This window comes from Pongo abelii, chromosome 21 (genome assembly GCF_028885655.2).
Source record: "Pongo abelii isolate AG06213 chromosome 21, NHGRI_mPonAbe1-v2.0_pri, whole genome shotgun sequence".
NCBI classification, from domain to species: Eukaryota; Metazoa; Chordata; class Mammalia; order Primates; family Hominidae; genus Pongo; species Pongo abelii.
In genome coordinates this window covers 12,430,111-12,574,289 of record NC_072006.2, presented here as the reverse complement: position 1 = coordinate 12,574,289, position 144,179 = coordinate 12,430,111, and the positions used below count along the sequence as shown (strand labels likewise).

The window sequence follows — 144,179 nt, the reverse complement described above, 5'->3', positions numbered from 1 at the left end:
AACTCCCCCTCCACACACACCTAACAGGCATGGGACACATGTGTGTTGCAGCTATGATTATTTATTTATTTATTTTTAGAGACAGGGTCTTGCTCTGTCACCCAGGCTGAGTGCGGTGGCACAGTCATAGCTCACTGCAGCCTTGAACTCCTGTGCTTGAGTGATCCTCTGCCTCAGCCTCCTGATTAGCTGGGACTACAAGTGTATGCCACTGCACCTGGTTAATTTGTCCATTTTATTGTAGAGACAGGGTCTCGCGATGTTGTCTAGGCTGGTGTTGAACTCCTGGGCTCAAGTGGTTCTTCTGCCTCAGTCTGCCAAAGCACTGGGATTACAGGCATGAGCCACCATGCCCAGCCTTTGCACGTATGAGTGAAGCAGGGGGGTGAGATCAAGGCTGGGAGAAGACTTGGAATGGCAGTTCTGAGACAAGGATCTGGGTGCAGGAGGTTTATGTGTCAGGTGATTCTCAGAGGCACAAGGGAGGGGAGGGGGAGGGGAGGAGGAATTGGGACAGGAGACGGGAGCCAACAGTGGCTGCATTAAAAGCCTGTTACTAGTGTGGGCGCCTGGACTCCATTCTGTTGGAATCATCTGAGGACATAAGCCAAACTCTTACTGGTGAGGTTTGCTGTGGACAGCATTAAACCCTCATCAGTTCTGGGCTGATCTACAGACAGTGGGAGTGATGGCACGTCTTTGTACCCATCACTGGTGGGTTGCAGGGTGGGGAAAGGCTGATGGTAGGGGCCCTGATTAGGGGAGAGCCTGAATAAGCCCTTCAGCTGAACTTAGAGGGGTGAGGAGCCTTCCGAGAGGCTGGAGGCTGTGCACACGTCGCCAGTGAGTACCCGTGAGCCTGGAAGTGGCTGCTGCTTGCTGGACACGCTGGAGTCTGGCAGGGTCAGCTGAGCAGCTCTTGTCTCCTGGGCTGTCCAGCCAGCCTGGCAGCCTCCTGGGACCTTTGATGACTTGATCCCAGTGCCTGGTGGAGGAAGGGAGGCGGTGGGCCCTCCAGGCCAGGCCACACAGACCAGCCTTTGTGCCATGTGGCCTACGGGAGGTGTAAGCTGTCTGCACGCTCAGCGCGGCTGGGCCTCAACACAGGCTCTCTTTGTGGTGCCCAGGAACCAGGAGGTGCGGGGGTGGGACACGGTGGTGGGAGGCGCAGGAGCAGGTTTCCCCGGGAGCAGCCACGTTGTGACGTGTTGAGGTGACCGCCCCAACAGAGACTTGGGAGAAGGTAGCAGGCTGGGCCGAGGGGCACCAGCAGCTTCCGGGGGGTGGGGGTGGAAGTTTCCTGGAGGAGGTTCCCTCTGGCCAGCCCCAGGATTCCACACAGCAGGCAGAAGCCACCTCCTACAAGCAGCCCTCCAGGCCCACCTGCCTGGCCTGAGCTTAAGCCCCTCCTGACTCTAATTCTTGCTAATTAAAGCTGCCCAACGACTCTAGGGCCCTTGGAACCTGCCGCTGGGCCTTTAACATCTCAGGTGCCAGGGTTTCAAATGCACAAACATGAATGTTTATAAGGTTTGTTCTGGCAAGATTCCTGGTCAACTGAAAGGGTCTATGTGGGTCCATGGCGTCTTAAGGCCCAGACCAGCTCCTCCTTGACCATTTTCCTGGCCTCATCCCCTGCTCTGTAATTTGCTCACGTGGTCCTGCCAGGCAGGGCCAGCCTTATGGGCTTGTGACCTGTGGAGTCACACGGGGTCCCATGCCCAGATGAGCCCTTGCACTTGGCTTCATACTCTGCTGTCACTATCTTGGAATTCTTAATACCTTTTGAACAAGGGGCCCACGTTTTCATTTTGCACTGAACCCCACAAAAATATAGTCAGTCCTGCCTCAGGGCTCAGGGAGGGGACAGGAGAGCTCTCAGTCATAGCTGGAAAGAGTCCTTAGCCCACCTCCCCAACCTCTCCCCGACTCAGGCCTCCACCACCATGGGGGGGGGGCTAAGTGACAGTCTCTCTTTTTTTTGAGAGTCTTGCTCTTGTTGCCCAGGCTGGAGTGCAATGGTGCGATCTCGGCTCACTGTAACCTCAGCCTCCCAGGTTCAAGCAATTTTCCTGCCTCAGCCTCCGGAGTAGCTAAGATTACAGGTGCTCACCACCATGCCCGGCTAATTTTTGTATTTTTAGTAGAGATGGGGTGTCACCATGTTGGCCAGTCTGGTCTCAAACTCCTGACCTCTGGTCATCCTCCTGCCTTGGCCTCCCAAAGTGCTGAGATTACAGGCGTGAGCCACTGCGCCTGGCCAAAGTAACAGTCTCTTAAGCACTTTGTGGACATCAACTTACTCTGAAACCTCTTGCACAATTATTTTTTTTAAATAATTGCTTCATTAAAATTATATACGCTTATTGTGAAATTTTAAACAATGTAGAAAAATACCAAGAAGAAAGTGAAGAAAAAATGATTCAAATTCCATTATGAAGAGATCACTGTTATTAGCATTTTGGTGAACTTTATTATGGTGCTCTGTGTGTGTGTGTATTTATATATATTTATATTCACACCCATATATACGTATCTATGCACATTTATCTACATATAGTTTTATGTAAATGGGATCATAATGTATATATTATATGTCTGTGTATATATATATTTAACAATATATTAAGTTTTGGGCAGTTCAAAGTCCAGGACCTATAGATTTATTTCACTAATTCTGACAGTTGCATGGAGTTCCATTGCACTTTAACCATCATAAATGACTGACCCAGTCCCCTGTAGTTGCATGTGGCAGCGGCTGCCACATGTTCACTCTTAAAAACAAAGCCATAGTGTCTGGGCACGGTGGCTCACGCCTGTAATCCTAGCACTGTGAGAGGCTGAGACAGGCATATCACCTGAGGTCAGGAGTTCGAGACCAGCCTGGCCAAGATGGCAAAACCCCATCTCTACTAAAAATACAAAAATTAGCCAACTGTCGTGGTAGGCGCCTGTAATCCCAGCTACTCAGGAGGCTGAGGCTGGAGAATCACTTGAACCCGAGAGACAGAGGTTTTAGTGAGCCGAGATTGCACCACTGCACTCCAGCCTGGGTGACAGAGAGAGACTCTGTCTCAAAAAAAAACAACAACAAAAAAAACAAGGCTGTGGTGAACATCCCTACAGATACACCTTTGGTGGGGAGGGCAGTCCTGGGTTTCCTGTTCCCTTGTTTATAACGGAGAGGCTGAAACGTTCAGAAGCCCCGAGCAGTGGGCAGTTAGATGGGGGCATATTTCAACCCCTGGGGTTAAAGTGGTTGTTCCCAAACCTGACTGTGTTTTCACTCTCCGAGGCACGTGTTGAATATCCCAACCCAAATCTCCGGGGGCCCAGTCACCCTGCTGCCCTCTGCACAGGCCCCAGAGACTTGTTCTTTTTTTTTTTTTTTTTTTTTTTAATTTTTGTTTGTAGAGATAGGGTCTTGCCATGCTGCCCAGGCTGGCCTTGAACTCCTGGGCTTGTGATCCTCCTGCCTTGGCCTCCCAAAGCGCTGGGAGTATAGGTGTGAGCCACCGAGCCCAGCTGACTTGCTTCTTTAAATTAGTTCCTAGCAGACCTACTTGTGCTTTCCTCCTTTGCCTCTGGCCCTGGGTGTCCTCTCTGAGAAGGGACAATGACAGCGCTCTGCTCTGAGGAGCTGGCTCAGTTGCCTGTCACTTGGATGACGCCTCGTGCTGTAGCTTTGGACATCTCCATCAGCACCGCGTCCCCTGCCTTGCAGCACCTGACATAATGGTAGGTGCCCAACAAGTATCTTTGCATTGGATGAAAAGTCTTCTTGGCCAGGTGCAGTGGCTCACACCTGTAATCTCAGCACTTTGGGAGGCCGAGGTGGGCAGATCACCTGAAGTCAGGAGTTCAAGACCATCCTGGCCAACATGATGAAACCCTGTCTCTACTAAAAATACAAAAATTAGCCGGGTGTGGTGGTGGGTGCCTGTACTCCCAGCTACTTGGGAAGCTAAGACAAGAGAATCGCTTGAACCCAGGAGGCGGAGGTTTTAGTGAGCTGAGATCACGCCACTGCACTCCAGCCTGGGCAACAAGAGCGAAACTGTCTCAAAAAAAAAAAAAAAAAAGAAAAGAAAAGTAGTTTCACATCCTTTTTTCTTTATTTCCCCTCAACATTTTATTATAAACATTTTCAAACACACAGAAAAGTTGAATGCATTTTCCAGTGAACACCCACATATGCATCCCCTGGATGGCATTTTACTGTATCTCTTCATCACACAGCTCTCCATCTACCCATTACTTCATCTTATTGTTTTCTACCTTTCAAGGGGAGCCGCAAACCTCAGTACACTTCACTCCCAAAGGCCTCCACATGTATATCATTAAAGTGGCATTCAGGAATGCCTTTATAGTTCATTTTAGGTAAAATTTACATAGAGTGAAATGTTCCAATCTTAAGTGCACCATTTGCTGGATTGTGACAAATGCAGACATCTGTTAAATCAGACGCCTCCCAAGGGAAAGATGTTCCCGTCCCCCCAGAAGGTTCCTTCGTGTCCCTTGCCAGTCAGGCCACCCCCACACTGCCCCCCCGCGGCAACCCCTGTTCAGGTTTTTATTTCATTATAGATGAGTGTTTCCTGTTCTAAAACTTCTTAGAAATGATTTGTACTGCAGGTGCCCTTCTGAGTTCTGGCTTCTTTCCCTCCCTGTAGCGATTCTGAAATCTGTCCTCGTTGCTGCGGGTTTCAGTAGCTTGTCCCCTGCTGTTGCTGAGCGGGGCCCCCCTGTGTGCATGTACCTACCATGGGGTGTTCATCCCTCCCACTCTGTGTCACTCAGCACACATTAAAACACTCTTATATACCATCTCTCACTCGACTTAATTTGCCTGAGGTCCCACTGCCAATTCAAGGGCAGTCAGGATTTGTCTCTATGTTTCCAGGCAGGGAACCCATCCAAAGGTCACCGATGGAGACCTGCCCAATCTCACTGGCCCTCCAGTGGCCTCTGCTCCATCCGCCCCCAGCCCCAGCCAGCACTGCAGGACTTCCTGATGGTGGTGGGTACGTTGGCTGCCTCGGCTTCCTCTCCTCATGTTCCCCCTTCAATTCACCGCAGGCTGGCTTTGGCTGCCCCTTCCCGTCTTCTCAGTCCTCCTAGTAACTTCCAACGCGGTCACCCCTGCTGCTCACAGAAACCTCCCCTCTGTTGCCCTCTGTGCCCACCCACCTGCCTCCACAGCTGCTGCAACTCAGTTTCCTTTGACCAACATTACCCTGTTTCCCCCTCTTCCCAGTCCCTGGCAACCATCATTCTACTTTCTGCTTCTATGAGTTTGGCTGTTTTCTGTTCCATGCACAAGAGAGAAAGTGCAGTATTTGATTTTCTCTGTCTGAGTTACTTCAGTATCTCATCATGTCCTCCAGCTCCATCCATGTTGTCACAAATGGCAGGATTGATCCCTCCGTCCCTTCCTTCCTTCCCTCCTTTCTTCTTTCCCTCTCTTTTTTAGAGACAGGGTCTCGCTCTGTTGTCCAGGCTGGAATGCAACAGTGCTGTCATAGCTCAGGGCAGCCTCGAGCTCCTGGGCTCAAGTGATCCTCCTGCCTCATCCTCCTGAGCAGTTCAAACTACAGGCATGTGCCATGATACCCGGCTAATTTTTAAATTTTTTGTAGAGACAGGGTCTTGCTTTGTTGCCCAAGCTGGTCTCAAACTTCTGGTTTCAAGTGATTGATTCTCCTGCCTTGGCCTCCCAAAGTGCTGGGATTACAGGTGTGACCAACCACCCTGGCCCTGGATTTCCTTCTTTTTAAATGTTGAATAATATTCCCTCATAGGTGTGTACTACAATTTCTTTATCCATTTTTCCACTGACGGACATTTAGGTTGTTTCCAGATCTTGGCCATTGTGAATAACACCGCAATGAACCTGGGTGCGCAGATATCATCTCTTCAAGATCCTGATTTCAGTTCCTTCAAATACAATCTTAAACCTGTCCCCTTCTTTACCCCCATTGCCACTGCCCTAGTCCATGGGCCATGCTTAAACTACAAGTATTTCTGGTTTATCTGTAATTCAGATGTAACTGGCTGCCCTGCCTGTGAGGGGCCGCAGCCAGCCAGCACCTCCTACTCTAACCTCGTCCCCACTAAGGAGTTCCTGTTCCTGCTACCCGGGCCAGGTGGGCTCAGAGTGAGCCAGGACAGCCCCCGCCTCCCCTCCTTTCCCCCTGCAGCATCTGAGGGGGAAGCAGATCCTCTGCAACCCCGAGATCTGAGATGTCTCCGCTGCTTAGGCAGAGCTGGGTCTCTGCCCTACTGCTCAGACACAGGTGTTCCACTTGGCTTGCTTTTAAGAGACTGACTCCAGTGCTCTGATTTTAAGGATCGAGGAGACCGACATCTGTGAGGATCCCAGCAGAGGGCCTGGCTCACTCGGGGCCAGTACACGGCAGTGCCCCCTTGGTCCTCCTCATGCCTGCTTCCCCCTGGGCACAGACAGGGGATGGGCTGGTGAGGAAGCCATTCTCCAGGGGGAGCAGATCTGACAGGACTCGTTTCTCCTCTCCCTGAGCAGGCTTCTTTTAAAACCACTGCATGTTTGGCCAGGTACCGTGGTTCATGCCTGTAATCTCAGAACTTTGGGAGGCTGAGGCGGGAGGATCAGCCTGGGCAATATGGTAAAACCCCGTCTTTACAAAAAATATGGAAAAAAATTAGCCTGGCATGGTGGCAAGTGCCTGTAGTCTCAGCTACTCGGGATGCTGAGATGGGAGGATCACCTGAGCCCAGGAGGTTGAGGCTGTGGTGAGCCATGATCATGCCACTGTACTCCAGCCTGGGTGACAGAGTGAGACCCCGTATCAAAACAAACGAAAAACTCCCCAAAACCCCCCACTGCATTTTAAACCATGCACAGTAGTGAGCAGTCCTGTTTCAGGGCAGTTCTGGGAATTACAAGGACAAACTCTGGCCTTGTGCCTGGTGGAGCAACGTGGGGGTGTGGACGCCTGTGTGTGAACGCCCCTCACCCACGCGGGACAAAGTCCATCCTCCGTGCCAGGCCCTAGGCAAGCCAGCCTGGCTGATCCACCTTGCTCCTCCCCCTCTCTTCTTTGTCTTCCCTGCAAACTCCTGCCAAGTTTGGAAGCAGAAAGAGCTGACAGTTTGGGGTTGTGGAGAACATTCCTTTTTAGAATAGAAGTCAGTTGGTGGGGAAGCAGATGCCCCTAACTCTCAGTGCCTCGACTTCCTCATTGGCCTAACGGGGCCAAGGAATTCTGCCTGCTTCTCCTGGAGAGCACAGGGGACCCACCAGGCCCCCAATGCTTAGTAAGAGGGGTGCCTTCTGTCCATGCAAATGGCCCTCCTTTGAGACCCAGCGCCCGACTGCCCAACAACTTGGAGCTGTTTCCTCCTTGTTCGTAGCACTTTCTGGCCTCTTCCCTTGCCGTCTTCAGCGTGTGGCATGGTGGCCCTTTCTCTTTACATTTTTTTCTGGCACTGGAATCTGAGCTCCTTGATCTGCAGGGATTGTGGTTTCCCCACACAGTGCCTGGCACACAGATAGTGCTCAATAAATGCTCACCACGGCAGAATTTAACTGTCTTTGAGGTATCCAGAATATAGAGACAGGTTCCTCCAGCCTCCTACTCCCTCAGGCCTATTCTAAAATAAAACCTTAATTTCTGTCCCTGAAGGCAGGTCCTCCTTCAGCCAACTGTAGGTCTCTTTAGGAAGAGTAAGATTCCAAGTCCTAATTCATCCTTTTTATACCTAAGGTGGACCAGCCCTGATTTTATGCTGGGCCCTTTACTTGTACTATTTTATTTAATCCTCATGATAACCCTATGAAGTAGGTACTGTTAATATCATCCCCATTTTACAGATGCAAAAACTGAGGACCAGAGAGATTAAGCAACTTGCCCAGAGTCACACAGCCAGCAAGCAGTGCACAAGGGATTTGAACCCAGACCCTTTTGATCCCAGAGTGAATGCCCTTGAACCTCTGGGCTACACTGCCTGAGGGCTGCAGGGCTCTAAAGGGATAAGGAAGGAAGCTTGGAAGGACTGAGTGCTGGGGGAGTGAGAGGGGTGTGTGTAAGTGTGTGTGGGTGGGTGGGGCTGTGCAGGGAGGCGGTTGCTATAGAGGGACAGGGGAGGGGAGTGCTGGGAAGGTGGGGGAGGTAGAGAGAGGAGCCCCAGAAGCCGTCAGCTGTGCTGACGATGGATGGGGCAGGAGAAGAGAAACCCCAGGCAAGGGAGGTGAAGCTCTGTGAGCGGCCACACCAAGTTCTCCCTCCTGCCCAGGGCACAGCGCCAGGCCTCACTTTTGAAGCTAACGAGAAGCAGATGGAGGAGTGGGATGGGCTAGAGGCGGAGACTGCCTCTGCTACGTGGCACCCCTAGGCAAGCCTGGAGCTTCTGCCAGCGGCCAGGAGTGGGGCAGGGCCTTGCAGCTGGACTGTGGGTCTCCCTCAGGGTTTACTGCAGCTTGGACTTGCCAGCGCAAGAGGGTGGATTTTATTCAAAGATAGGTTCAAACATTAGCAGCCTCAGTGAACGATGCAGCCTGGGCTCCATGGAGTTGCTACCACCCATAAGAGGGTGTCCCTCCTGCCATGGGCTTCCCTTTCCTTCCCTGACACATGGACGATCCGGCCCACAGGTCTGAGCCCCCCAGAGCAGCTGGCTCCCAGGCTGTGCCATCCCTTCCAGGGAGGGGTGGGAGTGGGTAGCGCAGGTGCTTGGAAGCCAGAGGGGTGGCTCTGAAGGGATAGCTAGGATTCAGGCTCCAGGGAGAGCACTGGGGGCTGGGGTGGCAGCCCCATATGGGCCAGGACTGGGTGTGTTGGTGACAGCAGCATCCCCAGCACCTTGCGTGGTGTGCCTAGTAAATGCATAATCAACACTTTAGTTACGTCACATAACGACTGTAAACAGGATCTGGAATCAGCCATGGGCTTGAACCTCAGTCCCACTATTACTAGCTCAGGAGAGGGCTTGACCCCCCTCCCCAAATTTTTTAGTGACAGGATCTTGCTCTGTTACCCAGGCTGGAGCGCAGTGGCATGATCATAGCTCACTGCAGCCTTGAACTTGTAGGCTCAGGCGATATTCCAGCTTCAGCCTCCGGAGTAGCTGGGATTATAGGCGTGTGCCACCACACCTGGCTAATTTTTAAATTTTTTGTAGAAATGAGGTTTCACTTTGTTGCCCAGGCTAGTCTTGAACTTCTGGGCCCACGTGATCCTCCTGCCTTGGCCTCCCAAAGTGCTGGGATTACAGGCATGAGCTACTGTGCTTGGCCAGGGCTTAACCTCTTTAAGCTTCCGTTTTCCTATCCGAGGCTTCCAACTCAGGCAGCTCTGAGCCAGCTCTGAACCAGTCACCACTTGCTGCCTCTTAAAGGTGCAGAGCTCAGCACAGGGCCTGGCACATAGTAAGTGCTTAGTAAAAGCCATGGTTGACATTTAATTCACAAACAGGTGGAGGATGCAGCAGAGTGTCCTGGGTCTTCCTGAAAGAAGTGAAGTGATGGCATTTTGTACTTTTCATCATTCATTCATTCAATCTTCATTCAACTCTCCTACAAACCTGGCCTAAAATGCAGGCAGAGTTGTTGTTGGGGAAGGAGATGGCTCTGGGTCCATTATACTCAATGAAGCCTGTTTGAGGGAAAGAAGCAGAGAGCCCTTCAAGTGAACTGGAGGGAGATGGGCTCCTATTAGGAAACCCTGGACTCAGGGAACTGATTACCAGAGGAGCCTCACAGCAGCCTCCTGGGAACAGAAGGTTACCAGGCAACCTGGGGCTGGGTCACTTCTCTGCCGGCCTGTGCTAGTCTCCCTGCGGGACTGACCATCCCCCCGAGACTCTTCTGCTCCCCCAAACTCAGCATGCAACAGACTACGGGTTGCCGTGGTAACAACCAGGGCTCCAGTTTTATATGTTCTTACCAATTCCGGGTCGATACCACTCTTGGGTGAATGCTACCTGACTGTGGTCGAGTCTTTCTGAGTTCAAATTCTGTCCCCCTCTCATAAGTCAGGGGGCTATCTGTCTCAAACCTGATTGTTTGCTTCTTCCTCATCAGCAAGAAGGGGGATCACACTCTCAAAAAAGGTAGGCACCCAAAATTGTCTCCTATGAACAGAACAAAAGACCAGCACCTCCCAGCAGCCTTTTCAGATAACTATCTTCACACCATTTACACCATCTTTATTTATCCTCTTACCTCTCTTTCTCCAGGACTGTTAAGAAGCTGAGGGCCACAGTAAAAAGCCACAAGGATGTCCCAACTTACATTTCCAACCTTGTCACCTGCTTCCGTCACAAATCCACTTTTCTGGGCAGACAAGTGCACCCTGCCAGCAGAACACGCCTTGTTCCTTCCTCCCTCCAAACTTCCGCCCACACTCGCCTCTAGCCTCTGTAGCCAGATGTGCTCCTCTTCATATCTTTTTTTTTTTTTTTTTTTTTTCTTGAGACAGTTTCTTGCTCTGTTGCTCAGGCTAGAGTACAGTGGCATGATCATAGCTCACTGCCACCTTGAGCTCCTGGGCTCAGGCAATCCTCCCACTTCAGTCTCCAGAGTAGCTGGGACCACAGGTGCACACCACCATGCCTAACTAATTAAAAAATTTTTTTTTTTTGTAGAGACGAGCTCTCACCATGTTTCCCAGACTGGTCTAGAATGCCTGGGCTCAAGCGATCCTCCCTCCTCAGCCTCCCAAAGTGGTGGTATTACAGGCGTGATACCTAATTCAAGAATTAAATAATATTAAAGAATAATTTGGAGGCTCCCTCTCAGCCTCCAAATCTTCACCAGCCCTCAAAATTAAGCTCAACTTCTTCTCCTCCAAGAATTTTCCACAGGATTCCAATCTGGAGGGATCAGTGTCCTCTAAGTGTAGCCTTTATTGACTCTTCCACCATTTGGTCTCCTATATTATCATCAGGAAAAATTAGTGAAAGACTTTCAAATGGACGAAAAAGAGCAAATGTCACTGAATGTCCAGCCTAGAGCACTCTTCCAGTTTATCACTGCCTTCCATTGCCTTTGAGCCATTTACAACTCTATAAGTCATAGAGAACTGATAACAGTGCAAATGACTTGAGTTCATAGAAATGCAAATTCCTTGTGTCCCATGGAATGTAGTCGATGGTTGCCCTGTGGATAAACTTCCTCTGCAAGTTCATTTCAGCCTCCTCTTGACTTACATGTGTGTTGTTCTTGGAATTCTCCTTTTAACCAGTTAGAACATCTTAACTACTTCCCATTAATTAATGAGTTAAATATCTTTATATTTTAATGAGTCATAATTTTGTCTTTTTTCCAAAAATTATTCTTTAATGTTATTTGACTCTTGAATTAGAAAAGATAAGGGCTTGGCACCCTGTATCCGTCAGTGTTTTGGGGAGTAGGCAATAGAAAGGGGAAAGGGGCTGCCAAAAAATAACTGTCTACCCATCTTTCCTTGACAACTAAATTGTGCACTCTGGGCGGGGCGTAGTGGCTCACACCTGTTATCCCAGCACTTTGGGAGGCCATGGTGGAAGGACTGCTTGAGGCCAGTAGTTCAAGACCAGCCTGGACTCTGTCTCTACAGAAACATAATAATACCTAAGAAATTAGCCAGCTGTGATGGTGCACACCTGTATTCCCAGTTACTCAGGAGGCTGAGGTGGAAGGATCACTTGAACTCAGGAGTTTGAGGCTGCTGTGAGCTATGACTGCACCACTGCACTCCAGTCTGGGCGACAGAGCAAGACCCTGTTGCTAAATTTTTTTTTAATTGTGAGTTGTGTGAGTGCTATATCTAGAAAGTTCACATATTCCTTTTTTACATAATGAGGGATTACTAAGGGGGCTAGTGTACTAGACTCTGTGGAATTATTCTAAAGGAGGTCCAGGGAAAATACGAAATCAGCGAATGTCTGAGCTGGATGAGGTCAGAGAAGCGCCTTGAGCAAGTCTCTCATTTTTCTCCTGAGGACACTGGGCTGCCTGAGCTGGGGGGTCTGTGTGGCCCGTCAGAGAGTAGGATTTGGGGATTCTCTGACAACTGTTCATGAAATGGGGCATGTTCACTTACCCCAAATCTGGTTATGGTAACGAGTTGGGGGGAACGGCCACCAGCTAATTGGAAACAGATCCTCCCGAGGCGCACTGGGCTTCCGGGCTGTTTCCCAGCCTCCTTGGCAGCGGACTCCTCTCCCGAGGTATGTTTTGCTGATGTGGCTGGCCGCGAGAAGCTGGGAGGCACACTTTTCTGAGATCCATTTGCAAAATTGAAACCCTGCCTTTGAGAACCCTTCACAGTTTGCAGCTGTGAGGAGATGGGAGCGCGAGGCCAGGGGCAGCCTTCCAGCAGCTCTGAGACCCACCAGTGTAACCCAGCATGCCCTCGGCTTGGTCTGGGGCTTCAGCAGCCATGCCTCCAGCGTGTGCCCCTCAGGGGCCCTTTTGGGGAGAACACCCCGTCTTCTCTTTGCTGGGGCTGTTGACCTGTCTTCTCCCTCTCGGTTTCCTCCACTTTAGCTCCCATACCTGGTTTCTGGAAGGCAGGGGTGCAGCTGCAACTATGGGGCTTCCATCCACTCACCTCACCTTGGGGAGACTAGGGTCACACACATGGCTGTGGCCACAGGCAAGACTGGGGTGGTCTGGGGTGGGGTGGAGGGCTTTCTGGCAGACAGGCCACGTGGTCTTCTCCCAGTGGGAAGAGGTGCCTGAGAAAGGCAAGAGCAGGAAGCCAGGCGTCCAGGTCTCCACTCCTCGTTATGGTAACTCTCTCTCCCAACTCCAGAGGGACCCAGTCTGTCCCATTGTAGCACCCCCACTCCTATAACCTGTCTGGAAACAGAAGAGGAAAGGAGGGATGGTGCAGGATGGGATTGACACTATCGATTTCTGACTTATGTTGACTGCTGCATTCTTCTTCATCTTCATCACCATCACTACACTGCAAGGTAGGGATTATTACCCATCTTACAGATGGTGAAACTGAGGCTGAGAGAGCCCGAAGGCAGTGAGCTCAGTCCTGCCAGCTCCCAAAGCCCACAGTCTCCCTATGATACCAGGCTGAATCCTCTCCCTCACAGCCCTTGCCAGTTCTTCAGTTCTGTTAATCAGTAAATACCCAAAGTGTCATGGACTGATTAGCAAGAGAGACAAGAAAGGGGGAGTCAAGATTTTTCCATTTTGTCTTGTTTTAAAAACTCTTGCACACTTTTGGTTTCCTATTTGAAATGGTCTTGGGTGTGGGTTTTGGAAGCAGCTCTAGATCCCTAAGAGGGGAGTTTTCTTTGCATTTTCTTGTAGAGGTTTTCAGCAGGAAGGGTGGAAGTTGCTCTTTTCTTTCCTCACTCAGGAAAGTGGAGGGAACTGAGTGAGGACCTCACCATGACTGCTGGGCCAGCTGGGGCTTTTTTCTCCTTAGGGTTTGCTGGTTGGCCCAGGAGTCTACCAGCTACACCCATGGGCACAGCTCTCCCCCATCAGAGGTGGCCGTATGGTGGGGGAAGGTGTGCATATCCCCAAGTAACACCCACCACTGCTTATTGAGCCACTCAAGCCTCAATTTCTCCATCCATTAAATGGGAATAATGATAGAACCCACCTCCTGGGGTGGTTGTGAAGATTGAGATGGGTTTCTGCATGTGATTATCAAAACCACTATCAGAATTGGATACTCACCAAAGCTCCCCCTCCCCAGATGATCTCTGGAATGGGACTTTCTATTTTCAAGAAAGACGCACACAGTCTTTCATGTTGTGGGGTGCTCCCAACTATTTTACTTTAAACAACCAAGTGCTGTTTAGGCGAGATGTTATCTGAAACAACCTTGATTGGTGGTTTTTTTTTTTTGGCTATTTACTAAGGTTATCTTGAAGGAATTGCTAAAAAGGAAGCTAGGAAATGTAACCCAGATTTGGAACAAATTTCCAAGGGTGTGGCATCACAGTGTTGCACTACGAGAGTGAGAGAGTCTTTTAAGGACACTTAAGAAAGCCATACCATCCGTGGTTACATTATGGAGAGCACGCATTGGCACCTCCGAGATGAATGGAACAGCCAGCTGCCCTAATGTTATGCAAATAGGTGCTCAAGGCTTGGGATAAAAATTTCAGTGAAAGCATCCTACAGATTCCAAAAATGCTGTATCGCCAAGAACCCAGAGGGGAGGAAAGAAGATGTGCTTGGGAAACTAAGATGATTCAAAAGGTGGCTTTGATGATGACAAAGACCATGAGAGCAATAATGAATTGGAAGAGCTGGAATAAAACTGAGTCATGGAATGAGGGCAGAGATAGCAACTTTTCTAAATTAATATATCATTAACATATAATATGTGATTATAAGCATGTAGGGTAAATTAAGTGTTATAAATAGATATTGAATTCTTTTATCTACTTATAAAAAGATTATATATTCAATTAGGTCACAAATCCCCTGGGTCTTTTGAGTGGAGAAGTGGGCAATGATCATATTTTGGGGTTGTGTCATATTTGGGTGCTGGAGCGATGCTATTGGTGCCTTTGCAGAAGGCCTGACTTGTGGCTTTTTTGCCCTGGGGCCCCGTTCTTTGGGCTGCCTGCAGTGGGGATGGCTGGAAGTGCCAGGGAGTTAATACAGCCTAGGAACAGCCCTCAAGCAACGGCTGATGGGATCTGGGGCATTAATTCCCCAGTGCCCTCATCCCTGGATGAGATGATGCTGAAGTGTGCGCGCTGCACTGGCTCCCAGAGCCCCCAGGGGGCTTGAGCTCCAGCGGCCCCAGCTGTAACTTGCTTCCCTGGCTGCCCTCCATTCTCTATCTTTCTTCCTTGTGCTTCCAGGATTCCCTCCAAAGAAAGTCAATGGACTCAAATCCTTGTCTCAGAGTTCACTTTTGGGGAATTCCAACCTATAAGCACATATGATAAAGGACAACGATCGTTATGATCACTCTTGTTATTATTTTGATAAAGATCAGGAAAATGAAGTGAATGCTCGTGTTCTCTCTCTGCAGAGCTTGTGGGAGTCAGGCTTGGAGAATCTTTGAGATCTGGTCAGGAGCGGGGATGTCTGACTGTATATTCATCTCAAAGCAATCTCAAAGTGATATTCTCTTTCCCTCTCATTCAATTATATGCTTGAGCAGCTAAGCCAAAAATCGGTCCATCCAGAGCAATTAAAATCTTCCTTTGCCAGATCTTGGGGATTTCTCTCTGATCAACGAGGAAAACACTGCAGCTGGAAAACAGCTGAAACCAAGAACAGGGCAGTCAGGTCTTAGCTGTTCAGATGGGCTAAAATTTGTTTTGAAAAGATCCACTAAAATTTGTTTTTAAAAGATCCTTTTATATTTTCAATATGGGAGGTGGGAGGAGGGATATTATATAAATGATCAGGTATTTCGTAGTTTTCCAGCCCTGTTGCCTCCAAACTGGACTTTATTTGTGAAAATTTCTATGGGGCCCCACATACCAGCCCATGAGCTACAGTAAGGCAGTTGTTATTATATTTATGCTTAATAATAAAATAATAGCAGGAATCGTGTAACATGTAGTTACAATGTGCTGGTCTCTGTGCTAAGAACTTCACTTGCATTATCTCAGCTGACTGATGATACTATAGAGTGGTCACTGTTATTATCTCTGTCATATAGATGCAGCTACTCAGGCTCAGAGAGATTGAGTAACTTGTCTGAGAACACACAGACAGGAAGTCGCAGAATGGGGTTACAATCCCAGGCAGTTTGGCTTTAAAGGCTGGGTTCTTTGATATCTGACTTTTTCTAACCCGGTGGAAGGAATGTCTTGGCTGACTTCATTGCCCAAGGCTGGACTCGCCCTGAGCTGCCTTCCTTAAGGAGTTGAAACAAGGTGGGTTTTAGTTCTCATGCTATTTCTCCCTGCCACTCTCACTTATATAGATGTCAGAGAGTTTTGTAAACTGGGTTTCCCTGGGTCTCAGCTGCCTGTAGCTGCAGAAGGTGGCACAGCCTAATGGTGGTGGACATTTCCTGGGCCTGTGGTGTGCAGCTGCGGATGCGATCCTCCACCTCTGTGTGCAGCCACTGCGGTGTTTGGGAACAGCGGAGTGATTGTTTAGAAATACAGGGCAAATGCAGAAAATACAGGATGCTAGTCATGAGCCATCTTAGGTGACCCTCTTTCAAGAAGCGGGCACCAGGAGACTTGGGGGTGTCCATGGAGCCAGGGAGTGGATAAAGAACAAGGAAAGTCTCCCAGGACGTGTTGGGATGCTACAGGGAATAGAGCCGTCCCAGCTTCTCCTAGCCATCATTCACTCTGTGACTGAGGCCCTGTCACCCCTCTGCTCCACCTCCTTCTCTGTGAAATGGGCAGTTGTTGGCCAGGCGCGGTGGCTCACGCCTGTAATCCCAGCACTTTGGGAGGCCGAGGCAGGCTGATCACAAGGTCAGGAGATTGAGACCATCCTGGCTAACACGGTGAAACCCCGTCTCTACTAAAAATACAAAAAATTAGCCTGGCATGGTGGTGGGCGTCTGTAGTCCCAGCTACTCAGGAGGCTGAGACAGGAGAATGGCGTGAACCCGGGAGGTGGAGCTTGCGGTGAGCCGAGACTGCGCCACTGCACTGTACTTCAGCCTGGGCGACAGAGCGAGACTCTGTCTCAAAAAAAAAAAAAAAAAAGAAATGGGCAGATGTTTTAGGGGAGCCCAAGAGGCCCCTCTCTATGCTCAGTAATCTGTGGGCAACGTTTCCTGCAGGAGACCTTCTCCCCTACCCTTGGCTCCATGCAGTGTCTGCTGTCTCCGTGTCCTTAGGCCTTTGGCCCAGGGCATGGCCTGTCTGTGGGTCTGTGTCTCCCTGAGGATCCAGCTGAGCCATAGGTCCCTGAGGTCAGTGAGTGGGGCTTCTTTGTGTTTAGATTTTCACAGAGTAAATCTAGCACAGTGGTTCCCAACCAGGGATGTTTTTGCTCCCCATAGGACATCTGGAAATCTCTGGAGATATTTTGGGTTGTCGAAATGGGGAAGAGATTGCCACTGGCATCTGGGGAGCGAGAGGCCAGGATGCTGCTCAACATCCTGCAATGTATAGGATGGTCCCTCCAGGAAAGAACGGACTGGGCCACCATGCGCTGGTGCCAGGCGGGGACACTCTGGTCTAGAGGAAGACTAGGTGGATTCAGGACTGTGGGTCCCAGGTACTGTGGCAGGCCCTTGCTTTTCCTCCTCTTTAAATTCCTTCCCCCAGCAATCAAGAGAAGACCACTAAATAATTATGGCTCAGTCAAGTCACAGTTATTCTTTTCTAAAAATAAGTAATACGTGCACTTCATAAGAGACTCTACAAAATGCCCTTCCTCACAAGGGCACATAAGGAAAACTAATGATTTTGCATACCCGTGCACACTGGCCCCCTAGTCCCTGCAATGGGGGTGTTCACTGTGAACATGTTTCTTGTGTATCCTTTTAGACTTTCTCAATCTCAGTATGAATGACACTTCGGACCAGAGAAGTCTTTGCTGTATTGCAGGGGCTGTGCTGTGTATTGCAGGATGTTTTGTAGCATCCCTGGCCTCTCCCCACTTGATTTTAGTAGCACCTTCCTCGTTGTGACAGCTAAAAATGCCTCCAGACATTGACAATCATTCCCTGGCAGCCCTGGTTGAGAACCACTATTCTAGAGACATCCTTTGCATATTCATGCACATATGTATTTATGAAAATATATCTATGGTGCTTGGCACATTATAGGTGCTCAAGAAATATTTATTAAGGTAACTTGAGAATAAGACAATAAAGCAGGTCTTACTTTAAATGCTCCAGAGGTACAGATTAAGTATATCCTTTTTTTTTTTTTTGGAGTTTTGCTCTTGTTGCCTAGGCTGGAGTGCAATGGTGCGATCTCGGCTCACCACAACCTCCACCTCCCAGGTTCAAGCAATTCTCCTGCCTCAGCATCCCGAGTAGCTGAGATTACAGGCATGTGCCACCAGGCCTGGCTAATTTTGTATTTTTAGTAGACAGGGTTTCTCCATGTTGGTAAGGCTGGTCTTGAACTTCCAACCCTCAGGTCATCCGCCTGCCTCAGCCTCCCAACGTGCTGGGATTACAGGCATGAGCCACCGCGCCCAGCCACAGATTACATGTATCCTAACACAAATACAGGATAGGAAACAATTCTTTCCTGATTTGTACTTATCTGTTTTTGCTTTCAGAGAGCATAGCTTGTTGTGCCTCCCAACCTCGATTTATCCCCATTGCTGAAGGCAGGGATGAGGGGGCTGAATCCCAGGGGCCTTGGAGGTCCACCTCCAGAAGCAGTCAGCTGCCTGCAGTAATAGGGTGATGATAGGGTCTTACACATGGGGTCTCCTTCCCTCCCCGCACCCTGCCTGCCTGGGCTGATAGGGTGCGAGAGGCATCAAGTATGTGCCTCCTACACCCCGGCAACCCCTCCCACCTGGCATGTCCTGCTCTACTGACATCTGGCTTTTGTTCCAGGCTATGGCCTTGGTTCCGGAAAGAGTGCCCTTCCTAAGAAGGTGGGGGCATTAGTCCAGCTTGGGCAATCGGCCCAAAGTCCATTTTGTGTAATTCTTGGCAGCATGCCCAGTTTCTTCCCGGAGCGCAGCTGGGCCTGGGATGGTCCCTGGATTTTCCATTTTTCTGGAGTGGGGTGGGTGGGGAGCTGGGAGCTGGGCAGGTGACCTGTGCAGACACTGTTAAGGCCTGCTCAGGAGGCGCTGTTTGTTGATCCCTGCTGGGCCCAGGCAGGTGTATGGGGGGGCGGTGAAGCTAGCCTTCCCAGGGAGCGCACAGCAGGGATGGGGAGTGGGGCCTTGGGGAACCCTAGAGAGCAAGGCAGATTGTGGCCATCGTGAGTGCTGTGGCCTGGATGTGATTTGCTAGGAGCTCAGGTGGCGCTAGGGGCTGGGGCTGGCGGCCTCAGTTTCTCTCCACATGGGCCTCTCTGTGTGGTGGCTTTGGGATAACTTGTTACATGATGACTCACGGCTTCGAAGGCACATGTGCCAAGAGAGAGAAACCTGCAGAAGCTGTGTGGCCTTGTCCAACCGTGAGGATGAGGTTATCTGACATGGTTTATGGTGGACTCTACCAGCCAAGGAGGTCACAGAGGCCTGCCCAGGTTCGAGATGAAGGGACACTGACTTTACCCCTCAATAGGGGTGTGCCAAGGTCACTTGTATAAGAGCAAGTGGGATGGGAGATACCGTGGTGGCTGTTTTTAGAAAATGCCATCTGCCACAGGCTGTAAGGGGGTTCCAGTCCTGGACAACAGTGAGAACCAGGATCTGCCATGTGCAAACGAGTAGCCCCCAGGGCTCCCCTAAGTTCCCACTGAGTACCTCCTTGTAAGCTTTTCTTGGTAGCTAGGACAAGCCCAAGGTTGGGGCAGGTTCAATGGACCCAGATGTTCTTGAGTGTGTGCTCAAGTCTCTCTTCCGTTTGTCCCACATCCCACTGACAGAAGGGCGGGGCACAGCAGGGGAGGGGATACTCCTCAGGGTGAGTTTGCTGAGCTGCTTAGTTAGGCTAGCAACTTCTGTCCAACCCAGAATCTCCTTCTCCCATTCCTGGATCCATCCTCTTCCCTCCCTCCTTCCTTCCTCCCTCCTCACCAGAAAATCTGTTCTTGCCACTGCCTCATGTTCCTTCTTTCTCAGCCTCTCATTGACCTGGAAACCTCCACTTTTCTGAGATTCTCTCCCTGTGGTCACCAGTCACCCTCTAATCACCAAATCCTTTCACATCTCACCTTGTTTACTTGCCTTCTCTCTAGTTTGAACAGGACCTGCCTCCCTTCTTGGAACTCTTTCTTGGGGACCCCAGAGTCTCGTCCTACCTCACAGACTGCCTCCTTCTTTCCCAGTGTGTGTCCTTGGTTCTCCTCTCTCTCATTGAACCCCACGACTACATCTGTTCCCTGTTAGCACTGACTACATAATCTACTCCCTTCTCTCCCACTTACCCCATGAGCTCTGGATCTCACATTTCTAACACCCCCCTTGCTCTCCTGACCTGGCTGCTACCTCTATGTCTCAGGTCCACTAGACCAAAGTTCAATCCAGATCTGCTTCCCACTGTGACCTATTTCTTCCCATGTCACCGAGCATCACCTTCCAATCTGTCAAGGCAGAAAGCTTAGAGCATCACTAATGGCTTACTTCTTCCTCTACCGCCTTTTAATTACGGGAAATTCTAGCAAGTCTACTGCCAGAAGATCTTTTGAATACATACATTCATTCATTTGTTTAGTTAGCAAATATTGATTGAGTAGGTACAATACCCCAGGCACTGTTCTAGTGGCTGGAGATATAGCAGTCAGCCAAACAAACTCCTTCCATTCTACAAGGGAGAGAAAGACAATAAACAGATAAAGAAGCAAACACGTGGTATGACACGTGCCGGTAAGCTGTGAGACAGTAAGGCTGGGTGAGGGCTCGAGAGAGGAGGTGGGTGGGTGTTTTACGTCAGGTGGACAGGGACAGCCTTACTGATCCGGTGACACTTGCATAGAGACCAAGAGGAAATGCAAGTCAGCGAGGCAGACACTGGGTCTTTCTTCACCATCCCATGGCCATGGCCCCTCATCCTTTCCCCTCCCAACCACAAAAAGTACCTTCAGGCTGGGCGCTGTGGCTCACGCCTTTAATCCCAGCACTTTGGGAGGCCAAGGCAGGCAGATCACCTGAAGTCAGGAGTTTGAGACCAGCCTGACCAACATGGCAAAACCCTGTCTCTGCTAAAAATACAAAAATTAGTTGGGCATGGCGGCGTGCACCAGTAATCACAGCTACTCAGGAAGCTGAGGTGGGAGAATCGCTTGAACCCAGGAGGCAGAGGTTGCAGTGAGCCGAGATCGCATCACTACACTCCAGCCTGGGCAACAGAACAAGACTCCATCAAAAAAAAAAAAAAAAAAAGGAAAAAGAAAAAGAAAAAGAAGAAAAGAAATTACCTTCCCCTTGAACTTTTGGCCTCTAATCCCATCCTTCCCTCCTCATCCCCTTTCTGTGGATCCCTGTCTCCCGTACATTTCAAACTGGCATGCAAGGGCGTTCATAACTCTCTCCAAGCCTCTTTTCCAGCGAAGTCTTCCCTCAGCCGACAGAACTTGAAATGGCCCTGTGAGCTCCACTCTTTGCTGTTATGCCCCATAGAATCCCCACCTCCTGAGTGCAGGTAAAACCTGTGACTTGCTCCTAGCAAGAAGCGAGAATATGGGCTATCACTCTTTATATGATAAAAGGTTCGGTCTTAGCAGACTTTATAGAGATTCTGCTGGCCTTGAAAAGGCAGCAGCTGTGTTGGGAGCTGCCCATGTAGAGGGCCCGTAGCAGGGAACTGTGGTGGCTTCTAGGAGCTGAGGGCAGCTTCCAGTCGCCAGCTGGTAGGAAGGTGGGGCTCTCAGTTCTAGAGTCACAGGAGATGAATCCTGCTAAAATCCTGAATGATCTCAGGTGCAGATTCCTTCCTGTCCAGGTCCCTGTGACCCCTGGTGCAGCCTGGAGAGCCCCCGAGCAGAGCACCTACCCTAGCTGGGTGGACCCCTGGCCCGCGGAAGCTGAGATAATAAGTGTGTGTTGTGCCTAGCCTCTCAGTTTGTGGTAGACTGTTACACAGCAACAGAGAATGAATCCACTCAGCCTTCGTATGCCCTGCAAACCCTCAGGACTGCCCTGCTTCCAAACAAGTTTTTTCTTTTTCATGCCCTGCTAGGAGCACATATTCTATGTATACAAATTCTCTAACCCTACATTTTCTCCCTGGTAAGATCGCGCTTGTCCTTCAAAGCCCCATTCAAATGCACCCTTTTCTCCATATTCTAGTTACACCCTCGTCCATCTTCCCCCCCACCCCGCCCCCGCAGCCCTGAGGGCCTGGTTCTCACCTCTCTTTAAACATGCCCATGGCATTGGTGGCATTTGAGTGCCCAGCAGTCTCCCCCTTCCTCATCTCTCCATCTCAAGGTCTAGCTCAGTGCCTGGCTTCCAGCAAATCAAGCGTTGTGAACTCAGAGTGTGCGCATGTGTGGATGGGGTTCATGGTATCCATTTCCCTAAAATCCAGTTCCCTAAAATTGCTTGGCAATTGCTGCTTAGGAGCATTTTTTTTTTGTTTTCTGAGTCCCTGTCTTTTTTCAGACTCTCACAGAGGCTTGAGGTCCTGGAAAGATTAAGGCCCATAGAAGCAGGGTGTCAATGCACATTTCTTGAATTTAAGAAATTCACAAACTGGGTTGTGGCCCACTAAAAGGATTTTCATTTTCAGCTTTACGGCGAATTGTAGCTTCCCTGGAGGAATTGGAAGCATTCTCGGTGTTTTGCAGGAGAGCTGCTGTTTTGACATCTGCAAAAGCGCAGTCACGTAGGCAGCCCCAGGCTCCCACCAGGGATGCAGATGGTCCAGCCTGGGGAAAGAGTGGGCAGGGGTGGAGCAGGGGTGCAGGGAAGCCCAGACTCGGCTGCAGGAAGAGTGAACCGAGTGCAGAGTGGGGACAACGGGTGCAGGCAGGGCCCAGGGGGTTGGCTAATCCTGCCATGCTCCTTTAATAGTGCCAGGTGCTAGGATAGCTATTCCCCACTGCCAACTCCCCTGGGCTCTCAAGGACTGCCTTTGGCTGTGCCAGTGTATTTTTAGCCCTCCAGCAAGTGGAACAAAGTGCTCAGAGAGGCGCTGTTTCCCTCTCAGCTGCAGGCAACGCTCTGCACCTTTCTGAGCCGGTGCAAGGTCCCCCTCCAGCCGCAGAGGGGTTGTGGGTCTGGCTCCCACCTCCCTCCTAGGCCCTCCCTCAGGGGCCTGGGAGAGGGACGTCCTCATCTGTTGGAGAGAGGGGAGGTATGTGTGCCCCCAGTTGTTTGGGGGAGAGCGAGTGGGCTGGCCTTTCCCTAGGAGAGGACCCAGCACAGGGCAGGAGGCTCGCCTGGTGGGATCTGGTCTCTGACAACCACTCACCCTGAGGAAAAAATGATGTGTCCCAAGACCACCTCCAGTTATGTGGGCAAGGCAAGGTGCTCTAGGCCAGGGGGCTAGGTGGACGGGTGAGCCTCTGACCACAGCCAGAAAAGCCCCCATCCCTGAAGGCTGCCATGAGGGGAGGCGTGGGTGACAGTGGCAAGAAGCCACTTCCTGGTGACCCAGTGGTAAACACTTGAGGTCAACCTTGAGCATTGATCTGCCAAATATTTGCCTGGGTCACTGACCTAGCATACTTCCTGCCTTCACCTCCTCCCCAGCTGCAACCTGACTGCCCTACCCCTTGATCCTGGAGGGGTAGACATCATTTCCCAGAGAGGCCCTTTCCAGGCACAGTCCCCTCTCATGGGGCATGAGCTGTGGGTGAGGGTGGATGGGCTGGGGACTGGGGCAGGCATCCTCACGGGCCCTTTGAAGTGGCTACCTCAGTGAAGATGGTCTGAAGTGGTCAAGGTTCACACAGCTGCCCATATAGAACCAAACTCCACAAGGACCAGGCTGCCAGGGCTCCCTCCCCAACAGCTCCATCACCCAAGCCTGGGAAAAAGAGAGACCTTGCCTCTCCCAGCAGGCAGGAGGAGGCCAAGGGGTCTCTGGCCAGGGCCTGGAGAAGCTCTCTCTCTCTCTTTCATCACACACATACACACACACACACACGCACGCACACACACACACCCTACTTCCCCTGAGTGCCCACCCTGGGTCGGCCACCATGCTAAGTTCTGCAGACACTATACCCCACGTTGTTGTAACCCTCTGTGAGTTACGTTGCTCCATTTTACCGAGTTGGAAACCAGGATTCAGAAACGTTAGGCAACCTTTCTGAGCTCACACAGCTGCGAGTGGGGAAGCTGGATGTCAGATCCCAGGCTGCCGGATGGCCTGCAGCACCCAAGAAGGAGAGAGAAGGACAAGAAGACCATGCACCTGTTCTGGGAGATTCTGGGACAGGAGGAGATGTGAGGGCTGGTTGGAGGCAGAGCCGCTGTGCCTGCAGAGCACCGATCATTCACGTTCGTTTCCCAAAATCGCTTATAGGGAGAGAATTAAACCAACTTGCTTAAGTCATTGTTGTTTGGGATTTTCTGTCACTTAAAGCAAAAGTGGTACTAAATAAAACACCTGTGGTCTAAGCCCCTTCCACTAGGCTGGCTGCCTGCTCTCTGAAGGCACCTCTGCCTGTGCCTGGCTGTTCCGCAGGCTGCAGTCTTCCCTCTGGCTGTGGCTATCTCTGTATTTCCTTCAAGGCCCAGCTGAAAAGACCACCTCCTACATGATGCCTTACGTAATTTCTGTACGCCAGAAATGATGAGTTCCTTTCCCCGCTGTCTCCAGTCTCTCAGTTTATTTCTTGTATTGAAGTCATCATGCCTGATTGGCATGTGATCATCTTTCATTGTGTATCTGTCTTACTCCTCAGGTTGGAAGAGACAGTATTTCCTTCAGCTTAACGGGAATAGTGTGTGGGTAAACCAGCTCTCCAGGAGAAAAAGCACCCTGATTTGTAGTGCTAGCCAATTCCCATGGTGTAAACGCTCCCACCATGGTCAGTTTCAAGCTGTGATGGTTTAACAACTGGCTCACAAAATTCCTGAGCATTTAACAGTTGGCTTTCATGAGTCAGTGCTAGCAGGCTCCAGCTTGCTACTACTTGGGGTCTGCCCACTGCAGAGGCTTAAGGCTTGCACTTAGTAGGTGTACAACAGGCTGGTGCCACAAACTCTTACTTGGGTGTATTATTTGATTCAACGCTTTTTTTTCCTGAAACCCCTACTTTGTTACTAGAAGAATTTTGAATGGATATAGGGGAAGATCATTTGCAAACATGGTGACAATCCTTCTCCCTCCCTAAATCTATGCCCCTTTCCAACGAGACTTTGTAGCTTCTGGGGCTGATTTCCAGTCCTTGAATCAGGGATGGCCTTTTGACTTGACTTAGCCATGGGAATATGTTGGGAGTCACATTATGACAGTTCCAAGCCTGGGCCTCAAGAGGCCCTGAGTACTGCTGCTCTTGTCTTGGGAGCCTGTTGGTTACCATGGATAAAGCCCAGGCTACTGTGCATAAAGCTCAGGCTATGCTGCTGAGGATGAGAGACCACGTGGAGCAGAGGCATACCGTCCCAGCTGAGCCATCCCAGATCAGATAGGCCTAGCAAACCCAGCAGCTGGCCAAAGACATAGGAATAAGCGCAGCTGGGCACAACCCAAATGGCTAATATGAGGACTCATGAGCTAAATAAACAATAGTTATTTTAACCACTACATTTTGGAGTGGTTTGTTATGCAGCAAAAGCTGATACACCATCTTTGCATTCAGAAGTAGCTTAGCTTTTGACTGGAATGTCCATCTCTATCTGAATGAGATATAGATAGCTTCATGTTCCCTGCTATCCATCAGCCAAGAGCAAGAAGACCAAGTGTCAGCACTGTTGGCCCTCCCAGCACATAAGTTCCAGTAGAGTCTTACATCTCTCCCTAAACACAGCCTATGGGAACCCGGAAGATGTGGACGTTCTGGCTCCCTGATGGAAGAGTTGGACAAGAGGCATGGAGTCTGTGTCTGTACACCAGAGTTAAGGTGTGCTCTCCTCGCCTTTGACTTTGCCTGTACCGTGAAGTCATGGGGCTGGAGCTGCTCTTTTCCTATTAGTCAATGAAGACTTAACTGCAATTTGTGGGAAATGTCCAGCCAGGAATGGGAAACTCACAAATTCTTATCTTTTCTGCCCCATAGAATTATTATTATTATTATTACTATTTTTTTTTTTTTGATACGACAAGAGGATCCTAATGTATCTGGGTTGGGGAAGAGAGAAAGAGCCATGTGTTAAAGCTAACGATAATTTTCTACTTTCAGTTCAAGAGTAAAATCTCGCCTGTAATCTGTGAAGGAGTGTGTGAAAAACCAAACAAAACCCAACCTGCCCTCCAGGTTTGAACTGTAGAAACTCTGTGGTAGAAAAAAAAGGCATTCTAGGGAAGAAGAGAGGAAGCAGACCATGAAACAGATTTGCAGCTGCACGCGGTGGTGGTGTGTGGTTCCCCTCTAACCAGCTGTGTGACCTTGGGCAAATCTCCTGGCCCCACTGGGACTGCGTATCACATGGGGCTGGACTAGAGAACCCCACTCCCTAGAGGATACGGTATTTTTATGAGGGAGAGCTGGAGAGGCTCCTGACTTTTGACTGTTTACCCCTGGAGGTGTGTACAACCACGTGCCATTGACAGACAATGTACCCATTGTATGACAGGGAGGTAGTAGTGCCTTCCCCAAGTTATAATTGGCCTTGGGACACAGTCAGTACATACACATCCAACATTAGACACTCCATCACTGAGCAACTCAGTGCCTCTCATTCAGAAGCTGTGTGATCCTAGGCAGGTTACTCCACTTCTCTGATCTTCCATTTCTTTCTGTCCCTCCCTCCCTCCCTCACTCCCTCCCTCCCTCCCTCCATCTCTCTCTTTCTTTCTTTTTCTTTCTTTCTTTCTCTCTCTCTCTCTTTCTTTTTCTTTTCTTTCTTTCTTTTCTCTCTTTCTCTCTTTCTTTCTTTCAACAGGGTCTCACTCTGTCACCCAAGCTGGAGTGCAGTGGCATGATCTCGGCTCATTACATCCTCAACTTCTTGGGCTCAAGAGACCCTCCCACCTCAGCCTCCGGATTAGCTGGGACTACGGGCATGCGCCACCATGCTTGGATAATTTTTTATTACTTATAGAAATGGGGGTTCGCCATGTTGCCCAGGCTGGTCTTGAACTCCTGGGCTCAAGAGATCCTCTCGCCTTGGCCTCCCAAAGTGCTGGGATTACAAGCGTGAGCCACCACATCCAGCCTGATCTTCCATTTCTTCCTCTAAAGTGTCATGTCATGTGAAACTTTTACAATGCTGGATTGTAAGAAATATTGAATGAAAAAACATGTATAGTGATACTGTGTGATTCAATACATAGAACATATACAGAAGCTTATTTTTATCTATTCACTTACAGGAAATCATGTTGACCAGAAGGTCTAATTTGGCCTCAAGCAGCCACACTACACTCAGACCTTCTGGGATTTTTCACTTTTCAGTTTCAGGACTTTTTTGTTCAGTTATATGTGTACTGGAACAATCTTTTTTTTTTTGGCTATAATTTTTTCTAGGTTTTATGGAACACCTTGGTGCTTATCTCAAAGGGTTATTAAAAGAATTACATGAGGCCAGGCACGGTGGCTCACGCCTGTAATCCCAGCACTTTGGGAGGCCGAGGCGGGTGGATCACGAGGTCAGGAGATCGAGACCATCCTGGCTAACATGGTGAAACCCCGTCTCTACTAAAAATACAAAAAGTTAGCTGGGCATGGTGGCGGGCGCCTGTAGTCCCAGCTGCTCGGGAGGCTGAGGCAGGAGAATGGCATGAACATGGGAGGAGGAGCTTGCAGTGAGCCGAGATGGTGCCACTGCACTCCAGTGTGGGAGAAACAGCGAGACTCCGTCTCAAATACATAAATAAATAAATAAATAAATAAAATAAAAAAGGATTATATGAAATAATCCACCTAAAGCATGAAGGTTAGTTCCTGGACCAGTGGATGCTTCATCTACGGCAGCTACTGTAGTGACTTCCCCACAGTGCTGGATGTTTCCTCCTGCTAATGCGGGGATTGATCTCCAGCTCTGGCTGGCAGGGCCACTCAAGAACCCAGCCATCCTGGTTCCCCAGACCACAGGTCATCTCCCCACCTAAGATCATTCTCCCACAATCCCCTCCTGTTGGGGGCAGGGTGACAAAGACTTCTCCCTTGCCACACATGCGCTCCATTTCTGTAAGAATCAGAAAAGATGCAAAGCTGTCAGCTGAGGTAATCTCCTGCCTTCAGGTAGGCACAGGGCCCTTCTCATCCCCATCACACAGCTCAGGCAGTGGAGACTGTCACTTTCCTGTTTGTCCTCAGATCCATCCCTCATCCTTCTCTGCTGTGCTGTGTTGCATGGCCCTGACCTCTGTGGACTACATTTCCCAGGCTCCCCTGCACCCTGACTTCCTGACAAGTTCAGTCAATGGGAAGCAGTGGCAGGAGATTGAGCTTGGTAGGAAGAGAGAAGCCAGGATAATTCTCTCTCCAGCCCTTTCTGTTTCAGGTGATGCCTCCAGCAGTGGCCAAGTCTCCTCCGTAACTTCGCCTCCTAATAATACCCTCTCTTCCCTTGTCCCTCTAGCCCTGGGGAAGTAGCAGTTTCTACTTTCTGGGTTACTTTACCCTCCCCTGTTTAGGTTTTCAGCTCTTCCATCACCTTTGCAACTACAGGTGACCCTTGAACAACATGGTTGTGAACTGCACAGGTTCACTTCTATGTGGATTTTTTTCAATAAACATTTTTTGGAGATTTGTGATAATTTAAAAAAGCTTGCAGCATGGTCTAGAAATATCAAGAAAATTCAGGAAAAGTTAGGTATGTCATGAATGCATAAAATATATGTAGATTTGAGTCTATTTTATCATTTACTACCATAAAATATACACAAATCTATTCTAAAAAGTTAAAATTTATCAAAACTTACACATACGAACACAGACCATACATGGTGACTTTCAGTCAAGACAAATGGAAACAAATGAAGATACAGTATTAAATCATAACTGCATCGAATTAACTGTACTGATACCATACTACTGTCATAATTTCATAGCCACCTCTTGTTGCTATTGTGGCAAGCTCCTGTTGCAAGTATCCACTTAAACACCATATGATGCTGATCAATCTCCCTGTGAGCAGTTTGTCTCTAATGATACACTGCATATTGCAGTGAAAAGTGATCTCTTCTGGTTCTTGTGTATTTTTCTTTGTGTTCAGTGCAATACCATAAACCTTGAATCGCACCATGGGACCCACATGAAGTGCCACTAGTGGTGCTGGAGGTGCTCCCAAGAAGCAGAGGAAAGCCATGACATTACAAGAAAGTTGAATTGCTTGATGTTTACCATAGGTTGAGGTCTGCAGCTGAGGTTGCCTGCTATTTCAAAAACAAATGAACCAGCCTAACAACCGTCGTAAAAAACAAAAGGAAATTCGTGAAGCCATTGCTGGGCCAGCAGGCACAAAAACTTTGCCCTGTTTTTGCAAAATTCCTTTCATATTGAAAACGCAGCTTTCATGTGGGTGCAGGATTGCATACCTAGAGACTCTAATATGATTCACGAAAAAGCAAAGTCATTTTATGACAACTTAAAGCAAAAGGGTGTGGAGGATCTAAAGCTGGAGCATTTAATGATAGCAAAGGATGGTTTGATAATTTTAGAAAGAGGTTTGGCTTTAAAAATGTCAAGATAACAGGAGAAGCAGCTCCTGCTGACCGAGAGGCAGCAGACGAGTTCCCAGATGCCATTAATAAATGATTTAAGGGCCGGGCGCGGTGGCTCATGCCTGTAATCCCAGCACTTTGGGAGGCCGAGGCAGGCGGATCACGAGGTCAGGAGATCGAGACCGCGGTGAAACCCCATCTCTACTAAAAATACAAAAAATTAGCCAGGCGCGGTGGCAGGCGCCTGTAGTCCCAGTTACTTGGGAGGCTGAGGCAGGAGAATGGCTGAACCCGGAAGGCGGAGCTTGCAGTGAGCTGAGATAGCACCATTGCACTTTAGCCTAGGCGACAGATCGAGACTCCATCTCAAAAAAAAAAAAAAAAAAGAAAGAAATGATTTAAGAAAATCATTGAGGAGAAAGGATGTCTACCTGAACAGGCTTTTAAATGCAGATGAAGGTACTCTATTCTGGAAAAAAAATGGACAAAGAACATCTATTAGTAAGGAAGAGAAGTGAGCACCAGGATTTAAGGCAAGAAGGGATGGGCTAACTCTATTGTTTTGTGCAAATGCAGTAGGTTTGTGATTGGGATTGCTCTTATCTATAAAGCTGCTAAACTCTGATCCTTGAAGGGAAAAGATAAGCACCAGTTGCCAGTCTTTTGGTTGTGCAAGAAGGCCTGGATAAGGAGAGCTCTTTTTCTATACTGGTTCCTTCAATGCTTTGTTCCTGAAGTCAAAAAGTACCTTGTGAGGTGGGGACTGCTTGTTAAAATTCTCTTGACCCTGGACCATGCCCATCGCCACCCAGAACCCCATGAGTTCAACAGCGAAGGTGTCAAAGTTGTCTCCTTTCCCCTAAACACAATGTCTCCAATTCAGCCTCTAGATCATGATCATAAGGACCTTTAAGTTTCAATACACACAGTATTCCATGGAAAGGATTGTCAGTGCTATGAGAGAGAACTCCAATAGAGAAAATATCATGAAAGTCTGGTGGGATTACACCATCAAAGATGCCGTTGTTGTTATAGAAAAAACTGTGAAAACCTTCAAGTCTGAAACATGAAATTCCTCCTAGAGAAAACTGTGTCTAGACGTGCATGACTTCGCAGGATTTATGACAGAGCCAATCAAGAAAAGAGATTGTGAATATGGCAACAAGGTCGGGGAGTGAAGGGTTTCAAGATATGGATTTTGGAGAAATTCAAGAGCTAACAGACACCACACAAAGGAATTAATAGAAGACAACTCAATAGAGATAAATGCTTCTGAACCAGAGCCGGACAATGAGAAACAAGACACGGTAGTGGATTATCAGAACTTATTAATGTTAGTGTCACTGAAGTTGGTATACAACCCCCAGTGCTAAATTTGACTGGCTTAGAAAAAAAAGAACATAGAAGAGGCAGTGTGAGAAAAGAGACTGACATTAGACAGTCTGGCAGAAGGGTTCCAATGACTTAAGACTGTTGATCAGGCGCAGTGGCTCACACCTGTAATCCTAGCACTTTGGGAGGCTGAGGCGGGTGGATCACCTGAGGTCAGGAGTTCAAGACCAGCCTGACCAGTGTGGTGAAACCCCATCTCTACTAAAAGTACAAAAATTAGCCAGGCGAGATGATGTGTGCCTGTAGTCCTACCTACTTGTGAGGCTGAGACAGGAGAATTGCTTGAACTTGGGAGGCGGAGGTTGCAGTGAGCCAAGGTCGTGCCACTACACTCCAGCCTGGGTGATAGCAGGACTCCATCTCAAAAAAAAAAAAAGTCAGTTTTGACTTCTTTTACCACATGGACCCTTCTATGGTTTGGGCACTGAAATTAAAGCAAATGGTGGAAGAAGAATTGGTACTGTACAGAAACATTTTCAGAGAAATGAAAAAGGAAAAAAGTCAGACAGAAATGATGATATATTTCCGTAAGTTACACCGAGTGTGCCTGCCTCTCCCGCCGGCCCTTCCACTTTCTCATCCTCTTCCACCTCTGCCACGCTGAGACAGCAGGACCAGTCCCTCCCCTTCCTCCTCCTCCTCAGCCCACTCAGCGTGGAGACAATGAGGATGAAGACCTTTATGATGATCCACTTCCACTTAATGAGTATTAAATTTATTTTTTCCTTCATATGATTTTCTTAATAACATTTTCTTTTCTCTAGCTTACTTTATTGTAAGAATACAGTAATAATATTTATAGCATATAAAATATGCATTAATCAACTGTTTGTGTTATCAATAAGGCTTCCGGTCAACAGTAGGCTATTACTAAATTTTTTGGGGAGTCAAAAGTTATATGTGGATTTTCAATTACGCGAGGAGTTGATGACCCTAACTTCCTCATTGTTCAAAGGTCAAGCTGTAGTTTCTAGTATTAATTCACTATTGAACTATTTGGCTGGGGCTCTGTTTTTCTAGTGGGGCCCTGAGTGCTGCAGCGACCATGGTCAGATATCTACGTCTATCTGAATGTTCTCACCACGTAACCTCCAAATGGCCATAAGTTTGCAAAAGAATTTTCATAGGAATTTTTCCAGGGCAGCTTGCATTCTGACTCTGTGCTGGAGGGCAATGGCCGCACTTCCTGTAGTAGGCTGTTGTTTGTAAGCAAAAATAGCCATAGTTATTCCCTCCCCTATCATATCCCTTCACGATGTGCCTTTGCTGCTCCTCCCATCAACAGATGGAGTCTATTTCTCCACCCCTTGAATCCACGCTGGTCTTGCGACTTGGCCAATAGAATGTGGTGCAACCAAGTCCAGGCCTCAAGAGGCCCAGCACACTTCCATTGCTCCCTTGGAAACCGGTCCAACCTGTGCTGTGAACATGCCTGGGCCAGCCTCCCAGAGGAGGTGAGAATGCAAAGCAGAAGGAGCCGTTCCCGCTGACACCATCGGGACCAGCTAGTGCCCAGATGAGCCAGCAGCTCGCTCCAGATGCAGGGGTGAGGCCCATTTGAGGCCAGCTGAGCCCAATCCAGATCCAAAGAACCATTCAGACCATCCACAGACTTGTGAGTAAAAGTAAACCATTGTTATCTTTAACTACTACATTCTTGGGATGATTTGTTATACAGCAGTAGCGAATACGCCCCATGTGTGGGTGACGGCAGGAAGTAGAGAATTCCACATTTGCTTCTGACTCATAACACGTTCTGTGTCCAGGAGTCTCCAGTGCCAACAGGGATCTCCAGGGCAGTAGCAGGAAGTCCGGTCTAGCTGGCTCTGACCTCAGTGGCCGGCTGAGGAAAATGTGAGTGGATGGTTGAGTAATTGCATCTGGTCAAGCTTAAGGTGTGCGTGCTGGATATAGTCCTCAGTTCCTGGAGTGATCCTGGGTGCTAAGGCGTTCTGCTCTGTGGTAGGGACTCTCTGAGGTGGGGCTACCCTCTCCCCTCTGCTGCATTTAGTAGAAAAGTGAAGCACAGAAAGGCTGCCAGCTGCCTGCCCTCAATCGTCTTTCCTGATCTTGCCAGTTACAGAGCCTGTATTATTAAGCATAGCACAGTCACCTTTCCTGATCTTACCAGTTACAGAGCCTGTATTATTAAGCATAGCACAGTCACCTTTCCTGATCTTGCCAGTTACAGAGCCTGTATTATTAAGCATAGCACAGTCACCTTTCCTGGGCTCCTTTATCACAAGGGTGGCCAGTCTAAGCAGAAATCACTGGGTAGGGATTTTAGCCTGGGTAGGAGGCCTCCCTTTTCCCTCTCCTTCCCTTCCCACCTCCCAGTCCCCTTCATGCTGAGGTGCCCTGGGCACACACATCTGGCCAACCACACTCCATCATTCTCTTGCAGACAGCAGCCCCTTGGCCACCCTCAGGACGAGGGGTACCTTCTAGAAGGGGGTGTGTGTGATCATCTAGCTGGGCATGTCCCCTTGGCCTCATCAACTCCTTACTCTGGGGAGGACTGTGGCCCAGAAGAGCCAGCATGGAGCTCGGCAGGGCCTGAAGCCCGGGGCAGGGGCCTCACCCAGCAGGTCAAAGCCCAGCATGATTGCAGGGCTTCCTGGCGTCACTGCAGACCTGGCTGTCTGGGGACACCAGAGTTACCCTGCTTCCCAGTGGACTCATTCCTGATTCCTTGGACCATTGGAAGCTCATTCCCCTTTTCCAAGGAATGACAATTCATGTCTTTCCAAGTTGACTTCCTATTCCCACCATTCTGTGATGTAGCTGACAATGTCTTTCTCTAAAGAAGCAAAAACCCTAAGTTGGATCTCTGCTAGGCACCCCCTTTGGAAGGTGACAGAGGGACATTTCAGCCCATCCTGAGCATGTCCCCCTCCTTGGTCCTCAAAAGTCACAGGCCCATGACTTGCCTACCTGATTCATGTGACCGTGTCCCTGCACCTGCAGGCACAGCACCTGCCATCCCTTCCTGTTCGAGACCATCCTGGAGGCCCTCAGCTCCCAGCTGCCCCTCCCATCCTGGGCCCCTGCTGCTCAGTGTGTTATCCAGGAAGCATGGGGCAGATGTTTTTGCCAAACCACTGGGCTGTGGCTAACCTGTGGGGGTGGTGGGGGTGACTGCACAGGTGTGTGCAGTTCCCCTCCTCCTCCCAGCCATCTGGGCTCTCTGGGGGGAGCAAGTTACGTATATATTTATACCAGTAGGGACTGTGGAACCCCCAGCAATAAATACTGATGGCTAAGGACCTTGGGTGCATGTTATCCATGGAATTAAACTCCTCTCCAGCTGCCTTGAAGGTTGAGAGGCTCGGTCTATAGTATTAGCTACAAGCCCTTGATGAGAGCTCAAAGGTCTGTTCCATTACTGATGAGAAAACCAAGGCTCAGAGAGGAGCAGGGACTGGATCCAAGCATTCTGACTCCAGGGGCCTTTCTGAGGGCCCAGGTGGGTCTGGCTTCATAGGCTTCCTCCAGAGAAATGTGAACTCTGCCAACTGCTGCCTCTCCTTAGGGTATGGAGCTGCTTCTGAGGTTCTGAAGAGAGCTTCTAGAAGCCTTCCTGAGTGCTGAGCTCCTGGGTGCTGACGGGTTGCCCAGTGCTCAAGGGCCTCCCAGCCTGTGGTTACAGAGGGAAATGCTCTCTGGAGCCCACCCTGAGACGACACCTGCAATGCGTGTTCTGGGGCCCAGACAGAAGGCACCCCTGCTCCTGGAGGGCATTATTGGGAACTGCTTAGAGGAGGAGGCCAGAGACACCCTTGTGAGACGGTTGTGCCTGGAAAGTTTTGGAAATCTGATTTTCAAAGTGAAGCAGTGAGCCTGTGTGTATGATGTGCATAATAGTTGTGTGTGTACATACATGTATGTGATGTGTACATGTGTAGGTGCACATGTGGATATGTGAGTGTGTATGTGCATGAGAGGTGTGTTTATATGTGTGTACATGTGTGAGCAAATATATGTGTGTGTATGCATGTGCATAATGGGCAGGTGTTCTTGTGAGTGCGTGTGTGTGTGTTTGTGTGTGTATTTATATGTGTCATATGTGTCAGTGCATGTGTCTGTGCACCTGAGGTTTGTGTGCATATGTGTGAGTGTATGTTAAGAATAGCCCAGAACATGGCAGGTGAATGGTGCCTGGTTTTGTCCCCTTCCAGCAAAGGAGGGAGCAGGACGGTGACATGCCATCTGTATTGGCCAGTCCTCTTTCCTGCCACCATTCTTTTGCCCCAACTTTCTTTCTGTTAAGCCTTCATCTGGGGCCTGCTACCGTGTAATATTGCCTAAAGATTATCTGTCCTTCCCAGTAACAAAGCAGTGCATGCTCCTTGTAAAAACTGGAAAATAGGCCAGGTGCAGTGGCTCACACCTGTAATCCCAGCACTTTGGGAGGCCAAGGCAGGAGGATTGCTTGAGTCCAGAAGTTCGAGACCAGCCTGGGCAACGTGGCAAAACAAAAATACAAAATTAGCTAGTGGGATGGCATGCACCTGTAGTCCCAGCTACTCAGGAGGCTGAAGTGGGAGGATGGTTTGAGCCCTGGAAGCGGAGGTTACAGTGAGCCAAGATCTCATCACTGCACTCCAGCCTGGGCGACAGAGCCAGACCCTGTCTCAAAACAAGCAAACAAACCCCGCCCCCAAAACGACAACAACAAAACCTTCTGGAAAATAGAGAAGAGCACAAAGAAGGAAATAAAAATTGCCTTTAGTCCCCAAAACCAGAGTGCTGGCTGTGGCTTAATAGAATGTTCTTCTTCAGTTGGGACTTAGGGAGCCGAGGAGGAGAGGGAAACATGAGCACCATCGTCATCCGAGGGCCCTTGACCCCTGGCCCCACATGGGCTAAGCCCTTGGAACGTCAAGGTCTCTTACATCGTTATGTTGTTGCTGTTGTTTTGTTGTTGGATTCTTCATGGTTCACAAAGTCCTGGAGGTGACCAGTTTGGCCTGAGCTGTGAAAACCGATACAGTGACCCGGGTTTAAATTAGGTCTCCACCAACCTAAAAGTTGCCTCATCTTGGTTGGTTCAGTCATTTAACCTCTTCAAAGTGAAGCAGTGAGCCTGTGTGTATGATGTGCATAATGGTTGTGTGTGTACATATGTGTATGTGATGTGTACATGTGTAGGTGCACGTGTGGATATGTGTTTCCTCAGTTTCCTCATCTCTACAACGGGGTAAAAACAATGACCTTGAAGGGCAGTTGTTGGGGTAGACATTGTGCCTGGCCTCCTCCTGTTTTCTCTCAGACGCTTTTCTCTCCTTTCTGCTTTCTGTTCTACAGTGTGGAGTGGGTCCCTTCCAGGGCCCCTGCCCTCTGGCTTCAGATAGGCTTGGACAAATGAGTACAAGCCTGGAGGGCAGAGGTGGGGAGAGGTCAGGGTGTGTCTCCCCGCTCTGCTTTTGGGGGTGTGTCAGGCAGTGGCTGCCTGTCTGCTGCGGCTCCAGCTCCTGCCAGAGGCCCCAGAACCATCAACTCTGATGACCCCACCTTGTCCCTTTGTCCTTTCCTGTCCCAGCCCTAGTGATGGTAGCAGTGGCTTCCTGTTGTTACTAACCTCTGGGTGACCTCGACATCCTCATATGGCTGTTCATCAATTCAAAGCTGCAAAACAAGTTCCCTCTATTAAACTCCCTGGGTTGGAAGATCTAGCATGGTTTTGGTTTTGTGCTGGGACCCTGATCCATACAGAAATGACAAGCAGGGCAGTATCTGGTTCCAAGAGGAGGGTCAATGTGTAGCACTCAGGTCTAGAGCTGTGGCCCCTCGTGGGCTTATGACAACATCACCAGCTAACCCCTTCTCTCAAGCGAAGAGCTCAACCCTGCCTTCTCCCCTCTCTTGATCAAAGCCCTGACGTAGCTCTTCAGCATTTTTTTTTTTTTTTGAGATGGAGTCTTGCTGTGTCATCAGGCTGGAGTGCAATGGTGCGATTTTGGCTCACTACAATCTCCACCTCCTGGATTCAAGCAATTCTTCTGCCTCAGCCTCCCAAGTAGCTGGGACTACAGGCCCATGCCACCACACCCAGCTAATTTTTGTATTGTGTTTGTTTGTTTGTTTGTTTTTGAGACGGAGTCTCGCTCTGTCACCCAGGCTGGAGTGCAGTGGCACGATCTTGGCTCACTGCAAGCTCTGCCTCCCAGGTTCACGCCATTCTCCTGCCTCAGCCTCCTGAGTAGCTGGGACTACAGGCGCCCGCCACCACGCCCGGCTAATTTTTTGTATTTTTAGTACAGATGGGGTTTCATCATGTGGGCCAGGATGGTTTTGATCTCATGACCTCGTAATCCAGCCGGCTTGGCCTCCCAAAGTGCTGGGATTACATGCGTGAGCCACTGCACCTGGGCTCTTTTGGCATATTTAGTAACGTGACCCAGTGTAAGGGAATGGGCTCTGGCAGCCCTGGGTTTGAACCTAAATTCACTATGAGTAGCTGGGTGACCTTCAGCAGGCTGCGTCAACTCAGCTGCATTATCTAAGCTCAGGGGATGAGAATACCTAATTCACAGAGATGGTGTTTGTAAAGTACTCAATAGAGAGTAAACAGTCAGGTGTGAGGGCTCATGCCTGTAATCCTAACACTTTGGGAGAATGAAGTGGGAAGACTGCTTGAGCACAGGAGTTAGAGACCAGCCTGGGCAGCATAGCAAGATCCTATCTCGAAAGAAAGGAAGGAAGGAAGGAAGAAAGAAAGAAAGAAGGAAGGAAGGAAGGAAAGAAGGAAAGAAGGAAAGAAAGAGAGAAAGAGAGAGAGAGAAGGAAGAAAGGAAGGAAGGAAGGAAGGAAAGAAAAGAAAGAAAGAAAAAGAAAGAAAGAAAGAAAAGAAAGAAAGAGAAAGAAAGGAAAGAAAGAAAAAGAAAGAAAGAAAGAAAAAAAGAGAGAAAAGAAAGAAAAGAAAAAATTAGCCAGGTGTGGTGGTGCATGCTTGACCTGCTCAAAGTCACCCAGCTAGTAATAGTGAATCTAGGTTCAAACCCAGGGCTGCCCTACTGCAGAGCCCAGTAATCCCAGCCACTTCCAAGACTGAGGTGGGAAGATGGCTGTGCCTAGAAGTTGGAGGCTGCAGTGAGCTGTGATTGAGCAATTGCACTCCAGCCTGGGCAAGAGAGTGAGACCCTGTTCTCAAAAAAGAAAAAAAGGAAAAGAAAAAAAGTAAGGTGTCGTGTTTGTTGACTGTTATTAATCAATATTATTACCACAGACCCTTCCTTCAAGAACGTGGGATCTTTTCACCCGGTTGTGCGTGAGTGGACATTGAAATGGCTCACTCCTGGTCTTTCTAATATCTCTTGATATGAAGAGTGCAAAGACTGCTGGGAAAGGTGGGAACATTTGCACAGGGGCTAAGAATCATGGGAAGAAAAGGGTAGAGACCCAGAACCTTCCCTTTCAATGTTGGCCTGAAAACATCTTGAGTAGATTGAGATCATCACCAAAAGGCTGGGGACCATGATGGAGAGCTGAGCCTGGTCGAGTTGAATTTGCCCACACTGGGCCCACAGGTTTGCTTCTACCTAGCATGTCTTTTCATTTCTTGGCCATCCAGCAAACTTCTATACATCCTTCAAGACCCAGCTGAGTTAAGGCCTATGGTGACCTTTGGTGACATCTCCAGTAGAATTAAACCCCATCATTCCTTGTGCTCTCAGCATTTGCGCATACTTCAGTGGTGGTGCCTACACATCCTCTTCTGTCAACTCTTAACGGCTCACACATCCTTCCGTCACCATGCCTGTCACATCCCTGCAGGAGGAGGAGGAGCGATGAGGGTAGCTGGTAACTGCTGAGCACTCACTGCATGTCAGGCACTGTGCTGTGTGTGTGATGCGTGTCACCCCACTTGCCCTCACCACTTCCTATGGGGTGTCACCACTTTACAGATGAGGGGAGAGACAGGTGTACAGACCCTTTGCTACCTGGCTCTGGAGGCTGCGTTCTCAACCTCCCTCATTTTGCTTGTGAACCCCAGAGAAAAGGGATCGGCTTATACCCTCCTTTGTGTACCCAGTAGCTGGCAGGATGCCTGTCACCAAGTGGTCACTTAAATGTCGGGTGAAATAAAGGAACATTCCACGGTGCTGACTTGCCAAGGTTTGTGAAACCACTTCCCTTATGTTGCTGTGAATATTTCTGAGCACAGCTCTCTTTCTTGGGCTGGATTATTTTCTTTGGGTCAGTTCCTGGGAGTGGAATGACTGGGCCACGTCATCTTCCACCTCCCAGAGCTGCTGGCAGTGAAGGAGTGAAGCTGTTCTTTGTTGCCTTGCAGGCCAGGCCCTCTTCTCACCTTGATGTGGCTCCAATGCAGGCGCCTTGGCAGGCCTGAGACAGCTACACTGAGTCTTCTGGAGCCAGCAGTGGGGCCCTGTGCGGTCAGCAAGCCAGGATCCCTAGCACCACCCAGCACCCACAGCCCCTCCTCCAAACCCTCCCCAGCTGCCTCGTTGGCAACTGGATTCTGCCAGGGGGCGGGGACCAGACCTGCAGGCATCCTCCCTCACCACGCCACTGCCTCTGGCTTCCTTATTTGGAGGGTAAGAGATGAGGAGGGAGGAGAAGAGAAGAGGGTGGATGGAGGCAGCACAGGGAGGAAAGGATTGGGCAAAGAAGGGCAGGCCATGGGGAAGGGGTGGCCCCAAGTACATGAGTGGGGGTTAAACCTCCAGCGCCCCATCTCATTTCTCCAGGGCTGGGGCAGACAGCCCTCCCGATTTCTGCAGACCTTCCTCCAAATCCTCAGCTCACAGAGGGAAAGGCGAATTCTCACTCTGGACAGGGACTCTGACCTCAGGTCCCTCGGCTGTGCTGAGAGCTGAGGGGTGGGAGAAAGCAGGCAGAGGGATGCTGGTGCCCCTGCCCTTCCCATGAAGACTCCCTTTTTCTCTGTCTCCTCTCCTTTCCATCCATTTATCTCCTTATCTTCCTTTATGGGTATTTCCACTCCAGTTACAAACGGGAGAAGGCCAGGGATGCCCAGTTAAGACCAGAGACATCTCATTTAGCACAGAGGCACCCAATTTAACTCAGAGACACCTGGTTAAGGGTGTCCTGACCAGTTGAGACCAATTTTTGTATGTTTTAGGGTTGCCAGATAAAATCCAGGATGCCCAGTTCAATTTGAATTTCAGATGGGCAATGAATAATATTTTTAGTATAAGTATGTCCCAAATATTGCACAGGACACACACTAAAAAAAAATTCATTGTTTATCTGAAATTCAAATTGAACTAGGCATCCCATATTTTTATTTGCTAAATCTGGCAAAGACAGCGCATTTCTCTTCTTTTCCTGAATTTTAAACTCCTGGGATTCGGCATCTGCCTCCCATCCTACTCCACCAACCAGCTTCCCTCTTCCACCTTTTTGGTGGAAATTTGACTTCTCTTAAACCCATGTTCTTTTTAATTTCTCTCCTTCCCTGGGTTTTATTTACTTAAGCAAAGTCACACTGGGTCTCCATTTCAAAGTCTTTGATGTTATTACTAGAGACTGGGGTTGAGGCAGTCTAAGCTTTTCGAAAGGTTTCTTCAGGACATTGGAGGGAAATTAAACCTTGGAAAATATGCTTGACATTTTTTTTTCTTTCTGAAAAGAAAGTCTGTGCGTTGAGTTCCCTTATGGTCATGGGAGCACAAACAGTGGAGCTAAGGCCAAAAAGCTCATTTCTCAAGCCACCACCAGCTGCAGCCCCGGCCAATGAATGATTTATCTCCAGCTGCACGGGCCACTTTCTCAGGGTTTCCATCCTCAGCTGAGCTTGTTCAAAGAGGCCTCGAACTTGTAGGCTCAGAGGGATCTGAGGAACTGGCTAGACCAGAGCTTCCCAAACTACCATGTCGAACAGGTCACCGGGGGAGTTTTCACCAGTCCCATGCTCAGGCTGACACAGGCTCATCAGCTCAAAATCACTGGAGGTGAGACCCAGGCACCATGGAAAAAATAAATAAATAAACTAGGCCAGGCGCGGTGACTCATAATCCCAGAACTTTGGGAGGCCGAGGCGAGTGGATCACTTAAGGTCAGGAGTTCGAGATCAGCCTGGCCAACATGGTGAACCCCCCATCTCTACTAAGAGTACAAAATTTAACCGAGCGTGGTGGCACACGCCTGTAATCCCAGCTACTCCGGAGGCAGAGGTAGGAGAATTGCTTGAAACTAGGAGGCGGAGGTAGGTTGTAGTGAGCAGAGATCACACCACTGCACTCCAGCCTGGGCGACAGAGTGAGACACTGTCTCAACAACAACAACAACAACAACAACAACAACAACAACAAACTCCCAGGTGGTTTTAGATCGAGACCCAGTGAACCAGAATGGTGCTTCTCAATGGCTCCTGGAAGTTGATGGACAAGGACCCCAGCTCCCCGCCTGTTGGATGTAACAACTCTGAAGTATGTGACCCTCTTCTATTGGTCACCCCTGTCCTCAGTAGCCCATCCTCCCACAGCAGTAACTGGCTCCAGAAAGCTCCCTTTCTTGGCTTCTCTTCCCTGTTTCTCTTCCACATTTCTCTATGGTGCTTCCTGAGATCACCTCCCAAATCACCTACTTGTACTCAAATCCTTCTCTCTGATTTTGACTGTGGTTTATGATAGGTCACTGTTGCCCACAGATGGATGGTTTAAAATGCAAATTCTCAATTTAACAGGCTGCCCAGAATGACAGAAGACCCTAGTTTTTGGAGCCAGGCAGACAAGGCACAAATCTTAGTTTGGTGGCTTAGACATTCTAAATTACTGTGGCATTTTCCGAGCCTGAGTTTTTTAAATCTCTACATTCGGGTTAATAATGGCTGCCTGTTGGGGTTGTTGAAGAGGATAGAATAAAACAGCTTCTGTAGAAGGTACAATAATAATTTCCTATTTTCACTTCCCTGTAGTAGCATTAATATTAGATGTCCACACCCTTGCTATGGCCTCGGGTGGCAGAGTATACTTAATGTCCCTTAGCTTTGGTCTTAGCCATGTGACTTGCTATGGTCAAGGATGTTGACAGACATGATGTAAGTGAAGGCTTGAGTGGGCTTGTGCTGTTAAGCTGGCTCCTGCACTTTTTTACCATCATTGTAGAAAATAATTTTTTAGGTAGCTGCTGGTTCCAGAAGTATAAGAAACATACTAAGCAGAATTGAACCCACCCCATGGCCAGGAGTCAGGCCCAGCTGAGCCCCGCTTAGGCCAGCCAAATTCCATGTAACCTGAAGATGTTGTATGCTGTGAATTTTGTTACATGGCTTTATTGTGGGAATAGCTGACAGATACACTATTTATAAAAACACCTACACAGGGCCTGGTACATTGTAGAGGTCCAGTAAATGCCAGTTGCTGTCTCTTTTCATCACATACACTAACGTGGGAGCCAAGACATTTCCCTGATTCTTATCCCTCAAATCAGACTTCTGGATAAAGACCTTGGAATGAAAGCCATGTTGGGATTGAAGCTCAAATTGGTAATGGAATCCTGCCCATGCAAACCCTCTTTCCTCATGTGGCTCCAGCACTTCTCTGATCAGAGGTGGAGACCCTTGTAACAGCATTAGTTCCCCCTCACCCCCTCTTTTAAAGGAGGCACAAGCCTGTCTCTTCCTAAGCTTTCCTAGAAAGACCTCCCCCCTTGTCTGTGTCTCTCACTTAGGGCATACCATAAGCTATTTCATACCATTTCACTTTTCACCTGCCTTCATTAATGATAACTCTAATATAATAGTCAATATTTTAAAATATTAATTGCTCATCAGGCATGATGCTGGGTACTTGACATAAATATTGTTTAAAAGTCAGCACATCTAAGGAAGATTAAATGAATGCTTCATTTACAAAATGTCTAATGATTTTGAATTATATGCGAGTCAAGGTTTCAAAGCCTGATTAATTATAAAAGTATATTTTTCAAAAGTCAACACATCCTTATGGTGTAGATAATGGTATTATCTCTCATTTATGTATAAGGAACTTGAGGCCCGCAGAGATTTGGTGCTACCCAGACCCAAGTCCATCTGATCCCCAAACCATGCCCTTACCCCCACCCTATGAAGCCAATGTGGTCCCTCTAACTAGATTGCAAGGTCCTTGAATTCACAAGCTGTATCAGATGCACTTGGTGAGCCCATCACGCAAAGTAGTCACATGGCTGTCATTTAGTGACTGGCTGGAGCTGCAGGGATCAGGAAAGGGGTTTTCATGTTCGTGGCAGGGCTGGCCCTTCTGCAGAAGCACCCAACACCCTGGGCAGATCCTGTGCTTCCCACCATCAGCATCTACCAGCCACACCGGACCAGTGTCTACCTCCTCTGTATTTCTGCTCAGTCTTAGGTGCTCTGTGAATTTCCAAAACACACAACAAGTCTCTGGGAGTCCTGGGAATTGTCACAATGCTTTTGTTGGCAAGCAACAGAAGCAAGGTTTAGGCTCTGGTGTCCTTTCCTTTCACTTTTCTTGTCTGCCCATTTCTGTAGATCCACTTGATTTTCTGCTGGCTTTCCCCATGTTCCAAGCCTGTACACCCTCGAGATTGAATTTGTGTTCCCAGCCTCTGGGCCACTCCCTGTGGTGTTCCATGGGAATCTCATATGCGAAGTGATTTCAGTCTGGGTTATTTGTACCAACCACTATGACAAGGTAGCTAGGACTTACTCCAGTCAGGACTCTGGAGCTGAGGCAGGGTCAGACACACACCATCTTCGTGGTTGCTAGGGCAGCGGGAGGGGTGGACGGATGCTTGGCAGCAACCAGACATTTATATGGAGGGGTGATGTGTGGAGGAAGGGGTGGGATGGGAGGGCAGAGAGGCTGCAGGAGGGGCCGAGAGGCTGCAGGAGGGGCCCCAGCATGCTACTTGGTTCTCAGAGAAAGCAATGTCCTTTTATAGCTTATGTCCTCCGAGGCTCTCAAACAATTGTACCAGCCCCTGGCAGGGCGATTCTTTCTCTCCTGTAAGAGGAGTTGCCCACTAGCCTTAGCTGTGCCTAAGTGTGTATTCTTCCAGAACAGATCTGGGACAAGGACTTGTGTGCCTGTGATTTATTAAGGAAGTGCTCCCAGGGCAAACTGGGAAGGGGCTGAAGGAAGCAGGTTGGGGTAGAGAGGAAGCCAAGCCAGGGGTGACCACAGGCGACGTCCTACAGATGACGGCTTTTCAGCCTGATCCTGAGGGGCAGCTCTGAATGCAGGGGACACTTCAGTTATCTTAACCCAAGGCAAGGGAGCTGGACTTTCAAATTCTTGTGCCCATTAGTCATTGGACAAGGATTGCAGGTGTGGGAGGAGAATGCAAATTTCTAGGCACCTTGGGCTCTCTGTCCCTCCAAGCAAGGTGAAGGGAGCCCTCTGAAGAAGACCCCCAGGAAATGCTGCTTATAAGCTGTGGTCAGATATCTTTGGGCCTCACTTTCCTTATACATAAAATGTGAATAGGCCGGGCGCGGTGGCTCACACCTGTAATCCCAGCACTTTGGGAGGCTGAGGCAGGTGGATCACGAGATCAGGAGTTTAAGACCAGCATGGTCAACATAGTGAAACCTAGTCTCTACTGAAAATACAAAAAATTAGCCGGGTATGGTGACGGGCACCTATAATCCCAGCTATTCAGGAGGCTGAGGCAGGAGAATCGCTTGAACCTGGGAGGCGGAGATTGCAGTGAGCTGAGATCGCGCCATTGCCCTCCAGCCTGGGTGACAGTGCCAGACTCCGTCTGAAAAAAAAAAAAAAAAAAAAGTGAATAATCCCATTACCTGCATCATAAGGATGTGGATATGTTAACTTTATATGTATATATAAATTTATTAGGCTTTTGAAACCTTGCCTTACAACTCAAAAACCATTAGACATTTAGTAAATGAAGCATTAATGTGATCTCCTTTAGATGTGTTGATTTTAAACACATATTTATGTCAAGCACCTAGCATCATACCTGATAAGCCACTGATATTTTAAAATATTATGTTAGGCTGGGCACAGTGGCTCACACCTGTAATCTCAGCACTTTGGGAGGCCAAGGCGGGCGAATCACTTGAGGTCAGGAGTTCAAGACTAGCCTGGCCAACATGGCAAAACCCCATTTCCACTAAAAATACAAAAAATTAGCTGGGTGTAGTGGTGGGCGCCTTAGTCCCAGTTACTCGGGAGGCTGAGGCAGGAGAATTGCTTGAACCGGGGAGGTGGAGGTTGCAGCAAGCTGAGATCGTACCACTGCACTCCAGCCTGGGTGACAGTGAGACTGTCTCAAAACAAACAAACAAACAAACAAAAAAACCAACCAAACAAAAAACAACTGTTATGTTAGAGTTATCATTGAGGAAGGCCGGTGAAAAGTGGAATGGTGAGAAACAGGTTATACCATGAGGTAAGTCAGGTGCATACTGCAGGAAGCGAAAGCCCTTTGGAGCTGGAGGGGTCATGGAAACAAAAAAGGGAGGAAGGGATTTGGGGGATGGGTACAGTGCCAACAATGCCTGCTGCCTGCTCCTGGCTGGGGTACATGTGTCAGTTCTCACCCATAAAGTAGGACTCAAACTCCAGCCCTCAGCCCCAACTCTACCCACAGACATGTTTTGCTTGGCCCACGATGTACTACTGACTGCTCAATACCGTAAAGCTTCTGAATTAGCTGCCAATGTTTAAATCTCAGGTAATTTTTACATAAAAATCCAGATCCCTGGCTCCTCTGGAAAAATCATAGTTGTTAACAGAGGCCCACATAGCCACATGGCTACAGTTGCAAGATGCCACAGAGTCCGCCCAACCTGAACAATTTTACCTGGTGGCCTTGATGCCACAGGCCCCACCACTCTCTATTGTGTCCCAAGCACATGCACTATAATTATTCTTATAGGAGAACTAAAGGGAAAGAGAAATCTTTTTTTATTTTTTGTGTCTACCTCTCTAAAATGGAGAAAATCTCTACAGCCCTAGGATAGTTAATGTGGATACGAGATGTGGCTGTATCTGAAGAATACGGCACAAGGTGCCATTGGCAAGCAAGCCCCTGAGCTGCTGCCGCTGGGCCCCTCTAGGTGTGTGTGTTTGTCTCTCCTGCTGTGAGCTGTACGTTCCCACCAGACTCTGGCTTTCCCACCAAGATCCAGCTGTGCTGCTCCCCTTCCCCCGCCCTAGCCTATTTTGTGAAAAGCAGCTGTTTTTCCCTTTCCAGCTCTCCAAATGCTGATTTCATCTCTTTCCCGACAAAAGTTTGAAGCCAGGAGGGAAATGGTTTGGCAGAAAGTCAGAGTGCAGTGGGAGCAAGAAGACTACGTGGAGGAGGCCGATGCCGGGTAGCGGTCCAGGATGAGGGGTCTGGACGCCGGCTCTGCAGCCTCCATGAGACAAGAAGCCCCAGGAATCTAGGCGGGGCATAGGGCTCTGTGGAATTCACTCCTCTGAGCTGTTTTCAGCAACTTTAGCTAGAGGTGATGTCAAAGAGTTTTATTTCTCAATAGCTTTTCTGGAAGAGGGGTGGAGACAGCCATGGGGAAACCGTGATAAGACACCAGGGCTCACCCGGGCTGACGGCCCCTCAACTCAGTGCTACAGGCTGACTTTTGAGCACTTACATTGCGTATGGACTGTGCTGGGGATGGAAGGAGGCTCGAGAGAACATGAGATGGTTAGGAGGTGAACAAGGACTGAAAACGGATCACCAAGGCAACCAGGCTCAAAACTCATGGCACTGGGGAGGGACGGCCAGGTCAGGAGGAGCCAGAACTGCCCACCCCAGTGCCGTGTGCGGTCCCACTTCCTGGGGGGGGTCACACATTGTCCCCACCACCACCCCCAGCCTTATTAAAATCACCCTTCCCTCCCAATCAAGCTGAGCCAACATCTTTGACTGAGTCTGGAAAAATTCCTTTCTCCTTAACTAGGCCAAAAAAAGGTTGAACATTTCCTAAAGGAACACTGAGGCACAAAGGGAAACCCCAGTCATGGAGAAACCGGTGAGTTTACAGAGCGCAGATTTCTGAGCTCAGTGTAACCAAACGTCCCATGAAACCATGGAAGATCGGCTTGGTGGGCGTGGGAAGAGGTGGCTGTTCCTTGGAATTCCTTGACTCAGCTGGGCCTGAGGTGGAGGCCAGCAAATGCCAGCAAACTGTGGATGTGGCCGGAGTGGGGGCGGGAAGGGCTCTGCTTCCAGCCTGGTGGGTGCCTCAGTGCTTCTCAGGGACTGGGCCCAGGTCTTTGTCTGGGAAGGGGCTCTCCATGCTCCTGCCAGGTCCCCCAGCCAGGCCCCCTCAGCATCCCCCTGGCCTCCTTGAATGTTGTCCTGGCTCTGCCTCCTTTCATGAGGAAAGCCTTGAATTTTCTCCTCACTCTTCTCTTGGAAGTCACTGGCTCCTTGGCTCAGGGTGTCCCCCACCCCCACCCCCACCCCAGCTCGCTCTGACCATCTGGTTGGCCTAAAGCACCTTCATAGCGTTTCAGGCTGGCTCTGCCTTGGAGCTGCCATGTTCCACTGGGTCCTCCGATGGGTCAGCACAGATTCCCGCAGGCTGTTTCCAAACCTGAATCACTGTTGGAGTCCTTTTGGCATTTGGCTCCTGAATTGAGGGACTAACCTTATCCTTAGGGAAGCCACGGCCGACCTACCCAAGTGTAATAACTATAGAAATGTTATTTTTAAAAATAGGTAATACATGTGCATGTTAATGCAATCAAACATGAACATAAGTGGCCTCTTTCCCTGCCTCCATTTCCCCCCTGCAGAGGCAACCAGTGCCCTGTGCATTTTCCAGAGATATTTTATGCAAGCAAGAGCATATATATATGTTAATATGTTTTGAAGATAATTTCATATCAGCACATAAAGTACTGCTTCATTTAAAAAAATGGTTGCTAGTATTCCCTTGCAGGATGGTACATTTATTTAACCAATTTCCTATTGCCAAGCACTTGGGTTGCTTCCAATGTTGCTATCTCAGAAAGCTTTGTCACTAGATTGTTTGGCATGTGCGCCCATGTGTCTGTAGGATAAATCCCAGAAGTGGGATTGCTTAGCCAAAAGATATGTTCATTTTAAATTTTTATAAATATTGTCAAAATGCCCTCTAGAGTAATAGTACTGATTTTTTACTCCCGGTAATAATATTTGAGAATGTCTGTCTCCCTATACTCTCATCAACACACGGTGCTATGAAACTTTTTGCCAGTCTGTTAGCTAAAAGCAATTGGTATACAATCATAATTATAATTTTTGCTTTTAATACTAGTGTGGTCAAGCATCTTCTCCTACGTTTCAAAGTCAGTTGTGGGGCTGGGCAAGGTGGCTCACTCCTGTAATCCCAGCACTTTGAGAGGCCCAGGTGGGCAGATCACCTGAGGTCAAGAGTTCGAGACCCGCCTGGCCAACATGACGAAACCTGTCTCTACTAAAATACAAAAATTAGCTGGGTGTGGTGGCATGCACCTCTAATCCCAGCTACTCTGGAGGCTGAGGCAGGAGAATTGCGTGAGCCCAGGAGGTGGAGGTTGCAGTGAGCCAAGATTGCGCCATTGCACTCCAGCCTGGGCAACAGAGTGAGACTTGGTCTCAAAAAAAAGAAAAAAAAAGTCAGTTGTGGGTCCATTTCTATGAGCTTTGCTCTATCCTTTGCCATTTCTTTCCTATTGGGTTGTTGTTGTTATTTTTCTTATTGATTCTAAAAGTGCTTTATATATTAAGGAAACTAGCCTTTGCCAACTGCATGTGTTGTAAACACTTTTTTTGCTTTGTTGGTTGTGTTTCGACTTTTATTTGACATTTGAATTACATTTTTTTATATAATCAAATTTAGTATTATTTTTTAAAATGTGTTCCAGATTTTGTGTTATGTTAAGAAAGATCTTTCTCACTCTGAGGTTATTTTTTTAAAAGTATTCTATTTTTAATGCTTTTATGGTTTTAGTTTTAGGGATTAAATTTCTGATCCATCTGGAATTTATTTTGGTGTGAGGAATAAGGTAGGGATTCAGCTTTAATTTTTCCCAGATGACCACTTGGTTGTCCCATTCAATTGGGATCTTTTATTTGTTTGTTTGTTGGTTTTGAGACGGAGTCTCACTCTGTTGCCCAGGCTGGAGTGCAGTGGTGCAATCTCAGCTCACTGTGACCTCCACCTCCCGGGTTCAAGCGATTCTCCTGCCTCACCCTCCCAAGTAGCTGAGATTACAGGCATGCGCCACCACATCCGGCTAATTTTTGTATTTTTAGTACAGATGGGATTTCACCATGTTGGTCAGGCTGGTCTTGAATTCTTGGCCTCAAGAGATTCGCCTGCCTCAGCCTCCTAAAGTGCTGGGATTACAGGTGTGAGCCACTGCACCTCGCTGAATTGGGATCTTTTGAATAATCATTCTTTTCTACACTGATATAAATTTTGAAGTGGATGCTCCTTAAATGTTTCCTTGGCAGGTACAGTCATGTGTCCCTTTAATGGGGGGATATGTTCTGGGAAATGCATTATTAGGCAATTTCCTTGTTGTGTGAACATCACAGAGTGACTTACACAAACCTAGATTGTACAGCCTGCTACACACCTAGGCTGTGGTGTAGTCTGTTGCTCCTAGGTTACAAACTTGCCCAGTATGTCTTTGTCCTGAATACTGCAAGCAGTTGTAATACAATGTAAGTGTTTTTATAGGTACGGTGAGAATATGGTATAAAAGATAAAAAGTGTCCACTTCTATGGAGCACTTACCATGAATGGAGCTTACAGGACTGGAAGTTGCTCTGGGTGAGTCAGTGAGTGAGTGGTGAGTGAATGTGAAGGCCTCGGACATTACTGTACACTACTGTAGACTTCAGAAACACTGTACACTGAGGCTAATTTAGAAAATATGTTTTTTTTTGTCAATAACAAGTTAACTTTAGCTTACTGTAACTTTTTCATTTTATAAACTTTTTCATTTGTTTTAACTTTTTGACTCTTTAGTAATAACCCTTACCTTAAAACACAAGCAGATTCCTACAGCTGTACAAAAGTACTTTCTTTACATCCTTATTCTATGAGTTTTTCTGTTTTTAATTTTTTTAACTGTTTGAACTTTTTTGTTAAAAACAAAGACAAAAACGCACACATTAGCCTAGCTAGGTCTAGGGTCAGGGTTGTCAGTATCACTGTCTTCCACCTCCACATCTTGTCCCACTGGAAGGGCTTCCGGCGCAGTAACATGCATGGAGCTGTCATCTCCTAGGATAACAATCCCTTCCTTCTTCTGGAACACCTCCCAAAGGACCTGCCTGAGGCTGTTTTACAATTCACTTTTTTTTTTTTAATTAGTAGAAGGTATATGCTCTAAAATAATGATTAAAATTATAGCAAATAGATAAACCAGTAACACAGTAGTTTATTAATCATTATCAAGTATCATGCACTGCACATACAGTGTTTATATGTGCTAGACTTTTATATGACTGGCAGTGCAGTAGGATTGTTTACACCAGCATCCCCACAAACACACAAGTAATGCATTGTACAACATGATGACAGCTATGATGTCACCAGGCAACAGGAATTTTTTTTTTTTTTTTTTTTTTTGAGACAGGATCTCGCCCTGTTGCTCAGGCTGGAGTGCAGGGATGCAAACATGGCTGACTTCAGCCTCTACTTCCTTGGCAGGAATTTTTCAGCTCCATGGTCATCTTATGGGACCACCATAGTGTATGCAGCACCTGATGGTATTTAGAAGGGAGGCAGAGAGGAGGGGAATGGCTGCATGCGCCTTTGCCTCAGCATTATCTTCTCAGATGGTTCAGTTCAGAATCCAAACTTGGAAACTCTACTCAGAAAAGGAAAGGCCCTCCAGTTACAGAGTCCTTCTCTCCCCAGAAGGCAGCCTAGTGATGCTCGGTACTACTCCTCCCCACCTTCATCCCCACAGTTGGACGAAGTGCTCCTTCCAATCTCTGGGGAGTGTGATTTGCTCCATCTTGTCATATTTCCAGGTTGCTGCCCTGGTCAGCTTCCTGGCTGGGCTACCACCTGTGGGGCACCCGCTGGGGGCTCTGATCTGCACCGTGTATGAGAGTAAGAGGCTTCATCTTGTTTAATCATCAGCGTACTCTTCCTTCTACCCCATCTCAGGGATGAGGAAGACAGACTTGGAGAGGTTCAGCTTTCCCAAGTCCCAGTCTGCAAGTAACAAGTGTAGAATTTGAACCAGCTCTCAATTCCAGAGCCTGAGCTCTTGGCTCCTTGGGATGCTGTCATCAGAAAGCAGAACCTGCACGTGTCTCAGATGCTCCGGCAGCACTAAGAGCAGTTGGGTGGCCTGAGAGGGTGGGATCAAGAGCATCATCATCAGTGTCCCCCATTCTTATTGCATCTCAGGGCTCCCCTGGAAGCCATGGCTGCATGCACATCCACTGCAGTTCCTACCAGCCAACCAGGTTGCCACTCCCTGGACCACTGTCTTCCTTTGGGTTCTTAGGAGCACCGTCAAAATGCTCCTCTCCCGAGACCCATGCCCACATGGCACACTCGATGTTGGGCACCTACAGATGTAATGAGTTCTAGTTTTCATTATCTCCAGTTCTAAGAGTAAAGGCAACACAGTGGCCAGTCCAGGCTCTGATTCCAGGGTGAGGCCGACTGCTGCTGCACGTGATGGGAGCAGCATCATTGGAACCCATGTGACCCAGACGAGCAGCCCTCACCCTAGCCCCCAGCCCCAGTGCGGGAAATGCTCTTTATAACATTCACTCTTTAAAGGCCGCCTGGCTCATTGTTTTCTTTTTCTAAATCTCAGCTTATTCAAGAAAAATGACTTTAGCTTGGCATGTGAGAAAGGTCAGGACATTACACTGTTGGAAATGTCTATGTGCTTGAAAAGAACCGAAAGTCCTCTGAATATGTAGCTCCCCCAGCCTCTTCACAGTGGGGTGTTTCACCCATTTCGTGGAGTCCAGAGTAAGTGATTTTTACATCCTGTCATCCGTAGGGGTGGGGATAGATCACCCAGTCACCAGGCTGAATGGGAGAGATTTGTTTATTCTTAAAATATGAAGAGTTGCAGTGGTCCTGGAATCTGTCAACAGTCAAATTCGTTTTTTCCAATCATAAGCAATTGTTTAAAAAGTGTTTTTATTTTATGTTCATCTTAATTTTCCCAGACTTTTCATCTTGAAAAATTTTAAGCCATAGAAAACTTGCAAGAATAATAACTATGAAATTTACCAGCAGTTAATATTTTGCCACATTTGCTATATCTCTCTCTATATAAACATATTCATTCATCAAAAAAAAAAATCAGTATCTTTCCTTCCCTTCTCTCATCTCCCCCATCACTCTTCTTCTCTTTCTTTTTTTTAATTTCCTTTCTTCTTTCTCTTTCTCTCCCTACCCCACCTTCTTTCTTTCCTTTTTTATCATTTCCCTCTCTTTTTATTTATTTATATTTTTAGAGACAGGCTGGAATATGGTGGCATGATCATAGCTCACTGCAACCTTGAACTCCTGGCTCAAGCGATCCCCCTGCCTCAGCCTCCTGAGTAGCCGGGACTACAGATGTGCACTACCACAGCTGGCTAATTTTTTTATTCTTTGTAGTGATGGGGTCTCACTATGTTGCCTATGCTGGTCTCAAACTCCTGGCCTCAAGCAATCGCCCTGTCTTGGCCTCCCAAAGCGCTGGGACAACACGTGTGAGCCACTGCACCAGGCCTTTTTGTTTCTTTCTATATTTGAGAATAGTTGCAGAGATATCTTGAGATTTTATCCAGTTATTTCCACATGTCTCTTCTAAGATAATGAGCATTTTCTCACATAAGAACGAAACCATGACCACCCTCAATGAATTTAATGTAGATACAAGCCTGGTCTCTTTACGTGGCCCATGTCCAAATGTTGCAAGTTATCTTTGTCATGTCCATGCCCCTTTTTATCCAGCCAAGACCCGCCTCCCTCCATTGTGCCTCCGCTCAAGCTCCTCTCACCTGGAGCCACCTTTGGGCCTGTCTTGTCTTTCATGACCCTGATATTTCAAAGCATTCAGTCATTTGTTTGGCAGACCGTGCCTCAATTTGGAGTTGACTAATTGCTCTTCAGGAAGAGATTCGGGCTTGTATTAGTCTGTTTTCTGTTGCTATAACTGAATATCTGAGACTGGGTAATTTGTAAAGAAATGAAATTTATTTCTTACAGTTCTGGAGCTGGGAAGTTCAAGGCTGAGGAGCTGCATCTGGTGAGGGCCTTCTTGCTGGTGGCCTTCTTCTGCAGTCCTGAGGTGCTGCAGGGGATCTTGTGGCGGAGGTAGGAGCAAGAGTCAAGCTGGCTTTTTAATGACCGACTGCCATGATAACCCAAGAACCTATTAATACACAAATGGCCCTCATGATCCAGTCCCCTTTTAAAGGCCCCACCTCTCAATGCTGCCATATTAGGAATTAAGTTTTAAGATGAATTTCAAAGGAGACAAACCTTCAAACCATAGCAAAGTTAAGCTTTTTTGAAGGGACAGGATTAATCATAATTTTTATTCTATTTGTGTGCATGTGTGTCCTTTTTAGTGATGGGTCTCACTCTGTCCTCTAGGCTGGAGTGCAGTGGCTCAATCATAGTTCACTGCAGTCTTGAACTCCTGGGCTCAAGTGATCCTCTTACCTCAGCCTCCTGAGTACCTGGGACTACAGATGTGTGCCAATGCACTCAGTTAATTGTTTTCCATTTTTTTAGAGGTGGGGTCTCACTATATTGCCCAGGCTAGTTTTGAACTCCTGGCCTCAAGCAATCCTCCCATCTCAGCCTCCCAAAGCAGTGGAATTACAGGAGTGAGCCACCATGCCTGGCAAAGAAGGTGTACAAACATACACATACTAGAGTCTTTCTTCTTCTCTTGCCCCTCAGTGGGTGACCCAGTTCCCATCCTGGCAGGCAAATCACATTCCCAGTGTCTGTCTCCTTCCACAGATGACACAAGGGGAGTGTTTAATGGTGGCTCCTGCATCTGTAGCTGGATAGTTTGATCGGTGGGTGTGTCTGATTGTGTCACTCTCTTGCCTAGAAACCGTGGAAGGATCTTGGAAGGCCAACTAAGATCTTGCTTGGCCCGCAGGATCTGGTGCTGTGGCCCGGCCCACCTCACAGCCTCACCCAGTTCTACTCTCTGGCTTGGAGAGACCCCACCACGATGGCCTCCCTCCAGCCTCCGCATAGACCCTTGGATGTGCCATTCCCTCTCTCTGGAAGGCTTTTGCTCCCTTACCCCATCAGCTTCTCATCATCATGTATGTCTTGGCTCCTAGCCCCTTTTCCTCTGAGAAGCGGTCCCCAAATCCCAGGCAGGGTCCTATCACCTGGTAACACCCCTCTCAGGGACAGTGTATTTGCTATCTGCTCCAGGAGGGAGGAACCTCTTCTAATGTGGGCACCAAGTGCCGTGCCTGGTGCATAATTGGCTTTCAGTAAACATTTGTGGAGAGAGCAAATGTGCTTGTGAATCCATCACATCACAGAAGGTGGGGCCAGAGCCAGGGTGGAGGTGGAGTAGAGGAACTCTGGGGCTGGCTGCTGAGGAAGGTTCTCTCTGATGGTGCAGCAATAGCAGGTCAAGCCCAGGGTCAAGATAAGGAGCCAAATGTCCCAAAGGTGGTAGGTGGTCAGCGATGGGGCCAGCTGGATGTTGCCAGTGGGTAACGCTCCTGCTCTGCCAGGTCTGAGGCTCAGAGTTCCCAAAGGAGCAAGCAAGTTCCTAGGAGAGGAAGAGGAGAACCAGACCAGGCATCCGGTCAGGAACCAGGGACCCAACCAAATGAGATGGGAGACCTGGGGCTGGGGTGTGGGCGGTTGCTCTGGATAATGACAGAATGAATGTGCAGAGGCCTGGCCATCAGCCAGGGTCCTGCACTGGAGATGTCCCATGGAGAGGGCAGGGCCGAGGCCCAGCAAGGCTAATACAATTCTCTCTCCAGTGTCTGGAGCCAGCTTAGACCACAGAAGGTATAGACCATGACACTGACCGAACTAAGTCCTACAGTGTCCGTTGGGCCAGGAAAGGTTGTTTAAGGGAGGAACAGGACAATCTCTGCAAACAAAAAAGTTTCACGTTTTTGGCCTAAGGCCAGAGGGAAAAGCAAAGTTCACCAACAACAGCCCCATGATCCCTCCCCACTTCCCACCCGAAGTGAGAGGCAGGGTGAAGCCCAGCAAAGCTTTCTGCACTGTGTGACTGCAGGGGGCAAAGGATATTCATGGAGAAAAGAAAGAAAAACCCCAACAGGGATTTTCTTCAGTGCATGGAACTGGTTTTGTTTTATTTTGTTTTTTAGAGTTTCCTGCAACTTTCTATTTTTTTCTATACATGAATGCCAATTATTTTTACACTTTTACCAAAGACAAAACCCTTTTCAAGGATTCTGTACGCATCCCCTGAGAGTACTGGTTCTAAACCTTGACTACATGTTAAAATCACCTAGGGAACTTTAAATCTGCCGATGCCTGGGTCCCACCATGAGGTGATTCAGATTTTAGTGCTTGGCAGTGTGGCCTGCCCAGGTGATTATAATGTGCAGATTGAGAGCCACCGCCCTAAAATGAGTATGCATTAGAGAGGTCGAATAAAAGACATGCTCTTACCAAACATCCATAACCAGGAAGTCCATGTTCAGTTGTATGAGCTGCATACTGCATACCTCCAGGGGACACCATTTGCATAGCCTATAACATAAAAGTGCCTCCCTGGAGTTATGCAATGTGGCAGCCTTGTAAGTATGGATATATAAATTACATATTCGTAAATACATAATTTAAACATTGATTGCATCTGTTCACTATAATTCTCAGTGGGAGGGATGGAAATGATGTTCACTAGGATATACAGAGTATTTTAGAAGACTTAGTTTATATCATCTGGGATTTTAAAATCTGGTGAATCATTCTCAAAGAAGATGATTATAAATTTAAAAAAATAAATAAATAATAAAATCTGATGAAGGCTAAGATAACAATAAAAACACTGAAAGCCAAGGTGACCATGTCAGTCTAGAACCATTGGTTGCACTGGACAGAGAAGACTGAGAGAGAGGATGCGTCTGAGAGGGCTGGGATGTGTGCAGAATCACAAGTTTGGATGGGAAGTCTCCAGCAGGCAGTCCGTGGAGGTGTGGCTTGTGGGAGAATTGTTGGAGCAATGGGAGGGTCATGTGGAGTATTTTCCCTCTGCCATGAAGCCTTCCTGTTTCTGCCACTGCTGTCATTCAGAGATTGAATCGAATTCCCTGCTTTTGGACCTGAGGTGACCCTTGGCTTCTTTTGATGAGTAGAATGCAGTGCAAGTGATGCTATGTAAATATCACGGTTTCAGTCATTTCAACTTCTGTCTTTACTTCTTTAATGGCTCCTTCTTGGACCCTCACTGCCATTCTGTGAGGAAGCCCAAGCAGCCAAGTGGAGAGGCCCACACAGAGAGGAACCAAGGCTGCCAATCAACAGCTCCACAGATCTCCAGCCAGTAGCCTGGTGGAGCCATGTGAGTGAGGCCATTCTGTAACCTTCTAGCCATCCCAGGGTCCCAGCTAACACTAGGCGAAGCAAAGGAACCACCTGGTCAACCCACAGAATGGAGAGAAATGATACATTTTTGTTGTTTTGAGTCATCAAGTTTCAGGGTATTTTGTGACTCAGAAATAGGTGGCTGAAGCAGGGCCACTTCTGCTCTGCAGGTGGGCACAGGCCAGTCTGCTGGAAGGGTATGCGGGTTGAACTGGCTCTGAGGCCTTTTGAGGTTAGACGTGCTGGAAGATCCTAATAGGGAAAGGTTTCTTTACAAAAATTATACTTATCGAAGTTATATATATACACACACAGACACGTGTGTGTGTGTGTGTGTGTGTGTGTGTGTTATATAGTGGCAACAACTCAGTTACATCAGAAAGGCTTACAATGAAAAGCAATCGTGTCTCTCCTGCTGTACTTGCCCCTGTTCACTCCCAGTCCTACTCCCCCAAGACAACATCTTTTGCCAGTTGCTGTTTATGGATTTTCTCCATACTCCAAATCACATACTTATACCTCCATCCCTCAGTTACCATCTTTAGACAACAGCTATTCACTCCCCAATATCTAAGATGAGCATTTAGCTCACTACTCCCAATGTCTGAACTTTCATGACTATTTTTGACTCCTGCATGAGCATTTCCTCTTCTGACAGCAGTTGCTGATTCCCAGCTCTGTAAGATGAGGACATCAGCGCCCCTCCCCTTCTTTCTGCTTTTCTCTTCCCTTCAATCACCCATGTTTTGTGCCTCTGCTTCTACTATTTCATAGCACTGCGGTGTTTAATCTCAGGTGCCTGGGCTTCCTGGGATAGCAGCCATGAGTTCCTTAAAATTAAGTGTAAAATTGTGTGTGTGTATTTATGATCCATTTCCTGGGGAGAGTCCAGAGCTTTCATCAGATACTCCCAGAGGGGTCAAGCTCGGGTGCTGTATGGGACTCCGTACTGAGGTCTTCCGTCCACCACCAGAGCCACCCTTATCCTTCTTCAGACTTCTGGCTGGGTGTGGCCAATGGGGGGCCCGGGCAGGAGTAGAGGGAAGGGGACGAGGAGAGTGAGGAAAGGCATTTGTTTACTCCTGTGACTCCGTCTCTGCTGGGTCATCTCGGGCTGGCTGAGTCTCAGCTGAAGGACCTTACTCTGCCAATGGTTACCTTTTCAACACGGCTATCTCCTTTGCTAAAGGCTTAATTGTTCCTAGCCCCAGGTCACTGCATCATTCTTGGTGGTCTTACTACACCCTGCCCATACCTTTGTAAACAGTCCTTTTAATAAGTCATCTGGAATTCTCTTAATTTGATTGTGACATTTGTTTCCTGTTGGGACTCTGTAATGACCATGTTCCTCAGACACAAACTCTGAGACAGAGATTATGTGCAGCAAGTTTTCGGACAGTGCTCTTGGGCAGAGGGAGGAGTTGAACTGCGATGTTGTCACCATGAGGGCTGGAGCTGGCCCTGTGGGAGATCTGAAGCTGGGATAGTCTTTGGAGTTATTCCAGTCCAGGCAAGGGGGCCCAAATGACCAGACATTGGATACCAGGAGGGGACATAAGCTTGGTCAAAGTGGGTCTCTTCAGGTGAAGGCAGTTCTCAGGAAGGGCCCCCTGGCAGCAGTGACAGCCTGGCCTCTAGGGCAAGGAGAGCCTGGGTCTCAAAGCGGGAGGGATTAGGGGTTATGGGGAGGCCCCTGGAATGCACTGCAGACCCAACCTTGGTCTGATTGCTAGGCCGGACCTTTTGTTCCCTGCATCCTGACACCTAGCACAGTGTCCCACACAGAGTAGGAGCTCAGCCAATATTTGTTGAATGAATGAATGGAGTAACAACAAACTTCTTTAATTGATTAAAATTCATAAAACTCAGAGCGCTTATGTATCGCTGCTTTTTTCTATTCTTATTTTTTAACCTTTTGTTTTGAAATACTTTCACACTTAGAAAAAAACTTATAAAAACCAGAAAAATCATCCAGATTTCCCAACTTGTAACATTTGCCTCTCTCTCATATATGTGTATATATACACATATTCACATATATATACGCAAACTGTTATTAATTTCTGAAACACTTTAGAAAGTTGGAGACCTTCTGCCCCTTTATCATTAAATATTTCAGCATCTATCTCCTAAACACGAAGGCGTCTTCTTACATACCTGCGGTGCAATTGATCAAATTCAAGAGATAGAACACTGACTCATAGCTACTATCTGATGTATAGTCCCTTATAGAAACTCCCTCCCCAAGTCAAGGATTCGATCCTGGATTACACCTTGCCCTCCACTGTCTTGTCTCTTGGTCTTTTTTCTTTGTCCTTCATGACCTGGCATTTTAAAGGACCCATGGTTTCGGGAAATGCTCTCAAGTTCAGGTCTGTCTGTTTCCTTATGATCGGATTAAGGCTGTGCCATTCGCAGGAACCACTCTTCATCCCCAAACCTAGCGAGTTCAAAGTTCACAGAGTCTCTCTTCCCTGTACTCTCCTCAGGGAGGAGCCACTATACCCAGTTTCTATTCTTAGGTCCAAGGGTGAAATCACCTACTCAAGTTCGCACACTTAATGACTGAGCTAAGTCCAGGTACCCTTAGCTGCCACTCAGCATCTTTTTCACCACATCTGGTAAAAGAAGGGACTTCCACAAACACTTCCCCTCTCCCTTGGCCTCTGGAGGACTCCGCACCCACTTCCTAACCCAGCCCTTCGTTGTGCTAACTGGGGTAATGGGCTACCTTGATTTTCAAAATAAAGCCTCTAGAGCTGCTCTCAGAAGGGAAACCTCTGGAAGAGGGCTTGTAGGAGGGGGAGGAAGGAGAAGGGGGAGTGAGACAGGACGCTAGCAGAACGGAGAGTTTGAGGGGGAGAGGGAGGGCTGGGCGGGCCCCTGCCCTGTGGCGTGGGCTTTGGAGACAGAGACGGACAGAAGGACTCTGTAAGAAGTTTGCAGTGGGCAGCGTTGGGTTTGGCACATGGCTCCCCACCCCCAACTCTTTCCTCTCCTCCTATGTTTGCCTGCTCAAGAGACTTGAGAAAAAAAAGTTTTTCAGGGCTTTGGGAGAGGTCTGTGTTTATTCAAAGGCCACTGTGTTTAGATGGGCCCCAGCATGGCCCAGTTATATCCTGGTTACATATGAATGGCAGTGATTTCATTTGGATCAAGGATAAGAGATATGTTTGTGTAATAAACACTTATAGATGAAGCAGGTTGTCCTGGCAGGGTTCTCCAAGGGGCTTTCCTGGAGCCAGGGTCGTCGGGTTGTTGAATTGGAAAAGACCCCAGAAAGAGCTCTTCTTTATTTCCTTCCAGTTATTTTGTGAGTGCAAGTTTTGTGTTCCCAGGTAGGCTGAACCTTCCAAGGCACAAGCGTTAGGCCCTGTGAGCCCTCATTCTGCCACATACTGCCTTTTGAAGTCCCTCACCTCTTTGGGCCTCAGCTTCTTCACCTATGAAATGGGCTTAAAAATAGCGACTCTCAGACAGGATGTGCATGGATTAAATGGGATGCTGCCTCCCAATGCACTAGATGGGCTGTAGAGCATGGCACATGTGTAAAGAACACACGTCATTCAGGACAGTGCCAGGGGGTGGTGGAATACTACAGGACAGAGGAACAAAGCACTGATCTGCCAGCCCCAGGCACCTGAAGTTCAAACTCACCCTGAGCTTTCCCTGTCCTGGCTTCCCCTTGTCGCAGTGGAGACGGGCCCAAGAGGGACCTGAGGCCTGAGGGGGTCTGTGCGGTGGCTGCAGGGGGTTGCTTACTGGAAAGAAGGCCTTGGGGAAGTCCTCAGCTTCCAGATTCTCCCCAGGAGCTGCCACTGGAAACCTTTGTCTGGAGACCAAAACTTTTCAAGACTTGACCATGAAGATTTCTGATTTCCCTGGAGAACAGCTCCTCGGGGCAAATCATCCCCTATCCTGGCTTTCAGCCTCGCAGCCCAGACCTTTGACATCTCCACGGTAGAGCCAATCTATGCAGCTGGGCCCACTCTCCTCTGCTCCATCGGCAGTCCCATCTCCTTGTCTCCTTTCAGGGGGTCCCACTTTCCAAGTTCACCCCACTTCCAATGCACCCTCCAGATCACGTCAATCCCTGCTCAAAAGCCTTCTGATGCCCTCCCTAGTAAATGAAGTATGTTAGGTTTGGCCTAAAGCTGCATCTTGTAAGTTGGGCCTAAAGGTTTCTCCAGACACAGTGAACTGTAACCTAGCTGGATGTGTAAACAGACTGTAACCTACTCTTGTGCCAATCACTCAGCTTCAGCCAATCACAAGTGGCCAACTGTTAAATAAGGCAAACTCCCAGTTTTAACCGGTCCAGCTGTTTCTGTACCACACTTCCTTCTTCTGGCTGCAGCTTTCTTTTTTCTGTCCATAAATCCTCTCTGACCACGTAGCAGCACTGGAGTCTTTCTGAACCTACTCTGGTTTGGGGGCTGCCCAATTCAAGAATTCTTCCTTGCTCAATTAAACTTTGTTAAATGTGTCTACAGTTTTTCTTTTAACCATGTTAACCCCCCAGCTTTGCTCTCAAGTCCCTTCATCATTAGAGCCCACCTCACCTTTTCAAGCAAGATCTTTTTCTCTTCCGCCTCTGTCACCCAGGCTGGAGTGCAGTGGCAAGATCTCAGCTCACTGCAACCTCTGCCTCTTGGTTCAAGTGATTCTCCTGCCTCAGCCTCCTGAGTAGCTGAGATTACAGGTGCCCGCCACGATGCCCAGCTGATTTTTTGTATTTTTAGTAGAGCCGGGTTTTGCCATGTTGGCCAGGCTGGTTTAGAACTCCTGGCCTCAAGAATTTGCTCGCCTTGGTCTCCCACAGCACTGGGATTACAGGTGTGAGCCACGGCACCTGGCCTTCTACCCAGATCTTTAACCATCCTTCATGTGCTGTCCACTACAAACCCTGCCTCTCGATATTCTTTGGTATACCTTGGGTTTTCCTGCCTCTGGGTCTTTTTTTTTTTTTTTTTTGAGATGGAGTGTTGCTCTGTTGCCCAGGCTGGAGTGCAGTGGTGCGATCTCGGCTCACTGCAACCTCCGCCTCCCGGGTTCAAGAGATTCTCCTGCCTCAGCCTCCCAAGTAGCTGGGACTACAGGCACCCGCCACCACGCCCGGCTAATTTATTGTATTTTTAGTAGAGACAAGATTTCACCCTGTTAGCCAGGATGGTCTCAATCTCCTGACCTCGTGATCCGCCCGCGTTGGCCTCCCAAAGTGCTGGGATTACAGGCGTGAGCCACTGCACCCGGCCTCCTTTAGGTCTTTTTTGAAGCTGTTCCTCCTGCTTGGAACTTCCTCCTTCAGTAATTTCTACCCATTCTCCAAGCCTCATCCCGAATGCCTCCTCCCCGTCATCCTATCCCCAACTGGACCCGCTCTTTCCTGCAGTTTATGCTTGGCATTCACCAGACCCTGCCTTGTTTCCATCTTTGGAACAAGCATGCATCAGCTTGCAAGAGCCAGTTTTGGGAATCTCTTCTCAACTCTGGGTTCGTTGAAGTCATTTTGGCAGTTTGAAATCAGTCCTGGTTTACTTATGCCAGGAAAATCAGCAAATATTACAAGTCGGGGTCCTCCCATCCCCCAGAAAGCTGGCTACCAGCACAGCACTGCTTATTTTCCTATTCCCTGGGCTGGACGCGAGCTTCATGAGGGAGGGTGGGGCAGCTCTGCAAGCCCATGTGTCTCCCACCAACAGCTCTTGACAGGCACCGCACTGAACAGGAAGTGTAAGTTGAAGTTTAACTCGTGTGATTCAAGGGTCCCTGAAACTGGACGTGAGATGGGTAAGGTAGTGGAGTCACGAGAGAGGGGAGAGGCTCTGAACATTAAAAGTACCAAAAACTAACCCTTTTCTATTCCAGGTGTCAAAGACCACCAAGGACCCCACCACTCTTGGGGCCTCCCGTTTTTTACCTTCCATGTTTGAAAAATGATAATAGTTAATACTTCCTGGAGGCTGTGGTAGGTTAAAGATGGCCACGCATTCTTTGCTACTCTTCTCGTTGGGATGTGGGGTCCGTGTCCCTTCTTGCTGAATCTGGAGAGGCTCTGTGGGCACTTGGCCAGTAGAAAATGGTGGAAGTGCTGCCATACTAGTTTCTGGGCCCAGGCCTTAGGTGTCTGTGTCTGGCAGCTTCCACTTCCACTGCTGGGACTCCTGCTCTGGGAGCCTTGACCTTTGTAAGAAGTTTGACTGCCCTGGGCTGGTCATCCTGAAGAGGCCACGTGTGGGTACTCTGATCAATATCCCAGCTAAGATCAGCCTTCCAGCTGTCCCCACCAATGCACCAGACATGTAAGTGAAGCTCCTTCGAACCAGCCGACTTACCTTCTAGACACAAAGGGACTGTCCTAGAGCCATGAGGAGCAGAAGAGTTGCCCAACCCAGCCCTGCCCAGATTCCCAATCCATAAAATTGTGAGAGATAGTAGAATGGGGGCTGTCTTGGGTCACTAAGCCTTGGAGTCATTTGTTACACAGCAGTGCTTACTTAACTTACTATGTTTCAGACACTGGGCTGGGCATTTTACTTGCTTTATTCCAATTAATCTTCACACCATCTTCATGGAGCAAGCCTTATTATCATTTCCTTTTTACCGATGAGGCAACTGAGGCTTAGAGAGGTTGAGTGCTATGGAATGAATTGTGTCTCCCCCAGAATATGTATGCTGGAGCCCTCACCCCCAAATGTGACTATATTTAGAAGTAGGGTCTTTAAAGAAGTAATTGAGGTTAAATGAGTCATAGATCATAAGGGTGGGGCCCTAATCTGATATGATTAGTGTCCTTAGAAGAAGAGGAAAAGAGCAGAAGTTCATATGCACCGAGAAAAGGCCATGAAGACAGTAAGAAGGCAAGCCAAAGACAGAGGGCGCAGGATAAACCAGCCCTGCTGACACCTTGATCTTGAACTTCCAGCCTCCAGAACTATGAGAATACATTTCTGTTTAAGCCACCCAGTCCTTGATGTTTGTGATGGCAGCCTGAGCAGACTCACACATTGAGAGCATCCCAAGGTCATACCAATACAGCCCTAGACCCTCACGAGTAGGGGGCCCTACCCTGCACCCAGTACTGTAGAGGGCCCTTCTCTGGCCCTCCTCTGGCCTTGCCCCTCCCCGCAGACTGAGGAGTCTGGTTGCTGTGGGATCATGTCTACTCAGGGCCTGAGACCTTCTGGGCCATATTTCATGTATCTGGGGCCCTGGATTTTTTTTTTTTTTTTAAAGATACAGTCTTGTTGTGTTGCCTGCGCTGGAATGCAATGGTGTGATCATAGCTCAATTCAGCCTCGACCTCCTGGGCTCAAGTGATCCTCCCACTTCAACCTCCTGAGTAGCTGGGACCACAGGCACATGTCGCCATGCCCAGCTAATTTAAGAAAAAATTTTTGTAGAGATAATGTCCCGTTATGTTGCCCAGGCTGGTCTGGAACTCCTGGGCTAAAGTAGTCCTCCTGCCTTGGCCTCACAAAGTTCTGGGATTATAGTCAGGAGCCACCATGCCCAGCCCGACCCTGGATTTTCTGCCCAAATGGTATGGAGCCTCCTCCCAGGACCCATGTTGGTCTCGTTTCTAGGTGTGTCCCCCCAAAAGTGACCTGACACTAGAGCATGTAGGTGCAGGAGCTATCAAGTGGTAGCTCTTCATGGACATGAGTATGGGACTTGGATTTCGGGCTGAGTATCTGTGTGCATGCACACAAGACCCCCTGCAATGACAGACAGAATTGTTGTGGGACAGGCAAGAGGCCAGGCCATGGCCAGGGTGAACTCTTCTTAGACTGCCACACTCTGGAGTAGAACTGTGCAGAGCCCTAGAATCCTGAACTCAAATCCAGCCTCATGGGTCGTATATGTCAAAGTAGGAGCATGGAACATATTTTACTGAACAGTTTGTTTGCTTGATTTATAGTGTTTAAATACTCAGACATATGGTACATGGGCTGCCATTTGGACCCATGAGCTAGGCCTGCCTGCACAGCTGCCATGACTGAGCCAGGGCCGGAGCCCAGGGCCACCACACGGGATCCCTCCAAGCTTAATGACCAGAGAAGAGTAGAGATAGTGGGGTGGATGGGCTAAGAGGAGATGCAAATACTAGTGCTTTTAAGTCCACTATTAGCCAGGTATGGTGGTGCACACCTGTAGTCCTAGCTACTTGGGAGGCTGAAGCAGGAGGATCACTTGAGTCCAGGAGTTCCAGGCTACAGTGAGCTATGATTGCACCACTACAGAGTGAGACCCTGTCTCAAAACAAAAAAAAAAAAAAAAAAAAAAAAAGAGTTCTGCTACTAGTGCTGTAGTATCTCAAACTCATTTCTAACTTGGACCAAAGACAAGTGGCTGCAGAGCCTGGAGACCGCTAGGATGCTGGATTTAGGGACTCCAGTTGCTCATGGGACCATCCAAGTGGGAGAGAGCATGCCTTCAGGGCCCCCTCCTGACCTCCTTCATGACGAGCCACTGACAGGCTGAGACAAGTGACAGGAGGTGGAGATGAGATACCTGCCTTGGGCACATCCGTGGCTTTCTCTGATCCAAGAACCACATCTCACACCACAGGCTGCAGCTTCAAGTGCACGCCTGGGGGATCTAGTTGCCTCCTTGCTGGCTGGCAAAGGGTGTGGATGTCACTGGCTGGGGCACAGGCCAGGGGGCCAGATATTGGTGGGTGCTTCCCTGGGAGGCATGTGTCTCCCAGTCAAATAATAAATGCAAAAGATATTTGGTTAAAGTGTAAAGAATCAAAGAGAGACAGAAACTCTGGGGATAGGAAATTATTTTCAAAATCAGTAGGGTTTTGATTTTTGTTTTCAGGTGGGGGCTGTGGATTTAGAGCCCAGAGTTTCCCTTGCCTTCTGGGGACCACATGGCAGGAGCCTGGTCCTCTCAGACTGTTGCCTCTCTGGCCAGAGATCATGTTTCCTGAGATGGGCTTGGGATAGCTTTTTCCTCTTCATAGGAAATGCTGGGTGCATGAGGTAACCGCGTCTGGGCAAGAAGGAATGTGTGGCGTCGCCAGGGCATCATCCCACCAGGAGGTTGGGGAAAGGGCCTGTTGCTTGCCCATTTGTTTGTGGACAGGGCCTCCTTGGGGAGTGGAGAATGGGGCATTTGTGAGCAGTTTGGGGTTCATTCTTCCTGATTTTCTGGTCATTGTGAGTGTCCAATTAGACGTGGGGCCTGGGGCCCTTTCTAATTCAGAGGGGGCGGTTCAGCTGGATTAGCCTGGAGAAGACCAATCCCGCGTTGGCTTAGCTGTGGAGACCCTGGTTCGTGCCTGGAGGAGGGCAGAGACTGGCAGGATGCTGGGGAGACCTGCTGGCACCGCAGCCAAGAGCGGCAGAGAGCAGTGCTGGACTTCTGACTCTCGGCCTTGGAGGGAAGCCTCTGTTAGACCCCAGCCGGGAAGGGCAGGGCCGCGCATTTCAGCAGGGCAAATCCTGTTTCCTGCAGGGGAGCTAGGGTGTCCCTTACTGCCATCACTTGACTTCCATTTGGGTTGGGTGGGCCAGTGGAGGCAGGACTTCACCCCACTGTGATCGCACAGGAATTCTGTAGGATTTTCCACTCTTTTTCCTATGGGTGTCACGGAACCCACCCAGGGGGGGTTGGGAATTTCAGCTTCAGCCTCTTAGGGGCCTGGGGTAGTATATATGGGGCAGCTGCTTGGAGGTAAGAGTTCTGCTCCCAGCCGGCTTTCCAGCAAGCCATGTGGAGGTCGAGTCAAGTGACTTGGGGGCGAGGGTTTGGAGGAGTGTGAAGATGACACCCTGGGAATACAGTGACTATCTTGCCATTGTTGGAGAGGCCAGCTTTGGTTTGAGCAGCCCAGACAGGATGAATCTATTTCCACAGTACTTGCCATCTCCATCAGCACCGTCCCCTTCTCCTCCCTTCAGTTTTCAGCCATTTATGGAGGTCATTTGTTTTCCAGTACTGCTGTGACAAACCACCACAAACCGTGTGGCCAACAACACAGAAATTCATCCTCTCACGGCTCTGGGGGCCAGAAGTCCAATGTCAAGGTGTCAGCTAGGCCGTGCCCCTCCACAAGCTCCAGGAAGGATCCCCCCTTTTCTCTTCCGGCTTCCAGTGGCCCTGGGTGCTCCTTGGCTTGTGGCTGCATCAGTCTGTTCTCTGCCTCCATCTTCCCAAGGCCTCTCCCGTCTCACTTATGAGTCTCTCCTCTGCGTATCTCTAATGAGGACATTTATTGCTAGATTTAGGGCCCACCTGGATAATCCAAGATGATCTCATCCTGGCACCCTTCACTGAATTATATCTGCAGAGTCCTTGTTTTGCAAATAAGGTCACACTCACAGGTTCTGGGCTTTAGAACATGAACATATCCCTTGTGTTTGGGAAGGGAGCACTATTCAGCCCTTTCTGGAGGGTTCTTATGAACAGGTACCTGGCAATGTCCTCAGATGCTCAGTGAGGATGCACCTAAGGTTCCAGTCCTGACAGCAAAGGTGACCGCCCTGGACCTCAGTCAGCTCATCTGCAGAATGGCTAGGTGAGCTCAAGGGTTTCTTCCTTCTGGCACATTCCCAGCGCAAATCCTGTCGGTCCCTCAGCATCTATGCTGCTGATTTGGGTCTACTCCAAGGCTTTACAAATATACATATCTCTATGCGTAGAACATATATTTTATTGTAGTAAAATACACATAACATAAAATTCACCATTTTAACCTTTTTGTTTTGTTTTGAGCCAGGGTCTCTCTCTGTCACCCAGGCTGGAGTGCAGTGACACCATCATGGCTCACTGCAGCCTCCACACACCTCAGCCTCCTGAGTAGTCAGGACCACAGGTGTGCACCACCACACCCAGCTAACTCTTGTATTTTTTTTGTAGAGATGGAGTCTCGTTATGTTGCCCAAGTTGGTCTCAAACTCCTGGGCTCAAGCAATCCACCTGCCTCAGCTTCCCGAAGTGGGATTACAAGTGTGAGCCACCATGCCAGGCCCCACTTGAACCATTTTTAAGTGTGGAATTCAGTGGCATTAAGCACACTCACATGGTTGTGCAACCATCACCATTATCCATATCATCTTTCACAAAGATGAAATAAGAAGACTCATTCTCAGGCCCCTCGGGCCTCAGAGTGTCCTTCATGGGTAAAGAGTCTTATAGAAGATGCCTCTACCACAGAGCTCACTATCCTGGTGGAGATGTGAAGATCAGGATGTCAGAAAAGGAGGCAGACAGGACTGAGGATAGTGGTGAATCCAAAGCAATACCCCCGGCTCCTCCTCCTGCAGGATCTGCCCTGTCTTGTCACCATGTCTTCTCCTCGCTGTCCACCCATGTTCTTTTTTCCCCTCTAGATCAGCAGTTCTTAAAGCCTGGTCCCTGGACCATCAACATCAGTACCTCCTGGGAGCTTGTTAGAAAAGCAGATTTTCTCTGCCCACCCCCTACCCACTGAATCAGAAATGAGGGTGAGGTGTGGTGGCTGTTTCACAGCCCTCCCGGGATTCTGAACCATGCTAAAGAGTGGGAAGCACTGCTCCGGATCTGCAGAGAAATCCTGCTTTCAAAGAACTCACTAACGCCCCTACAAAACTACAATTTTTATGACTAGAAGCCCTGTGAATACCTAAAACAAGGAAGCTGACAGATTTAGTAAGATCGTGTAGGTCATGATTGCAAATGGGCTGCCCAAGGGCACGTCTTTCCTCTGGGTTTATGCATTTGTCCTGCACACATTTAAAAACATGTAACTAGTTGCCAGTATTAAAGACATAGAAACTTTCACCTAGAAATTCAGATTTTCACATTATTTGAAATAATACTGTCTGGCAGTCCTGATATGTCTTGGCCTAGGTCCAAGCATGGGCCACCATGACTCGATGCAGGGACTGCCAGGCAGCCCAAGTCCCCCTACGTCACAAGGCAAGTCCGCCTGGTGAGCCCACCCCCCCATTTTTATCTACACTGACTGCTGTAGGGCTTTCTAGTTGTCAACCTCTGTATGTGAAGGGGGACCACAAACTGTACCCCTCTGTGATGGTTAATGTTATATGTCAGCTTGGCTAGGCCACGGCATCCAAATATTTGGTCAAACACTAGTCCAGATGTTGTGAAGGTAATTTCTTTTAGGTGAGAGTAACAGTTATATCAATGGACATTGATGAAAACAGATTGCCCTCCATAATGTGGGTGGGCCTCATCCAGTCAGTTGAAGGCCTTCAAAGAAAAAAGACTGACTCCCTGCAGGAAGAGGGAGTTCTGCCAGCCTCCACAGTCACATGAGCCAATTCCTTAAAATAAGCCCCTCTCTCTCTCTCTCTCCTCTCTCCACACATGCACACACACACACACACACAAATTGTTCTATGTCTCTGTAGAATCCTGACGAACACCCCATGCTGTGAGTATTATTATTTGTTAGTGACCCTGGACCATTCAGGTACCAAGAGGTGCAGGAACTCTTCTTCTGTTTGCTGGCAGCTCTTAGGGATACATGCTCATCCAAACCATGCACTCAGAGATGGAGGCTGCAAAGCTAATAAGTAGTATTATAATATTAATAACAAGAAATAAATAATCCATAAAAATCAACAATGATGTTTATTTATTTATTTATTTATTTTTGAGATGGAGTTTCACTGTTGTTGCCCAGGCTGGAGTGCAATGGCGTAATCTCGGCTCACTGTAACCTCCGCCTCCCAGGTTCAAGTGATTCTCCTGCCTCAGACTCCCAAGTAGCTGGGATTATAGGCATGCGCCACCACTCCTGGCTAATTTTGTATTTTTAGTAGAGACGGGGTTTCCCCATGTTGGTCAGGTTGGTCTCGAACTGCCGACCTCAGGTGATCCGCCTGCCTCGGCCTCCCAAAGTGCTGGGATTATAGCCATGAGCCACTGTGCCTGGCCAACAATGATGTTTATTAACAATAACACTGTTAACATGTTGAGTGTTTATTCTATGCCAGACACCATGCTAAATGCTTTCTTTTTTTTTTTTTTTTTTTTTTTTTGAGATGCAGTCTCACTCTGTTGCCCAGGCTGGAGTGCAATGGCGCAATCTCGGCTCACTGCAACCTCCACCTCCCAGGTTCAAGCGATTCTCCTGCCTCAGCCTCCTGAGTAGCTAGGATTACAGGTGCCTGCCACCACGTCCAGCTATTTTTGTATTTTTAGTAGAGATGGGGTTTCACCGTGTTGACCAGGCTGGTCTCAAACTCCTGACCTTGGGTGATCCGCCTGCCTCAGCCTCCCAAAGTGCTGGGATTACAGACATGAGCCACTACACCTGGCCAAGGCTTTTTAAAATTAAATTAAATTTAATCCTTGGAGTAGCCTATGGCACAGGTACTATCATCACTAAACCTATTTTACTGGTGGAACAGTCACAGAGAGGAAGTAACTTGCTCAAGGTCACCTAGCTCATGAGTGGCAAGAACAAGATTTGAACCCAGAGCCAGACTTCAGGGCTCATGTTCATTAACCACTTTACCATGCTGCCATGCTAGAGTGTGGACTTTACCCTGAGTTTCCCAAATGATGGCATGCAATAGAATCAATCCTCTGGGGGTAAAGAAATCTGAGAACTTGCATTGTGATTCAGACAGTCCTTGGATTTCAGCTTGCCATGTTTAGCTGCACTAGTTGTGCACCATATAATTGTACTCAGTGGTACCAGTGCAAATACTGCTGTAGGCAATGGAGAGAAAGATAGCTGATGTTCCTCACCTGTCCTGGAGGTGAGAGAGGTGCTGGTATAGTCACACAATGGAACACTTTACAGCAATAAAAAGGAACAAACAACACACGCAACATTATGGATGAATGAATCTAAAAACTATTATTGAGAAAAAAGGCACCAAACAGTACATATTATATTAGTCCATTTATAGTGGAGAAACCTGGTAGATACCAAGTTAGCCACAGGATCAGGTTAACATCATTAGTAACAAGACATATTAACATAGTGAGCTCTTTGATATAAGGACATACATCACTTTAATGGTATTCTTGCCAAAAATGCATACTCTCACTCCAATCATGCGAAAACATTGAACAAACCCAAACTGAGGGATATTCTACAAAATTACTGACCAGTACTCTTCAAAAGTGTCAAAGTCATGAGAAACAAGAAAAGACTGAGAAACTGTCACAGACCACGGGAGACAAAGAAAAAATAACAACGAATGCAGTATGGGATCATGAATAAAATTCTGCAACAGAAAAAGGACATTTTTAGAAAAATTGTTAAAATTTAAGTAAGGCCTGCTATTTAGTTAACTAACATTAACTTCAATTCACTGGTGATAATTTTCTTGTAATTATGCTGTGGTTATATCAGATGCTAGGGGAAGCAGGCTGAAGAATATAAGGGAACTCTCTGTACTATTTTTTGCAGCTTTTCTCTAAATCTAAAATTAAACTAATTTAAAATTAAAAGTTAAAAGCCAAAACAACACAATAAGCCAGGCAACGAGCTACCTGGCTCCATTTACTCTGTGCTCAGTGGACCCTGGAAAGGAGGGAGCAGGGTCCGGGGCCAGGAAGGTAAACACAGGTAGGACTTGCTTCTCTGACCAGACCTAGCCCCTTTCCCAGACACCAAGCAACTCACCTGACTCTTCCAGCTCAAAGACAGTCCGTGCTGTCAGCCAGCTGCCTCCCACGGGCCACCAGTGCCACCACACTGAAGGAGCCACGGAGCCGCCTGGAAAAGTCAACCGAGAATTAGACATAACAATTTGGTTCTGCAAGGAGAGGAAACCCTTCGTCCTGGGATTCAGCCTTCAGGCTGTTATTAGCATTTATGGATGAAAGCTTTCTCTCAACCATGGGTTGGTTGTGAATGCTTTTCCAGAGACATTGAAATGCAGCCAATGAGGACATTTTTAAGTTCTCACTTTTCCACCAGAGGACGGCTGTGCTCCCTGGTTTCAGGAGAGCACGGGGCTGGGGTGTGGATGTGCCCAGGTGCTGTGGCCTCTTTGTGAGTTGCCTTCCTGGTATGCTGTAGGGATGAAGGGATGTGGGGTGGGGGGGCTCTGACTGAGCCCAGGGAGGGTGTCAGCCTCGCCAAAAAGAGGAAGAAGGCAGAAAGAGGAGGACCATCTCTCTGTGGCGAAGAGATGGGGTGATGGCAGCCTGTTGTCTCCTCCTGCACAGGGACTAGCGATAGACTTGATGCGCCTGCCTGTTCCCTCCCTGTGATCCCCATTCCCCCATCCCCACCTGGGACCACAGTGTCTTGTGTTTGCACGCAAGACTTCTGGTTTCCAGTGAGTTCTAGGTGCTCACCAGGCCTCCTGAGGGGCCTCCCTTGCTTGACACGGGGCAGAGGAGCAATGACTGGACCTGGGTCCCAAGGGCTGGGCACTCCCCTGGGCTGGGCACCCCTGTCGGCTGGGCACCCCTGTCAGCTCGGCACCCCCCTGGGCTTGGCACCACTGTGGGCTGAGCCTCTGCTAGGAGTCCAGGCCCCTCTTAGGTGAGGGCTTGAAACTGACCTCACAGGGGAGAAGTTTGTGCCCCTTTCTTGTTCCTTTCAACCCCCTAGTACTATTATTTGGAAGAAGTATAGGCAGATTCCACTACATGGTTACCAGTCTGAGTGTCTAGAAGAGCATATTTGAAACTTGGGGATCCTCTTGAGTCTTCGGGATCCCCGGATAAGCGGCTCCAAACTCCACAGAGAAGCAGCTGGTCTCCTTCACTGAGAAATCCCTCAGATCCTCTTCTCTGTGGATTTCAAAAGACAGGCCATCTCCTCCCATTTCAATCACACATTTCTCACTTGATTCTAGAACTTTCTTGTGCACTTCAGTCTTAGCTTCTCCCAGAACCAAACCTAAGGTTACCTGGAGCTTTAGTGGTCGGTGGGGTTTTCCCAGAAGCAGGCCCTACAACAAGAATGTTGAAGATAAACATTTGATTTGGGAGGTGATCCCAGGAAGTAATGGTATAAAGACCGGGATTGATCATGTGACCACCATGGGCAACTAAGGCTCCAGTGCTGCGGACTCTGGGACAATGCCTGAGTTATTCCTCTAAGGGGTGAGGGGGTAGCAACATGTGATATCATCCACTGTTGCACACAATTTGGACACCCCTGGACGGCCACATCTGCATGTGGGTGAGGTGAGCTCAGGAGAAGAGACACAGGTGCTGGCAGTCAAGGTGAGTTCATGCTCCCTGAAGTGGCATGGCCTGAGGGCACGGGTAGGCACTGCCAGCAGCCCCTACACCTCCTGGGGGAGGAACACAGCCTATCTAAGGCTGGAATAGATTGTTCAAACTGTTGCATGTGGCAGGAGCCAGGGCTGCAACAGAAAAGAAGATTCCAAAAGGCTCTCTAGAGAAGGCTGGGCAAGCAGAGCTGGATGCGAAGTGAGAGATGGTTTATTATAACTCAGCACAAGCCCATCCCATCCACATTCCAGGCAAATCCACCCCGTGGAGACAGGTTGTCCTGTCACGCGGCCAAGCCACAGCAGGCCTCTGGGCGCCAAGAGCCTGGGCTGGAGCGTAGAGGATGTGGAGCCCCACTCTGTAGGTTCTGGGGCTCCTGAGTTTGTTTCGGCCCCCACAGAGCTGTCCTGGCTATGGTTCCCAGAGAGCCTCACTGCATAAGGCTGCCCTTTTTCTTTCCTTCCTGTGAATAGCACCAAGCCATTTTGAAACAAGAATTCCTCAAAATAGTTTTTGTTTAAAGAAACAAGAAGCACCATCTCTTTATCGACTGTATTTTAACAGCAGTCAGCCAGTGAGCAGACGCTTCTTTCAGCTTCAGGGCCTGAGGCTTGCAGGGGGACCCCCAGACCTCACCCACCCAGGGAGCTGCTTTCTCATAGACACATCCCACAAATACTCCAGACACTAGATGACATTTTTATAGGTTTCTGTTTCCCTATATAGTGAAGTTGTTATTGCAGAAATGAGAGGACACTTTTGCAAATGACCAGAAGTCTGCACTTTCTAGGGGTGTCTTCTGGAGCCGCACTGAGCCACTGAGCAGCGCCGTCTGATAGAACCTTCTGCAACAATGGCAACGTTCTTGCACATCTACACTGTTCACTACAGCAGCCACGTGTGGTCGCTGAGCATGCAACATGTGGGTACTGTGACCAATAAATTAAACGTTTAATTTCATTTCAATCAAATTAATTTAAATCTTTACACATAGCCACATATGGCTACTGACGTGGGCAGTGCAGCTTAGGAGCAAAGGACACCCTGAACTTGGGCTGCCTCTGGTTGGGGCTGAGTTTGGGACGTAGGTATATGCACAGTTACATGGGTGCCCCTGGTGTGTGTCACACACGGCTGGAGTCCAGAAGGAAAGCAGCAATGGTTTCTTCTCCAGCTGAAGTCTTTTCTAGGATTGAGCCCAAGTTGCAGAGGTTTATGCCCTGCCCTTGGCCTGGGGTGATGCCCTTGACCCTGGTCATCAGAGCAGCCAGGAAGAGCTCATGATTTAATGTCTGCTAGTGTCAAGAGCTTTCATGCAAGCAGTCTTCTTCGCCTCTGGGACACTCGGCTTGGGGGTTGTGAGTTTACCCACCCCCCACCCCCCAACCTTATCTTGGGGAGGAAACTGAGGCTCAGCAAATGTCAGTGCTCTGCCTGAGCTTCTCAGTGAAAAAGTGGTCAAGTCAGGATTCGAACCCAGTTCCACTGAGGCCCGTGATCCCCAGCACTCAGAGTTGTGCTTTTTCCTTGGCAGTAAGTGCTGCTGCCGTGAACTTTCTCCCACACTTTTTCTCGCAGTTCCTGACTAACCGGACATATACTGGCTCTGGTTGCTGGGACACCAGAGTTGAGAGGTCAGCGTAGGAGGCTCTGCTCGTTTCGATCCCGTGACGATGGACTCATGACCATTCATGACATCTCCAGCCTTGATCCCCCACCCCCACTACTGCCCATGAGTCTTATGTTAAAAATAACAATGAACGACAAGAACTGGGGCTCTGCAGTCAGAAGGACAACATATGTTTTCCATTTTCTTCTTTCTCTTCCCTGCTTCTCTAAAAGTGGATTAAATATGAAAAAACACTTCCCGAACGCTTGGGAGACACTGGGAAGGATGATCCAATGGAGAAATTATTCTCCAGAAAATTTCTTAAAAGCCACTTATTTTTAAGAAAACACATAAAACTCTTAATTATAAAATTCACACATATTCGTTAAAGAAAACTTGGAAAACACAGATGAATATAAAGAAAAAAATGCATTGACATTCTACTCAAAGAATCTTCACTAAATGTTTGCTATAGCCCTTTTCAATTCTTTTTTTCTATGCACAAGAAATGTATATTTTTGTTTGCCTGCTGTAGTTATAACTATATATTTTAGGGTGATTGTATGATCGTGGTGGGAAGATTCAAACCCTCCCTGGGGTCAAAGGAATGATTTGAGATCCCTACTTTTCAAACCTTCTGGGGTAAAGGACCTGTTTTTTAAAATTTCCAACCCATCACTGACCACATACGAAGCAGCACGCTATGTGTCACTGACCTTGTGGGTTCACTGTCGCCCCACCTGGGTCATGTTGAGTCCAGCAGACATTTGATTGGGTGCCAGAGCAATGTCAGATTGCTCTAAAAGTTTCTAAGCAATCACTCTGCTTCCACACTGATTTCTTTATGGCAGAACTGGCCCGATCATGATCACCAAACTACAGCCCTTGGGCCAAATCCTGCCTACCACTAGATGTGAGCTAAGGATGGTTTTTATGTTTTAAATGGTTGGGGGAAAAAATCAGAACAATGTTTCATGACATGAAAATTCCAAGAAATTCAAATTTAAAAAATTCAAATTTCAAAAATTAATGAAATTCAATTTTGAAAAGTTTCTTCGAGATAGAGCCATGCTCATTCCTTTGCACATATGTGGCTGCTTTCTCAGTACAACGACGGAATCAAGTCGCCGAGACAGGGACCGACCATCCTGGCCTGCAGTGCCTGAAATATTTACCATCTGGCTCTTTACAGAAAAGTTTTGCTGACCTTGATCCAGTTCAATGGTTCCCACATTTGCTGCTTTTTATAATCACTGGAAACTTAAAAAAACAGTACAGCTCGCCAGTCCCCTCCCCGCCCCAGGTGACTGTGACGTCAGCAGCTCTGGGACACAGCAGCCAGGTGTGCCCTCAAGCGGCTTTCCCAGGACCGGGCCCGCGGCTCTGTCAGAGTCTCCTTTGGGACAAAACCCCTTGTGTCCTGAGCTGCTCCAAATGTGGTCCCCGCCACAACATTCCCCGTGGGTCCAGCCCTTTCCGGGCACCCTGTAGCTGGGGTTCACTTCCTCCTCAGCCCTCTGCACCATGACCTCGGCCTCCTTCTTCCTTGCAGCCTGCAGCAGGCCCCCTGGGCTTTCCCGATGTCACCCCAGCCAGGGCCTCCTCGGGCTCTCCCCAGCAGAGGGTTTCTAGAATTCTTGGCCTGCCCCCCGGGGCGGCTGGGAGGAGCAGCCTGGCCCCATGTCCTGAGGGCCCGGCCACAGGGCTCGCCTCGTCTGGGCCCCACGCAGCTCCCACCCTCTGGTTTATGCTTCTGGCACCAGAACTGGAGTTCTGAGCCAAATGCACACATGGCCTGAGCAGTTCTGTGGGGGAGTGGAGAGGAGTGAGCTGGAAGGGAGAGAGCTGATAAAGCCGCGTCTCTGCCTGTGCCGATTCCTTGTCTTTCCTGAATTCCTTCCTCACTCCTCCATTTTTATATTTCTCATTCCTTTCCTCCTCGCTCCGTCCCCTCTTCTTTCTTTCTCTTCCTTACCCTGCTACTTCTCTCTCTGGCATTCTTACCCCTCCTGCCTTGAGTTTTTGAGTCAGATCTGCTACTTCTAGGCCAACCCCCTCTTCCTGAATGGGATGTGGAACAGCGGCTCAGGCTTTGGGGCTGGAAATGTGCTCACTTTATTCAGGGAAGATGTGTTCAGGTCCTGTCCTCAGAGAGCTCACAGTTTATGAGAGAGCCAGACAAGCCACAGGCAATTTTATGTGTACATATGTGCTATTTGTTTGTTTGTTTGAGACAGGGTCTTGCTCTGTCGCTCAGGCTGGAGTGCAGTGGCAATCTTAGCTCACTGCGGCCTCAACTTCCTGGGCTCAAGCGATCCTCCTGCTTCAGTCTCTCAAGGAGCTGGGATAACAGGCACCCCTCACCACACCCAGCTAATTTTTAAATTTTTTTTGTTGAGATGGGGTCTTGCTATGTTGCCCAGGCAGGTTTTGAACTCCTGGCCTTGAGCAGTCTCCCTGCTTTGGCCTCCCATAGTGCTGGGATTACAGGTGTGAGCCACTGCACCTGGCCATGTGTTGTTTTTAAAATTTTTCTTTAATCGAAAAACAATAATTGTATATATTTATGGGTTATGATGTGATGTTTTGATATGTGTATACATTGTGGAATGATTATATCAAGCTAATTAGCATATCTATCACCTCACATATTTATCTTTTTTTTGTAGTGAAAACATTTAAAATCTATTATTTTAGCAATTTTGAAATACACAATCCTTTATTATTAACTGTGGTCATCATGCTGTGCAATAGCTCTTAAAAACTTATTCCTGGCCGGGCGCGGCAGCTCACGCCTGTAATTCCAGCACTTTGGGAGGCCAAGGCGGGTGGATCATGAGGTCAGGAGATCGAGACCATCCTGGCTAACACGGTGGAACCCCGTCTCTACTAAAAATACAAAAAATTAGACGGCATGGCGGCGGGCACCTGTAGCCCCAGCTACTCGGGAGGCTGAGGCAGGAGAATGGTGTGAGCCCGGCAGGCAGAGCTTACAGTGAGCGGAGATGGTGCCACTGCACTCCAGCCTGGGTGACAGAGCAAGACTCCGTCTCAAAAAAAAAAAACAACAACAACAACAAAAAACTTATTCCTTCAGTCTAACTAGAAATTCATATTATTTGGTCAACGCCCTCCCCGCTTGCCCCCAGCCCTTGGTAACCACCATTCCATGCTCTACTGTTATAAATTCAACCTTTTTAGATCCTCAGATGAGTGAAATCTTATGCTGTTTGTCTCCCTGTGCCTGGCTTATTTCACCAAGCACATTGTCTTCCAGGTTCACCCATGTTGTCACAAATGACAGGATTTTATTCTTTTTAAACGGTTAATAGTGCTCCATTGTGCATATAACCACCTTTTCTTTATCTCTTCCTCTGTCGATAGACACAGGTTGGTTCCATATATTGGCTATTGGGAATAGTGCTCAATGAGCATGGGAGTGCAGACATCTCAGACACACTGACTTCATTTCCTTTGGCTACATGCTCAGTGGTAGGACTGCTGGATATGGTAATTCTATCTTTCAGTTTTTGTTTTTTGTTTTTTTTTTTTTTGAGACAGAGTCGCGCTCTTTCGGCCAGGCTGGAGTGCAGTGGCACCAACTTGGCTCACTGCAAGCTCCACCTCCTGGGTTCACACCATTCTCTTGCCTCAGCCTCCCGAGTAGCTGGGACTACCACCACGTCCCACCACCACGTCCGGCTAATTTTTTTTTTTTTTTGTATTTTTTAGTAGAGACGGGGTTTCACTGTGTTAGCCAGGATGGTCTTGATCTGCTGACCTCATCATCCGCCCGCCTCGGCCCCCCAAAGTGCTGGGATTACAGGCATGAGTCAACGTGCCCGGCCTATCTTTCGGTTTTTTAAGCAACCTTCATACTGTTCTCTGTAATGACTGTCCTAATTTAATTCCCGCCAACAGAACCATAGGCTATTTAAATAGTGCCCTAAGGGGCGGCCTAGGGGTAAGAACAGGGCACTTGGTCAGGTAGCACGAGCAAGAGCCCATCCTGGCTCTGTGTTATGTAAGGGGGAAAAGGTGATCAACTCAGTGCAGGGAATGCTGGAGCTAAGTCATGTTGAGGGTGGAGAGTAGCATCTGCCCATGGAAGCCGTGGACATGCCCCTTCTTAAGACCCATGGACGTTCCCCTCACTGGAACCCACAATATGGTCTTAAGTAAGGGAGGCTCAGGATCAGATTTATACTTTAGAAAACTCATCCTGGCTACAGTGGGGAAAGTAGAACTGGGGGGTACCAGTCTAAAGGCAGGAAGGCCATTCTAATCCAGAGAGACGAGGCAGGCCTGAACTCGGGCTGGAGAAGGGGGAGCGGCTTTGAGGGATATTTAGGATTTGGGGGTTGGAAGTGAGGCATGAGGGAAAGTCATGATGAGGAAAGGATGACATCCAGTTTCTAGTGTGGTTTTCTCAATGAATGGTGTTCTGTCAGTTACCTCTGTGATAATGCTGCATAACCAATAAGCCCACAGTCTCAGTGTTTACATCAACAAAGATTTTATTTCACATCCATGAGACTGAAGGCTGGCTGCCGTTGGCTGATCTTGAATGGGCTTATCTGGGCTTGTCTGGGCCAGACTTCTGATTGGGTTCAGGATGTTCCACATGACCTCATTCTGGAGCCTAACTAAGCCAAAGGGCAGTAACTATCTGGTGGAAAATCACAGGAGGGAAGATCACACAAGCATCTTTAAAATCTCATCTTGCATCACATCCAGGGCAGAGGTAAATCAAGGCCACCAGAGGAAAGAGGAGATAAGGTCACTAGGGGCTGAGGGCTGGGGCTGCTGGCTGGAATATCTCTCTGGGCTTCCTCTTATCCCTAGGCCAACTGAGGTCACAGTTGTGATGTATTTCTGAAGTCTTTAAAAGGATGCCAGGGAACAGAGATGTGGTTATCAGAATTAGGTACAATAAAAGTCTGTGTCCCTCCAATAAATAGTGGATGCACATCCACTACGTGCCAGATGGACCATTTCCTCCTGTGAGGTAGGCATGGTAGCTGGAATCAAGGCCTAAATTTAAAGCTGTGTCATGGAAAATAGGTTTCTGGTGTCCTAAGGGTTAGTTGTACCATCAAATAGAATTTCCATGGGAATTTCAGAATAATCAATTATATACACTTTATGAATTTAAAATTGTAGTTGGCTAAAATAGAGACCTGAAAAATAGTGGCTTAAATCCCCAAGTATTTGTCTCTAATTTGTTAGGAAGTTTGGAGATAGGCAATCCAGGGCAGGACCCAAGCTTGTTATGTCTTTCTGCTCCATTGTCTGCAGCTTGTAGCTTCTACCCTCAGACTGACCTCGTGGTCCAATATAGCTGCTGGAGCTCCAGCCATTCGATGAGATATAGGCTAGAAGAAGGAGGTAAGGCAAAATGGGTATTTTTCTCAATTGAGACAGGTTTCTCTAAAGCAGGCTTCCTGGAAACCCCATACAACATTAAGGCTTACATCTCACTAGTCACATGCCCACACTAGCTGTAAGAGAGATTGGGAAATTTGGTTTTAGCTAGATACATTGCTTCCCTGAGTAAAGTCAACATTCTGTTTTCAAGCCACAAAGGGAAAATAAATATTAAGGGGCAACCAGTAGTTTCTACCACACCCTCTAAGTGTGTGTGTGTGTGTGTGTGTATATGTGTGTGTGTGTGTGTGTTCCCTCAGAGGGGACAGAATTTAGCAGAAAGAACCCTGTATTAAACTCAAGACCCATGGACGTATTTTCCTATTTCTCTATTACTGGCTACATCAACAAGGGAAAGTCATATAATCTCTCTGAGGCTTCAGGTTCCTTTTCTGCAAAATGTACTATTGATCATCTTTCCTTCCAGTGTTATCAAAATAACCAAATAGGACCAACAACTCTATGAAGTTTAACATGATATTAAAAAATTAATAATAAATACCCGTTTGGACTAGAAGGGCCCTTTGACCCACTGCTGTCCCCACCAAGCAGGCTGTTGTGCTCTTACAGAGCATAGCTGGAGGGTAGGAGTGGGGCAAGACTAAGTATGTGGATGGAGTTGGCCCTGTTGAGGCAGATGGTATCCTAATTCCTTATGGACAGTAAGTACCTTAGGAGAATGTTTACTTGTGGATGGTTAGTCTTGATCCAGTGGTTTCCAACTGCTCCAGTTAACTATGCTGTATAAAAGGCACTAATCCCAAAGCCTACTGGCTTAAAACAATAATTTGTCATCTTTCTGGTTGACTGGGCTCAGCAGGGCAGTTTTCACTTAGAGTCTTTCATATATTTACTGTTGGTTGTCAATGGGGGTTGCAGTCATCTGAAGGCTCAACTGGGCTGGACCTCCAGGGAGGGCCTCCCAACATGGTCAGCAGTTGATGCTGGGAGAGTAGCTGAGCCATACACTCAACCCCTCTTCATGTGGTCTCTGCACATGGCTTTGGCCTCATTGCATAACAGCTGGGGTCTAAGCAGGAATGTTCCAAGAGCAAATCTTTCAAAGGAAGAGAGCAGAAACTGTCACTTCTCTTACAAGCTAGACTAGAACTGGCACGTGTCACTTCTGCCCAGATTCAAGAAGGTAGAAAACACACTCCCTTTCTTTATGGGGGAATAGCATGCCTGTCGGGAAGGGTGGGAACTGATGGCAACATCTTAGAGACTGGCTACCACATCTACCTTGGCTGAACACTGAAATCCCCTGAGTGATTTCACCTGAGTGATAAAACAAAGGCCAGGTGCATCCCCAGAGACTGCGATGACTGATGATCTGGAGGGTGGCCTGGTTATTATGATATTTCAAAGCTCCAAAGGTGATTCCTTTGTGCAGTCAAGGTTTAGATCCATTGGCTTACGCCAATACCACCCTCTCCCCTGCCCCCCGCAAAAAAGACCCAGACCCAGACCCAGGAAGGGAAAGAACCCAAGGCTTAGTCCATGAGACCCAGGAGGTTCTTAATCAGACATTCAGTATGCTCTGCTCCACCCTGTCCCCTTGCTGGTTTGGTCCCATGGGACTTTCTGCATCAAGGTAGCTCCTGTGGTCGGGGAATAGAACAATATGGAAGCCAAGGTGAAAAGAGTTATTAAATGTGGGTAGGGACGGTAGAGTTCATAAAACTGCCTGGATGTTTCCTTAATCCCAGGCTTTTGATCTGTAGTTGGTAGTTTGGCCAGTTTTTCCCATTGCTTTCACCAGCAATTTTGTGTCAGAACACAAGTTCCAACAAAAATGCCAGAAATCCCATTTTAAGAGCATTTTGAATCAATCAGACTACGAATAGTTAACATACCTTTCCCCCAAATGGGCAGTACCTAAAGGAAGTTTTCAAATACCTTTATTCCAGGAGCATGCTTATGAATATTCATGTTCTGCCTGCTGGTGGTTTCACATATTAGAAAATACCATTTATTCCTAAGGCTAATGAGCTCTTAAATTTCCTTTGTGCTGGGGAAAGAGGTTTTATTTTTCTGGGTTTATTTTCTGTGTCTGTCCATTTTCTGGAAGGGCCCTTTCCTTTAAAACTCTGGGCACATTTCAAGAGCAGAGTGGAATTGTAAATAATTTCCCACACAGAGAAGCCCACCAGCCTGGTGATAACATTAACGAAGTCTGCACAAAGTGGTTGGGAGGCAAGAGGATGAGAAGTTAGCTGTGAGCCCAGTTCCCAGGGAGATTCATGTCTAATGGGGACCACATAATCAACACCCCTGTGAAATGCATAAAACCATGCAATGAAAGACAGTTGCAGAAATGTGAAAGTGGACAGTACATAATTGGCATCTAAGGCTCTCGGGCATTAAATGAACCTTATAAAATATCTTGTCTAGTGACCTATCATACATTGGAACTTCCCTGTTACACTTCTGCTGAAATGGCTCAGAAGAGGGGAACTGTTTCCTCTCTCTCATCTTTGTCCAGTCTGGTGGTTTGATAGGCCTTCTTTACATTCATCCACATACTCTCTCTACACCTGCCACCCTGTACCATGAACCACTCACTCATTGGCTTTTGGCTCCATTCCTGTCCTCAGTGCTCTGCTCTCTGCCAAAGGGGCTGGAACCCTGCATTTCCCAGGTTATATTGCCAGCTGGCTTCTGCTTAGGCTTAGTCAATGGGAGGCACTGGAGAGATACTGGAAGGAAGAAGAAGGGGAAGCTAATCTTGTTCTCTGTGTTTCAGACTGACCCTCCAGCAGAAGCAGCAATGAATACAAGTCCCTGGAGTCGTGCTCTGGCAGCTCCAGCAGTCTAGTGACTGATGGCTCTGGGTATTCTATTTTTCCTGTTGCTCTTCTAGCCCCAAGGTTGACTGTGACTTCCTACCCAAAGTTATTAATCTTTGGGTATCCTTACCTTTCCAACTCTCTCAATACTTTTGTAACCAGTTCCCTACATTCAATTCCCTCTATTTGAGATATCTAAGAGGTTCCTATTTCCATGACTGGACACTGATTGACATACTATTAGGGAATTTCTAGAGTTGTATAAAGATTTATGTATCTTCCAGGTAACAGCAAATATTTGAGGATGGCTACACTGTTCTCTTCCAGTTTTATCTTTATCATGTCACATTTCCTCAGCCCTGCATCAAATGCCTCTTCTCTTATCTTGTGGCTTCCAGGTCTGCCTCCATCCCAGCTACTTTCTTCTGAGCCCACTTCGTTTGGCTACTGCTTGTTTCAAGTGGCATCCACAGTTGGATGGGCCCCAGCCGTGATCAATCCAGGATAAGGACAAGGGAACTTTCACCTTCCTCCACCTTCACACTAGCCTTCATGGGATTAACCTATTGTCTTAGTTCATTTGGGACTCTGTGCCATGGACTAGGTGGCTTAAACCACAGACATTTATTTTTCGTGGTTCTGGAGGATGGGAAGTCCAAGACCAAGCTGCCAGTCAACTTGGTTGAGGGCTCCCTTAGTTTACAGAGGGACCTCACTTTCTTGCTGTGTCCTCACATGGTGGAGAGAGAGATCTCTTGTCTCTTCCTCTTTTTATAATGGTATGACTTAATCTAACCCAAATGACCTCCCAAAGGCCTTACCTCCAAGTATCATTGCATTGGGGATTAGGAATCAACATATGAATTTGGAGGGACACAGATATTTAGTACACAGCACCTGTGATGCTGCTGGAAGTCAGCAGGCACACGACATTGCTGACACTTGAAGCTACCCCATATGTCTTTGTCAGTGTTTTTTGTTGTTGTTGTTTTGTTTTGAGAAGGAGTTTTGCTCTGTCGCCCAAGTTGGAGTGCAGTGGCGCCATCTTGGCTCATGAGTAGTTGGGATTACAGGTGCCTGCCACCATGCTTGGCTAATTTTTGCATTTTCAGTAGAGACGGGGTTTCACCATGTTGGCCAGGCTGGTCTCAGACTTTTGACCTCAAGCAATCTGCCTGCCTTGGCTTCCCGAAGTGCTGGGATTACAGGCGTTAGCCACTGCGCCCAGCCCATCAGTGTGTTCTTGATAAGCCTTCACTTGTCCATCTTATGCTTGTGTTGTTGTTTTTGTTTTCCTTTTGGGCCCTAGCTCCAGGCTGTTACACTAACTCCCACTGGCCTGCAGCAGGATCCTTCAGTCCACTGCTCTGCAGAGTTTATTGAGGCTCCTCATTCTGTTGCTCAGCACACTTGCTACTCTCCATGGTTTCCTGTCTACTGCATACTTGCCGAGAATGACCTTTACCTTATTATCTCGTCACTGATTTAAAATGATTGAACAGCACCTGGCATTCCATAAGTTGCCCACTCAACAGTCATTGCCCATTTCACTCACTTTGCTGACTAAACCCTGATTTGGGGGTGGGGGAGTGGGCAGTGAGCTTAACTTCCAAAGATGTAACTGCCCTGCTGCACTTTGCAGATGCTCACTCTTTCAATTCCTCCAGGGCAACTGGAGGCAGGGATGAGGCAAGTAACTCAGGTATGGTCAAGAGGAAGTCTACTGGGGAATTTCTGGCAAGATTTTCCCTCCTCGATAAAAAGAAGAGCTGTCTTACTTTGTCCCCACCCTTAAACCCTCACCAAAGCATTCCCTGAAACAAGAATTATAGGGTAAATAGTTTTCTGGGAACATAATCCCAGGAAAACACTAGCAAGGGAGTAGGGAAGTGAGACAGGGAAGGAAAAATATTTAACAAAGCGTGCATTATAGAGCAGGTTTTACTGTGGAGAACTAAGCTTAATCATGCAGGGACATTTTTGGAAAAGGTGTAAGTCACATGTCTTGTGGTTATCCCTTGGAGCAATGAGGGAACTGAACTAAGGTACTTTTATAGCTACTCCCCCTCAATCATTGGTTGGGACTTTCTCTGCAGGGATATGAATTTTGGGGGGCACTTCTGACCTGATGTCCATGGGCAGAGAAGTTTTCTGAGGTTTTAGGGAAAAGCCCTCAGGTTAAGGCAGTTTGGAATTGACTGGAGCCTACTGAAATAATAAAATGGAGGGATAGGGGATGAGCTCCAATAATGTCTGCTATAATGCCCCTGCCCCACTATGCTTCCTGACTGTATGTGGTTGTGATGTCGGGGGCTGCAGCAGCCATCTTGTGACCAGAAGGTGATAAGCAAGAGGCTGACAAACCAACACACCGAGGTTGGCAGTGGAGAAATGATGGAAAAACCCAGGGTCCTTTCCCTTGTCATTGGGCTGCTACTGCAAAATCTCCTCCCACAGCCTTCTTCTTTTATGAAAGAATTGTGTTTTCATTTTTTTTCAGCCAGTGTTACTTGGGCGTCCTGTTCTTTGTAGTTAAGTAAATTTCATCTGGAACAGCTCTACGGGATGAATGGATGAGAAGGTCCCAGGCAGAGTCTGCCTGAGCAGCTCACTACTCTCATAACTGAATCCTTGCACCAGGGTTTGTTTTGAGGGAACACAAATTAAAACACACGCTTGATAAGACCTTTAAATAAGAAACAGATGGATGGGTCCCTGAATGGAAACCTGGATGGGTAAATCTTCAATCTCTCCATGTTAAGTAATTGATTAAATTCTTATCCCTTGTGGCTAATATCTATTTTGGGTTTTCCTAGATTCTCTTCTTTTACCTTCTGACTCCACATTAGAAAGCCACTTGACACTAATTGTTGACTTCTCAGCTCTTCTGTCTGCTGTTCTGCAATTGTTCAAAGGTCACTAATAAAGTCTGGGCTAATTTATTAATAGTTGTAGCTATTTTTGCTTCTACTAGCTGCTGCTTAGCTCTGTGCAGTCCTGGAAATTAAGTGACATTGTTTTCCTTTCCTGCCCATCATTAGAGAGCTGGTGCAGGAGGAAAGCAGTTATGCCGAACAGCGTGGCTTTTTCAGGAAAAGAAATAATTCCAGGTAGGCACAACTGAAATGTCTTTTTTTGGTCAGGACCCTTTTGGTTGCAAGTGACAGAAATGCAACTCAAATAAACATAAAGGGAATGTGTTTGTGTTGACTCTAGTAACCACCAGATTCCAAAGCCATAGCTGGATTCAGTGGATGATATGGGCTCTCTCTCTCATCTCATCTTACCTCTATTTACCTTCATTCTGCATGCAAGCTCTGTTCACGTGGCAGACAAAATGCCAGGCATTCGCAGCCCCACCTTCCCAGTGAATAACCCAGGTGTACAAGCTTCATTTATGGTCTCTCCCATATCAACCTCAGAGTGTTTGATGTGGTGGAGTTGGGTGTTGTGATTTTCAAACCCACCAGGACTGTGTCATGAATGGGAGCTCCCTAGAGGAACCAGCAGAAGAGGAATAGAAAAGCAGCCTGGAAAGAAAGTTGCTTGGCTGCTATTAGCCCTGTCAACTTCCTGTTCATTGACAGGGATAGTTCCTGTATTGCATTATCGGATGCCCCGTAGCTGCTGGCAGCTTTAACCCTCTCATCCTCTTCCATGGTGTTGGGATGGGGGACACACACATGTTCTTGCTTCCTTTCCAGCCACTCCCTTTCCTAAATCTAAATGTATCTCTGACCTAGATGCAGTGGTACATGCCTGTGATCCCAGCAACTTGAGAGGCTGATGCAAGAAGATGACTGGATGCTAGGAGTTCAAGACCAGACAGGGCAACATAGTGAGGCCCCATCTCTAAAAAATAAAAATTACAATTAAATTTATCTCAGGATGCCCCTGACACAAAGACTTGAGCTTAGGTCATTTATTTGAGAGATGACCCCAGGATGCACTGGGAGGGAAGAAGTGAGGCAGGGAAGGAAAGAAAATCAAGAAAGGGGTGCGTTAGTGAAAGAAGGAAATAGGGCTCAGGTATCCCTGTGGGCCTTCTAAGACACTGTATAAAGTTTTATCAAACCAAACTATCCCTCAAAACTGTACACAGAAAGGCAAGGACACAAGAGTCCTTTTCACCACCTCCTAGCAGCCCTCCTTGCTTGGAGGCTGCCTCTGGGAGCAGTCTTGCCTTGGTTTCTCTAGCCTGTGCTGAGTGAGCTGAACACTCTGGGGTGGGAGGTACTGGGGCAGGAGCATAGAGAACACCTGAAGAGATAGATGCAGGTGCTGGAAAGAGCCCTTGGCATGGCCCGGACTGCCAACAGCAGCTGTAAGTGACCTCCAGAGTGGACCTGGGCATTTGGGCTTTGACTGTCATCTGTTATTTAACTGAACGTTGCAACAGCCCATGAGGTAAGCATTACTCCATTTAAGAGCCAAGTAACTGACGCCCAAGCAATTTCAAAGCTCTGCTACCAGACGTACTCTAACAGTAGAAAGTCTGATTTTTAAAAATGACCTGGTTTACAGAGTCCAGGGTTTTAAAAGTTTCTTCCAAAACCTCAACCTGCATCCTATTTTCAGAGTTGTTACTACAGTTGCTTATTAATCAAGATTAATAAAGACCATGGCAGTTATTATCTGATAGTTGTGATATTATCACGACTGTTGAGAATCTTAGGAAATAGACACATGGGTGAGAAATACCAGAGCTTGATGCTTGATTGGCATTAGCCTTATGGGGCTCATGAGATAGTGACCATGGTGCTTGCAAAGCATTTCTTGCTGAAAAAGGGAAGCTACAGCTTAATGCTGGGGCTACTTCATGCCCGACCATGACCAGGATCTGTCAGGCAGTACTCTCTGAAGCCAGTTTCCTAATTTTTCAGACATCACAAATGCGACTTTTTTTTATAGTTGTGAAAGCCCCCAAAACATCAATTCTCACAAATCAAGGACGGGCTGGGGCCCTGGCTTCTGACCCTTTGCTCTCCAGGGACCATGGCAAATTATTTGGCTTAGATGTGTGGTGATGAGGCAATGGAATAAATGCAACTTTCCATTTTGCTGCAGAATAACATGAAGAAGCCAGTTGACAAGCAACTCCCTGGCCAGTTCTGTGGCCTTGGGCAAATCGCTTAACCTCTCTGGGATCTGGCTGTTTGTATGTGAAATGAAAGTGTTTGGTTAATCAAGCAGCTAATCTGGGCCACTGGTGCTGCCACTCCTCTCTCCCTGCTCACAGCATAGGGTACTATTATGGCACTTTCCCTCCAAGCTAGATGTTGGCCTCAGAATCCGCAACACAGCAAATCAGGGAATCATCACTGAGCACTCAGAGTTGGCAGATGGGTTTGAAACCTGTCTGCCCTCCCTGGCCTGGATGATCTCTAAAGTTCCTTTAATTCTAACTTGTTGGATTCTGGGAACATGTAAACCAGGGGTCTGCAAACTACACCCAAAGGTCAAAGCTGGCCCTCTGCCTGTTTGTGTAAATAAAGTTTTATTAGAACACTGCCATTCAAAGGCCCATTCATTTATGCATTGTCTATGGCTGCTTTCATGCTACGATGGTGGAATTGGGTTGTTGTAATAGAGACCATATGGCCTGTAAAGTCTAAAATATTTTCTTTCAGGTCCTTAATAGAAAAAGTTTTGCCACCTTGTGATTAAATTTCCCTCCTTCCCTCCATCTTGTCCTCCAGGTCATGAGGGAAATTACTCTTTGTCCCTGAGGGGCCTGTGTGGCTGAGCAATGCTCCAAGTGCCTGTGGGCCTTCTGCATCCCTAAGTCAGGAGAAGAGCAGGAGAAAAGCCAGTAGGAAAATACAAGGAATGAAGACATTGTGACAGAGATAGAGGTAGGGGGCGGCAGATGGGTGGGGAGCCGGGGTTCTCAAAGAAAAGGTCAAGGGGCACCCAGAGGAGAGGACCAAGGCATCCTTTTGTGCTGTCACTGAATGGCCATGGTGGTACTTAGAGACCTCCGCCAGCCAGTCTATCCTGGCATCCAGGTGGGGGCTGAGCCACCTTGTTGGTTCTGTGCTCCAAGAACCCTGGCATGGCTGGCTGCCCGCTGGCTTCCACCAGTAGTTTGGCATGAAAAGTGCTGGCTTGGGGCCTTTTTTCATGAAGAAAACAATTGCCTTTTCCTGGTCTGTGGACAACCACTGCTGCCTGCCTGGACATTGGCAGGAATGTTAAATTGCACCCTTGATGGCTGCCCTAGAAGCTGGGGTCTAGGCAATGTCCCTACAGCTATGTATGCTGGCTACCATATTCATTTTCTGTCTGTGGGGTCAAAATCCAGTGCCTCAGCAATGAATGCTGCAGCATCTTATATGAATTATTGGTGAATGTAATGAACTGTACACCCTCATCTCTTCTCCCACTTCCAGGTCCACTGGGATCCTTTTCCAAGGTCTGTGTGCTTTGCTGTGAATGGTTCACCCCTGAGACCTTCAGGGACCTGCCCTTGGGCACTGGGGCTCCCAGGCAGCCCATGGCCGCGACTGGTGGTCATGTGGACAAAGGCCCAGCTCCTTTGCTGTCACCCCCACTCCAGGGCTCCCTGCAGGATTAGGCACTGGGACTTTGTCAAGCTCAGGTGCATATAATTCAGGGCAACTCCAAGCCCTGATTCAGGGGCTTTTATAACAGATTCAGACTGTTTATTACTTACACAGACAATGAAGAGTAAGCCAAAGGTACCAGTGCCCCGGGTCCTCATTCGGCATATCAGAAAGGAGGGCACCCAAACAAGAGAAGCTGGGTGACTGTCATGTGAGCTGGGGGATGCCCCTTGGCTGAGATGCCAATTCTAGACTGAGGCTGAGCGGAGGCAGGACAGGGAGCCTCATCACCCAGCAGAACCCAGAAGGGATGACAAACAGATCCACGGCAGCTCTCTAGGGGCTGGGAGGCGATGGGGAGATGGCCTGGAACTCTGCAGCCTCTGCCTCTCACCCACTTCTGATCCAGGAGGACCATGAAGCATTCTGCCAGCACTCAGCGTGTTCAATTCCTGTTGCTGCTCCAACAAACCATCACAGATTAGTGGCTTAACACAAAGTTATCTTACAGTGCTGGAGGTCAGAAGTCCAAAATGGGCTTCCCTGGGCTAAAATCAAGGTGTCAGCAAGGCTGGTTCCTTCTGAAGGCTCTAGGGGAGAATCCTTTTTCTTGCCTTTTCCAGTTTCTAGAGGGTGCCTACATTCCTTGGCTCGTGGCCCCAGCAAGCGCATCCCTCCAACCTCTGCTTCTGTCCTCACATCTCCCTCTCACTGCCCCTTGTGATTACATTGGGCCCATCTGGGAAATCCAGGAAAATCTCCCCATCTCAACATCTTTAATTTACTCACATCCTTTTTGCATGTAAGGTAACATATTCACAGATTCCATGGATTAAGACACAGATGTAGAGGTGCGGGGCATTATTTCACCCACCACATTCAGATTGGCTGTGGGTCAAGCCTTTGCCTCCATGGCCTATTTGGATACATGTGAGATCTCCAGGGCACCACAGAGGAGCCGTTCTCATGCAGACCTCAGCTGAAACGGATGCCTCTTTAACCCTTCCCTTTCTTTGTCCTGCTTCTCTCCTGCCCAAACTGGTTTCCCTTAAGGGTGCTTCCTTCATAAACATCTGCATGGAGTCTTAGGAACCTGCCCTGAGACAGTGGGGGACCCCATGTGCGAGAAAGTGTAACTTAAGTGTCTGGTGCTTCCTCTGTGCCCCTTACCTAGGATTGCAGGCAACGAGTCCAGCTCCTCCCTTAATTACGGAGAAGCCTGGATGAAATTTCTGAGGGTTTAGGTAAGGCTAACTTTGAGGGAGGGGAGGTTGGGTGAAAGTGTCCCAGACACAGAAGCGTGCAGTCTAAGGAAGACTCAGCAGGGCTTTCGGGGACCCCCATGGCTCTCAGAAGTGATTCTGCCTCAGTATCTCCACCATGTTCAGTCACTGGCAGGTGCAGCCTGTGGCACAGCCTCTGTGCAAATGTGGTGTCCTTACACTCCCTGAACTTGGAAGCCTCATGGCTCCTGCAGAATCGTGGGGTAAACAGGACATAGAATTTGGACTTCATCGCTGGTAGGCTGGGAAACTCCTAGGAGGATTTAAGCAGAGGGACGACATGACACAGCTTGATTGACCATATTGAATGATCACTCTGGTTGCAGAGGGGAGAATGGATGTGGTGGGGCCTGAGAGGGGGCAGAGAAGCCAGAGGGGAGGCTAAGCCATTGTCCAGGGGACAGGTGAAGGTAGTGGGCCTGCACCGCTCGTGTTCTCAGGATCCCAGAAGGAATGTTCTCAGGGAGCAGAGCAGAGACCTCAGCTCAGCTGCCCGCCTCACCTCCTGGGTTCCCAAATCCCACAGGGTCTGCCATTTCCTACCCCACCCACCTCCTTTCCCATGTCCTTCTCCCTTGACCATGCCCTTCATGCTTCACCCGAGACACACCCTGCCCTGGCATTTTCCAAATCACTCCATACTCTGCATTTCTACTCCCAGCTCTCTCCCCAAAGAACAGATTGCCCCTGTTTTCCGAAACTCTCCTGCATCACTTGTTAGCAGTGCAGGTTCTGTTAGCCAGGCATGGTGGTGCGTACCTGTAGTTCCACCTACTCCAGAAGCTGAGGTGGGAGAATCACTTAGCCCAGGAGTTGGAGGTTGCAGTGAGCCTGTCACCATGCCACTGCAATCCAGCCTGGGCAACAGAGTGGGACATTGTCTCTTCAAAACACACACACAAAAAAACCCAAAGCACGGATTCTAGAGTCCCACTGCTGATCTACTGAATCAGATACTCTGGGCAGAGGTTGGAGGAGCAGCAATTTGTGTTTTAAAAAGCCACTCCCCCACCCCCTGCCGGGCCCGAGGGATCCTGATGCGGCTCAAGTTTGAGAACTCCTGTTGTACACACCCTGGAATCATCTGGGTAATTCTTTTAAAAATCTCATTACCTGGGTCCCAACACAGACCAATCAAATCAGGATCTCTGGTAGGACCCAGCTTCAATGCTTTTTTGAGCTTCTCAAGTGATTCCGATGTGCAGCCAAGATTGAGAGCTGCTGTATCTGTGGCGAGTGGCCTGTGTGTGTGGCCCGCAGCCAATCCATTCCACAGACATCCATCGAGCCCTGACAACGTGCTCCACATGGAGTCAGGCGGGCCATGAGAATGCAGAGCTGTGTCTCCCTGGGGTTTTGGTGTGTGGACAAGGGACTGCAGCTCTGTGTGTGTTGCCATCTGTGCGGAGGGAGAAAAGGTGTGGGAGGAGAACAACACCCAAGACAGGCTTTTAAGAGAAGCCATTAAAAGTTGAGGAAGTTGGGCTGGGCTCAGTGGCTCATGCCTGTAATCCCAGCACTTTGGGAGGCCGAGGCAGGCAGATCAAGAGGTCAGGAGTTCCAGACTAGCCTGACCAACATGGTGAAACTCCTTCTCTACTAAAAATACAAAAAATTAGCCGGGCATGGTGTCGTGTGCCTGGAATACCAGTTACTCAAGAGGCTGAGGCAGGAGAATCGCTTGAACCCGGGAGGCGGAGGTTGCAGTGAGCTGAGATTGCGCCATTGCACTCCAGCTTGGGTGACAGAGTGAGACTCCATCTAAAAAAAAAAAAAAAAAAAAAGTTGAGGAAGTTGCAGCTTCTGGGAGGTCGGCATCCTCACGTCCTGCCTTCCCATTTGGGAATGCAGGATATCAGCCTGACCCTGAGTGCTTAGGATGAGTCCAGTAACTATCTGGATAACCCCAAATCGTGAACCTGAATGTGGCTCTCTGGTTCATAACCTACAATCACACTGTCCCCTGACCACTTGCAGGCTGAGCACACTTCTAAGAGTTGGGGGTTAGGGCCTGGGAGATCCATCAGGAATTTGCTATCATGCCCACTAGAAGGGAAGCCCCTGTGCCCTGTGCCACTGGCAGAGAGGGGAGCATGGTGGGTGACCACTCACATCTCCAGGCTATCCAAAGGCTGCTGTGGGACTCTCCCGATTTCTGGAGGCAGAGCTCAGAGTAGTCTCTTGGTCCAAGCCCCTCTATTAGAAAAGGTCATTTATATCTGGAAAAACTGTGAGGCAATGAAACTCTGGAACAAAAATTATGCAGGCCCCTGGGCGCTTGTCTTCTCCCAATTCCTTCCTACTGGCTTCCTTTTTGCCAGGAGGCCTTTCCAGGGAGGGTGCCGGGTGGACGAATCTTGAGTGCTGAGAACTATGATTTCGTGGGGAAGCCCAGCTGTGCATGTGTTCTTGAAAAAAGAAGCGTCTTGAGGCAGAATTCTTGTTTGGGTTTTGGCAACATCAGCCCAAAGAGGATTTGCATCCTTTCTTGTAGAGGAGCTCAGAGCTGTGGTAAAATTACTCCTTCTGGCCTCCAGGTCAGATATGGGGTCAGCAGGAGCTGTGGCCTGGGCTGGGCAACAGAGGCCTCCTGTTTGGTGGCCAGGCTGAGGCTTGGAGTGCTCTGATGGAAGGGGAGTTGGCAAGGGTCGGAGGCCTTTCCTGCAAATTTGGATGGGTACCTTAGTTGGATTCCTCAAAAGCAGAGCAGAGCAAGAACTTAGATGCAGGTGGTTTATCTGGGTGGGGATCCCAGCAGGCAAGGGTGTGGTGTAGGGAGACTGAGAGGGGGAGGATGCTTCATTGAGAGGCTTCATGAGGTGGGCATGGCAGCTCCATTCACAGAGGAAGCGTGTAGAATTCTCCCACTAGAAGGATGTCACCTCCTAGAATTGTGCCTGTGTGTGGACTTTGCTGCCTCTCAAGGCTTCAGGAAAAACTCCACAGTGGGAGAGCAGCAAGATGCTGCAGCACAGCTGAGAAGGGATGTGGGCCATGCACACGCACTGACCCCCCACAGACAGGCCGAAATCAGGTGGCAAAAGGGCCAGGGCTGGGTGCCACAGCATCAGTCACAATGGTCAGATGTGCTGGTTCTTACTCAGGCCCAAGACCAAATCTCAGTGGTACCATGTGCTATCTCTGCGGCTTTGGGCAGTTTTTTTACCTTGGAAAACCTCCGTTTCCCCATCTGTAAAATGGAGTTGATAACACTGCTTCTCTCATGGGGTTGATGTGGGAAGTCAAAGAGAATGTTCAGACAGTTGTATATCTACATGCAAAAGAATAAAGTTGCACCCCTACCTCACACCATGTGCAAAAAATTCACTCAAAATGAACCAACCATAAGACTCTTAGAAGAAAACATGGGAAATCTTTGACCTTGGATTTAGCAATAAATTCTTACATATGACACCAAAGCACGTGTGACAAAAGAAAAGCTAGATAAATTGGGCTTCAAAATTAAATACTTTTATGCATCAAAGGACATTCTCTAGAAATTGAAAAGACAGCTTACAACATGAGAGAGAGTATTTGCAAGTCATATTTTTTATGAGTCTGGTATTCAGAATATGTAAAGAATTATTTTTTTTTTCTTTTTTCTTTTGAGACGGAGTCTCTCTCACTCTGTTGCCCAGGCTGGGGTGCAGTGGTGTGATCTCGGCTTACTGCAACCTCCGCCTCCCGGGTTAATGCCATTCTCCTGCCTCAGCCTCCCGAGTAGCTAGGACTACAGGCGCCTGCCACCATGTCCGGCTAATTTTCTTTTTTTTTTTTTAGTAGAGATGGGGTTTCACCGTGTTAGCCAGGTCGATCTCCTGACCTCATGATCCACCTGCCTCAGCCTCCCAAAGTGCTGGGATTACAGGCGTGAGCCACCGCGCCCGGCCCAGAATACATAAAGAACTCTTACAACTCAATAACAAAAGGACAAACAGCCTGATTTCAAAAAGGACTTGGGTAAACTAATCAAATAGACATTTCTCCAGAGAAGATATACAAATGGCCAGCAAGCACATGAAAAGATGCTCAAGATTATTCGTTATTAGGGAAATCCAAATCAAAACCACAGTAAGTTAGCACTTCACACCCACTAAAATGATGTTTAAAAAAAAAAAAAGGAAAATAACAAGTGTTACCAAGGGTGTGGAGAAATTTGACACTTTGTATATCACTGGGGGGAATATAGGTTAGGGCTGGTTGGAACCCAGCCTCATGGTTCAGCCTCAGTGGAAAATGGTTTGATGGTTCCTCAAAAAGTTAAACAGAATTATCATATGACCCAGTGATTCCACCCTTGCCTATATACTCAAAAGAATTGAAAACTGGTGCTCAAACAAATACACCCACATGTGTGCCTATAGCAGGACTATTCACAGTAGCTAAAAGGTAGAAATAGCCCAAATGTCCCTCAGTGGATGATTGTATAAACTAATTGTGGTATATCTAGAACGTTATTCAGTCATGAAAAAGAAATGAAGTACGGACACATGCTAACATGGATGAACCTTGAAAACATTATGCTCAGTGAAAGAAGCCAGTCACATATCATACAACTTTATTTACAAAAAAAAAAAAAAAAATTCCAGAATAGGTAAAATCCATAGAGACAGAAGGCAGACTGGTGGGTTCCAAGGGCTGGAAGAGGGGGGATGGGGAAGAACTGCTTTATGGGGTACAGGGTTCCAACTAGCCCTAACTTGCTGGGAAGGCACACAGAATTGCACATTTGCCAAGCCTTATGAAAATGTGAGGGGTGGGGAGGGGGCAAGGTGGTGGAGTTCTGGAATGGGGGACTTTCAGAAGGCAACGTCCCAGCCAGATGGAGATCACCTGCTGGGTTGGAATTCCTGAGAGAAATAGTGGCATCTTGCACCATCCCAGGGTCCTGCATTCTTCAGAAATCAGAGGAGAGTAGAAACCAGTAGGCAGCCTTCATGTGGGCTCTTAAGGGCAATGAAAATGGATTCCTAATGCCACCACTGATGGGCATTTTACGGGGAAGAGAGAGGAGCTTCTTCCCTCTTCCTGAGCTTTCTGAGCTCCTGCTATGTGTCAGACATGGTGTTAGGCTACAGGCCCACAGAATAATACTTGTTCCTGCCAACAAGAAGTTTCCTAGAGGAGAAAAAAACATAAAGAAATGTGAACCCAATGTGTTCTGTGCAGTGATGGAGAGAAGCCAAGGACATTGGGTGTGGAGGGAGGCAAGCAGGTGTCAGTGAGAAGCGTCGCAGGTTAAGGGAGCCTCGGTGGGGTGGGGTGGAGGGAAGAGGCCCTGGAAGCAGGTGGAGAGTGTGTCCCCAAGAGCAGGAGGAGAAGCCCAGGAGCTGGCTGTCATGGAGGCCATGTCCAGGAGACAGGCTGGTCTCGTCCTCAGGGCCACACTGGCCGCAGCTGCGGTGTGGACCGTTTCTGCGCACACGGACGTCTTCCCACCTTAAGCACCCCCGTGGCTCTCTGTTTTTCTGCCTCAAGAGTTAATATCCCTGGGAAGTGACCTTTAACTCACAGGGTCCAGACCAATGCTCCTGCCCTGCAGCCTTTGGAGGGACAGTTCTAAGGTGCATTCTATGCAGCCCCTTGGAGGGTCCCAGCAGGCTTCCAGCCCCGGGTGCCCACAGCAGTGCCCAGCCTAGTAACACACACTTTTTCCTGGGCTTGCTTTCCTGGCATCTTCCCAGGACCACCCGCTGCATACACTGGCTGCATGCAAGGCTTTGTCTCAGGTCTCCGCTTTAGGAGAATACAATACAAATACAAATACACCATGAGAGTAGAGGGTTTTAAGTGAAAGAGAGTGAGGGGTTGTTTCATACAGGATGGAGCAGACAGTGAGATCAGTTCTGGAAAATGCCCATTGAATTGAGTGGTGAAGAGGCCCTCAGTGGAAATTGGTTGGAGTGCTTGGGGGGTGGGCAGCCCCAGAGGGCCGAGGTACAGTGCAGACCCAGGAGGTATTTTGAGAACCTTAGAGGAGAAGGGGAGGAGAGGGTCCCTTCAGTATCAGATTGTCCCTTCCCCTATGTCCCCATACCAGTTCCCATCGCACACTGCCTCCTCCCCTCCACAGAGCTCTTAAGTCTCCTTTGGGGGATGCTGTTGCTTTGCACTTTTTTTCCAGAATTTTCCACGATGAGTGTTCTAGCACCCCAGAGTCTGGCATCCTGGAGAGGCTGAGTCTCTGCCCTTCTGTTGATGCTATGGAACCATGGGCCACGGGCCCAGCTCTGTGTTTGGAAATATTGTTGGCCCCTTTTCGAGGCCGTCTCAGACATCCACTCAGCCATCCCTAGCAGTGAAGTTTGCAGCAGCTGATGGTGGAAAAAGAGGCATAGAAAAAACAAAACTGTTTGTCCAAGGTCAGCCAGGAAGTCTGTGGTAGCCTCGAGTCTGGGATGCAGAAAACAGATCTCCCTAAGTCCCAGTGTGATGATCTAAGCCCACTCGCTTTCAGACAAGGAGAAGGAAAAGGAAACTCTCATTCCTTTCTGTCTGCAGGGAAATCGCCTGTGGGTGCTGGCAGGGCCAGTGGAGACACCTGCGAGGAGCCAGCAGCTGCTCTGTCACAAGAGGGTGGGAAGTATCTCTGACCAGGCCTCGGCCCACTGTCAAGGGCAGACCCTGAGAACCTCTGTTTTGGGACCCAGGGCCTCACGAATCAGCTGCAAGTTCTGCTTTTCTCCTCACCCAATGCCCATTTCAATTCCAAGTCAGGGTGGGCCATGGATTTGAAAGGAGAAGGGGAAAGGGAAGAAGAGGGATGGGAGAGGAGGAGGCCTTCCACCTGGAGGGCTAGTGCCAGCCTTGACACAGGGCCACACTGACCCGAGAAGGGCTGCGCGTGTGTGTGTGTGTGTAGCATGATGTAAAAAACCCACAGGACCAACAAGATACATCTTCCAGAAGTTATGAAAGTAAAATTTTATATTTTGAGTGTATAAGGAAGCAAGACACACAGGCACATTAAGGTGTAGAAGGTTAAATTAACTGTAGATTTAAAAACTACAATAGGAGATTCTTTTTTTTTCCTTTTTTTTTTTTTTTTTTTTTTTTGAGACAGAGTCTTGCTCTGTCACCCAGGCTAAAGTACAGTGATCCAATCTTGGCTCACTGCAACCTCTGCCTCCCGGGTTCAGGGGATTCTCGTGCCTCAGCCTCCTGAGTAGCTGAGATTACAAGCGTGTGCCACCACATCTGGTTAATTTTTGTATTTTTAGTAGAGATGGGATTTCACCATATTGGCCAGGCTGGTCTTGAACTTCTGACCTCAAGTGATCCGCCTGCCTCGACTGGGATTACAGGCGTGAGTCATTGCGCCTGGCCTACAGTAGGAGAGTCTAAGGAAGATTCTAAAATGCTGAGACCCCAGGCCTCTGGGGTTATGTATCAGCTGTCCTCTGCCACTAGGAAACATTAGCAAAAGTGTTTGAGAAGCACCCATCTAGTCCAGTGGTGTGCTGGTAAATCTTTAGCAACTAACTCTCAAAAAAAAAAAAAAAATTCGGATTGGTGGCATTTGCCACTTCCCACGGTATAACTGCTTCCATTATGGCCAGTTTCCACCTACCAAGGTGACATCACCGAATATGGAGCTGGGAGGAGACACCCACAGTCTGCTGTCACAGGCTGGGGTGTGCCGGTCCAGCCTGTCATCGATTCCGCCCAACCTCTGCATCCTACAGCAGGAAACACAGAGGCCCAGGGAGAGAAAACAGCCACTCCAAGGTCACCTGGGGAACTGGTGGCAAAGTTGAGCTCCTAACTGATGCCCTACACTTTATTCCATGTTCTCATATTGTTTGTTTAATTTGCTCTGCTTTAGAATATGAACACATGCACATGTGTGTTTGTACCTCCTTTAGCTTTTCATTTGACCACCCCTCAGGGTGGTCAGGAGGACACTTTCTCATCTGTCCAAAGCTGGCATCTTTCTGTCTTTCAGGTCTCATTCACACATTCCCATATCATCTCCTAAAGAGGACTTCCTTGGCCTCCCTATACATCCAGTCACTCCCCATCACAGAGCCCTGTTCATTCACGGCACTTAGTGTCTAAAGTCATCTGAATTGCTTGCTTATTTCCGTCTCCTCCCTAAAGAGCAATCTCCTCCCTACCCGCCGCCAGCCCCACCATGAACAAGGAACTGTGTCTGCTTCATTGTCCTGTCAGCTCCTAGGATGGCCTGGAATCGCTTCCTTTATTTCCCAAAGATTTATTGAGCACCTATTGTATGCCAGGCACTACCTTGAAACCTGGCTCCCAGAGTGGGGCTGGGTCCCACTGCTCTGCAAAGGGATGCATTTAGAGTTTTTTTCTGTAGCCGTGTGTGGGGCTTGTATTGCGCTGCCTGATTCAGGAACAAGGCAAAGCAGAGAGAAAGGGCAGAGCAGAGCAAAGGGGCAGACCTGGGACAGAGAACCGCATCTATCTGGCTGCGAAGATGCCTCGGGCGGGTTACCTGGTGTTCCAATTATCTATTGCTGTGCAGCAAATCATCCCCAAAACCTGGTGGCTTAAAACACTGCGTTGTGTTATTTTATTTATTTTTAATATTATCTCTTGCTGTTCTGGAAAATATTATCTGCCACACTGAGCCTGTCAGTTTTCAGCTTCTCCATAGAATTATTGTGAGGATTATATGTATGTGTGAAAGTGTGAATTTTAAAAGATAAGCTAAAGTGACGAGCTGGTTGTCTGACATGCAGGAGGCCCCAGAGGGTGGCCATCTCCTTCCCACCCTACACACCCAAAGGCTGATAGCTTTTGCTTTCTTTTTTAACTGTTCATAAAGATCTTAGAATAAAAAAATGTTCAGGAAGTGATCGCCAAGCTTCTTTGTTAAAGTCGAGTTTTACTGAGGTGTAATTTACATACGGTAATTGCATAGTTCTGTGAGTTTTGACAAATGCTGACAGTCACGTAACCACTGCCACTATCAGGATATGAAACATCCCTGTTAACACAGAACCCTGCAACCCTTTGTGGTCAACCCTTCCTTCCCAGATCCTGGCAACTGCTGAGCTGCTTTCTGTCCCCATAGTTTTGTCTTTGCTAGAATGTTGTGTCGATGGAATCATATAGTATGTAGCCTTTCAGGCCTGGCATCTTTCATTTAGCATTACCCATTTTGGATTCATCCGTGTTGTTGCTGAGTAGTATTCCATGCATTCTGAACAATGCATTTATCCCAAGTTTGCTTTTCAGATATGGAAAAGCAATGATATCCAGTGTGGAACCTCAAAACACAAAACAGATGAGGACTGAGATCTGGTGAGGCCAGGAGGAGTGGAGGTCGGGTGGGGAAACACAGCCCCATGTCACAGCTCCAGAAACCTCTATAAGGCATTCAGGGGATTCCTTGAAATGTAGTTTGAAGTCCCTTGGTCTAGCCACTTGTGAATAAAGCAGGCTGTTCTCCAGCCTCTCTCAAGTTTTGAGGCCTGGATGAGTTTTATTTTCCTGAAAGTTGTTTTCCGTCCTAAGGAGACAGAGCTCAGTGAGTGAGGGAGTGTGAGGCAATGAGAGGACACGAGCATGGAGGTTGGGTTGCCTTGACCTAAGCATGACATGGGCAGGTTCTGGCTCCCTTTGGGTCTCTATCTCCCCATGTGCAAAATGAGGGTTGCATTAAACTAGACTCATGTGGGGAACCCTAGGGATGGAGTGAGAAGTTGAGGATGCTGACTCTAGACCCCCATCCCATACCTCGTTTCATCCAGCCGTGAGAATGGCTCAATCTTGTCGTCTCCAGAGCCAGCATCTTGTCTAGCAATGCTGGGCCAGATAAAGGACAGGGATGAGTAGCAAACAGAATGCAGGTGTGGTGCAGAAGTGAGAGGATAGGCTATTTTTACCTTCTCTGACTGCTTAGAAATGAAACCACCTCTTGGCCTTGCCCACTCTGACCAGGACAATTGGAGATCATCTTATTTACTGAGTCCAGGAGTCATAATTTGTTCATCTTGCCAATGCGCCACTACACTGCCTGTGCCTATGAGGACCACCGAATAATACTGCCCTGTCCTCTGCACTTGGCAGAGTCTCTAACTGTTGAGTTTCTGTTCTTGGCCCTGGTCAGGGAAGTTTGTGAATATAAAACATAGGTGTCTGGTAAGGGTGATAGCGTTCTTACTGGAATGAATAATAAATAGTGACGCTGTACAATTTAATATCCAGTAGTATCATTTTCTCTAAAGCCCAGGGACTATCAGATTTACATCCTGTTCTGTGAGAGAAGGAACATTTAACCTGATCTCAGACTTTTCTTGTTCGGATGTTTTTAAAAATACTCCCCACATCGTACATACTTGACACACTTGGGGTTGGGACTGCCTTAAACAAATTATCTTCTCTTATTGTCACCCTAATCACTGATAATAACACAATTATCATTATACTTCCAGGTTATTCAAGTAAGAAAATGGGTCTCCTCTCTCCCTGACTCCCACCCTGCTCAGCCCATCTCCAGATTCAAGAGCTGCAGCGTGTTTAAAGCCATTCAGTGGGGCTGGTCCTGACCTCCTCATGCACTAGGCTGGTGACCCACCAGGGAAGCCTCGCTTGGTGCGGCCCCCAGAATCTCTGCCACAGATGAGAGGTTTCCACTGCTGTCGAGACAACTGCCCATGCAAGACAACCCACATGACCCTTCTAGGGCCCTTCTCTGGGAAAGGCCTTTGGTCAAGTCTCATGAAGAGACATGAAGAAAGCACTTAGATGCAGCAATTCCAACAAGCGACAAAAACCCACCTGAAAAGCTGCTTTGTTTTCCCTTGGATATGTCTTAGATCTTCGTGCTGTCATTTAGCACTGACAGTTCCCTATGCCTGGGACACTTTCCCCCCAGATTTCAGCAGGGGTCACTCCCTCAGCTCCTTCACATCTTTGCTGAGCTTCACCTCCTCATGGGGCTGACCCCTACCCCCCTATGTAATACTGCAAACTGAACACCCTTCACTTCCAATTCCCCTTACCCTGTTCTACTTATTTTCTTATAGCATGGAGCCTTTCTAACATACCAAGAAAAGTACTTATTCTTTATGTTTATTATTTAATGTCTGTATTTCCCTGCTGTAATGTAAGCTCCACAAGGCAGGGATCTGTGTTTGGTTTATCTATCTAACTGAAATGCTGAGAGCAGTGCCTGGCAAACTGTAGGTGCTCAATAAATCATGTTAAACGAACAAATGAGCAATGGAAATGTCATCCACACAACCAGCAGTTTCAGTTGCTTGGCAGATATCAACCCAATGACTACAACCAAAGAAGACTTAGCAAGTGGATGTTATTACTTGTAAGAAGTAAGGAGAACACCAGGGATAGTTCCCAAAGCAGCGTCTCCCCGAGTTGGGGGCTGGGTAAGGTTTTAGAAGCATAGGGTAATGAGGTGAGATCTGATTGGATCCTGCAAAGAGGTGATGCCAGGAGGCGTGATATGACTGGATCCTGCCACGGAGTGACACCAGAGATTGATCTGATTGGATCCTCCATCCCAGCACTTAGGATCCCCCCTCTTCCAGGTTGCACACTGAAGTCATCTGGGCATGCTCATGTTACGTGACCTAAGGGTCCGTGGCTACTGAAAAACACCTCACAACTTTGTTACATAAAAGTGAAACCAATAGGTTGGATGCAGTTCCAGAAAGAACACTGAGGTCTGAAGGGGGATGTCTGAATTTGTATCTGTCTCCTGGGGTCTTTGTCACCTTTACACGCACCATTTGGCCTCTCTGAGTCTTGGCTTCCTCCTCTGGAAAGAGGAAATCATGGTGTGCGTACTTCACAAGGTTCTGGTAGCCACGTTAAATAAGTAAAATGAAACAGAGCGTGTTCCTTTCCCAGGGCTGCTGTCACAATATGCCACAAAGTGGGTGGCCTAAGACCACAGACATTTATGGTCTCGCAGCTCTGGAGACCAGAAGGACAAAATCAGGGTGCCCGCAGAGCCGTGGCCTATGTGATGCCTGTAGGGGAGAATCCTTTCCTGCCTCTCCCCGCACAGGGTGCTTGCTGGCAATCGTGGGATTCCTTGGCTGGCAGCTGCATCACTCCAATCTCTGTCTCCATCGCCACATGGCTATGTTTTTGCTGTGTCTGTATCTTCTTTTTTTTTTATAAGAACACCAATCATATTGGATCGAGGGCCCACCCTATTCCAGTATGACCTTTGTACGAGTCCGTCTTCACACTGCTATAAAGAAATACCTGAGACTGGGTAATTTATAAAGACAAGATGTCTCATTGGCTCACAGTTCTTCAAGCTGTACAGGAAGCATGGTGGCTTCTGCTTCTAGGGAGGCCTCAGGAAACTTACAATTATAGCAGAAAGTGAAGGGGAAGCAGGCACATCTTATGTAGCCAGAGGGAAGAGAAGAAGGGGAGAGGTGCTACACACTTTTAAACAACCAGATCTCATGATAACTCATTCACTCACTATCACAAGAACAGCACCAAAGGGATGATGCTAAACCATTCATAAGAAATCACCCCCATGATCCAGTCACCTCCCACCAGGACCAACCTCCTACATCGGGGATTCCAGTTAGACATGATATTTGAGCAGGAACACAGACCAAACCATATCAACCTTATCTCAATGAATTACATCTGCAACAACTCTATTTTCAAATACAGTAGCATTCTGAGGTACTAGCAGTTAGCACTCCAACATATCTTTTTGGGGACCACAATTCAACACATAAAACAATGAGATAAATTTTAATAATTATTTCATGTAACCCAATCTATCTGAAATGTCATTTCAATGTGCAATTGATATAAAACTATTAATAAGATACTGTATCTTTTTTTTCCTTCCAGATCTTGCAGTCAGTGTGCGTTCCACCCTCACAGCACATGGCAGTTGGATTAGCTGCATTTCACATGCCCACTGGTCACATGTGTATTGGACGGCACCGGTATCGATGGAGTTAATACAGCCATGCAAATCGGTGCAAGCTAAGACCAGTTAACAGCAGCCCAAAGAGCTACCTCAAAGTAGATGTTTCAAATCTCTGACCTAGGCACCCCTCTACTCTCCTCAGTAGTTTCTCTGCCCACCTCTTCCCCATACTTAGGGATTTCTTTTGGGGTCCAGGGCAGTGTAAATATCTGGCCAATTCAATGTGACTTGTAGTTATTTAAATAGATGTCTGGAAAGCCCAACCGAAGGGTCAGCAGACCTATGACTGAACCAGGGACGCTGAGCCAGTGGGGTGAGCACAGATCCCACTCTGGTCTCCTAAGGCCTCATTCAGGGCTTGGGCCCAAATCCCACAGCCTGTGGGTATGGGGAAGGCATCCTAGAAGGATTCATGCTTCTCAGACTCCCAGCCTCCATTGCTGGTATTCCTGGTGCCCACCTCTCATCCCCATCAGCCATACATTCCCACCCATCCACCTCTGATGCCAGGGGACATCTTTAACTTGGGATCCCAGATGTGCAAGTTCAGACCTTGGTCCCATCTTCAAATGGAGGCTGTGGCCCCCTGGCTGTCAGAGGCTTGGATCCTCCAGCTGGGAACCTGGGAAGGTCCACCCAGGGTCCCTTATCCTTTAGACATCTCTATCAAGTCTCTCAGGGCCCCTAGTGCTTTCCAGGGCATTGCTTCATGCTTTATTGGCACCTTGTAGGACTCCTGGGCCTTCAGAGGCTGGAATGGAGGGAGGTAGACGGGTTTCTACTGCATTTTGCAAGTTCGGGCAGTGAGCTTCACTCAACCTACAGAACCCAGGGCAGAAGCCCAGCCCCCTCCAGGCACACATCGAGCCTCTGTTGAAGGTGTTGCATTTCCAATCTTAATTTCTGTGTCAGTGACTCTTTACCACGTCCCTGTGGCCTCATATTTTCCTTTATCCCCAGCATCCTGGCTGCTCCTCTCAGTTTGACGGGCACTGCCTTTCCATTCCCAAGTCCTCCCTGGCCTGTGTCCATCTGATCCCCGCCATGTGTGTGCTGTAGAGGTTGTCCCGGCAAGGGCCCTGGGCCAAGAGGCCCACATGCAGCTTGGGGCCAGATAGGGAATGGACAAGGGAAGCCCTGCTATTGGATACAGGGCCCCAGAAGTGGTCCCTGAGGCAAGGATTCAAAGGCAAGGTGTTTATTTGGGATGTGGCCCTTGGAGATATTGATAGGAGTGAGACGAGGAAGGGAAAGAGATGTCTTAGGAAGTAGGTGTTGGGGCTCAGAAACCAAAACCCCAAAATACGGCATTTTGACGTGCTCAACTGAATGTTGGAAATAATGTTTAAAATTTTAAGGAAATTGAACATTTAAAACAACATGAAGAAGCCTCAAGGTCTCTCTGACCTTCCCCCCACCCCCACTGTCTCTCTCAAAGAAGCTGAAGTCCCTTTATCTGCCTAAGACCCAGACCCACCAATGAGAACAATTGTTTTTTCCTTCCCCTCCCTCTAAGACTTGTTCATTCTCCCTAGAAATCCCTTCAGAAGCATTTCTCATTGCCCCTCCCACTTTGGCAGGATAGTATATAAGCCTCTGAGCCACCATGGGGCTGGGGTCTCCTTCTGAAGGCTCTCGTGTGTATCTGTTAAATAATTTTGTCTTTTTTTTCTTTTTCTTTTTCTTTTTCTTTTTTTTGAGACAGAGTCTCACACTGTTGCCCAGGCTGAAGTGCAGTGGTGTGATCTCAGCTCACTGCAGCCTCTGCCACCCAGGTTCAAGTGATCCTCTCCTGAGTAGCTGGGATTTCAGGCACACGCCACCATGCCTGGCTAATTTTTTTGTATTTTTTGTAGAAACAGAGTTCCGCCATGTTGGCCAGGCTGGTCTCAAACTCCTGGCCTCAAGTGATCAGACCACCTTACCCTCCCAAAATGTTGGGATTACAGGCATGAGCCACAGCACCTGGCCCCTGTTCTATTATTAATTAATCTGCCTCATGTCAGTGATTTTTCAGCAAAAAATTTTTCAGCAAGCCTTTAGGGGGCCCAGGGTCATGGCCCCCACACAGGTTACCACTGTGGTCAAGTGGAGCTCAACTGCAAGGGAAACTCAGGGAAGCAGTGGAGCCCTCCCTCAGAATTACCCCCAAGGAGAGGGAGCTGAGATGTTTATACACCAACTCCCATCAGCCATGGGCTGAGGGTTGTGTGGGGCAGAGGTTGATTCCCCGGCCCTTCCATTGTGCCCTGGGCATGGGAAGGGCAGCCTTCTGAGGCTTCAGAGAAAGCTTTTATGTAAAAAGAGGCAGACCCCAGTAGATGGAGTCTGCCACACCTGCCATAGCCACCTTCCAAGGAGCTCTACACACCCATCCATTGACCGCATGTTGGGCATATCCTTGTGTTGGACTGAGTGCTAGTGGCTGGGGCTCTGATGGTGGGCAAGACAGGCAGCCCCTGCCCTCTTGGGGCTAGATCTGGCAGGAGATGAAGATACTTACACAGGTGATTGCACAACAGCACCATGGATGCTCTGAGGATGGTGCTAGAGGAGCACCCAGGTGGAAGCAGGGAAGGCTTCTCAGAGGAAGAGATGTTGCAGCTGAGAGGTGAAGGGTGAGCTGGGAGAAGTGATGGGCAGCTGCAGGAGTTGGCTGGTGTGTTGGGAAGAGTACTGTTCCTGGTAGGGGAAATGATCTATGCAAAGGTGAGAGAGATCCCACGTGACCTATTTAGGGACCTGAAGTGGATTATATAGGGGATAGTGAGGTGTGGAAAAGAGGAGGGGTGGTGACAGAGGAGGCTGCAGTCAGCTCTGGCGAGGTCCTGTAAATCCTATTAAGGCATTGAGATTTTTAGCCTGAGGACAAAGATAAGATGTTGAAGAATCCATCATGCGAGTAGCTTCCCCAGATTCGTGTGTTGGAAAGATCTCTCTAATGGCCGTGTAGACACTAAGGTGGGGGAGATGGGTGCAACAGGTGTGGTGGGGAGACCCAGCAGGGGCTGGAGGTGATGGTGGCTTGGATTGGGGATGGTAGCAGAGGCTGGAGAAAAAACGACCTTTGCCTCTTGATGGCATTTAGGGGATCCCTAATAGGGTGAGAAAAGCAGGCAGCTCTGGGCTACCTCTTCCGCTTTTCCAGCCTTTACTTTTACTTTTACTTTTACTTTTTTTTTTTTTTTTTTGAGACAGAGTCTCACTCTGTTGTCAGGCTGGAGTGCAGTGGCGCGATCTTGGCTCACTGCAACCTCTGCCTCCCGGGTTCAAGCGATTCTCCTGCCTCAGCCTCCCGAGTAGCTGGGATTACAGGTGCACACCACCACGCCCAGCTAATTTTTGTATTTCTAGTAGATACAGGGTTTCACCTTATTGGCCAGGATGGACTCAATCTCTTGACCTCGTGATCCGCCCGCCTCGGCCTCCCAAAGTGTACTTTTATGTTTTTACTTCGCAACTTGTTGACTTCTTTATTGGCATATAACTTAGGGTAAAGGGCATGAATTATAAGTGGGCAGCTTGCTGGATTTCTGCGTATTTTCAGCTTCCAGCAGGGTCTCTCGCGCTGCCCCCTAAACTAGCCATCGTTCTGACCTTTGTCATCATGGGGCAGTCTTGCCCGTCCTTGACCTTCAAACAAAGGAATCCCACAGTAAGCTTCCAGAGGTTCCTCCATGCTGCTGTGTGTGGCGGTAGTTTATGCTTTTTCTCATTGTGTTGTGTTCCATTGTATGAACACACACACATAATTTATATCTCCTCCTGCTGATGGATATTGGGTTGTTTCCTGTTTGGGGACATGATGAGCAGTGCTGCTATGTGTATTCTCGTACATGTCTTAGGAAGCTTCTATGCAGCACAAGCACTGGTTTCTGGTAGGCATATACCTAGGAAGAGAATTTCCAGGCTTCATTTCTAGGAAGTTCTCTTTCACCTTCCCCCATTCTTAGGCAATAGGGAAGGTTTAGGGACAGTGGGGGATGGGCCATCCTTACGCTGAATGTGGTCGCACAGCTGGACAGTTTGCCCACTTACCGGGCACAGGGTCTGTCTACAGCCGAGATGCCCACTTGCTGTTCATAAGTGGACACAGGCATTCCACTGAACTAGAAATAGCATGCTCTTGTTATTTTTAAGGCTTACCTTCTTTTTGGTTTTTCCTTTTTTCTTTTTTGGGTAACAGTCTTGAAAGAGACTCTTACAGGGAAAATAACAGAAAGCAAAGACTTCTGTTTTTGATTCATAAAATGATTTCTCCAGGGATGAATCCACTGAAACCTCCTAATTCAATGTCACTCAGAGGAGTCCATGGACATTTGTGTCCAGGAATATTAATAGCAGTAACTTAAAAAAAAAAGTTTCTTTCATCAAGGAAGTTTGGGAGACACCCAGTTGAACAAAGTGAGTTAGGTTTTCTTACTCAGGACTTGTTGGAGGCTCGGTCAGTCTCCAAGAGGCCCCCTAGAAGCCACTTTCTTTCGGCACAGCATTCTGTGGGCTGGAGAACCCACACTGGGAAAGCCTGTGAGGAGGAATATTTTTGAAGTATTCTTGGAACATGTATTATTGTTTTAGTGTCTGGGGCCTATTTCCTCCAAACCTGAGCCTGCAGTGGAGGTTGGGCCGGCAGGGCATCATTCTCGGCATGAGCCATGTAGCCCTGGGTCCCTTTTTGCATTTGGCTCCACCTAATTCCGAGCATGGGGCTGACTGATCCAAGTTCAGAGAAACCAAGTTCATACAAAACCAGGCCTCAGAGGAGTTCCCAGGAGCTCCTGGGCACCCAGACCCATCTACAAACGGTGGAGGAGCTTCGTCCCTACACTTGCTGGTCCTTCCAGCTCCTCCCCCAGATATCTGCAGAGCCACTGCCTCCCCTCCTCAGGCCTTGACCTTCTCTGAGGATTCCGCTGACCACCTTGAAGTCACAGCCTTGCCCCCACCCCCACCACTTCATATTCACTTTTCCTGCTGTTTCCCCTCCTGAGCCCTTACCTGGATTTAACATACTCCATCTACTTATTTATTTATTTACTTGAGACAGGGTCTCACTCTGTCACCCAGGCTGGCATGCAGTGGCATGATCACGGCTCACTGCAGCCTGGACCTCCCAGGCTCAGGTGATCCTCCCACGTCAGCCTCCTGAGTGGCTAGGACTACAGGTGCCCACCATCATGCCCAGCTACGTTTTGTATTTTTTGTAGAGATGGGGTTTTGCCATGTTGCCCAGGCTGGTCTCAAACTCCTGGGCTTAAGACATCCACCTGCCTTGGCCTCCCAAAGTGCTGGGATTACAGGCGTGAGCCACCGTGCCCAGCCTCCGTCTATTTACTTAACTTGTTGATTGCCCCCTCCTCCTCCAGCTAGAAGGCAAGCTAGAAGGCAAGAAGGGCAGGGTTATTATCCGTCTTGCTCTGCCATACCCCAGAGCCTGGAACACTGTGCGGCACACAGTAGGTGCTCAGCAGATGCGTCCAGAGTGAATGAAGGTGTGTCCACTGTGCTCTTGTGAGAATGCTTTCTTCTAATTTGTGATGTTTCTGCCTAAAGAAGGTCAAGTTGCCAGCCTGACTTTGGTAGATGGGAACTACTGGTGAGGACTCCACCTGCTTCACTCAAGACAGACCTATCTGTTATGTATTCTGAGGCAGGCACTTTGCTGGGGGCACACACAGGATTCCAAAACCCATTGTGAAAATGCACATCCCAGTGACTGCATTCAGACTGGAAAGCAGGCTCTTTTATCTTTCTTTTTATTGTTATTGCATTTGAAAAATACATACATACAATCAATAAAATATACAAAGTGAAGTTTCTTTCTCACCTCGAACCCCTACATTCCACTTCTCCTCTCCAGGAGCAACCTTTGTTAGTTTCTTTTTTAGCTTTCCTGAGGTATTTCATGCATTTATAGCATTTTTTTCTTTTTTCACAGGTGATAACACACCATACATGCTCTTCAGCGTGTGGCTTCTTTCACTTAATATGTCTGGGAGGCACCTACACCTCAGAGCATAAAGCACTCTCTTCGAAAAGGCCACAGACTATTCCATTAGGTGGATATACGGGACTTAACCTGCCATTCCATGGGCATGAAGGTTGAATCCAGTTTTTTGTCTATTACAAGCAATGACATGTATATGCTTTCGAAAGGAGGGAAAGAAAGGAAGGAAGGAGGGAAGGCAAAGAGAAGGGAAGAAAGACAGGAAAGAAGAAAGAGAAAAAGAAGAAAGGAAGGGAAAGAAAAAAAGAGAAAGAAAATGGAGGAGGAAGGGAGGGAGGGAAAGCAAGCCACCAATATGGTTCAGAATTTGACAAATATTTATTGCCGCATATTTTAAGTGCCAGGCCTGTTGTTAAACTCTAGGAAGCTCTTGCCCTTGGAGCCAGTCTAACAATGAATCTCAAAGTCCTGCCGCTTTTTTCTCTCCATAGAAATTCCTAATGGCTTCTCCTGGGGAGGGGGGTGGCGAAGGGGAAAGTAGGGAAGAGGCTCTGCTTAGCTTTGAACTGTACTCAGGGCACGGTTTTATGTGGACGCACTCAACCACAAGCACGGTGGCCAACTCTCACAAATGTACATTCGGGCAGCCTGAGGGTTATGAGTTTGTCATGATATATTTAGAACGAGCCCTTTAGTGGTGCCCCGAGCCAGAGAGTAAATAGCTGCTTACACGGGCATTTAAAGCCAACATAGAAAGAGGCTGTAATTGCAGTGCTCAGGAAATGCCATACTTGAGAGCTTTTCTAAAATGACATGCTATTTGACCCAATATTTTCCAGAATGCAGAGGCTTCTTTGATCTTTGCAGCACGGCGCCCTTGCACAATGACTGGCTCACAGCAGCACTCCGGATGAACATGCCCCGCTGGGGGTAGAGCTGGTAACTGTGAGGACTTGGGCTGAGAGCTGGTGGACCAGATCTTGGGTTGAATTCTCCCAGAAGTAGAGAAGGATGGAGTTCAGAAGATTGTTTGGAAACCCATTTCTGGAAGCCCCCTTGGGGAGCGGGGAAGGGAGACAAACCTGTTCAGAGTATTGATGGGCAGTTAGCACCGTGGACAAGCAGGACTCAACAATGTGGGGGCCCTGGGAGACGGCAGGGACATGCTTCACAGCAGCCTGCCTGAGGGGCAAGGAAGCTGGAGTATTTATTCCACCAACATCCATTCCTCATTGGCCAGAGGTGTCTTGGGAAGGAGTAGGGGGTTGAGTCGCCAGTCAGCCCTGCTTAAAGCTGGGGATAGAAGCTGTTGGGTTGGTCTCCACAGGATTTTTATAGAAAAATCTCCCAATTGCTAAGTGTTGGCAGATGATCCCCAATTTTCTTTTCCTTTTTTTTTTGAGACAAGGTCTCACTCTGTCGCCCAGGCTGGAGTGCAGTGGTGTGATCATGGCTCACTGCAGCCTCAACTTCCTGGGCCCAAGCAATCCTCCTGCCTCAGCCTCCTAAGTAGCTGGGACCACAGGCATACACCACCACACCCAGCTAATTTTTAAATTTTTTGTTGAGATGGGTTCTCCATATGTGGCCCAGGCTGGTCTCTAATTCCTGGACTCAATCAAGCAATCCTCCTGCCTTGGCCAAGGTGGGCAGATCACTTGAGGCCAGGAGTTCGAGACTAGCCTAGCCAACATGTCAAAGTCTCTTATCTACTAAAGATACAGAAAAATTAACTAGGTGTGGTGGCGCACGCCTGTAATCCCAGCTACTCGGGAGACTGAGGCATAAGAGTTGCTTGAAACCAGGAGGCAGAGGTTTCAGTGAGCAGAAATCATGCCCCTGCATTCCAGCCTAGGTGACAGAGTGAGACTCTGTCTCAAAAATAAAAATAAAAATTCCACGAAGTCAGAGAGAGCTGACAATTTACTCCTCCTCAGTTGACTATACCTCAGCTTACTTTTTTCTTTTTTTATTATACTGAAAAGTTGCAAAATACCTCAGTTTTTATGAGTTTTCCACATTAAAATATTACTGCTTTTTAGTGAAATCTTTACAGATGAAATGATGTTTGGGATTTGTTTCAAGGTAATATAGGAGGTGAAAAGTGGGTCAACTATAGATACGGAAAGATTGGTCATGGATTGATAAGAATTAAATTGGGTCACAATAGTCATATACTATTTTTATTTTATTTTATTTTATTTTATTTTATTTTATTTTATTTTTTGAGATGGAGTGTCACTCTGTTGCCCAGGCTGGAGTGTAGTGGCACGACCTCGGCTCAGTGCAACCTCTGCCTCCTGGGTTCAAGCAATTCTTGTGCTTCAGCCTCCCGAGTAGCTGGGATTCACGCCCGGCTAATTTTCGTATTTTTTGTAGAGACGAGATTTCGCCATGTTAGCCAGGCTGATCTCAAACTCCTGACCTGAAGTCGTCCACCCACCTCAGCCTCCCAAAATGCCGGGATTACAGGCGTGAGCCACCATGCCCAGCCTAGTCATATACTATTTTTATAAATGCTAAACATTTTCTGTAATAAAATTCTGAGGGAAAGCTTTGAAAGTTGTTATTGTCAATGAGTGGACTGAATGTGCACGACAGAATAAGAGCGGAACTGAGTGGCATGCTGAAGGCAGGCAATACCTGGGAGTAAATTTTACAATGTCAGGTGACATCTCTTCCTGCACATTTCACTCTAGAGCCTAAAATAGCATTAATCTTGATTTTGGAAGTGGCTGTAAGTTCTAGAAGAGAATTTAGGTTTCTGTCTTGGATTGTCAGCAAGTGTTCCTGAGTGACTGTTGGTAAAACAACCTTGAAGAAAATTCTGATGTGGTTCTAGAGTCACATGGGAAACAAAATGTGCTCAAAGGCTATGTCGTGCTGGAGCCAGCTCATGTCAGGTCTCAAGAGCCAATTATGTGTATCTTTTCTTAACTCTGCTTTTAGCGAGATCATGTTGATAGTTTGAAACTGACCACGGTAGGGGCCTGTACATCATGGAAATTGGCAGATGCTATAAATAGGACTTTTTTTTTTTTTTGAGAGCTGGTTGTTGCACATGCACCACCACACCATGGCTGTAAGGTCTTCCCTGGGACTCTGAGGGTGCAGAGACAGCTGCCATTTTAAAAGTGTGCAAACACACTCTTGAAACAGATGCTGTCAACACTTATCAGAGCTTAGGCAAAGGTAAGATTGACAGGGAAAGGGATGCAGCGGCAGATATCTTTCCATTAGAAAGCTGATGGTGTTCAAATGTGCCTGTCACAGGGTGTGGACCACGGTGGATACCTTGTCCATGTCAATAAGCTTTTGTTGAGCACTTGCTAGGGGACTGGGGCAGGTTCTGAGGGGAAGTGATGCATTTGAAAAGGATGGCAGTTAGTTTCATCTGGAGTGCTGTGTTGAGAAGGATTCTGAGGCTGGTCTGGACTCAGCAGGGAAGAGAACAGCTATCTCTTGATCATGTCTTCCATGTGAATGGCAGGCATTAGTTGCCCTGGATCTAATACCGTGCCAAGCCCTGGGCTAGGCCCTGGAAAATGCATCCCTCTGGCTCTCAAGTAGCTTAAAATATTGTGACCAATAAATATTTATTCCCTTTTTCATCTATTTATTTATTGATCCATCCATTCTTCTTAGGCTGCCTCGAATGATTTATCAGCAACTTTCCTGAAAGGAAAGCATAAGACCACCTGATATTTTGTTTTTTTCTAGCCACCTCATTTCACGCCATATTTTTATTTATTTCTTTCTTTTTAATTTTTAAAATCTGCTGTTTTGGGCTGTTCATTTACCACTTCTCCTTTGTCTGGAAACAGCACCCAGTTTCCTTTGGGGGAACCCCTCCTTCTGTCTTAGTGCACCCTCTGACTCCCGGGTGGCAACTCAGCACATCACTGCCCTCGGCCACAGTGATTGGCTCAGGCTGAGCACACAACCCAGGTTAGACTAAGGGAAGCCACTCCTGGGAACTGCTTGGGAAAGAAGCCCTTACCTTTCCACCAGTATTAATAAGCAGGCAAGACATGCTTGTACTGTTGGTGGCCATGCCTTTTATCACATGGAGAAAAGTAGCTTGAAAGTGTAGCCAAAAGAGATACAAGAAGAGATGAAAATGAAGAGAGTAGGAGCTTTCTGATATTTTTGAGGACCTGGAGCCTGCTATTCCTGAAGCCAACACCCCTGGGTTTCCCGGGTATATAAACCAACACATTTATTGTGTTGCTGTTTATACCAGTTAGAATTGGATTTCTGGCCCTATCATAGAAAGCCCTGGTAATACCCTGCACTGACACCTCCAGAAGATCCAAAGGATAAGAAAGAACAAAGCCACATAGAAAGACATCACTACTACATAGTGAACAGTAAAGGCAGTTCATTTCCAGATTGGTCCCAATGTTAGGAGGATTTTGACCAGGCCCTAGAGGAAGCCCACATGTTGTTGGACTCCCAGGCTCTGTGCATTGAGGGTAGAGGAGGACTACCCTGCCCCACCCTACACCTGGCTGCTCACAGGTACTAGAAAAGAGCCCAGGATATGGCCTCCCTTCCCAGCGTGCAGCACGTGCCCTTGGTGCAGAGTGTGAACAGCACTTAAGGAAACTATGAGTGTTTGCTACTGGGATCCCAACCCCAGAGAGATCCCAGGGGCAGCAAAGGAGATGGGGCATTTTGGGAGCTGAGCAGGGGGCTATCAGTAAATGTGTAAAGCTGAGTGTGGTGCCTCATGCCTATAAACACAGCACTTACGGAGGCCGAGGCAGGTGGATCACCTGAGATCAGGAGTTCAAGACCAGCCTGGCCAACATCGCGAAACCCTGTCTGTTACTGAAAATACAAAAATTAGCTGGGTGTAGTGGCAGGCGCCTGTAATCCCAGCTACTCAGGAGGCTGAGGCAGGAGAATTGCTTGAATCCGGGAGGTCGAGGCTGCAGTGAGCCAAGATAGTGCCACTGTACTCCATCCTGGGTGAGGGAGAGAGACTTTGTCTCAAAAGAAAAAATGTGTAAAAACAAGTGGATTTTCAAGAGACTTTCAGGCTTGGGGGGAAAGAGAGGTTTGCTTGGCTCCAGTAGGTCTTTTATTCTCTCTGAAGCTTCCTATACCAGCTCTGTGAGCCCTGGGGGCTGCCATCCCATAGTTAAAAGAGTTTTAGAGAGGAGACAGGACTCTGAACCCCAGAGAGATCTGTGGGGAAGAATGCTGGGTTATGCTAGAATCCCTGGGTTAAAGGACTGGTTTTGTGCTCGGCCTTGTGGACAAGTGAGCTTATCCCTGTGTCCTTCCTATTGAAGGGCAGGTGACATCTTTTCTTCCTTTTATTGCCAGCAACCACGGCTGTGCCTCCGTCATGGCTTACTCAGACCCTTTCATCACCTCCTAGCTGGTCTCCTCACCTCCACTCTGACCCCCTTACAGCTCTTCTTTACAAAGTGCCAAGCTGATCTTCCCTAAATATAAATCAGGTCATACCAGGCTCCCACTGGGAACTCTCCATCAAATTCTCAAACCACTCTGGAATACTCTTTAGCAGAATCTACTAAGGTCACCGTAAATCTACTCTATGACCTAGCAGTTCCACTCCTGGCTATATACCCCACAGAGACGGCACCGTGACCACCAACAGACTTATCCAAGAATACTCATAGCCATGTCTTTCACTATGGCCCCCAAATGGGAACAACCCAACTGCCTATCAACAGGAGATTGGATAAATACATTGGGATATATTCACACAACAGGATATATATATAGCACTTAAGAGATATGACATGTACATTTCCATGATGTACATGCTGCTACATGTGGTAAAATGGGTGACTTACAGATACTATGTTGAGAGAAAGAAACCAGATGTAAGAGAGCACATAGCCACATGTTTCCATTTATACAAAGGTCAAAAACAGGCAGAGCAAGCCTTCAATGATAGATACTGGAACAGTGGTTACACTGGAGGGGGCTTTTGACTAAGTGGGGGCATAGGGAGCCCTTGAGGGGACTGAAGATGTTCTGTCTTGCTCTGATGGTGCCTTCATGGGTGTATACATATGTAAAATGTGTTGATCTGTACACTTAAGTCTGGTGCATTTTATTAATTATACCTCAATATGGAAGAAACCAAAACCCATCCAGTAGGTCCCCACTTCTCTGAAAATAAAACCTTCATTTCTCTAAGAACTGCATAATCTTCCCTGCTTACCCCACTCTGCTCCAGCCACACTGGCCGTCTTTCTATAAACTCCATCCTGCCTCAGGGTCTTGGCACCTGCCATTTCATCCTCTTGGAGTGTTCTTCCTCTGGGTCTTTGCATAGTTGGCACCTACCTGGCATTTCTCCTCCCCCAGGTAGTCCCTATCCCAGTTAATATAATCATTTCTGCCATTAAAGCCATGAGCCCTACTCCTGCCCTCTCGGCCATTCCCTTCTCCACCAGGGAAGGAACAAATGGGGCTGATGGGAGATTTTCACCCAGGGCCCATGCTCCATCTGGTCACAGCCTAGAGACCTGGGACCCTAACTCGACCCAGACCACCCAGCCCTGCCCCAAGGGCTGCACAGGACTTTTTCTCTGGGTCTGTCCTCCCATGGGCAGATTGCAACACAGGCATGTGTACCCGTGGAGGGGAGGGTGGTGGGAGGTGGCTGTGTACTTGGGTTGTATTAAAGCCCCTTCAGACACAGTTTGGAGCATAGAAAGGGTGTGGGCTTTGGACCAGTAACGTCCATTGGATCTCTTGTCTATCATCCACAGATATTAGGGGTGTATCTATTATTATCCTGTTAAATTGTCACAACTTGTCATTGTCTTATTTATTCATTTGCTTTTTATATGTCAGCGCTGTGAGGAGAGGGGTGGATTGCAGCATCTGGTACGGTTTCTGGGACCTACTGGCCTCTCCGGAGGCTGTGAGGACTGTGGCATGGAGAAACAGGGCTGAGCTGAGCCAGTCGGAGGAGTGCCATTGGCCTCAGAGCATGGCAGCCCTGGCAGGCTGGGGACAGCCGGCCTGTCTCAGCTCCTCCTCAGGGGCCTATGACCCATTCCCTGGAGGGGCAGGGCTCACCCACCCAGCCTTGGCTGGGCCTGGCCTGGAGTCCAATGCAGCATGTGCCTGGGCTAGACTGTGGCTGGGGAAATATTTGAGTCCTGGAGACAAGAACAGTGCCCCATCAGATGTGGCTCAGCTACTCTGGTATGGGACAGGTCAGGCAGGTGGGTTATCTTCAAAGGCTGCCCTGCCCTGGGGGACATTCAGGAGGCTTGGGGGTTGCTGTAGGGCCTGATGGACCTGCACCCTTCCTACACCTCCTCACCTGTCATGAAGTCCAAGAGGCCAGGCAGTAGCTGCTATGGTTTGGATTAGTGTTGTTTGGCCCCACCAAGTCTCATGTTGAAATGTGATCCCCAGTGTTGGAGCTGGGGCCTGGTGGAAGATGATTGGGTCATGGGGGCAGATCCCTCATGAATGGCTTGGTGAGAGTGAGTGAGTTCTCACTCTTAGTTCCCAAGAGAGAGCTGGTTGTTGAAAAGAGCCTGGCACCTCCTCCTCCCCTGTCTTGCCCCCTCTTGCCATGTGATCTGCACACGCCAGCTCCCCTTCGCCTTCTACTACGATTGGAAGCAGCCTGAAGCATATGCATGCCTTAGTATAAAGCTTGACAGATTCTCACCAACTGAACACACTTAGGTAACCAGGACCTGGGTCAAGAACCACTGTGATCCCAGCCCCAGAAGCCCCTCACACCCCGTCTGGTCTGTGCCTGCTGAGGCAGTGCCACCATTGGACAGCAGAGATTCACTTTACCTTTTGCACTTTATAAATGTGGCAGCACCCAGCAAGTGCTCTCTGTGTTTGGCTTCCTTTGCTCATCACGATGTCTTTGTGTAGAGTTTTAGGTTGTTTATTCTCATTACTGGAGAATATTCCATCAAATGAGATGGATTATCTGTTTATTTATTATGATTATGACTGTGATTATGATTATTTTTTGAGATGGAGTCTCGTTCTGTTGCCCAGGCTGGAGTGCAGTGGCGCGGTCTCGGCTCACTGCAAGCTCTGCCTCCCGGGTTCACACCATTCTCTTTCCTCAGCCTCCCGAGTAGCTGGGACTACAGGCGCCCACCACCATGCCTGGCTAATTTTTTGTATTTTGTTTTAGTAGAGACGGGGTTTCACTGTGTTAGCCAGGATGGTCTCACTCTCCTGACCTCGTGATCCACCTGCCTCGGCCTCCCAAAGTGCTGGGATTATAGGCGTGAGCCATATTTATTCAATGTATTTATTCATTTTATCATTGATGGACATTTGAGTAGTTTCTGATTTGAGGCGATTGTGACTAGTGCCACTGCGAGCCTTCTTGATTATGTCGTTTGGTAACCATAGAAATGCTTTCCTTTTTTTTTTTTGGTTTTTTTTTTGAGACAGAGTCTCACTCTATTGCCTAGGCTGGAGTGCAGTGGTGCGATCTCAGCTCACTGAAACCCCCACCCCCCAGGGTTCAAGCGATTCTCCTGCCTCAGCCTCCGGAGTAACTGGGATTACAGGCAACTGCCACCGCGCCTGGCTAATTTTTGTATTTTTAGTAGAGATGGGGTTTCACCATCTTGGCCAGGCTGGTCTTGAACTCCTGATCACATGATCTACCTGTCTTAGCCTCCCAAAGTGCTGGGATTATGGGCGTGAGCCACTGAGCCCGGTCAAAATGCTTTCCCCTTAATTATCTCCAGGAGAGAATTGCAGGGGCATGGGGTGAGTGCATGTGGTAGGTCAACTTCCATTAACTCATAGAACATGGTTTGTTTTCTCTGGGGGAAAGGGCAGCCTGTGGTTTTCTAAGGCTTTCGGTCCTTCTCATTTGGGGTACAAGGTGTATGGTTTGGTTGGAAAATGTTCTTATTTTCATATTAAAGAAAGTTGCCACTTCCTCTTCTCTCCGTGACCTTCACAGATAGGACTGCCAGAGCCTGGATCCTGCAGGACCACATTCCTTCTTCCTCCCCAGCACTGTAGGGAGGGGAAGGAAATGGGATCACGGTGGTGGGAGGAGACAGAACCCTGAGGTCCTACTTGGTGCCTTGTTGTCTGCACAACCCAAACCTAGCAAGAGAGATGGACAGAGAGAGTCAGAGACAGAGAGACCGAGAAAGAGCGAGAGCGAGAGGCCAAGACAGAGAAGAAAGACCGAGAAGGTGGAGAGAGATAATGGCTGACAGAAATGCAGAATGAGAGAAAGAAAGGGAAGAGGAAGAGAAGGAGGGTAGGAGAAAGAAAAAGAGGGAGAGAGGAGAGTAAAGACTGGGAGAGAGATTAAGAGAGGAGGAGACATGCTGCGAAAGACAAAGACAGAAAGAGAGAGAGAGAACCACAAAGACAAATTCAGCTACAAAGCAGAAAGGAATGAAACCTGGGGCCTGCGAAGTGAAACCAAATAGCTCTGGGAGAAAATCTGTATCTTCAAACAGGTGACAATTGTGTTTTTCTACCAAATAATTGTGAGATGTGACTTCAATTTGAAAGGTTCACAGAGCTCAACTCAACATAACTCCAAGGAAATGAGATAAGTGAGGCCTCTGGCTACTTCAGAGGCAGAAGGAGCCTTGGAAGGAGGAGGGAGGCCTTCTAGGAGCCAACCAGGACCTTTCCACCTCAGTCCTCAAACTGCCAAGGCCTTCTGGTCCTGCTGGCCAAGCACAGTGAAGGGACTGGGTGAAAGGAGGCTACAGGAGAGTAATTCTTCTCCAGGACAAGCAACAGGCCCATGGTGGGTTTCTCAGCAGCCTCTGGCCCAGCCCCTCCCATCAGGCACCTGCCCTGCACCTGTGGCAACCTGTGCTCTCCTCCTGCTTGTAAAGCAGCAGCCTCTTTTTACTGCACCAGCCTCACTCAGACAGAGCTGGGCACATTTCCAAATGCCAGGCATTCAGAGTAGGAAACCGTGATGGGAGAGTGAAGCCAGGGCTGGGTAAGGCAAGAGGCCTTGGTGCAGCATTGAAGGGGGCACCAAGAAACTTGGTAATCAAGATAAATAACATTTTTAGTAATATTTTAAAAACTCAAAGTGAATGCAAAAAATAAATCTATAATGAGCAAAATGTTAAAATTTTAAATAAAGATGGGATTGGATCCTGTACTGGCCTGACCCTGCCTCACTCACCTCACCCTCATCTTCGCCCTGGTTCCAATAAATCCTAATTTACAAAAATAAGCAGCTGGCCTGCAGGCCGTAGATTGCCAATTTGGTTTTTAAAAGCTATTGGGTTAGGCCAATCATCTTCTTTCTTGAATCCATCAGCCTGCTGGGTCTCTGGGTATAACAAGAGGCAAAGACTCCAGGTGTCTTGGACACTGAGACTAGCAGGCAGGGTCAGAGGTCCAGGCACTTCTCCATCCAGAGTGACTGTTGGACAACCTTGGGGAGTGGTAGAATCAAGGAAGGTCTGTCTCAGGAGGTGATATTTGGGCTGAAACTTTAACATCTTCTCCATCTCTTGCTTTCTCGTCCATGGATAGCTGACTGTGTGGGCAGGAGGTGGGGTGGCAAGTCAGCCAACAATCTACCAAAACATACGTTCCTCCTTATGTGGTATAACATCATGGCTGGGAAGCAATTGTGCACCAGGAACTACATTTCCCATCACCCCTTGCACCCTGCATGGCCATGTGACCAGCTCCCACCAATAGAATGTGAATGGGAGTGAGGTGGTTAAGAAAGGGTCTTCTCCACTGTCTTTCCCCATTTTCCTGGCTAAATGCAGAAGACTCTGAGATGGGGAAATGTGGAGCCACAAGGTCAGAGGAGAATTTCCATGCCTGGATTAACTTCAAACACACGTTAGACTTTTAAGTGAGTCAGGAAAATACTTGTATTGCGTTAACCCACTGCAAGAGAGGGGCTTATTTGTTACAGCAGATAGTGTTATTCTGATTCACAGAGGACATCATGGAGAGTTGGACCCCAGGAAGGAGGTCACAGAGGAGCCTGACCTGAATGGCTCCTCAAAACTTGGGTAAGATTTGGGCTGGAGTCAAGGAGACTTTCCAGATTGGGAGAGTGAGCTTCATGTGCCTTCCAAGGGTCTCATTGGAACCTTCAATGTTTGCAGTAAACTCGGAGCAAACAGGTATGGTTGAGTCTGCAAGGCCTGCCCACTTTGAGGACCTCTTGCTCTCCCACCCCCACTATTTGATAAACTGTCCATCATGGTGCCCCACCCCTTTGCCACTACTGAGCCTGTCCTTGCTCTCCCCAGGACTTTAAATACTGGAACAGGGTCAGGCCCTCTGTTTCTGGGAGGCTCCAGGGCTGGTGGCACTGTGTTCCTTGCATTGTGGAATTGGCAATCTGCAGTCACAGAGCATAAAAGCTGATGAGCAGAGGACAGAGATGAGAAACAGAGAGAGTAGTGGCTGGGTTGGATTGCAGATTCCAGCTGCCTGATACCCAGGCTTGCTCCCGTCCTTTCCACATTGACTTAATATATCTCAGAAATGACTCTTTCTGACAAATTCTGCCTCTGGACCAGGCAACCTCCAACTGGATTTCTGTGATACCACACCAAGAATTCCAACTAAACTCTATCCACCAAACCCAAATATTTATGGAGAATCTACTATGTGCAATACAATGGGGTCAGCTTTTGTGTTTGAGAGGGGCTGTGGAAAAGGATGCCCAAGGAAGATATTGAAGGGATGGGAACCGACAACTGGGCTAGGAGCCTCTGTTTACCATCAGAAAATGAGGAATGGCATAGAGAGAGAGAGAGAGGATAAATCTTATCCACAGGCCTCTGCTTAAGGACACCAGAAAGGCTTCCTGCTCTCTCTTCTCTTCCTGGCCATCCTCACTGACCTGAGGGTGATTTAGACTCACAATCATCTCCTGAACCTTAGGGCAAAATGTCCTGACTGTGGCAGCCTCACTGGAAGAAGACAGACAGACTACAAATGTGAAGGTTTGTAGGATACATATCTATTAGAATTGTATATGTTGTTTTCCTTTACAAAAACAAAGCTCAGAAACTAACAGACACTTAACCAAAGAGGACATACAGATGGCAAATGAGTACATGAAAAAATGCTCAATATTTTTAGCTATTAGACAAATGCAAATTAAAGTCATGAGAAGATATCATTACACACCTATAAGAAAGGCTAAAACAGAAATTAGTGACAAACACCAAATGCTGATGAGGATGCAAGAAACTGGATCACTGATTCATGATTGGTGGTCTTTACAATGGTACAACCACTCTGGAAAATAATTTGGCAATTTCTTTAAAAAACCAAACATGCAACTATCATGTGACTCAACAGTTGCACTCCTAGGTATTTATTCCAGAGAAATGAAAACGTATGCTCACCCAAAAACCTGGACACGAATGTTCATAGCAGCTTTATTTATAGGAGCCAAAAGCTGAAATCAGCCCAGAGAGACTTCATCCAGTGAATGGTTAAACTGTGGCACATCCATGCCATGAAATAAAAGAAAGAACCATTGATACATGCAACTTCAATGAATCTCCAGGAAATCATGCTAAGAAAAAAGCAACAACAAAAATTCCCCAAAAGGTTACATACTGTATGATTCCATTTATATAACATTTTTGAAATAATAAAATTTTAGAAATGGATAACATATTAGTGGTTACAAGGAGTTAAAGGAAGAGTAATGTGGGAGGAAAGTGGGTGTGGCTGTATAAGGGCAACATGAGGGGTCCCTGTGGAGATGGAAGTGTTCTGTATCTGGACTATGTCAGTGTCAATATCCTGTGGTGATGTTGTACTATAGTTTGGCAAGATGTTGCCACTGGGCGAAACTGAGTAAAGAGTACAGGGAGTATCTCTGTATTATTTCTTACAATTGCATGTGATTATGTAATTATCTCAAAATAAAAATAACAACTGCCCAAAGGCATTACAGAGTGAAAAAAAGCAGGCAGAAACAGGAGGAGGCTCTGCACTTGGAAGAAAGGAATGGCATAGAAAGAGGTTGCTGTTCTGTTTTTATGACTTTTAGCCTAAAAGCAGTTCTCAGCCTGAACTATGCAGGGTAGTTAAAATTCCAATAGAAAACCTGCTGTCTGCTGGGCTCAGTTTCTCACATCTATAATCCCAGTACTTTGAGATGCTGAGGCCAGCAGACCACTTGAGGTCAGGAGTTCAAGACCAGCCTGGCCAACATGGTGAAACCCCGTCTCTACTAAAAATTTGAAAATTAGCTGGGCGTGGTGGTGGGTGCCTGTAATCCCAGCTACTTGGGAGGCTGAGGCAGGAGGCAGAGTTTGCAGTGAGCCAAGACCGCGCCATTGCTCTCCAGCCTGAGTAACAAGAACAAAACTCCATCTCCAAAAAAAAGAAAAAAGAAAACCTGCCATCTTTCTGGCTTGGAGAGTCAAAAGTTAGAGTCTGGGCAATGACAGCTGCTAGAAAGTGAGAGGGGAGCCCCAGAAAGGTGAGGACCAGTGAGGAGAAGCCCTGAATTCTGTGTGTTTTCTCTGTCCAAATCTCTGGCTGATCCTCAACTGTGTACGTGTGTGCAAGACTTCCAATAGCCCAGCCAAGACTAAAAGAACTGAGCTGAGGTTCAACTTGCTGCCTGAGAGGCAGGGTTGGCAGCTGGAGTGGAAAGAGCCAAGTTTATGGCTTTATAAAACAAGTAAGCAGACAAACAAGTATCGGTTCTCTTCAGAAATATAATAGAATCCAGAGTCACTGCAAAATAGCATCCACAATGCCTAGAATACAATCCACAATTATTAGACATAGGAAAACCTAGGAGCTGTCCTTGATTCTTCTCCGTCTCTTGCTTTCTGCAGTCAATCCATTCATGAGAGCTGTCAGCTCCACCTGAACACACAGTGTCACTTTATCTTTTTCCTGTCTGTACTATCACCTTCTCGTCCCAGCCACCACTGTCTGTGACCTGGATTACCACACGAGGCTCCTTACTAGTGTCCCTGCTTCCACCCTCACTCATCCCCTGCACATCAGCCAGGGCCATCTCTTTAAAGTACAGGCCTCCTTGCCTGGCCCACAGGCCCTGCAGAGTATCCCACCTGCCTCTCCAGCTTCATCTCATTTCACTCAGGCCCTTCCTCACCACTCTCCACTTTCCCCAAGTGCTGTCTGCTCCACCAGCATCCTTAGCACCTTTGTTCTTGCTGTTCTGTCTGATCCTCCTGCTCTTGTTAAGGTTTCAGCCCAAATATCACCTCCTGAGACAGACCTTCCTTGATTCTACCACTCCCCAAGGTTGTCCGACAGTCACTCTCATGGTCCCTGGTTTTATTTTTCTAAAGCATTGAGTCACTGCTTCCGTGCTTGTTTTCATTATCTGTCTTCCCCAGTGAGAGTGTTAGCCCCACACAGGGAGGGACTGTGCTACCTTGCTTATTGCTTATCTGCAGGGCCTGGAGTAGCACCTAATGACAGTAGGTTCTTATTTCAGCCATCTATTATGCATAATGGCCTTTTCAAACGTAGAGGCCTAAAACAACAAGCATTTTATTATGCCTGTAGTTTCAGGCAGGGCCCAGGAGGAACAGCATGTTTCTGTTTCATGATGTCTGAGACTTCATGAAAACTGGACTGGCTGGGGGTGACTTGAAGAGCTGGGATTGGAGGGTCTACTTCCAAGAAGTCTACCTCCCTCTCTTGGCTGGGCCCTGGGCTGGAATGGTTGAGACACTGAGCTCAGTTGGGAATGTGGACTGGGACCTGTAGGTGGCCCCAGCCTGACAACCTCAGGACAGTCAGATGGCTTACAGGTAGCATAACCTCTCAGGGAACTAGGCTAAAGCTGTGTAGCCCTGGACACAAAGCAGAACGTCCACAATCCTCTGTTGGCCACAGTAGTTACTAGGGAATCTATACCTCAGTTACTTATGGGAAGACTGTCAAATAATTTGTAGCCACTGAAAAAAGTCTGCAATAGATCTCAACAAAGATTTGTTGGAGGAATGAATGAATCTGTATGAAGATATCCCTAGATAATTAGTTTCAAGTGTCAGCTACTGAAGTACTGAGGACTATCCTAAAAGGATGGACTTAGATAAATCCACCTTCCCCCTATACCAGCCTGATTAGAGGGTCCCACCTGTCATCGGCTCTACTTCTTGTTTTTCGTGCACTCATGAACAAAACAGCAAATGACAGGAGTCAGTGCATTACATTTTCTAACACCTTAGCTTCCTTCTCAAGCCAATGACAGTGGCTGCTGGCTCAGGCATGAGCAGTGCAGCAGGTGGCAGCGGCCTCTCCCAGGCCGGATGTGGAGGTGTCCTGCCAACCTTGTGACGCAGTCTACGATAGAGGATGGCAAGGCTCCATGACTCTAGCAGGTGGGTACATCAGTACCCATGTGCCACTCTAGATTACTTACCTGAAGGGAGAAGCAGAAAGATACTGGTCCTGCCCACCCCCCTCATCTCTAATGAAGGTTTAAAATCATCTAAGGACTCAAAGATATCAAGAGCGGACACTCACTTCCTAAGCAGGTGTAAGCACTTTCCAAGAGAGAGAAAGTCAAAGAAGAGTAAAAGAAGGAGAGAAGGTGTTCTCTGAAAACTTAGCCAAGCAGAGGAAGTGTTGACACACAAACACAAATTTTCTTTTCTTTTTTTTGTTTACCTACTGGAATTAGAAAGCAGAAATACACATTTTTAAATACCATTGCACATGCAGCATTGCACAAGTGGACTGAAGGCTGAACGGCCTCTCGCCTTGGAGCCTGCCTAGGTCTCTCTCTGGGTGAGGAGGCCTGTAGAATCATTTCTACTCTCACCGTCTCCACACCCCCGCCTCCTGTTCACTCCTTACCTCACCCCAATCTGCATCTGTCCCCACTGAAGTAACCTTGCTAAGGTCACCAATGGCTTCCTTGTTGCCAAATTGCATGGACACTTTCAGCCATTTTCTTGCTTGATCTTGGAAGAATTTGATGCTGCCTTTTGGGAACTCTCCTGTCTCAGTGGCCCATGGAACTGCTCTCTTCTGGTTCCTTCTGCTTCTTTGGCTGTTACTTTTTGGTGTTCTTTGTGCATTCTTCTACATCCTTTCGCCCTGAAACCTTGCAGCTCCCCAGGATTCTGTCTCAGCGACTTTCCACTTCCCACCTTCCTTGATGGAAACATCACCCTCAGCCATGTCTTCTGCCTGTGTCCTAATGACTTTGAGTCTCTTCCTGCCTTCCAGACCCGTAGAACCATCTGCTTACAGAGCGTTGACCCTGAGATGCTGCAGAGATACCTCCAGCTCGATGTGTCCAAAATAGAAGATATTAGCATCCCCTGCACCTGAAGCTCTCTCCTTGATTTCATGCCCCAACACTGACTTAGCTGAGACCCCACCATTTCTGACCCTGATTCATGCAATCGCCCCCCAGTTCTGCCTCCACCCTCTGCCTTCCCCCTGCTGTGGTCATAGTGACATTATCCTCCCTGCTTAAATTCTCAGGGTCTCCCCGCCATGGTTGGAATAAAATGTAAAGTTCTGAGAGTAATACATGAGGTGTTGAATGACCTGGCCCCATTCCATCTAAGCATAAGAAGGCTGTGATCCAGCCCACGTTCCTCCATTGACTGGCTGTGTGACCTTGAGCAAATAACCTCTCTATGTCTCAGTTTTTCCATATGTAAAGTGAACAATAATAATTTCAACTCCTGTTAGGAAGATGCAATGAAAAATGCATGTAAGCGCTTCATACCATGCCTGGCATCTAGTGGACTGTTACTTATCTCTCTCATCTTTCTGGACAATCCATGGTCTCTCTCCGCATCCCTCAGAGCTCCGAGCCCCTTTTTAACTCTCCACCTGTTGCTCATGCCATTTTCTCTTCCCTGTCTATGTTCCCTTCCTGCCCTTTCCCATCTTCTTCCCCTAGCTGTCTCCTTCTCAAGACCCCACTCAAAGATCACACCCTTCAGGAAGCTTCCCCTACCTACTCTCTTGCTGGGTAAGTCTGGGTTGGAGTCACCATGATCCCTCTACACATCTTGATTGAGCTCACCAGGGGCAGCAAATTTATGGTCTATATGGCAGATTATAGCTGTTGATGTGCTTTCTTTGCCCTGTATAGTATTTTAAATTTACTTTGAATTTATTATGACATTAAAAAGTTGAGAGATACCACATGAAAATCTGGATGCAACTCTTGAAAAACTGAAGGAGATGGCAACCTGGCCACCACCAGCCAGGAGCTGAGTGTCAGCTGCTACCTTTCAGGGAGCACAGAAGTTCACCACAGTCCCCACCATTCCCTATTGTATGACACCCAGCTGCTTCACACTGCCTTAGTGTGAATTCCTCCCAAACCAGACCCTGAGATGAGAACTTGGGTGCAAGTAGTTTATTTGGGAGGTGAATCCAGGAAGCACAAGGGAGGGGTTGGAGAAGTGAGACAGGGAGGAGAGAAAGCCCGTAAACAGGGTGCTAATGGACCAGTTATCCCGTAGGCAAATGGGGCTCAATGCTACTGGGCACCTCTGAGAAACATCATAGAACATGCCTCAGAATGGTTCCACTAGGGGTGGGGCGGCTGGGGTATTTATCGCCAGCTGCCATCTCTTGTTGGCTGCAGGCCATCCCTGGGGTGATCCATCCCTGGTCCTCTCAGCTTGCCAAGTGTGCAAGCACAGCAAGCCCTTAGAGAAGCAGAGAGCTGCAGTGCACCTGAGGGTGTTCACTGCATCACCCGCGAGCCCCGAGATGGGTGAGGGGACACAGCACTTCCCTGGCTCCCGCAGATACTCACGTTTGCAACCTCTGAACCCAATAGCATTGCCCTTGTCTGGTTATTTTTCTTCCCCAACCCTAAACTGTGAGCATCTTCAGGATAGGGATTGTGAACTTTCTCTCTTTAACTCTGGTGCCTAGCACTGTGCCTGGCACGTAGGTACCCAATTTTTTAAAAAAATTGTGTGTGACTCAGTTTGCTTATATCAACACAAAGGCAGTTCAGCTCTGTGATGGACACAGACACACTCTGCAGGAGTGGAGCAGATCCTCTCAATTTGCTGCCCAAATATGTGAGTAAGGACAGCTCACCTTCCTGGTACTGCTGTAGCTGAGGTAGGAAAAGCTAGTGGCTTGTGAGCCATGGTACGGATTCAACCGCAAGTTGTTGGAACCAGAGAAAGGGAGGAGACCCATAGGATCAGCCCCTGCTGCTACTGGAAGCATGTTAGAATTCATCCAGCAAATATCTATGGGTTTCCTGCAGAATGCTGGCCACACTTAAGGGTGCTGGGGATATACCACCTTACATTCTGGAGATGGGGAGACAGACATTTTAGAAGCAAATCAAGATCTTTTTAGAGGGTGATAAGCACTATGAAGAAAATAAAGAGGGTGATATGACAGAGTAGCCAGAGGAGGAGATGACTGGAGGTTGAGTGGTCAGGAACAGCCTTTTTGAAGAGACAACATTTGAATTTTATGCAGATACCAGTGGAAAAGGCATTGCAGGTGGAGAGAACAGAATGTGCAAAGACCCTGAGGCAGCAATTAACCGGTCTACCTCAAGGATCAGAAAGAAGTCTTCAAGATAAGGGGACAGGCGTACAAGACAAGGTCTGAGAAAGAGATAGGCACAGGTCACATGGGACCCAGGGAAGCCCCAGAGAGCTTGAATTTTACTCCAAGTGCAATGAAAGGGCATTGCAGTTTTAAAGATGTGACTGCATCATCTAATTTGGTTTTTAAATAATTCTTCTGGCTGCTGGGCAGCGGACCAAAGGCCTAGGGTAGGGAGGGGAGTAGAAGGGAAGGTGTGGAAACAGGGCTAGTGGAGAAGAGTTGTCCTCTTCCAACTAGAAGTAGTGTGTGGCATGAGCTATGGAAGTGGGAAGATGGTCGGTACATTCTGGAGTTGGTGTGGATAGGGCTAGTGTTGAACAGGACATGGGTGGGAGAGGAGGGGAGACTACACCTTTAGAGTTGACAAACATAATCACTTCTGGGCTGAGCTATCGGTAATTCCCCAAAAAGGGGCTGTCACTTGTCACCCCTTCATCCTCCATGGCCTGCCTGGGATATTAGGACAGTGCCTTGAGACCTTCCTGGGGAGGCAGCACCCTCACCATCACACAGACTTTTTGGAACAGGGGCCAAGCTTCTCTCCACGGGCGCCCCAGATTCTTGAGGTTGAGGGAGAGATAGGTAGTGTGAGAGACTATTTCTGGGGATTCTGAGTTCCTGCATGAGCAGAGTACTCCATGGTCCCTCCCCAGTCCCCAGCCCCTGGAGAAGCACTGCATTCTGCAGCCTAGGTGTCTGCAGATCCTGGGAAAGGAAACTTCAACAGACCTCAGAATTGTCCTTTTTTTGTATGTCTCTGAAAGCTCCTGGATGATTGGAATTTTTGAAACAAGCTTAGATGGTACAGGATTGATGTATTAGTAGTGATATCAGAACTTCTGCTCCCAGGTGAATGGACCCGTTAGGCACTTACTGGCATAGTGCTGCCCTGATTCCAGGTACTGGGCCTATCTTCAGAGCCCCGTTACAAACCCAACATTGTAAGTAAGTACCCCCATTTTTCTAAGAAATGGCTTAAGTATTTTTTTCTATGTCTTTTTTCATTCCCCTGGTTCCCCACTTCCTACTTAGCCCTTTAGAAATGCAAATATATCCTTTTTCCTCCCCTTCACCAGACTCCCTACAGGGCAAACTCATCTACATGCTCCAAGACAGAACTCTTGAGAGTTAACAGTCAATTTACAAACCAAAGCATGCCCCTTAAGAAACTCTCACCCTCCAGGAGGTTGCCTCAAAAGAGAACAGCCTGCCCATTAAGGCACCAGCAGTCACCAGCTCAACCACCTGGTACCACCACCAGCTCAACCACCTAGACACCAAGCTAACACTCGGACCCCTCACCTTGCCTGCTTCCTCCTCTGCCTTAAAAACAAATTTTTATTTATTTATTTATTTTTTTTTTTTGGAGACAGGGTCTCACTCTGTCACCCAGGCTGGAGTGACCTGGTGCGATCTCCACTTACTGCAGCCTCCACCTCCTAGGCTCAAACAATCTTGTAACCTCAACCTTGCAAATAGCTGGGACTACAGGTGCACACCACCACACTCGGCTAATTTTTTGTACTTTTTCTAGAGATTGGGTTTCATCATGTTGCCCAGGCTGATCTCAAACTCCTGAGCTCAAGCAATCCGCCTGTCTCAGCATCCCAAAGTGCTGGGATTACAGGTGTACGCCACCATGCCCAGCCCCTCCCCTGCCTTTTAAAAGTGCCCACTTTCTGCTCCGAAAATCAAGTGATACATTCAAAGGCAAGGTGGACACCAGTGCTTCTTCCCGTAAGCTAGCTTTGAAAATAAATCAATTTGTTTATAGCAGACCTCGCTCTTATTCAATGGACTCTGCAGGCAGCAAGCGACTGTCCCACCAGCCTTTTAGTTACAATGCGGATGTCCCTTTCCTTCTTTTACAGCCACACGTTAAGATTTTTAACAATGAAGACCATATTTCTAAATGCAAATTAAAACTGAAAAATGTGGGTGTGGTGGCACACACCTATAATCCCGGCTACTCCGGAGGCTGAGGCAGAAGGATCATTTGAGCCCAGGAGTTTGAAGCTGCAGTGAGCCATGATTGCATCACTGAGCCTGGGGTCACAGAGCAAGACTCCGCCTCTAAAAAAATTAAAATTTAACTTTAAAAATCCTGAAAAATTTAATGCTACTACTCCTCCCCCAGAATTGATAAGACTAAAAAGACTGACCCACCGAGTGTCGATAAGGATTTGGGGCAAGCAGACTTCCCGTACATGGCTGGCAGGAGTATAAATTGGTCCAGCCATGTTGGGCATCTGTTTGGCCGTGTCCAATAAAATTAACATACATATGCTTTGTTACCCAGCAATCCCACTTTGAAGTACACCCAAAAGACATGAGAGCATACGTTTACCAAAAGACACATACAAGAATATGCTTAGCAGCACTATCTGTCATAGCCAATAAGTAGTCTTTTCATACAATGGAATACTATACAGCCACGAGAAAGAATGAATTATTACTGCACACAATATCATGGATGAATCACACCAACATAACATTGAAAGGAGCCAGACACAGAGCTGCACATATTTTACACACCCATTTATATAAAGTTCATAAATAGACTAAACAATCTCTGCTGCTAGATGTCAGCTGTGGGAAGGTGGACCTGTCTGAGACGGGGCCCGAGGGGCCTGCCAGTAATGTCCTGTTCTTTACCTGGGTGGCAGTTAAGTGGCTGTGTTCACTTCTGAAAATGCATCGCACTGTTCGCTAATAATTTGTGCATCTTTCTGTGGGTATTACACTTCAACAGAGTTTTGTAAGAGACCATATTCCATAACTCAGTCACTCAAATGGATCTTCAGAAGACTTGTTGAGAATGGATCAAATGGGTCATCACCATCTTGAGAATAGTGTAGAGAACCACTTGGGGCTCTAGTGGCCATTCCAAAAGAGGAATTCCAGAATGTTCTGAGCCAGGAGTGGGTAACCTCAGTAATGGCTGGGTCCCCCAGGGGCCTGGGTGGACAACATCCTTATGGGGAGTGAGAGAGAAGCCCTTTGGCTCTAAGGAGGGGCCTGCTTGCCTGTGGGTGACCCAGAGCAGCTCTGATTTTGCTTCCTTTGTTGAGGGCCCAACCCTGAGGCCATTAATTATGGGGCATTGTTTGTGCATTGACTTATGGACGCTTTAAAAACATAACTGTATTAGGTTTGGGAATTTTGATCCTGTGCCTGCCCTGGAAGCCTAAGGAGACTGGCCGGAAGTGTTACACAATGCGGAGGTTCCCGAGAGGTCCCCGTGGCTTTGCCGGACTCAGCCAGCCAAGGGATTTCCCTGCTTCCCGTGGGTTCTTCCTCTCCCGCCCCATTGCCTGGGTCACATTGTGGCTGTTCAGGAAACTGCCTGCTTTCAGGAGCACCAGGGGGCTGCTGTCCTTGTTTGGGCATGAGAGTTTGATCCCTGGCAGGTCCTGGTGAGGTCACAGCACCTGAGTCTGTCCCATGGGCAGTCAGGGTCTGGAAGTTGGGTGGGCCACTGGGGGTCCCTGGAGGGCTCCGCCCTGTGTGAGCCCTGGGAAGCTTTGCACCCCTCCCAGAAACAAACCTTTGTTCACCCCAGTCACGAGCGAATTTTTCTCTCAGGGTCAACCTCTTCCAGGTTTCACCACAAGGCAGAACAAACAACCCTTGAGGCAGTTGTCTTTCTAGTTTGCTCCAGAGCTGAGTCAAGAAAGAACAGCTGACGAGGACTTAGTAGAACACCAGAGCTCCCACTGATGGCCGGGGAAGAGGGTCGGATGGCTGGGCAGTAGAGGCCCCCAGCTCTCAGTGCTGGCCATTGGCTTGATTCAACACTTACTTATTGCGTGCCTACTCATACTAGGCACAGGGCCAGGCCCTAGTAGTTAATTTGAATGGGTTGACATAATAAAATAAGTACATTTTAAAATTATATTAGAAGATGATAAGGGCTACTGTGAAGAAAAAACAAAAATAAAGCTGGTAGAGGAGATAGGGGTGGTGTTTTTAATGAGAGGGCCTCCTGAGAAAGTGTAAGCAGAATCTTAAAGAGGTAAGTGAGCTGGGTGGAGGCTGGAGAAGGCTGTTCCAGGCACAGGAAGAGCCGTGCAGAGGCTGGGAGGCCTCTCTGCCAACAAGCGGGTCTGGTGTGTTTAAGGACCAACAAGGGGCCGGTATGGCCAGGGTGGAGAGGAGATGAAAGAAGGAATAGGCCCAGATTGTGCAGGGTCTTCCAGACCATCTTAAGAAATTTGCTTTTACTCTGAGATGGGGTAGGATGTCATCAGACTAACATGAAGCCAGTCCCCAGGTTGGTGACTAGAAAAACCAGCTGCAGTAAGAATCAAAAGTCTTAAAAATGTTTCTGCCTTTTTATTCAATTAAATGCATTCTTAGGCATTTTCCTTAAAAGAAGAATGGAAAATACTGCAAAGATTTCTATTTAAGAATTCATTCATTCATTTTTTTAAAAATACTTATATAGTTGCTCATAAAAGCTTTGATTGTAATGGTGAAAAAACTGAAAACCTAAAAATCAAAAATGGAAGGCACAAATCAACACATTACTGCACACAAATTTGATGGATTGTTATAAACACAGCTGTTAAAAACCATTTTTCAGGCTGGGTGAGGTGGCTCACGCCCGTAATCCCAGCACTTTGGAAGGCCAAGGTGGGCGGATCACCTGAGGTCAGGAGTTCGAGACCAGCCTGGCCAACATGGTGAAACCTCGTCTATACTAAAAATACAAAAATAAGCCTGGTGTGGTGGTGTGCACCTGAAGTCCCAGCTACTCGGGAAGCTGCGGCAGGAGGATCACTTGAACCTGGGAGGCAGAAGTTGCAGTGAGCCGAGATTGGGCCACTGCACTCCAGCCTGGGTGACAGAGCGAGACTCCGTCTTAAAAAACAAAATAAAACAAAAAAAAAAACAGCCATTTTTCCAAAAAGATTTAATGATGAGGGAAAATGTTTAAAGCATACAAATGAAAGAAACAGGATAACTTATGTTTGATATGATCATTTTTAAAATTTTTAAATTTTATTTATTTATTAAATTATTTTTTTGAGATGTCTCTCTGTCCCCCAGGCTGGAGTGCAGTGGCGTGATCTTAGCTCACTGCATCCTCTGCCTTCTGGGTTCAAGTGATTCTCCTGCCTCAGCCTCCTAAGGCTGAGGATTACAGGCATGCGCCACCATGCCCAGCTAAAGTTTTTTGCATTTTTTAGTAGAGACAGGTTGGCCAGGCTGGTCTCGAACTCCTAGCTTCAAGTGATCTGCCCGCCTTGGCCTCCCAAGTGTTGGGATTACAGGCATGAGCCACTGCGCCCAGCCTCTCAATTTGCTTTTGAAAATATACAGCATACATGTGACATTGATTTGCCTTGAAAACATGATGCTAAGTGAAAGAAGCCAGTCACAAAAGACTACACAGCATGTGATTCCATTTGCATGAAAGGTCCAGAACAGGCAAATCCATAGAAACACAAAGTCCATTTGTGATCGCCAGGGGCTGGGTTGGGCTGGGGGAGGGGAGCAACTGCTAGGGGGATACCTTTTTGGGGTGATGAAAATATTCTAAAATCAAATAGTGGCGAAAGTTATATCAACTCTGTGAATATACTAAAAACCACCAAGTTGTATACTTTAAAAGAATAAATTTTATGGTATACAAATTTTATTGAAATAAAGCTATTATTTAAAAATGTACCTATAGGCAATTGAAAAAAGACTGAAAATAAATCCGGTAAAATATTAGATGTTAGGGTTTATTTCCTAACTTATTCATTTTCTTCTATACATTCCCCTATATTTTCCAAAGTTTTCACAATGTAAATACACTATTCATCATACCCACACACATTGGTTAGAAACTCAGTCATTGTAAATCTGTAAAAAGACAAAAAAGGGGCAAACATTGCCTATAACAGAGCCTTCTCGGGGACTTCCTGTGACTCTCACCCCCACTCCCAAGATAGGTTCACATGGTAGTGATTTGTGATGTTCACCCCAATTTTCCATTCTCTCCTCTCCCAGCAGACAGCACTACCTGGTCCCCTTGGGGCTGGGTGGGGCCATGTGACTGGTGCTGACCAGTCGTTTGTTAGTGAAAGTGACATGTCACTTCTGAGCCAGAGCATTTAATGGCTAGTGTGAGACACTTATTTCTGCTGAAGTATCCTGCATACATTCAAGATGAGGTTGCTGTGTCAGCTCGGGTTGTGGAGACAGGACAACACAGAGCTGTCCCAGCAGACCTGAGATGGGCACGGAATGGGCATGAGACAAAGCTTTGCTGTCCTAAGCCACTGAGCTCCTGGGGGTGGTTGTTGCTATCACAGCACAGCGTAGCCTGCACTGACTCATGCACACAGACGGTGAGGTCTGAGGAGCTGCCACCAATGTTAGTCATCTGCAGCTGCTGTCCAAAGTAAAATATATCAATAACTGCATGTTCCATTGCTGCACAGTGCCTCACTTCCTTTGCTTTTTTTTGTTGTTGTTTTGTTTTGTTTTGAGAAGGAGTCTTGCTCTGTCACCCAGGCTGGAGTGCGGTGGTGTGATCTTGGCTCACTGCAACCTCTTCCTCCTGGGTTCAAGCAATTCTCAGCCTCCTGAATAGTTGGAATCACAGGCACGCGCCACCATGCCTGGCTAATTTTTGTCTTTTTAGTAGAGATGGGGTTTCACCATGTTGGCCAGGCTGGTCTCGAACTCCTGACCTTGTGATCCACCCACCTCAGCCTCTCAAAATGCTGGGATTACAGGTGTGAGCCACCGGACTCGGCCACCTCACCTCCTTTTCTATTTAAAATGCCTTCATGTCTACTTTAGAGCTTTCTTCAAAACAAAGCTAGGAGGTAAGAAAATCAGATATTTTTCTCATTTAACAGTCCAAGAAACAGCAACTCAGACAAATTAAGTGTTTTGTCATTGGCCTCCCACCCACTTAATGGCATTATCCGGCCCTCTAACTCTCTGCCCAGTGCCCTGGCTACAGTGGCTTCTCAATCTGGTCCAAGAAGAATCAATCACCAGGCCAAGCACTAAAGCAGCATAGTTTGTACAGTTAAAGATTATCCTTAAAATAAACCAGAGGCTTTACTATCAAGGGGGCACCAATGCACAGCTATGAAGAATCTGCTAGAAGCAGACACAAAGAAACAAGTCAAGAAAGAAAGACAGCCACCCTGCATTTCGCCAAGGTGACCTTGGCCTTGGGAAAGTAACCAGAGAATTAAAATTGGGAGGTGTAAGGAGATCCAAAAGTCTCCAAGACAGAGAAATGTAGGAGGCGCTCTCTTCAGCTTAGAAAGAGAGCTCCTGATGCGAGACAGTGACAGAGAGGGAGAAGGATGGGTGTGGGCCCACGGAACGCTGTCCCAGGACCTCGTCCCCCTGCTCTCTACAGCTCTAATGCTTTGTGTTCCAAAATGGAAATGTCTGTCTTGCTTTTTTCTGATTTGTAAAAGTAATACTTATTGCAAAAATTTAAATGCTGGACTACTGCGTAGAGTGGAGCGTGAAAAGGCCTTTTAATCACATCCCTGAAGGATAACCACTGCTGACAGTTCAGCATCTCTCTTTCCACAGTTTTTTCTATGCATGTATCATAGAATAGCCAGGATCTATGCTATGGATAATGGATATCTATCTATCTATCCACCTATCATCCAATCCATCTATATCTATCATCTATCTATCTATCTATCTATCTATCATCTATCTGTCTATCTATCTATCTATCTATCATCTATCATCTATCTATCTATTGGCTAATCTATATTGTCTATACTATACTGTTATAGTATATATATATATATGTCTATATTGTTATGCCTTCTCTTTACAAAAATGCATCCACCTTTCCACTGTCCTAGACAACTAGCTCACACTTCATCTTTGCTCCCCATTCGCATTCATAGCCTGCCATCTTGCTTCCTTTTGCACTGAGAAAACAGAGGCCACCAGAAGAGAAATTCCTTAAACTCCCACTACCACAACACCTTCTTCTCTGCGTCAGGACTGCCTGCTCTGCCTTCCCTCCTATGGCCCACTGTGGGTGTCCTCCTAGCCAAGGCCAGTCTTTCCTTCTGTTTGGATCCCAAACCTATTGTCTCCTCGAGGACACGCTGCAGCATCTCCTCCCTCTTTCTCTCGTATCCCCAAAGTTCCCTCCCTCACTCCCCCCGCCCCGGGATCTTTTGCACAGCATCCAAAAACACTGTCCTTCATCTATTCTCAGTCCTCCCCTCATCTGACCCATCAGCAGCATTTGACACAGTTGCTCACTCCCTCCTCCTGGAAACACCTTCTTCGCATGGCATTTAGGAACCCCCGATCCTCCTCGGTCATCTCTCTGCCTTCTAAACATTGGTATGTGCAGGGCTCAGGCCTTGATCTCTGCTTTTTTCTTCCTACACTCACTCCAGGGGCCCTACCTTCAAAATAGATGCAGAATCTGATCACTTTCACCAGGACATCACTCTCATCCTGGCCTAACCCACCCTCACCTCTCCCCTGGGTTCATGCTGTAGCCTCCTAACTGGTCTCTCTTCTCATGCTTTCTCCTCCAGAGTGTTCTAAACACCATAGAGTGATACTTCAAAAATGTGTGTCTGAACTTGTGGCCCTCCAGTGGATTTCAGGCTCAGCTGGAGTAAAAGCTAATGTCTTGTCAATGACCCTTAAGGCCCCATGAAATCTGATCCCACCCATTTTCTCTTCAACTGGCTCACTCGACTCCTTGGGCCCATCCCACCCCAGAGCCTTCGTGTGAGCTGCTCCCTCAGCCTGGTATGGTCTTCTCCCAGCTACCCCACTGCTCTCAGCCTCACTGCTTACTTGACTCTAATTAGTCTTTGCAGTGAGGCCTTCTGTGACTACTCTACTTAAAATCCCCACTCTCCTTAGCCTTCTTGACTTCCTTCCTTTGCTTTATTTTCCTCATAGCACCCATCATGAAACTAACATAGTATCATGTTGAACCATATGAAATTGCCTATATTCAGCTATTTTCCTTTTTTTTTTTTTTTGAGATGGAGTTTCGGTCTTGTTGCCCAGGCTAGAGCGCAATGGCATGATCTCGGCTCACCACAACCTCCACCTCCTGGGTTCAAGCGATTCTCATGCCTGAGCCTCCCTAGTAGCTGGGATTACAAGCATGCGCCACCACACCCAGCTAATTTTGTATTTTTAGTAGAGATGGGGTTTCTCCATGTTGGTCAAGCTGGTCTTGAACTCCCGACCTCAGGTGATCCACCTGCCTTGGCCTCCCAAAGTGTTGGGATTACAGGCATGAGCCACCGCACCCGGCCCTATTCAGCTACTTTCAACCAAAAAAGTGCCAATTTCATGATTCATATTAATATTTATTTTATTTAACCCTTCTTTTCTGCCTCATCCATAGAATGTCAGCTCCTAAGGAATGATGGTTTTGTCTGCCCTGTTCTCTGTTGCACCTAGAACTGTGCCAGGCGCATAGTAGGTGCTCAGTAAACATTTGTAGATTGATTCTTTTTTAGTGAACTGCTTCCCCCTTAATGCATCATGGTCCTCTTTCCATGACCATTCCAACGAGTCTTCTCATCCCTTGTGATGCCTGTCTGTCCTTGGTCAGTGCTCCCTTCGAGATCCTGAGAGCATCTCGGAATCACCAGATCCGCTCCCCACCACCAATAGGGGCTCTGCAGACAGCAGGCACAGCTTCAGTGCCAGACTTAGAGTGAAATCACCAGCCAAATCATCGTGGCTGTGTTAACCTCTTTGGTTAAGTTTCTCCGCTTTTGAGACAGAGAAAATACCCCTCATCTCAGTCCTGGGAGGCTTTGGGGGTGTTAGTAAAGTATTAGCACCCCCAAGGCCTCCTGGGGCTAAAGTGAATTAACCATAGTGTGGAATAAAACATTCACATTCATGTAGAACACCAAACATTCAAAACTTATATATCTATTTCCAGACACAGTTGCTAAAGGTTTATCTCCATGAGCCAGCTTTCTTTCCGAGGTTTCCAGGAATAAATCACCCAGGCCATCCACAGTTGGTCACACCATCGATAAGTCTTGTTTCACCTTCTGAGATTCAGTCACAGTTTTGTCCTACCTCCTTCTTCTCAGAGTCGTGCTTTTTAAAAATGACTCTGTTCAGTGCTTAGCTTTTATTGCTCCCGCCACTCCATGCCCACTATAGTCGCTTGGTTTCTGCACGTGAGTGTAATGATCCTTCTATTATCATATGCCTGGATACCACTCAGGGTGCTCTCTAAAAGATAAAATAGGAGGTTCCTTTTGATACCAGGAGATACTCCACACTCTAAGGCTTCACATGGGACTTGTATCAGTTAGCTCTAGCTGTATAACAAAACACCCCCAAAATGTAGTGGCTTAAAACATTGGTTCATGTATATGAGTGTGTGGGTTAGTTAGATGGTTTTTCTGGTCTGCGCCAGGTATGGCTGATCTCGGCTGGGTTCTTTCACGGATCTGAGGTCAGCTGATGTGTTGGCTAGCCTAGAATGTCCTTGCTCACATATCTGGAGGTTGGCTAACTGCTGACACAGGCCATGGAGACAACTGGGCTATGTGTCTCCCATCCTCCAGCAAGCTGGCCCTGGCTTGTTCACATGGTGGTTGCAGGGGTACAAGAGCACAAGCAGGACCCCAGGTTGACAACTGTCACAGCGTCTCACCCGCCATATTCTTTTGGCCAAAGCAAGTTGCAAGGTTAGTCCAGGTTCAATAATAGGGGGTTAGACTCCCAGATTCGATAGTAGGGAGTTAGACTCCACTTCTTGGCTTGAGGAGCTGAGAAGTTGGGTAAAGGGTGTGGGTACAAGGAGGATTGAAGGATTGTATTTTTAGGAGCAGTTACTACAGGATCTTTCTCAGGCACGAGGAGCAGGTCTGCCATGTTCTGGGTTGTCAGCACAGATGGAATCTCTGATCCCTTCTGACAGCTGATAGCTACAGAACACGAACATTTCCCCAGGATGGCAATCCTGCAATGACTGGCTTCTCAGACTGGGCCGGCTACCAGCTCACCTGCCACTTCTGTCAGGGGGAAGGGGGAGGAAGCCTCTTGGCCCTACAGGATTCAGCCCCACCCCTAACCTGTTCCTCGGTTCCCACAACTCACTCCCTCTAGGCCAGTTGGGTTTGTCTTCCCTATCATAGACCCTTCTCTGTCCCTTCTCCCCCTCCTTCTTCTCTATCTGCAGCTTATTCAACCCTGACCTCTCCTTGCTATGTTGCCTAGGCTGGTCTCAAATTCCTGGCTTTAAGCAATAACCCTGCCTTGGCCTCCCAAAGTGCTGGCATTATAGTCATGAGCCATCACCCAGCCCCTGAGCTCCCCTTTTAACAGCAAGCTTAAATGTCATTTCCAACAAGGAGCCTCCCCTGACCACTCTGGTCTGCACCAACCTCTCCTTTCTTTAAATAATAATACACAATCAGTGCCGCACATTTTTAAAGATTATTTTAATTGACACGTAATAGACATACATATTTTCAGGGCATATGTGATATTTTGATACATTCATATAATGTATAATAATCAAATCCCCTGATTGATTACCCTTAATTGAAATATCCATCACCTTAAACATTTGTCTTTTTCTATGCTGGGAACATTTGAATTATTCACTACCAGCTACTTTGAAATATACAGAAGATTATTGTTTACTGTATTCACTCTACTGACTTAGGTCTCATTCCTTCTAACTGTATTTTTGTACCCATGCATCAACCTATTTTCATCCCCACCGCCCCCCATCCCCTTCCCAACCTCTGCTAACCATCGTTCTATTCTCCCCCTCTATTGGATCCATGTTCTTAGCACCCACATATGAGTGAGAATGTGCAATATTTGTCATTCTGTGCTTGGCTTATTTCACTTAGCATAATGACCTCCGTTTCCATCCATGTTGCTGCAGTGACAGGATTTCATCCTTTTTGATGACTGAATAATATTTCATAGTGTATCTATACCACGTTTTCTCTATTCATTCATCCACTAGTGGGCACTAAATTTGGTCCCATATTTGGCTAAAAGTAGTGCGGCACCTTTTAATACATAGGTTTTTAGATATACTGTGCATAAAGATTTTACCGGTGCAAGAATTTTAATCTTCCTAACACTTGAGCAGGAACTATTATAACCATTCTACAGTTGGGCAGCTGGGCTGAGAGGGTGGCTTTCCAAAGGTCTCATAATGGGAGGGAAGGGGTGGATTCTGTTTTCAAAGCCAGGCCTGTCCTATTCCAAAACCCATCTGTGGCAGGGGCTGGCAGTACCTGCCCCGTCCCTCAGAGCCCCTTACTACTTCAGGACAGGGGCCGGCCCACCTTCCACTGCCAGGGCCTGCATTACTTTGCCTGAGCACTTGCTCACAGGTTCATTTCCCAGGTAGTAGGCTCAGGAGCTGAGGAATGAACTTCCTGTAGGAGCAGCCTTCCACAAATGACTGATAAGACTGGTGCTTAGACACCCAAGGGTGGGGTAGCTTCAAATGCTTGTTCTACACTGGCTCCCAGGACTGCCAGCAGGACTGGGCGCCAGTTGCCTGCCGTGATGAGTGGTGATATCACCTTTCTTGGCTGCCTCCCCTCTCTGCCATGCTCCCCTGCCTGCCCTTTCCTGGGAGCAGCTCCCAAATCAACCACCTTCACTCAGATCTTTGTCTCAGGGTCTGCTTCTGAGAAAGCCCAAAGGAAGACACACCTCTCAACACCTTTGCCATGTGACCCTGCATTCTCACAATCAACCACCCCTGGAAGCCAGAGAGTCATACTTATTACCCCTCCCTCTCCCACAGCGCCTGTGGATACTTACACACTCCATAAATCCTAATCAAAATCATTTATTGATTCATGGATACCTCAGAACTACAGATATCAGGCCAGAAAGAGGCATCCAATCCCTCTTTCTTGTAGACATTTCATCTATAGTTTAAGAAGCTGGTCAAATCTGTGACAATCAAGAAATGTTTTCAGGCACTAACCCTTTCCCAAATAATCGATGGCCCTGAGAAGCAGAAGAGGTGCCACTGGCAGGACTGGGGGTGTACGTGCAAGCCCACTCCTCTTCTGCACACTTTAAAATGTATTTGGGGATCAGTGGGCTAGTGGGACCCTACAAGACCATAGTCAAAATCTGAGATAACTTGATTTTCATCTGTTATTTCTTACCTACCCATTAAAGAGTGTGTAATCCCTAAGTTATACAGTGTCCAGTACTCATATGGTGGGACAAAACTGGACTAGTTTGGATAAGTTGATATCTCGGCTCCCTTTCAACTCGCAGCTGTGAATTCTCTCCCAAGGGCCATGAGAGGACCAAGAGTGCAAGAGGCAAGGACTGGAAGGAGAGCTCTAAGAAAACAGCCATCAGTGGCCATTCATCATGTTCCTATTCACCTCATCCTTTACATGTGCTTTCTTTCATTCTTTCTTCTTTTTTTTTTTTGAGACAGAGTCTTGCTTTGTCACCCAGGCTGGAATGCAGTGGCATGATTTCGGCTCCCTGCAACCTCCATCTCCTGGGTTCAAGCGATTCTCCTGCCTCAGCCTCCTGAGTAGCTGGGATTACAGGCATGTGCCACCACACTCAGCTAATTTTTGTATTTTTAGTTGAGACAGGGTTTTGCCATGTTGGCCAGGCTGGTCTCGAACTCCTGGCCTCAAGTGATTCACCCACCTCGGCCTCCCAAAGTGCTGGGATTATAGGTGTGAGCCACTGTGCCCCGCCTACATGTGCGTTTTCATTGATCCACCCTGCAAGGCAGGTTTGTTACGTTCTTGACCCATTTTACAGATGAAGAGACAGAGGCTCAGCAAGGTTGAAGTAGCTCACCCGGGATAAGGTAGGGACTGGCAGAATTGGAATTCACACCCATGCCTGGCTGGCTCCAGAAGCAAAGTTTTTCACCCCACCCTAGGCTGCTTCTCCATCTAAAGGTTGGGTTGGCCTTCGACGTGGCACACTTTGGCAGGGTAAGGACATTTTAGACTACAAAGAATGTATCAGTTAGATATTGCTGCATAACCAACTGTCCCAAACATCAGTAGCTTTAAATAGCAAACCTTTGTTCTCCTTCACAAACCTATGAGTTGGCTGAGGGTTGGCTGATGTAGGCTGGGCTCAGTTGGGCGACTTTGCATCAAGCTGCAGGGCTGGCTGGCCTTGGGTCCCGGCAGCAGGTTGGCTCAGGTCAGTTTCACCTGGTTTCCTTCTGAAGCCCAGGCTGAAGGGGCAGCAGTTATACAAGGGAGTAGCTCTCCTCTTGGAGGCACAAGAGAGCAAGTAGAAATGAGTGATGTGGCTCAAAACTAGCACACTTTCACTTCGGCCACATACCATTGGCCAAAGCAAGTCATATGGCCAAGTCTAAGTCAAGGAGCTGGGAATTACACTCTGCCTCTAGTGGGAGGAACTGCAAAGTCACATGACAAACATGGGGAATGCAGGGAGAAGGGAAGAATTTAGACCAATAATTTTATGTACAAGGATGACAAAAATCAACACCAGGGAATGAATGACTGATGGGGAAAGTTCCTAGTGCCTTTGGGAAGATTTTTACACTAAATAGGAAACAGCTACTGTTGTCTTCAATATCTGTGATAGGGTCCCTCTTATAAAGGCTTTTCAGTCTTGGGGGCCCCATCTCTTCCAGGTTTCTCAGCTCCCTGGCCCTCCTACATGATCCTGAATATCAATCCGGCTAGAAGGATGAATTTCAACAATGTTGGAGGCATGTGGAAATAGACTGAGAGGTGAAGGTTCCTCTCTTTCCTTTCCCTAGAGCCATCCAGCTCCTGTCTTAGAAAATTAGTTACCTCTAAATACCATGACTATTTCAGTGAAGAATTAGTCCAAGGGTGGGCCATGCAAGAAGGAGCAAAGGAAAGCTTCTGGCTATTGAGACCCAGAGCTCTCAGAAGATGAAGCTATTTAAATCTTTGGGCGAACCCACTGGCTCTCCTGGAATTCTTGATTCTTTGGTTTCTCCTTGGAGAGAGCAAGAAAAGCAGAGCTAGAAAGAGCTAACAGACTCTGGTAGAAATATTCCAATCACTTTACGAATTTAGGAAATAGTCATCACCTTAAACATAATAGCTGCAAGGCTTTCAGGGGAAAAATAATAAACTTAGTTTGGTTTCTGTTTTTTCAAGAAAACATTAGCAAGTAAAAAAGTTATAAACTTAATTGATGACAGTGGTCTTGATTAGTGCTGCCACTTCTCCTGCATTCAGAAGTGACCTTGCCCATTTGGAGTTAGGTGTGGCCATATGATTTCCTTTGGCCAATGAAATGTGAGTGCAAATAGAATGTATTACTTTGAGACAGAGGCTTTTACAGACAGTATGTAATTCAGCATGGCTCCTTCCCACCACCGTGGTAATCATGGAAGTGTGTGTTGAGAGGGTATCTCCATTAACCAAAGCCTCAGAGTGACTACAAGAGACAGAGCTCCCTGATGACATGTACTGGACACGTAGCATGAGAGAGAAGTCAACCTATGTTGGATAAATCACTGAGATGTGGGGGGATGTTTGTTACAGAAGCAGAACCTGGCCTATTCTGACAGACAGATACACTGATGCAAATCAACCAATAAAGACATTATCAAAATAAATAATTCAGGAATGACAAAGATATGATCTTTAAAATAATGATACTAACAAGGATTGGTGATAAGCTCTTAGATACACAACTAGGACTAAACAATTGTGGGAAGAATGTAAATGCTATAAACCTTGACAAATTAAAAATAATAATAAAGCCAATAAAAGTGGGAGGGAAGTAGAGAAGAATCATGAATATCAATTTCTTTTTACTTTTATAGCAGGAATTCATACCATCTGTATTAGTCAGGGTTCTCTAGAGGGACAGAAAGGGGAGTTTATTAAGTATTAACTCACATCATCACAAGGTCCCACAATAGACTGTCTGCAAGCTGAGGAGCAAGGAGAGTCAGTCTGAGTCCCAAAACTGAAGAACTTGGAATCTGATGTTGAGGGCAGGAAGCCAGCATGGGAGAAAGATGTAGGCTGGGAGGCTAGGCCAGTCTAGTCTTTTCACGTTCTTCTGCCTGCTTTATATTCTAGCCGCGCTGGCAGCTGATTAGATGGTGCCCACCCAAATTAAGGGTGGGTCTGCCTTTCCCAGCCCACTGACTCAAATGTTAATTTCCTTTGGCAACACCCTCACAGACACACACAGGATCAATACTTCGCACCCTTCAATCCAATCAAGTTGACACTCAGTATTAGCCATCACACCATCTTTCACTGAAAACCTGAGTTTAAAATAAACCTAATGATATTAACCTCTTACTCTTTTCCTCCATATTATTCTGAAATTCAGAGGAAATTGAGTTAATAATTTATGACTATATCCAGAGATGAAGAAAAAATTCATCAAATTTCAGCAATTCTTTACATTTCAATTTTTTCTTTCATTAAAATAAAACTAAATTCCAACACTTTTGACTTAGGTTGGGTTCTCCCAGAAGCAGAACCTGAATCTAAAATTGGAGTATTTTCTAGGGAGTAGGAGTAGGGGGATGATCCCAGGAAACACTGGTGGTGGAATGGGGAAACAAGACAAGGAAGGGGAGAAGTATGAGCTGTTTGAGAGCAGGTGACCACTGTGGGAAACTAGGGCTCAATACCACTAGGGAGGCTCAAACAGACGGTCTCAGAGTTTGTCTTATCTGCAGGGTAAGCCAGGACATTTATCCGTCACTGTTCACCCATCACTGTGGGCTCTACTGGGCATTAACTGCTTGCCACTTGCCCTCTGCCCTATGTGTGGGCTGATCCCAC

The 144,179-nt window shown here is 47.7% G+C and overlaps 1 long non-coding RNA gene across 1 annotated transcript; it reads left to right on the top strand.

Annotated features, from left to right (window-relative positions):
• The first annotated feature begins 32,018 nt into the window (after positions 1-32,018).
• LOC112130335 (uncharacterized) lies at positions 32,019-87,620 on the top strand. Its single transcript, XR_010138739.1, has 4 exons — positions 32,019-32,244; positions 52,768-52,875; positions 85,149-85,217; positions 85,851-87,620. It is a non-coding gene; the product is annotated as an uncharacterized LOC112130335 (long non-coding RNA).
• Positions 87,621-144,179: the final 56,559 nt, after the last annotated feature.